This window comes from Clavelina lepadiformis, chromosome 5 (assembly GCF_947623445.1).
Source record: "Clavelina lepadiformis chromosome 5, kaClaLepa1.1, whole genome shotgun sequence".
NCBI classification, from domain to species: domain Eukaryota; kingdom Metazoa; phylum Chordata; class Ascidiacea; order Aplousobranchia; family Clavelinidae; genus Clavelina; species Clavelina lepadiformis.
This window is the reverse complement of record NC_135244.1, coordinates 11,079,287-11,223,465: the sequence shown is the minus strand read 5'-3', so window position 1 is coordinate 11,223,465 and position 144,179 is coordinate 11,079,287. Positions and strand designations below refer to the sequence as shown.

Below are 144,179 nucleotides of genomic sequence, written 5' to 3'. Positions count from 1 at the left end.
AAAATGTTTATTAGAATATATTGAGTAAATAATAAAAGTATAACAGTCAACCAATAAAAGATTTGTCTGTTATCGTTAAAAGAACTTAACTAAAACATTTGCACTATACATTAGTTATATAGGACTTAAAAAGTGACTTGTGAACTACTGTATATGGTGCAAAATGTTTAATTCACATTGCAAAAAGGTTCCAACGGGTATCCAAATGTTTATTAGAGTCTAATAAGTAAATAATAAAAGTATAACAGTGAACCAATAAAAGATTTGTCTGTTATCGTTAAAATAACTTAACTAAAACATTTGCACTATACATTAGTTATATAGGTCCGAAAAAGTGACTTGTGAGCTAGTGGGTGCAAATTGTTTAATTCACATTGCAAAAAATTCTAACGTGTCTCAAAATGTTTATTAGAGTCTAATAAGTAAATAATAAAAGTATAACAGTCATTCAATGAAAGATTTGTCTGTTATCGTTAAAAGAACTTAACTAAAACATTTGCACTATGCAATACTTTTATAGGTCCTAAAACGTGCCTTGTGAACTACTGTATATGGTGCAAAATGTTTAATTCACATTGCAAAAAGTTCTAACGTGTCTTGAAATGTTTATTAGAGTCTAATACGTAAATAATAAAAGTATAACAGTTAACCAATAAAAGGTTTGTCTGTTATCGTTAAAATAACTTAACTAAAACATTTGCACTATACATTAGTTATATAGGTCCGAAAAACCTCCTTGTGAGCTATATGGTGCAAAATGTTTAATTCACATTGCAAAAAGTTCTAACGGGTCTCAAAATGTTTATTAGAGTCTAATAAGTAAATAATAAAAGTATAACAGTCATTCAATGAAAGGGTTGTCTGTTATCTTCTAGAGAACTTAACTAAAAAATATGCACTATACATTAGTTTTATAGGTCCTAAAACGTGCCTTGTGTATTACTGCATATGGTGCAAAATGTTTAATTCACATTGCTAAAAGTTCTAACGTGTCTCAAAATGTTTATTAGAGTCTAATAAGTAAATAATAAAAGTATAACAGTTAGCCAATGAAAGGTTTGTCTGTTATCGTTAAAATAACTTAACTAAAACATTTGCACTAAACATTAGTTCTATAGGTCCTAAAAAGTGCCTTGTGAACTATATGGTGCAAAATGTTTAATTCACATTGCAAAAAGTTCTAACGGGTCTCAAAATGTTTATTAGAGTCTAATAAGTAATTATTAAAAGTATAACAGTTAACCAATGAAAGGTTTGTCTGTTATCGTTAAAAGAACTTTACTAAAACATTTGCACTAAACATTAGTTATATAGCTCCTAAAAAGTGCCTTGTGAACTATATGGTGCAAAATGTTTAATTCACATTGCAAAACGTTCTAACGGGTCTCAAAATGTTTATTAGAGTCTAATAAGTAAATAATAAAAGTATAACAGTCAACCAATAAAGGATTTGTCTGTTATCGTTAAAAGAACTTAACTAAAACATTTGCACTATACATTAGTGATATAGGTCCGAAAAACCTATTTGTGAGCTATATGGTGCAAAATGTTTAATTCACATTGCAAAAAGTTCTAACGGGTCTCAAAATGTTTATTAGAGTCTAATAAGTAAATAATAAAAGTTTAACAGTCATTCAATGAAAGATTTGTCTGTTATAGTTAAAAGAACTTAACTAAAACATTTGCACTATACAATACTTTTATAGGTCCTAAAACGTGCCTTGTGAACTACTGTATATGGTGCAAAATGTTTAATTCACATTGCAAAAAGTTCTAACGTGTCTTGAAATGTTTATTAGAGTCTAATACGTAAATAATAAAAGTATAACAGTCAACCAATAAAGGATTTGTCTGTTATCGTTAAAAGAACTTAACTAAAACATTTGCACTATACATTAGTTATATAGGTCCGAAAAAGTGACTTGTGAGCTATATGGTGCAAAATGTTTAATTCACATTGCAAAAAGTTCTAACGGGTCTCAAAATGTTTATTAGAGTCTAATAAGTAAATAATAAAAGTATAACAGTCATTCAATGAAAGATTTGTCTGTTATCGATAAAAGAACTTAACTAAAACATTTGCACTATACAATACTTTTATAGGTCCTAAAACGTGCCTTGTGAACTACTGTATATGGTGCAAAATGTTTAATTCACATTGCAAAAAGTTCTAACGGGTCTCAAAATGTTTATTAGAGTCTAATAAGTAAATAATAAAGTATAACATTTAACCAATAAAAGATTGGTTTGTTATCTTCTAAAGAACTTAACTAAAACATTTGCAACAAACATTAGTTTTATAGGTCCTAAAACGTGCCTTGTACACTACTCTATATGGTGCAAAATGTTTAATTCACATTGCAAAAAGTTCTAACGGGTCTCAAAATGTTTATTAGAGTCTAATACGTAAATAATAAAATTATAACAGTTAACCAATGAAAGGTTTGTCTGTTATCGTTAAAAGAACTTAACTAAAACATTTGCACTATACATTAGTTTTGTAGGTCCTAAAAAGTGCTTTCTGAACTATATGGTGCAAAATGTTTAATTCACATTGCAAAAAGTTCTAACTGGTCTCAAAATGTTTATTAGAGTCTAATAAGTAAATAATAAAAGTATAACAGTCAACCAATGAAAGGTTTGTCTGTTATCTTCTAAAGAACTTAACTAAAACATTTGCACTATACATTAGTTTTATAGGTCCTAAAACGTGCCTTGTGAACTACTGTATGAGGTGCAAAATGTTTAATTCACATTGCAAAAAGTTCTAACGAGTCATAAAACGTTTATTAGAGTCTAATACGTAAATAATAAAAGTATAACAGTTAACCAATGAAAGGTTTGTCTGTTATCGTTAAAATAACTTAACTAAAACATTTGCACTAAACATTAGTTATATAGGTCTTAAAACGTGCTTTGTGAACTATATGGTGCAAAATGTGTAATTCACATTGCAAAAAGTTCTAACGTGTCTTAAAATGTTTATTAGAGTCTAATTCGCATATAATAAAAGTATAACAGTTAACCAATGATAGGTTTTTCAGTTATCGTTAAAATAATTTAACTAAAACATTTGCACCAAACATTAGTTATATAGGTCCTAAAACGTGCCTTGTGAACTACTGTATATGTTGCAAAATGTTTAATTCACATTGCAAAAAGTTCTAACGGGTCTCAAAATGTTTATTAGAGTCTAATAAGTAAATATTAAAAGTATAACAGTTACCTAATGAAAAGTTTCTCTGTTATCGTTAAAAGAACTTAACTAAAACATTTGCACTATACATTAGTTATATAGGTCCTAAAAAGTGCCTTGTGAACTATATGATGCAAAATGTTTAATTCACATTGCAAAAAGGTCTAACGGGTCTCAAAATGTTTATTTGAGTCTAATAAGTAAATAATAAAAGTATAAAAATTTAACCAATGAAAGGTTTTCTGTTATCGTTAAAAGAACTTAACTAAAACATTTGCACTATACATTACTAATATAGGTCCTAAAAAGTGCCTTGTGAACTATATGGTACCAAATGTTTAATTCAAATTGCAAAAAGTTCTAACGGGTCTCAAAATGTTTATTAGAGTCTAATAAGTAAATAATAAAAGTATAACAGTTAAACAATAAAAGGTTTGTTTGTTATCGTTAAAAGAACTTAACTAAAACATTTGCACTATACATTAGTTATATAGGTCCTAAAAATGCCTTGTGAACTATATGGTGCCAAATGTTTAATTCACATTGCAAAAAGTTCTAACGGGTCTTAAAATGTTTATTAGAGTCTAATTAGTAAATATTAAAAGTTTAACAGTTAACCAATAAAAGGTTTGTCTGTTGTCGTTAAAAGAACTTAACTAAAACATTTCCACTATACATTAGTTATACAGGTCCTAAAAAGTGCCTTGTGAACTATATGGTGGTAAATGTGTAATTCACAATGCAAAACGTTCTAACGGGTCTCAACCAGTTTATTAGAGTCTAATAAGTAAATAATAAAAATAACAGTTAACCAATAAACGGTTTGTCTGTTATCGTTAAAAGTACTTAACTAAAACATTTGCACTATACATTAGTTATATAGGTCCTAAAAAGTGCCTTGTGAACTATATCGTGCCAAATGTTTAGTTCACATTGCAAAACGTTCTAACGGGTCTCAAAATGTTTATTAGAGTCTAATAAGTAAATAATAAAAGTATAACATTTAACCAATAAAAGGTTTGTCTGTTATCGTTAAAATAACTTAACTAAAACATTTGCACTATACAATAGTTATATAGGTCTTAAAAAGTGCCTTGTGAACTATATGGTACCAAATTTTTAATTCAAATTGCAAAAAGTTGTAACGTGTCTCAAAATGTTTATTAGAGTCTAATAAGTAAATAATAAAAGTATAACAGTTAACCAATAAAAGGTTCGTCTGTTATCGTTAAAATAACTTAACTAAAACATTTGCACTAAACATTAGTTATATAGGTCCTAAAAAGTGCCTTGTGAACTATATGGTGCAAAATGTTTAATTCACATTGCAAAAAGTTCTAACGGGTCTCAAAATGTTTATTAGAGTCTAATAAGTAATTATTAAAAGTATAACAGTTAACCAATAAAAGGTTTGTCTGTTATCGTTAAAATAACTTAACTAAAACATTTGCACTAAACATTAGTTATATAGGTCCTAAAAAGTGCCTTGTGAACTATATGGTGCCAAATGTTTAATTCAAATTGCAAAAAGTTCTAACGGGTCTCAAAATGTTTATTAGAGTCTAATAAGTAAATAATAAGAGTACTAAAAAGACCCTTGTGAATTATTATATGGGGCAAAATATTTAGTTCACATTCCCCAAAGTTTTAACGATAACATACAAAGCTTTTATTTGTTAACTGTTGTACTCTTTTTATTTACTTATTAGACTCTAATTAACTTTTTGAGACTCGTTAGAAGTTTGGGGAATGTCAATTAAACATTTTGCATTATAGTGTTCACTAGGGTCTTTTTAGTACCTATACAACCATTGTATAGTGCATATGTTGTAGTTGAGTTCTTTTAAGGATAACGGACTATGGCGAAGGCTAACGTCTAGTGAGTTGTTGTTGTTGTCACGATGCTGCGTTGTTGATCTGATGCTGACTCCTGTTTCAGAAGGCTGCTACTCAGTTGTTTGTTACCTTCGCTCATATATTAAAGGAAAAACAAGTACGACCTTCTTACTTCAAGTCTTTAATCGAACTGATGTCCTGCGCTCAGACAGTGCAAAACGGAAAAGAGAACGGTAAACGAACTAACAGTGCTTATAAACATGTGCTGGGAGCATCGTGAGAGCGTCATCCAGCGACAAACAAACAAAACACCCAACGGCCGCTACATACATCTTTCCTTCCCGGCAAGAAAATAAGAGGGCGGAAAGCGATGAGGATAACACATAATGCGAACTAATAAAACAAAACTGAGATCTAACAAGCACAACTCACATTTTACAAATTTGGGATTATCTCAGCGCCACTGTGTCAACCTATCGTGCAAAAAGAACAATTGTGAGTATGGCAGTAGCGCCAGCAGCGGGAAGGACGTCACCTTCCCAAAAACAGCCACTATGTGTACAGTGTACACCATAACAAAAGAATGCAAAGGAATAATTCTCCACGACAGGAGTTCGCCGTCAGAGAGCATGGCAATTAATGCCGGTAAAATCATGGCAATTAGTGCCGTTAAAAGCATGGCAATTAGGGCCATTAAGATTAGTGTGATAACACAATCGGCAATAGAACGCTATTATACGTAACACCAGATCGTGTGGATTTTTATCAAAGGTTATAATAAGCCCTTGATAAGCACGACAAAATGACAGCTGGGCAATAATCTTTGGTGTAATATTCAAGTTACCCTTGGTAGGCGTAAAAAAAATACACAACAAATGGAAACGCTTATAAATAAACAAAACGCAAACACACATTCACCACTGAGTGTTGGAACACCGCGCAGGCCTCTCGAATGACCTTCCACGCGTCGTGCACTGTTCAGCATGCTGGTTCTCCGCCACCCTCGCATCCGGGGTCAAACAAAGTTTCAACAACACCATCGTTCCGCGGTGGCTTGCAGTTAAAAGCTCGATGAACAAACCTTGCATGGGTTGTAGACATGTCTTCAGAGTTGTAGTCGGAGGTCACCAGAATATATGGCGAAGGTAGTGCTTGTACGTTGTTGTTGTTGATCTGTTGCTGCGATGCTGACTCCTTTGCTCAGAAGGTTGCTACTCAGTTGTTTGTTACCTTCGCTCATATATTAAAGGAAAAACAAGTACGACCTTCTTACTTCAAGTCTTTAATCGAACTGATGTCCTGCGCTCAGACAGTGCAAAACGGAAAAGAGAACGGTAAACGAACTAACAGTGCTTATAAACATGTGCTGGGAGCATCGTGAGAGCGTCATCCAGCGACAAACAAACAAAACACCCAACGGCCGCTACAGGACAACCCTTTTATTGGTTAACTGTTGTACTCTTATTATTTATTAATTATACTATAATAAACATTTTGAGGCTTTAGAAATTTGGGGAATGTGAATTAAACATTTTGCACCACATAGTTCACAAGGGTCTTTTTAGTACGTATAGGCTATATTTATTGTATAGTGGATATGTTGTAGTTAAGTTATTTTAACCATAACAGACAAACCTTTTATTGGTTAACTGTTGTATTCTTATTATTAGGGCGATTATTTTTTGACATAAAAAAAGAAATTTTTTGATCTAAAAATTGAAAATTTTGACATTAAAAACTTTTTTGACAAATTTTGACGTATGAAGATTTCAAGTACCTAAATTACGCATTATTGTACAAAAACTTAAAGTTTATTTTAGTAAAGAAGGGCAAAAATCTGGAAACAGACCTAGCTTATTTTGAAAAAGGAAAAAATATAATTACAAATCATTGCCGAAAAACTGCAACTACAACACAACAAAAACTTCTCAATACATTTGTCTAAACTAAAGATAGATGAAGTATCCAAAGCAAAACTGAAACAAAACCTGATTCACATTAAATAGATAATGGGCCATTTACAACAGTATAAAGTAGGCTTCAAGGTGTACAATTTAAAATGAGAAGTTCACCTACAGTGCAACCTCTATGACATCACGAAAATGCAGTTTGTAAACAATTTTGACTTGGTAGGAAATTGAGTCTTTTTAAGCAATTTTGACAATTTTTGATTTAAAGCTGTAAATTTGACAAATTTTTGACTTTTTTTCAGCATGTTAAAAAATTATTGCCCTACTTATTATGTACTTATTATACTCTCATCCACATTTTCAGAAGGGTTAGAACTTTTGGGAATGTGACTTAAACATTTTGCACCGTATAGTTCACGAGGGTCTTTTAGTACTTTAACTGTTGTATAGTGCATATGTTGTATTTAAGTTATTTTAACGATAACAAAAAAAAATTTTTATTGGTTAACTGTTGTACTCGTATTCGTTACTTATTAGACTCTAATAAACATTTTGAGACGCGTTAGAACTTTGAAGAAAGTGAATTAAACATTTTGCACCTTATAGTTCACAATGGTATTTTTAGTACTTGTATTAATGTTGTATAGTGCATATGTTTTTGTTAAGGTCTTTTAACGATAACAGACAAACCTTTTATTGGTTAACTGTTGTACTCAAATTAATATTTACCTATTAGAATCAAATAAAGATTTTGAGACCTTTTAGACATGATGGCAATGTGAATTAAAGATTTTGCACCATATAGTTTACAAGGGTTTTTTAAGTACCTATAAAACTGTTTTATAGTGCATATGTTGTAGTTAAGTTCTTTTAACGATAACAGACAAACCGTTTATTTGTTAACTGTTGCACTCTTATTATTTACTTATTAGACGCTAATTTTGAGCCACGTTATAACTTAGAATGTGAATTAAACATTTTGCACTACTGTATATAGTTCACAAGCGTCTTTTTAGTATTTGCTATTTACTTATTGGACTCTAATAAACATTTTAAGATGGATTAGAACGTTTAGCAATGTGAATTAAACATTTTACACCATATAGTTCACAAGGATCTTTTTAGTACCTATATAACTATGGTATAGTCATAGTGCATATGTTGTAGTTAAGATCTTTTAACGATAACGGACAAACCGTTTATTGGTTAACTGTTGTACTCTTGCGTAAAAGATAGACGAAAAACCTAATGTGTTCCTAGAACTGAAGTAATTTACAAATCAAAAGGAAATAGACGAATGTTAAAATGCAAACCCGCTGGTTACAGTATAATGAAGCATAATTTTCCATTTAATTTTCTGCGGAGCACCCTATGGTGTAAGCAAGCTGTGTGTTCAACCTGGGTACTGGATGTTCTTAATTTAATTGGAAAATTACGTGGTAGGTAGATTTACTTACCAAGTTATAAATATCCTGAACGTTACAATCCCCTTGATATACAACTTGATGCTAATGATCACGATCTTGATTTTGTTGTCAAGAACAATATAACCGAATAGGCGCCATTGCTTTGAAAATTTATATTTGTTACGGAGATGATAATATGAAGAAAGGGAATAACAAATGCAATAAAGAGATGTTGGATAATAATCGTATCACCACTGAGCCAAGTTTTTGTATTGTACAAAAATATTGTACAAAAAATGCATAACGGAGAAAGGAAACGAGTGAAAACAAAACTAACATCAAGTAAAATTGTCGTCTCGCATTCGCAAGGGTGACGAAAGGCTAAACTTTTTAATAAATGGTCACGAAAGGGTAGCAATTGGTACGGGACAAATAAAGTAAAGCAACAAAAGGGTTGAATGACGTAAATGACAGTTTTAATGGAAAAAAGAAAAGAAGTCTGCTTATATATGTCATGTTATATTTTGAAACGTAGGGAATAATAAACAAAAATGAAATAAACCTAGCGAGAACACAAATTAGTTTACAAGATAATAAAAATAGAATAAGAAAACATCTGTGCAATACCAAGAACATTTTAGTTTGATGGTCTATCCATCGTGTTAAAATGTTGGGGCTTTGTTTACAATAAATTAACAATTTTATTTATGTCGTAATCTCTGCTATCTACTTTTCTGGTGCGGTAAAAAAGGCACGTTCAATATTTCTGCCTAAGACGTTGGGCTGAAAAGGTTGTACGTTAGAAATGCTATTATTTTTTAGTTTCCACATTTCATATTTTACCGAGGTGATTAATATCTTAAGAACCTGCTCCGTCTGTTTCCTGTTGTTTGTTGGGTAATCAAAATTTTCCCAGTCGTTCTGCGAGTATTTACCGGCCTGCAAACCGATGTATTTTAGGGCAAAGTTTCGGGTTCTTGACCATGTTTGTCGACTAGGGTTGCATTGATAAAATACGTGGTTGGCAGAGTCTGTACCCCTCGAGAAAAAAGGGCATATCTTGTCTGGATTGAGTCTACGTAATCTGATTTGGTTTTAAAAGGTAATATGTTTTGACGGATCGGAAGTTAAACTTTTTTAAATAGTTAAATAGTTATTCCGCGTGTTCTGTTTACCATCTGGTTGGAGATCCGACAAATTGGATATTTCCTTTAAAGTGGATTTTATCACTTGTTGATATACTTTTTCAAGAGGAGTTCCCGCCAGCTAGGTTTTTGAAAGTTTATAATGGTTGATACGGTAATTTCATAAATTTTCTTATATTGAGAGCATGCTGTTTGGGTGTGGGGAATGTTGTTTAGTCTGAAGACTTCCAGGGTTTTAGACATAAGGTTCAGACATTTTGTATTCAATGTATTTCACATGGGTGGTCATCGTTTCATTTAAAATGCTGGCTCTGCAGTATTTTTCTATGGTTTTCGCTTATGCTAAATTCGCGTAAATCTTGAGATTGGGGATGGAGTAACTAACCTCCTTCGAGTTTGTGTTGTTGTAGTTACGTAATATTGATTTCACTTTTGCTGCCTACAATGTAATTTATCAGCTGTTGATGGAGCTTTTGGGCGGCATATGCGGTGATTGGGTACATACTTAAATTGGTTAAGACTATAGGGAGAATCTTAAACTTAATTAGGGTTGTTTTTACTTCATAAGTCGCATATGATTCTTTCAAAAGCTTTAGACCGCTTCTGGTTTTCTTTAAAATTGCTTTCCAGAATTTTTCTAAATCTGCATTGTCAATGTCGTATCCGAGTAATTGAATTGTTTCGGTGGACCGTTTAATGTTTGGGATAATAATTTCGCTGAGGTCTAAGTTAATTAGGAGTCCCGTTGTTTTATTTGGATTAAACGTTAATCCTGACGCGTATGAAAATTCATTTATAGTTGGTAGGGCATATTGTAGCGATGTCATATTCCTTAAACACAAGGTGGAGTAGTTCGCGTAACATACGCATTTGGTGTCTCTCCTTCCTATCATGGTGAGGTCTTGAATTTTGAAATCATCGTTAATTCTGACGATGAGCGGTTGAAATGCGATTAAAAAAAAGTAGCAGGCTCAAGGGGTCTCCCTGCTTCGCTGCTTTACGTAGCACAATTTCTTTTGTCAATTTACCAATATTTAAAATTTTGTGGTGCATTCGCAATACAGATCCCCTATAATTTTCACAAATTTATGTAGAAAAGACATTGTTTTTTAATTTTTAATGAGCCATTTGTGATTTATAGAATCGAATGCTTTCTAAAAATCAAGAGAGATAATACACGCTGTTGGTTTCTTTTTTTGGGTGTGTTGGAAAATATTCCTCAAGAGGATACTCACTTCGCTTATTCTTGCGCGCGTATTGGTGATTGTTGAATTACTTGGTCAAGCGTTTCCTTAAGGTGGTTTGTTAAAACTTTAGAATTAATTTTGTAATCAGTACTGAGCAGAGTTATTGGCCTATAACTACCTAAATCTGCATCACCTCCTTTTTAAAAATTATGATGGTGATACCTTTTTTGAAGACCAAAGGAATGGATTTATTTTTGTGTCAAAATTTTAAAACTTCCGTCAATTTTTTTTCAATAAAGGCCAAATGGTTTTTTAAAATTCTGCACTTATTCCATCTGGACCAGGTGACTTGCCGTTTGATATAGTTTTTATCGTTTGCTCAATTTCCTTATTATTTATTTGTTGTCTACCTAATGAGCTGCGTTCTCCGTGATTCTGTCAGAAACATATTTTAAAATCGTTCTGCCTTTCTTCGTTAGGTTCTTCGTTCGCGTATAATTTTGAGTAGCAGTCTTGTGTGACCGATAACATTTCCTTAGGCGTATTGACTGGAAGAGAATTTTCATCGTATAGCTCACTATTGAAAGTTTGCTTTTTGCGTTCTCAAAAGTGGGCGTAGAATTGTTTTTGACAATGCGAGAAAGTGCTTTATCTTTTTTGTGCTTTCGTAAAGCAAGTTTAGAGCCTATATACTGACTTTGATTTTCGTCTTGTCTTGTAAAACTTCTAATGTCACCATACAGCGTTCAGAAGTGATCTTGGAGATTGTAGGTCTGACATACGTCACTACCAAAAATTGTTTTTTCTCCTATGACGCTGGAGTGGCGGTTCTCTATCGAGCGCAGAGTCGTCCACAATGCTAAAATCGCCTGTTAATATACACGGGATATTTTCGTTTAAATACTGCGGGAGAGAAGAGTAAAAAATGTTGTTATCTTTAAAATTTCAATGTATTACATTCTGTACCTATACGTTTATAACTTTAACTTTTTATTGCCAATTTTAAAGTTGACGGATATTAAGCGGCCTTCCAAATCCGATTCTTGATTTTCTACTGCTAAAGCTGACTACTACATTTGACAGAAACATTTTCTGAGACGCCTAGTTAAAAAACGATTGATTGTTACCCCAGTTCTTTTGCCAATCTATTTCCTTGTTCGACCTCGAGCGAGTCTCGTGGGAATTGGATTTTCTCATTTCTGCAAAAAGCGCTAGGCGTTTCGCGGCGTCGTTCAGGCCTTGGAAATTTCGAGCAATTAGGGATAGATAATGCATAATTAAAAAAGGAAAGATCACAGAAATAAAAAGTAAAATATACGTTAATTACCTCTATTGTTAGTTTGGTGCAGTGCGATTCATCGCGATTGTGTCCGGCACATATTTGTACGACCATGTTGAACAGTGTCCCATACCGTGTTTGTGGGACTTTTTGACATTGTCCAATTCACAATCGCATTTATATAAAACAATTAGGCATCGAGGGCAGAAGGTTGGTGACTGTCTGCTCGGTCTGGGAATTCGTTCGCCACACACGCATTCAAATGAGGCGAGTGTTTCTTCGTTGTGCTGGAAAACATCTTCTTCTTGTTCCTCTTCTTCTCTGAAGTTTTCTTTTATTAAATTTGCGTTCTGGCCGTAAATCAACTTGAGCTGTAGAGACCCTGCTTGGATCGCGTTTCTTTTTCCTCTTCTTCTTTGAAATCAGTTAGTTTTATCAATATATCCTGATGTTGATTCAAGGTCGGGATGATCTTCTGAGGAGGGGAGGATAGCATTTTCCTGTTTATTATTGTGGAGGAAGGTGTTGTTCCCTCTGCTCATGTTCGTGGTTGGATCTTTTTGGATTCCGTATTCGTCTAAGATCCTTTTGCTAAATAGGGGGTTATTTCTCTGGCGAGCTATGGTATACCCGTTTTCGTATCTTGGTCATCGGGGTGGATTGTGAATTGGTGTTTCTTTTCGTGGATCGTTTTGCTGTCCTTCTAGAGGTGGAAATGAACTCTGGTAGGAGGCTTTGTTGTTAGGTTGATGGTAATTCTGGTGGAAGCCAGTGCCCCATGATAACACTTTTGCAGATTCATCATTTAAAGTAAAGTCTCTTAACAAAAGATGACAATAGTATAACTGAATTAGGAGCTACTTTAATTCTAAAAGGAGGTTCTAATCCAACAGATAATGGAGATGCTGCTAATAAACAATATTTTGACAAACTATAAACTATAAAATAATGCTCTGAATAAACAATATGTCGATAATTCAATACTTTGAGCCAAAGTAACTTGTTATTGGTGATGACAAAGTTGATGATGTTTGTCGACCTATTTCTTATTGTTATGAGAAAAATTTTTGAAGAAGTTTCATCCCAAATAGAATTATATTTATCACATTATTTTAAACTAATTTCACATGAAAGTTGTTTATCAGTTCCATTAGTTTTTAAAGATTTGTTAATAACACAATTTACTTTAGGAAATCTTTTATTACTTATTGTTTTTAAATAAACTTCAACAAGACTCCAAACTTTCTTAAATATTTCCATTTCATCTGGAGTAAGTATAAAGAGCAGTTTCTTTCTAACATGTTGAGTGCTATCATAAACTGTTTTAGGTCTAATGACATTGTTTAGATTATAATCAATCTAATCATAAACTATTTCATATCATTTAACTTAACCACAACATGATAAAATTCCATCAACGGTAACAATGTCTTAATTTTTACAACATTTTTTAATTCTTTAAATTGATTGATTTAAAGCTGAGAGATTTAAATTTCAGAAAGAAATTCAATGCAAGGGTGCAATGGGAAAAGGAAATGGGGAGGAATCCGTCTTATTGCTTCTGCGACCATATCGCTTTAATATAATAAAATCTATTTACCCGCTAAACCACTAACGTGTTAATTACATTTTTAAATGCGCTAAACCTGCCATTGTTTCATAAAGAATTTTAACCTTTTATTTCAAGGTTTTGAGCGCATTTTCAGTTGTTCCTTTTTTGCGTCTGAGATAAGTTTGTTATATAAATTTCAATGTGGCACCACAATTAATTTTACGGTACGTTCAAGGTTATGTTGGAGGGGACTTGAAAACGTTTGAAATTCACAAGCAAGAAACGCCGGAAATGGTGTATGTGGGTTTGCGATGTTCACACTGGATTGGTAGAAAATTAGAGGTAGGCTACTTGAAAAGTAGACCTTGGGTTAATAAAGGTTGGTCACCCCTGCCCTACGCCTTACTCTTTGCAAAAGCCCCATATTCTAACCGTAGGGATTTTTAACCACACTTGACACCGTTTATTACAAAACCTAATGAGTTTTATTGCATTCGCGCAATTCCTCAATTTTTAGCTTATGCCACAATGGTTCCGCCACACCTTATAATTTTATGAAATTATGATTTCAAGTTACAGTAATATGCATTACAAATACCTCTTACATGGCGTAAAAATTTCGTACCACATCTAAAAAGGCACAATAAAACATAGTAAGACAAAGACTATTGACACCTAATCAAAAATGCACATTGGAAAGAGTCTTTCGTTTGTATGTGGTGTCAAGCTCCCGTACCAAACACCAAATGTAATCTGATCATCATGACTTCATCCCACATCCTTGGTAATGTGGATCATAATGTGGTCTTCTCTTCTATAGTTAGCAAGAAATCCTTACACTGTCATTCGAAAAGCTTGCCAAGCACTTTTTTCTTATCAGGCATTGATTCCTCCAGTTCTTTTGGTGCCCACATTTTCCTTATTTGGGGCCCAACAAATATCCCAGTCTTTACTTTAGCTTCAGAAAGGTTTGGAAAGATTGAGCGAATGTGTTGAAAGACACGACTTGCTGGTCTCAATGCTTTTGCAAACTGTTTAGCAAGCCCAAGTTTTATATGTAAAAGTGGAAGTAATACTTTACTCCTTTCAATGAAGGGTGCGTTTTTGACATTGTTGAAGCCTGGGGTGAGTTCTTCGCGTACTGGCCAGTGTTTTTTTCAAGTAGTGCTGTTCATCTGCTCTGCTATTCCCCAAACAAAGAAAGCAAGAATGTTTGGTTGAGCCTCCTTGTAAACCCAACAAGAAAGCAATCATTTTAAAATCTGGTTCTAGTATTGTGTCAAGTCCAGCAATATTTTCACAGATTCGCGAATGTGCAATTGGTTCTGATGGATATGTGTTTCAATTGTGAAGAAGAACTCCTTTTAAGCTCCGTTTTGAGCTGTCAATAAACAAACGCCATTCTGAAGCTGAATAACCCATTCCAATCTCCTGAAAAAGGCCATTTATGTCAGTGCAATAGCAAAGAGAATGATGTTCAGAATTAATGACAACAGTAGTATAGAAACTGGCATAGGTCACATGTCTTTTCCTCGGCTTGAAAACCTGTGCAGTGCAGCATTGAAAACCATGATACTTATGTCAGCAAGTAGGAAAAATCATGCAACTGGGCCGCTTCATTTGCTTTTCTACTTTTTCTTACCAAATTTAACAACCTAAAAACATGCTAACCCTATCAAATGTACACTGCAAACTTTTCCAGTAACTAAAGTCCTTGCCTTCAACGGCTGACTAGCTAATAAACAACAAACACTTAGCCAATAGCCCAACTCTCCAAGAAATGTTGCCAGTTGTAAACAGCCAAAATTTTGACCAATCACGTTTTAAAAATTTCCACATTGCAAGTTTATAGCTCTTTACCATCATCTAGCGAGTGATGAAAAGGAATAATAGATGATTTAGGTAGGTTGTGTGATATTAAACAGCGAAGAAAATTATTAAAATTATAGAAAATTATATAATAAAAGAAAATTATAATCCCAATTAATGTTAATGCGCAATATTTTGAATAATTTTCAAATATCACTAAAAACGTTTTTCGGAAATATCTTTCAAATCATTGACACTAGACAAAAACTAGCATAAAATTCGGCATCAGAGACCTCAAAAACATAAAAAACACTGAATAAGGTAGATAAACAAAGAATGTTGTCTTGTCTTATTTTGAAGGTGTAACCACTGGCTTTGACGATGTATGAAGGCTATCTATATTTATTTGTACTGTTATGTTGTTAATTATAATTAACAATTAACGATAATTATTATAGTGATTTTCCAGGATATCTTTGACTTCTTGTGTTTGTTAGTGTGTCATGTGATATAACACTTTCCCTGCCATCACCATTTCTGCACTCACGCAACAATTGTCTTCCGTTTTCATCAGTAAGCGATTCAGCTTCATCCAAAGGCAAGGTAACTTCTTTGTCGCAGTGGAAAGGGTAATATTCGCTCGTTACTGAAGACTTTTTCAGTCGAAGTTTGTGCGGAAGTTGAAAGTCAGTTTTTTTAAGGGAATGCCTATGTATGCCGCATTGAGGTTCGCTGCTTGCTGATTTGCTTATACCTGAAAATGTCTTTTCTGTGAATGAAATAAGTGCTTTGTCAGCAGAGGACCACTTCAGATCATTTTTGCTTATCATGAAGTCGTTCAGCTGATTCTTTTTACTCTGTGGTTCTTTATCTTCTCCTCTTATAAAACGTTGTTTTGAATAAACACGGTTTGTACTGTCAGGGCTTGGAGGAGGCGACAAGGGATGTGTAGAACGCTTTATGTTTTCATCATTTCCATCAAAGCCAGAATCGCAAGAACGGTGACGAGGCGTAATCCTATTCCAAAATTTTCCAGGTGAAAGACGTGGTTGTGGTGTTTTTATGTTGTTATCGCTCAATCCGTTAACCTAAACATATATTCAGATAAATTTAAAATTAAAATTGATGGCATCTGTATTAGACTTTGATAGTATATATCTGTATTAGACAATAGTTTCCTGTATCGAGCATTAAAACCTAAACGAGACTAAATTAATTATTTAACTTATAACTTGCAGTGTTTTTCAAAATCATTGAATACTATATAACGTATGTTCATTGCATTGCAATTAAATTATTCATGAATATATTATTATTAGTAACAGAAAGGCTCACACTAAAATGTTTATCTTCGATAAGATGAATAGGGATGTTATTTATGTGGTCCATTCCTTCCAGTTTATCCAAGTAAACCTGCATCTGGTACAGAATTTCTTCTGCTAAAACATGTTGTTGACTGGGTGCAAAGCTTGGCTCATATGCATCACCTTTCTCAAGGTGGTTCCGTAAAGTCTCTAACATGTTTGGCATAAATGCAGCGTTGCGCGATAATGACTGCGTTCCAAAAGTAGCATCAGATGGGCATGAACTGTTAGATGTGCAAAAAGACTGCGGCGGTGAATATGAAACTTCTGGTTTGACTTGAAATAGATCTTGTTCCAAGTTTGACGAAACCTGAGTTTTAAACGATGAAAAGTTTTCAAAACTGGAGCTGGCAGGGGAATCGTTGTTTCTCAACTCTGTTCCGAAAGAGTCATAGTTTCTCTCTAACCAATGTGAAAAATCAGGAATTATTACTGTTGATTGATTCTGTGGGTTTGGCATTATTCGAGCCAGATCATTTTCCAGATGTAAAGATGATAACAGACTTTTGGAATTTTGGGACGAACCTTAAAGTAAAACATAATTTTTTTTCAATTTGCTTGATTCCAAAGTTGATGAACAAAATTAATTTTAGCCTAAATGATATCATTACAATTATTTTACTTGTACTAGGAATATAACTATAAAGGAATATTCAGTTGCACAATTTTCGTCGCTTATCTATATCTGGCAATGTGTTATAATTCATACCTGCGTGGTTTACAAGAACTGTAGCACTTGTGTCTCCTGTAGCATTGGTAATAACACGTTGAGTGAACTGATGTGATAATTTTCTTTTTTTCGACTCACAGCCTAAATTACAAACTAAATTTTTTAAACCTAAAATAAATACAATACAAATTTAGAAAAAATGAATTCCAGACTTTCAATGCCGTTGCTGGTATTTGGTAAAACTACCAAAGGTACCAAAACTTTAAAGGTACTTATAACACTCAAGTCGTACCTATTTGGAATATTTTCTACAATTACTGCTGGCTGCTTTTATACATTTCCAAGATTTGAGTCTGGAACCTGTTACAGGATTGAAAACTCACTGCCAACAGCCTTCGAGTCATGATTTTCCTGAAAAATGGTTTCCATTTCTCGCTATCTTCTAATTGACCTGCATTGGCGTATTTCTCCGTACATCACTGTCTATGTACCTTCCAAAGAAGAATCCCTTGGGCTCGTCGGCAATGTCCTACATTATTATTGACAAGGGTACCAGAAACCGGCCTTCTGTCTGGGATAGGGTTTTAATTGTAAATTTGTAATGCGGATTTTCTATTTTTCCCCATCCACTGAGGTACAGCATTGAAGCGTTTGTTAACCATCTGTCCCGTGGAAACATCACTAGTTTAACTTATATGCTTTGTCTAAATCATTAACTGTGGGTTTAGTAGCCGTGCTATAGTTGTTACCGCAGCACTTACTACCGTAATTATTCTCGAACAGATTAGAACATGCTAATACTAACTGGTCTGATTTTTGTCCCATCGTAATTTTGACGAAAAAAAAGGAATCAATCAATCAATCAACCAACCCAACACGTTTACCAACCATTGTAGGAGCCCCATCTGTTAAAATGCTGTCGAGTTTATTTAGTGGAGCAGCAGCTGCTTCAATAAGATTATGTCAAGTGCGTTTTTAATATCAATCCCTCAAGTTTTTCTTTTATTGTCATCCATTCCCAAAACTCTTTTGTCGTCATATCGTTAAGCTTTATATTTCTTCCTGCCATAAAAATCACGACAAACTTAATCATACGATTTTATTACTCAAAGCTTTTAGACTGTTTGTAAGCTTATCCTAATGCATTGATTTCTCTTTAACCAAAATTACGTCAGACATAATGATTTTATTGTTGTTATTAAACTTATATATTAAACTTTGTTTTGAACAATTAATTATCAAGTTTTAAGATTTATAAAGACGCAATAGAGAAACTGACTTAGAGAAAAATGCAACTGCTTAATCGGATATTGATAATCTTAGGACGTTGCTTTGACAACTTTTGAATGCCGCTTACGAATTTTGAAGACAAGTTAGAGAAACCATAATAATCTATCTTGGCGCGGCTTATAAAAGGTATAATAAGCTTGTTCACTTGATCCCAACTGGCTAAACAACAAAGTGCATTGTAATTGCACTTTTTTACTTCACTTCCAGTGTGCAATTTATATTTGTTCTATTTAGTTATTAGTTTCTTTATGCTCTGCTAACCTGTATATACTGTATGTATCCGTTTTCCACCCCAAAAAGTAGAGTGGTTGGGAACAAGAAAAGGATTAGTGGAGTGTTATAGTGAACAACCTATAAACTCTAGTTAGTTGAACTTGTATGCTGAATATAATCTTTCTAGATTTTAAGTCACTGCTAACCTCTTTGTTTTTTAATTTATTTCATCGCAGTTGAACTTGTTTACCGATTTCTTGGTTACTTATTCGGTTACTTACTTCCAGATTAAGTACGTTACCTCTTAAATCACTTGCTTTATGCCTGTTGTAAATGTCATAAATTTAGATAAAATCATAAGAATTGGTAAAAAATTAAATAAATCTATGCAAAATGAAATAAATTCATATAAATTTAAGATCTAAAATTTATTAAAATTAATGTGTATTAAAAAAAACTATATAGTCAAGTTAATTAGAGTCAAATCTGCCTCAAGTAGGTAAAGTATCAAGGTTGTCATGACTCATGAGATTGTTGATATTTAGTTTATGCGTGTCATAATAAGTATAAAAGTAAGAGATTGTTAAATCAATTCATGGTACATGCAAATCTGCCAATATTGATTAATCGGCTGTCGATGTAGATTACGTCGTTATTAGGATAATTTACTCAGAGAATATTCAAAATTCCTATGTTATAAAACGGGGTTGTTCAAATGGCGGATCGCGATCCGGATCTTTTCAACTTTTTGTGTGGATCTTCAAATGTAGCCTTGAAAAAAAAACTTTTTACAGTATTTTCATGTGGATACTAATTGTCAGTGTTGAAATTAATTTTTTGAATTTATAATAGCATAATTTTGCTCCCTCTCAGCATTGAAGCGTATCGTTTTCGTTTATTCATTTACGCACGACTAACTGTTCTCTTGTCTTCTCTTCGCGCGGTCAGCTGGTTTTCTGCACAGCGGGGGGCCGCGGCGAAACAAGAAAAACTTCTAAAAATGTATCACTTGTAGAAATACTTAATTTGCACTAAATGTTCTTTCTTTAGTTTTACAATTATGACACATACAAGAATCCAGATGTTTTTGCTATTAACATGTAAAAATCCGATCAGTTTACGACGTATAGTTTTCGAGTAATTAACGATTGAAAATGTGTGTGCAGGGTCGGCCACAACCTAGTTAAAATAGTAAAGTCGCGAGCCCGGTTAGGATAAGGTTAACACGAGGCTGTCAATACGCAGACATTGTTTGTTGGTCGATACGCAGATATTTGTTCAATTAGAAACACAAAGGCAAGAAAGCATTGAATATTGAACAGAAAAAAAAGTTTGCGGCTACCATTCTGTAGCACACTTCACTTTTGACTTTTACAAAGTTATTATTATGTTGTAGGGTACATTTTCATGAATAAAGCACCATAAAAATTAAAGCATGTCCAATATGTTAACTATTCATATTAAGTGGATCATCACGTTGTCAGGTTTGGTTGTGGTGGATCATGGCAGAAATCATTTGAACACCCCTGTTATAAAACATTTAGCAATGTTCGATTATAATAATACCGTTTTTTCGGCAAAATAATCCGTTTCGCCAGTAATCGGCAAGAGTGGGTAAAACCAATTACTGATTAAGCTGATGATTAATTAAATTTAGTTTAGTTTTTACAAATATTTTCTTATTTTTATAACGTCGTTTGGTTTTATATTAATTATTTGGAATTTAATTGAGTTTAACTAACTTGTATTGATTTTTTAAAAGTGTTTTAATTTTCTTTAAATTAATAAATTGTAATTAATGTATTAGAATTTTTATAAGTTCTTTATGAATTAGATTGGATTTGTATAGATTTATTTGATTTTTTAATATTTTAAAAAATTATTATGACTTATTTGTATAAATTGATTCAAATTTACAGTGAATTTTAAGAATTTATTTAAAATTATAACTTTTACAACAGGTAGCAAGTGACTTAATAGGTAGCCTAGTTAAACTGCAAATACATGTAAAATTATCTGGGAAAGTGAGGATACAACTAATCACTTTCACGTTTTAAATAAGTACTCATAAAATCGGTAATCAGAGCCTTCACGCTGGTGAAAATTTCAACGTTTTAATTATGGATAATATGGTCACATTGCTCCCGACGTTGTTGGACACATTGTTAAAGGGACCAAAGATCAGCTGCTGAAGGGCATGCGAATTTCCATAGCCTATATTTCTATATTTCTTGCCTCATCACATCAAGCTTTCTAATGTTTGATTGAGGACTTAGATAGGCAAGCGTAGAATTCTATGTGAAGAACTGCAGCTGAAAGCGATCGTAGACGTTCGTCACTGGATCCAGCAAGGATTGCTGGTCCAGTGTTGCGAGATTTAAGCGATAAGTGAACTAGGAGAGACTAAGGGGCACTATATTGACTTCAAAATACGACCATGGAAGTATATAAAAGTCACTAAAACAAAACCAAGAACCGAACTGAAATAAAGGGAATTGAAATAAAAGTAACACACACAAGAGTTTTTCATAGAGCAAAACGTAAACAAGCCAATCTTCCATGTGGCCTGGTGTGTACCGCCTCAATACTCCTCCATTTGGTTGCACGTTAATTTTATTTTAGTGTTAGTACTTCATTTTGTTTTTTGTTGCAATACTATTTTTCAGGATGGACATGGTGAATGTCTTAAGATTAGTGGAAGAGGGAGGAGAAACTGTTCCGATGTGTGAATATGACGTCATCATTTTTCTGGCCTTAAGGACGCGCAGCCGATTGTGTCTTATCTAATTACACTTCTGCGCTTGACAAACGCTGAACAAGAACACTTGAAACAAAAAACGAAATGTTGAAAAAACCTTTTCTACTTTCTAGATGTGTTTTTTAAAAGTGGAAAAAATAAATAGAGTTTTATAGATGTTTAGTTAATCATACCCAACGCTTTTACAGATTACAGCAAAAAATTATTAAAACACACTTTGTTTTATGGGCAGTTTTATTTATTCACTACCTATACCTTTCCCATTGCATACCTACGAAACCATCAACGCACAGATGCTTTAAGCCAATATGGTTCCTAACATTTTTCTGTTCACGGATACCTTAAAATGTTTTTTAAAATACATTGATCTCCACATGAAAATTTTCATAAACTAATTCGTAATCTTTGTTGCTATTTATATACGTTATTTTTGCTGTAAGCTTAATACAACAACTCTTTCGTCAGATCAAATTGGCAGCAATTATTATCCTGAAGGTGATATACTGACACAGGTCACTATGACTAATTAATATATTAAATCAATGAATAAACAAAATCGTTTCAATTAATTTCCTAAAACTTATCATGACATTCACTGACCCCGGTTGGGAACCATTGCTGCGGTGTGCCATACATGATGATATAACATTAATCTGAACATGATTATTCATTATACAAACTTCGCATTTTGTATGGTATGACGGAGAAAAAAACTGACAACCTGAAATTTGTCTTTTTACGTAAATATGTTCTTAAGCAAGGGTGTCCAATCCGTGGCCCGCTGGAAGGTTCTGAGTAGCCCGCGAGGTATTTTTCGAAATGACTTGTATTATCAACTGAATCGCCTATGTAATTTATGGCGAACTTACATTCCGAGAAATTGGCATTTATTGTTTGCTTTCTTTGTCTATTGACCTATACTATAGACTATAGAGTATAGAGCAATAGATAGTAGGGATGTGCCGCGAGGAAGATTATTCGGGTTCGTGCGAACCCGAATATCATAAAGGTCGACACGAACGAATCCCGAATCTATTCGTATTAGAACCAAACAATAAAATTTCTTCAAAAAGTTCTCAAGTCTTGCTTGTAACATGATGTAATCGATAAACAAATCGCTTTCTTTCGAAAGATAGTGTTTAAAAAACGATTGAAAAAGCAAAATCGTTAGGAAAACGACCTTCATTGTAAATACTGCTGACTCTAGTTTAGCTTTGTCGGGAAACTAGATCATCATTTTTAACAAAAATCAGTAAATTTGTAAGTAATATTGTATTCGGGTTCGCCATTGTTGGTATTCGTATTCGCCCGAATCTTCTATAAAGCCGATATTCGGCGAATCTATTCGGGTTTGGTTTCGTAACGGCCCGTCCCTAATAGTTAGTAGAGATAATAGATAATATAGATAATAGAGCAATAGATAGATAATTATATACTGTAGTCTCTCTTGCGGGGGTGCACAACTGTTCAAGTTAATTTTATTGCATCACAATTTATTTCTAACAATAGAATTTTGATGTGAAGGTTTTCTAAAACTTCCTTCCTCTGCTTTGGTCTGAGGTTTTCCCTTTTCTAATTAGAAACTAACAGTAAACACTCAAGTGGCCCGCGCAATCATTGGGAAATCGCATGTGGCCCTTTGGCCAAAAAAGTTAGACACCCCTGCTCTTGTGTAAGTATGCATTTGTAACTGACTGTAAGTATCAGTATGTACTGTATATATAAATGTAACCTATCTGTAAGTGTAAGGTTAAATTACTTTAGTTGTAGTAAAGTATACAAATTAGATTATTTTAAGCATAATAGTGAAAGTTATAATGTTATGTATATACATAAATAACTATAACATAAATGTATCTTGGTGTACGGTTAATCATTTGCCCAAAATTCGTCAGAAAAATATGTGAATTTGTTTCAAATAGTTTCAGCTTTGGTTATGTGAGCGCAAAAACAAGAGTATACTGTAAGATGTTGATTTCATTTCAAGAAAAATTTTATATTTTATATTTTATATGAGTTATATGAATGATGTGTGAACCCGACAATAAATTATACCTTCACTTTTTCCCAAGGAATATCGTTAAAAGTTGTCATACAATTAATGGCCTTTTTGTTTGCTATAAAGTCATAGGCCTATATTGTATATTAAGCAGTCTGTATTCTACTGTAGCAAAGGTTTCCATCCAATTTAGTTTTATTCAAGTTTAAATTCATTTACCTTTAAATCCAAGAGAGCCCGAAATGTTTCTTATGCTTGAGTTTAGACTAAATTCCGAAGAAATTGAAGTAAAATCATCTCTTTCTTAACACAAAAAATGTAACATACATCGTATCATTATGGTGTTTTAAAAGAGTATCAATACATATTGTCGTTACTGAAGATCATGATGCTGTGTAGACCAAATTAGAGCGCTATTATAAAACAAAATTATCATGAAATGATATAACGCCTTTGTTATCCTATGGAAAACAGTTATGGTGTAAGCCTAGTCTGCCAAGAGGCTACTGTTCAACGTTGAAATCAGTACAACTCCTTCTAACTAAAATCGTTAGAAAAAAAACAAAAATATACCTTCCACAGATGGTGATTTAATCTCCTCGGTTTCTCCATATTTAATCTTCATTGAAAGCAGCTGTGATCGTAAATTTTTATTCTCTTCAGATAAACGCATAACCCGCCTTTCAAGCAATAGGTCGTTCATTCGTCTCTTTTCTCGTGATCTTCGTGCTGCTTCATTATTTTTGCGTCGTTTTAACCAGTATTCTTTGCTCTAAACCAAATTAAACCAATCTTAAACTTGTTTAATGCAAGCTGTACTCTTTACTTAGAACGTACGTTGGCAAAACTGGTTGACTTGAGGTTACAAATGTTGACATGCATTCGATTTCTGGTATGAATTGTTCTATAAAATGTTTAGTTTCAATTAGTAGTACCAAGAAAAAGTGCACGAATGACAAAATCGCCAGCCTGCCAATCGTTTTACAGTTTGGACTGCATCACGTGAGGATCAGATTTTCTTGAAAAAAAAAGTGGTAACTGTCATCAAAAAGGTTGAAAAGCACTCGGCTAGTTCAGTGTCCTCGGCCATATGCTGTTAATCAAATTGCAGTCGAAGTTTTAACTTCATAGGACGTAAATGTAAAGTGTTAATTACCAAAACAAATAGTTTCAAATAAGGTAACCACTCAAGCTTACGAAGATACTTTATAACGGTCACAAGAGAGGCTGGTCAGACATGCCGATAACTGTAATCAATAATTATTTAAACGCAACTATAAACCTGCCAAAATAACGCAACTACACATGCTAAAGCATTATGAAGTTTTTCTCAAAGAAAGAATCTGTTTGCTTAAAGCTTGTATACAGTAGTCGTCACACCTACATTAAGTTTACCTATATAGTTTACTTCGTTTCGTAAGTTTATCTATAGTTATTGCAATACGCTTTAAAACTGTTTGACAAACATTTAAAATTAGTTAAAATTGAAGATTACTGAGTTTTTGATTTTCATCACATATAAAACTGAAAAAAAATTAAAGTACGTTTGGAAAAATCCAATTAGTCATACAGTATAATGGTAATGTTGTTTCTGCATCGTTTTGGTGAGACGTCAATGCGTGAATTCATATAATGTGACTGTGAAATCTGTAACATCGTTATCGCTTTATTATAATATAGCTTATACTGTTTAGGCTAAACACAAATGTTGTGCACTGAATAGTGTGCTCACACACATTAATGCTAACGTAACATCAGTTTAGGCTACAAATTGGCATATTAAATGTAACAAAAATTGCTCCTCCAATAATGAAGCAGTTTGTTTTTACTAAAATAACATTCGAAGGAAATCATTTCACGAGCAGTGTATTTCAACGGCCAGAAAACAAATTTTGTTTCATCATGGAAAAGACGTTGTTATTACTGTTAATTCGTCATATAGTTATACGACATTACCAAGCACACAAAAATTTGTCATCAGAAAACCATTTTTTTTCTACTGGCCTATAAAGTAAGTATAAAATACTTTACACCTTACCTTTGTTTCATCTTGCACCGTAGTCATGTTGAAACCGGACAAATTAGCTCAAAAATTAATTAGCAATATGACCTCTTTTAATCTAAAACAAGTAATTTGAGATTAATACTTTAACAATATTTTCTTTACGTATTTTGCACGCAAATGCTTGGGATAAGTTAAATCCAGTTTACGGGTTAAGAAACAAGAAATCATAGTCTGAATTTGCCTGTTTCAGTATTGAACTCTGTCGTTAGAAGCTGATTCGTTACAAGGTAGCCGCTGTTTGACTTCGCACTTTCTGACGTTTCGAAATCTTAAGTATACTGTGAAAAGCGATAATGATTTCCAGGAAGAGGCGATGGCGCAAATTTCCTCGTCAAAACAACACCATACATTAACGTTTGAAGGCGACTGTGAGTGAAGAAAAAATTTTCAAGAAACATTGCAATTTTACAGCTTTTGCGGTTTTTCCTGGAGCCTGTGTAAAGTTAACTTAGTCGTTCCGGGAAACGTGGTCTGACCTTATAGCTGTTTTTCGTCGAAAAGCTTCAACCTTAAACACAGTATCGTAAGTAAGAATGTAGCATCAAAATGCTATTTTGCATAGCCTACTACAATTGAATACATTAAAGCGGTTTTATAATTGGTTCAGTTTGCGTAATATATAGATCTACACGTATGTAAGAAATTCGTTTACATACAGAATAAGCAAACGAAATAGATTTATAATTTAAAAGTAAACTATCAAAAGATTTTGCAATAACTTAAACTATACAAGCTCGCTCTCATTTAAGGCGAAACGCCTGAGGTTAAAAGTTATTTCTTAGAAATCAATGAAGAAGATTTCGTCGATCGCTCAAAGGTGCTGTTGAATAATAATGAATTGATATTTATAGTTGTAACATCCGCGCCAACTATTTTATACTGTATATTACGGCAATTAAATATTAAACTCAAACGTTTTGCGAAGATTTAAGAAGTAATCTTTCATTATGAATGCCAGTTTTATCATGAAACCAAAACAAACTGCGTAAATACAAAACTTTCCTGATTCTTTTTAGTAATCCAAATTTTTTGAGCTCAAAAATTTACGTAAATGAGAATCATACTTTTTTGTATATTACAGCCATTCGTGCATATAGCTAACAAGGGACATATAGCTAACATTTTTGATACATGATTTTGTTGTAGACACATCTGATAAAATTTGCCTATATATATATAAAACCATTTTATATTTCGTTTAGTAAATTGATGCAACTGAGACCAATTCGCCAAATGTTTCTATGCATAAGTCAAGTTATAAAGGGATTTACTTTATTACCTGTTGCGTAACCTGAACTCTTTTTAGTTGAAATTTGTTAAGAAATCCAAAAGGTGAAAACAGGCACGTCTTAGGCACAACAATGAACGCAATATAGGCTCCTTAATTTCGTTTCTAATGTACTGGTTTTATATGCGTACGGCATTAGTATAGTTCAAGAATAATTTGGTCAAAGCCTAAGAAACTATATTTTCAAAAACTATACGTACTTACAGTATATAGTATATGTATGGATTAGTTTCTCCAAAACGTTTCAATTACTGGCCAGTGTACTCCACGTAATTAAATATTGGAACAAGCAAGCAAGTAAGCTGTTTAGGTAAGTTGTTCAATGGCATTATTAATTATTATTAAACAGTAAACATAATTTTCCATGTTCGAACACGTTTGGTAAGTTTTTGCCTGCACGTCATCAAACTATGTTTACCAAGCAGCTACAGTCGTGAAACGTTCTCTTTTCGAATGCAGATAAAAAAACTGTTTGTGCAAAGATCGTGTCGTAAATCAGTGGTGGTATGTCTTTATATCCTTTACTACTTTTAATCAATCAATCAAGCAAAAAAAGTTTATTACTTAATAGCTGCCGTTAGATGACGTTGTTTGACAATGATATCTTAATTTTTGATGCTATGATGGCAACTTGGATTGTACTATAATACTATACTATAATAACATGTCGAACGGCATATTATTTATTTGAAGGGATTCATATAAGACTATATCTACTGTATCTTTAACTCACAAAACTTTATACTATGAGTAACTTGAGTTATAAAGCAAAGTTTATCAATTTTCAGATAACTGTTTGGTAAAAGTAAATGTAATGTTTGATTAGTTAGAGCAAGTTTTGTTTTCCGCATAAGCGTTGTTGAATCTACTTTTGAATATAACTGGTTATAGATAAAATTCAAATTTGTGTTCTCACATTTTCGAAAGCCTGCATATCACGTTTATTGGAAATGCAATATTTCAAAATATTCTTGAAAATATACAAATCTCACAGTATATTATTCACAAAACAATCAACAAAGATGGTTTCAGCTGTTAGCTTAAAATCTGCAAACATATTTTATGTTAACATTGACTGTATAACGTACTAGGCCTACAATAGTTTAACGTGTGTGCTACAAAACACTTTCAAACAAAATTTTTTTAACAGGCCCCAAGAAACTTACGCAATCTTATCACATAATATGAATTCCCCTTGATTGTCTTTAACCATGTTTTGGAAATATACCAACTAGAACAGAAATCGTTAATAGTGGCAAGCGCTATGTATTGTGTTAGATTTCTATTCTGTAAATTGTAGCCTGTTGTCGAAGAACGTAATACAAGGCAACCGACAACATGCCTTCTTTTGTATTTGTACAGCGAATCCCAGTTTACACATTTTAACAAAAAGTTTTCGTAAGTAACTTGATAGTACCACAACATGGTTACTCTGTAATTTCTGGCTCCCGGAGCAGCCAAATAGGCTTCTTCAATTGTTATCGTTTCCTAGTATGACTGGTGACAAATCATTTTTCTCTCGTTTCATATATGCTTTACAATCTGTAGATTTGTTGTACAAATCCCAGATATAACATTATGAAGCTTATACAATATTTGTAATTAATATTATTAGCCATGGGACACTTTTTTCTATCCCATTACCTTTTCATGACAGTATGTCACTGTGCCATCCCATGGCATGAGAATCCCTATTTTATTAATACAAAGTAGCCTGTACGGCACATTATGTATGTACATTATGCCATGTCACCTGTTTCTGACGTAAGAATTACGCAATTCCGGTTACGGGACAACAATATTAAATATTCCTACATCTCAAGCAAAATATAAAATATTTTGTAAAAAATTATGACAACATTTTTTGGCTTATATGTTTTATTATATGCCAGTATTCTAAACTAAAACAATATTCATGAAACATGGGACAAATTTCATGTCTATTATCCTATCCCCTTCCACAGAACGAATCTTGTGGGTAACCGTGCTAATTAATTTTCGTCCGCAGCAAGTCGATGATGGGTGTACTGTATAGCAGAAATTACCGACTAATGTTACAATACTTTTTTTTATGTATTTATGGTACGCGTACATGTAGGTTGCAAATTTTATGCTTTTGAATTGGTGTTCATAATTCTGGGAGCTCAATCGTTACAAATTTAATGGCAAGAATACTTTACTTAGTAAACGAATAGCCTGTGCGATATCTGATGACAAGATGAAGCACTTCAAGTAGCTTATATAAAGGCATTAACTTCATTCACGCGGGAAAAATAAAAAACTAAAACGGTATCTAGTTTCTGGTCCTCATCTTTGAATACGTTTGATACAGCTCACAATGGGAAACTGTAATTCAGCCCTTATTCATGTGATTAACCCATTATCAAACCAGCTTCTCCGTCAGTGTTTGCAAAAACACTTCACGAGGTGATTTTTGTGAATTCTTCGATGGTGATACATATAGAAACGCAGAAAACGTGAATTATGGTATAATATACAGTATTTACATTACATACTATTAAGTAACACATACTGCATTTAACATGAAATACATGTTTTATAATTTCATTTTTACAGGTATGGCGTAAATACAGTATTTATACTACTGTATAATTATATGAAAATAAATTTACGAACTATTTTGCTTATGGGGGTTCGGACTTCTGCCAGCGAAGCTGGCTGACTCATGTTGATGTGTGGTGACTGGAAAGAATCGTCAAGTTGATATAAGCTGTCTGAAACGAAAATGATGTAATTGTATTAGCTATACAGTATTTTCTCTTTAGGAGAATGGCCTAGCCATCATCTGTTTTTGCTAATTTTTCACAAGTATTATGTTATTGATGCCTCGAAAATGTTGTACATTCCATAATTATCAAACACTCACATTGGTGTAAAAAAAAAATAGTAAAGCTCCATAGTTTTTCGACTGAACTGCCATGCAGTTTCCTATAAGGTTTATCTATGACGTAAAAATTAGTCTTTTATCCTATTTGCCGCGACCTTCTGTTGATTGTCAGTCCGCTGCTGTTTAGTGTATGGTTTTCTCATATCGAAGCGAAATCAGCACAGCCCTCACTAAATTAATGTTTCAAACAAATTACTTGTTTGATGCTATCGTTAATATATTGCTTGATAGATACAAGCAAATACTGTTTGTACAATAAGAGCTGTATGACTAATTTTTGTGATGACAAGTGGAATTAGTAAATGCGTTGATCGGCTCAACCTTGAGTGGATTCTTTATCCCGGGGCTTAAACAAACATTTTGTGGTCTTACGGCTTTTCACACATATTCGTCATCGAGATGAACAATGCGTTATCAGAGGCAGTCTATATATACTTAGACGTTCTCCTGCAAGCCATTTTTAATTACAATTTGCTGAAGTAAATCAGATTTCCTTGATATTTATAGCACCTTTCGCTGTTCAACAGGCTAGCTACTGTACAGTACTGTAATGTGTGCAAAAGGTCCAGGTTTTTACTCGTTTTGACGTTTTAAGAAAAATGTTTGTAGTCGGGTCTGCACATTAATTCCATCACACGCATAAGATCATCACAGGAATACAAAATCAAAAAATACAGGAATAGGAGCATCAAGGATTGGAACAAGATCAAAATCATACTTTTTAGTTATTAGAAGAACCGCCAGCATCCAGATGGCATATTTCCTACGTTAGAAAATTTCTTGCCCCTTTATGAGAATAGCATCATTAGAATGATGTAATGCTATTTATTTTCACTGGCCAGGCTCTTTAGAATTACTCCACATACACTTCGTCTCTTCGTCCGTTAAACTGCAAAGAGTCTTTGCTACGTCGCATTTATTGAGCTAATATCGCTATTACGTGTTCACGTGATGACATTATATTGCTCCTGTAAAAAAATCCCTGTTATATGTTAAGATTCCTTATACAGATTTCATTTATTCACTTATCGCTTTAGTTAAAGATAAATCGGTTAAATAATTCGAAAGCCGTGTGTTATATTTGAGTATTGAAACGACGTACGAGAACTTTTCCTTAGGGCTTAGATGAAACTATCGAAGCCATTTAAAACTTTTTCCAAAGATAAAATTATTCTACTTTTTTATATAAAAACTAAAATAATTATAAAATCTCTTGCAGTTGTATACGTATATTAGTCAAATCTCATTGAATGAGACACTTTAACGTAAACGTGATTACAACAACACCAATAGTATTCAAATTTGTCTAAAATCGCCAAGGTAATTGTTGAACTCGTTCTCGTTAGTTTAAGAGCACTTGTGGCCAAGTTACTGTTACGTTGTTGAGTACGTTAAGTAAAGCACGATCACGCGTTTACCGAAGCAGGAACTATTTCATGTTTTCAAGGATCCTTGATCCGCCTCCTTTTTAATCTGTTCAACGTTCACACAAATGCAACAACCACTAAAATTTCTAAAGAGTAGAATTTTTCAAGTCTTTGATATCACCACGTGAGAGCGACGATGATGCCATGTGTGTGTGTGTGTATGTGTGTGCGAAACATAGAGGAAACCTGCCGTAAGCACATTACCAAACTGGTAACCTTACTTTACTGTATCTTACAACGACCACTTCGCCTGAATTGAATCTAATGACGTAAATGAGAATAACTTGAAACCGACATTGTTTATGAATTAAGCAGAAAGAAAATAGCATATTTTTGAGATACCCATAACAGATGCTATTGAACGACTTTGTTTGTGCATTTTGTTATCATTTTTTAAGGCTTTTTGAGATATCTTGAACAGAAATTGTGAGTAGAAACTGACATACTTCTTGACTAAGAAATAGTTTTTAACTCCTCCGGCGGTATGTTTGCAGTGAAACCTCTCAGATGTATTGGCTTATGTTTGAATACGTGTTCCATACTAGAGAATTACGTAAGTTTAACTCGCCTACAGGTTTGGGTTGTTTTCTGAAAGGTTTCTACTGATTTTCGTTGTTGTCATCCGAACTGTATTCATTGCGGACGTCCTGAACTGCACATTCGAAATCAGGGGTGGCACTAGGCCCTAGTGACTAGGGCAAAGCTGATAGTTTCAACGTAGGCTATGTCTGACTGATTGGTTTCCGCGTTTGTCACGAAGAGAGATGATGAATTATGCGGAGCACCCCTAGTTAAGCATGAGATTTTAGTGCTCTTGGTTAATACAAAGTAAAGAAGGTGTATTTCATAGATATGGATTGTTAAATATTCAGTATTATAAGAGGTTTGGCCTATAAATATCTGCGCATAAATTTCATTAGGCAAGTAATGGTTGGTGAAACGCGCCTTACTGTACATGATAACGAAACAATCGAGTTTTACGACCGGCAGTTACTCAGTTTTTAGGGTGTTTGACTCTCAATGTTTTGCCACAAACACACACGGTGAAACTATTCGTTGCTCTGCCATGAATCACTTCGCCTTGTGTGCGTCTCGCCTACTGTGAGACTTACAAACACAGACATGCTTGGGGAGAAATTCTCTTTAAGTTGTTGAATAGAAAAGCGTTGTGGTGTGCAGAGTTTTTACGAATAAACTGCTGTGTGGCTTATAGTACATGATTTTCCGCATGACCTACAAGCGGTAATTGTCGAGCACTCCATATAAACTTTATATTATATAACTTTATTTATATTATAGGCTTTATATTATAAAGCCTATTACGGTACATCTATTAACATACATGTCAAGTAAGCTACCATTTAGTCTTTGTCACATCGATTATACTGTATTTGATTTATTTGACCTTCCATGAATAACAGAAATTTAAAAAGTGATCGTTGGATTACGATAGCCGAACCTGATAAATGAAGTTTGCTGATATTTGAGATTATCACTATCACCTTTCCCAGTCTGTGATTATTGCATCGATTTTCGTTTAGAATCACGTAATTTATGTGGCACTTCGTTGAGTAAATGAGTGAGATAAAATATTTTTATGTACAGTGTAAATATCAGAAAAAAAGATCTGTCATACAGTATATCAGTATGTTATCATGGCTTATGTTATTCAAGCACAATTTGTTTAGTTATAGTAATGTTAGCATAACATATGTACAGTGACACGCTGTAGTACTAGTATTAAGTGTACAATGTTCTCGTTTTAGCTTTCAATCGGTCACTCCTGTTATATTTTAATGTATTCCACGTTCGCCTTATGCGAATAATGGACCAAAGTGTAACTCAATTTAAGTGCGCCTGCACTGTTTCGCTTCTATGGCTGCAATAGTGCAATGTCGTTACAATTGATTGCCTGCAAGAAGAAAGGTTGGTTATCTAATACACAGCCATGTCTTTTGCAATATTTTGTCAATAAATCTTTTTTATTTGCAATTACATGCCGGACATGAACAGTGATATGCGTTTGGTGCTGATTTTCAGACCGTATTAAAATTCTGGCATTAAAAGTTAATCTTTATTTAACAGCATAAGGTAATTAACCTGATGGCAAAACATTGTGCGTGAGACTCGTAAGCAAGCATTATACAGTTTTAATTAAATAGTGTATAAAGTACATAAAGCTATAGGTTTGTACTACATAATGATTGATATGGCAATAGATTGTGATTATAACAACTTGTAACATACGCTTTAGTTATCCTTCCGGGCACGTGATTTGTTTGAATACATTTTATCATTTATAATGTAAGCGTTTAATCGATTTAATTGAATTAGTTTTAAGTTAATTTTTACTGCGTTAAATCAGGTAAAACCAACACAGCAGAAATATTTTTAAGTCACGAGGCAGATGCTGCCCAAGGCAATGAATGTGTTGTGTGTTGTCGAACTCGATGGTGGCAAGGTTAACGGCCCATTTACGACCTGCCTCTGCAATCGTAAATAATTCTACGTTCACAGTTTTTAGAAGTTACAACTTGAGTATCAGTTTCTGTAAATCTAAAATGTTCGCTGTAAAGTTTTATTTCATGTTCCAAACATGATTGCGTAACTTTAAAATGTGAAACATTTGCGATTCTTGAATACTTCGGTTGTTTTATCGGCACTACGAATTCGTTGACATCTCTAAGACATTATTTAAGATGATTGTGGTAAATATTTCGAGAAAAACACTTATTCAATTATTAGCCGGAGCAATTTTATTGATTAACACATGTGTTTATGTTAAGCTATGTTGTCGAAATATATACTACAACTTCAACATCAGTGCTATAGCTTAGGGTGTTTGGCAATATAGGTTTGACATGCTTTTTATAGGATACATTTTTGGACTTAATCAAAAGAAAACAAAGAGGAAAGTAGCGCATTTCGTTATCAGGGTCAAACAGCGTCAGTCTGTTCATTACGCTGTTGGAATACAAATACAAAATACCTCTGATGTCTGTCAAATGCGCAAGACTGAATGGCCTTCTTAGAAAGAAAAAGGCAATTTTGGCTGACAAACTGCCTCTAGGCACCGTTCCAGGCGGGCGATGGTGTGCGTCGCCGAGATTCAGCTTAGATTAGAAGGAGACTTGTCTTTAAGTTAGATCTGTGTTGTAGTCAAACTGTATTTGGGAAGGTGTGGTGTGTAAACTTGTTTTAAAAGAGTATTAGAAAGCATAGTTAAACAAAATAATTTAATGTGTTTCTGCTTAGCAGTGCGAAGCGTTAAAACCAACCTAATGACAGGGAGCAGCAAGCAAACTTAGAAATTAGTAGTGCTGTAGGACCTACTGCAGGATAGCAGCTGCAAATCGTTATTCCAACTCATGCGAGAGTATAAAATAATAAAGGAAACTGGATTTTACACGTTTGAAAGTATGGATACATCAAATAAACGCCAAAAAAGAAATTTAATCAGCGAACCAAACAAGTTCAATCGAAATTTAGTCACAGCCTTGTTGGTAATATTATTAGGTAAGATTATTGTTTATTTTTTTGGTACTGTAGTATTGTTAAACTATATTTTGAAGTGATTTTGCATTTGCAACTCAATGTGGGGATTTATTTAATTTTATGATTTCATTTCTATATGGTTTTGTAGTGTATCATAACCGTATTCATATCTCATACACTGGTACTCTAACATTAAGTTTGCCAAATTTTATTTGATAATGTTTGTGAAATCATTGTTAGTGGTGTCATCAGGATTAGTTTGATTAGTTGATAGAAAAAAATCGTTCTAAGCTATTTTTCACAGTTTCTTGTTAACCTAAGTTAAATGTCATAGCCTAAACATAAACCTAAATCTTCTTTCTAAATCTGACCTGAAATAGACCCTATATAGCTAAAATCAACTTATTGCATACCCCTTCTCCTGACCTAAACGCCTATCTTTTACAACGGTCTGTGTTCTCTACTTGCTGTGAAATAGTCACTCTCGTCCCTATAATCACACATTAAAGATGTCAAAAATGATGTAAATTATCGCAAAGCCTTACAATGTTAGCACAATAATAGAGCAGTGCATCACTTAAAAAACCCTGCTATTCATTCTTATACCTCTTGACTGATATCAGTGTTCCCCTTAACATTAGCCATTGTTTCTGTTAGCGTAACAGAACAGCATGAGTTACCGTTTAAAACGCAGTGCAACGAAAATGCAACTGTAATGTATGTCAATTCTAAATAAAACATGTTACTCTCGTTAAGATTGGGATGTTTTCGTTCTTAACTGATTAAATAACTGCAATAGATCTTGCCGTCGGTTTCACCTACGTTTGTACTCTATAAGCTACTGTGTCTCTTAAATCTGCGCTGAATTGTTGACCTTCTACGTTATTTATCTGAAGTGAGGCTTTACCAAGATTTTTATATGACTTGGCCGTTGTTGTTTTTTACGAACAGTATTATGGTATGCTCTTAAACGAAGATAAAAACTTCGCCGTCGCAAACTTAGGACGACTCAATAATATGGCACAAATCGTGATCAGCAATCAACTGAACATTCATGCCTAAATGCGGACATACTTTGGAGTAGCCCGGCTTTACACGGGTGAAAGTTAAACTTTGACAATAGTTAGTGCATTTCGTCAAAAAAGAGATTTATTTTACGAAGTAACTATGTCACCTTAACTAGGTCACGCAAACTGTTGTTAAAGATAGGCCGTTAGGTTAGAAGAAAGGCCATGGAGAAGTTAATTTTAACCATTTAAGGTTTTATTGTACTTAGAATTACATTAGCAGGTAGATTTAGGTTAAGTTTAGATTAACTTCCGAGATCGATTCTACTCAACCTGGTATGGTCGTAGGTTAGGCTTAGATTACTATGTTATAGCATTTAAGTCAGTGGCAACCTTTATTTTACTGACCTAAGTTTAACGTTACAGTTTCTCTTGGTCCTTGTGTAAGCGGGAATGAAACACTACGCGAAGAAACCGCTTGTGACCATGATGAAATCACGTTAACCTGTCTTGGAAATTACCGTATCAATGTTGATGTAGCTTCATATGGCAGAGAAGACGATCGCACTTGTGTTTCGAGAAGTAACCGCTTGACAAATATACAATGCAGTCTCCCTAATGCCAAAAAGATTGTTTCTGATAAGTATGTTTTGGTAATAGACTTTTGGAATATTGTTGAATGATGTCTCAAGTCGGAAATAAATTTTATGGTACAGTATCCCGTACTGTTAGACAACAATTGTAAATGTCATTACATTTGTACACCTGTATTTTAGCTGTGACAACCAGAGTACATGCACGTTTACGGTCGGACAAACAACATTTTCAGATCCCTGCCCTGATACCAGCAAATACTTAGTTGTCAAATGGAAATGCATTCCACACAGTGAGTTCATAGTAGTTTGCAATGCATCTATTAAAGCCTAACAAGAGCGATAGACTTGCGCGGCTGCGCCCCTCAACAAACAGTTGGAGAGGGGCAAGTCCAAAAGCAAGTTGGCCTCAAATCAAGGAGTAATTGTTAGTTTGGAGAAAGTATTTTTACCAAAATGTTCAAGGCGTTATTGTCATAAACACATGGCAAAGAAGCGCAAATTCGTTGTTAATTTTAATGGCGATCAGGGCTCTTTTTTCGTCACCATATAAAAACAATGCGACTCAGGTATTTGGATCAAGTATGAAGAGAATGTTTCCTGTCAAGTTCCGACAAGTAATAAGTATAATGAAAGTGTATAACCGGAACATTTTGCGTTAAATAAGCCTCAGCTAGCTTAACTTTCGTGTACCTCGGTTGGTGAGTGTAAATGCTAACCTACAGCTCACCAAGTTTTTGCTGTTGGCACTAGCCTAGTCCGGTACGGGGTTCTGCCATAAAGCTTGTCCAGTCCATGTATTGTCTTCTGGAACCTAAACTGAAAATTACGATTTCCTGTTACCAATCACCTACAAACAGAGACGTATTTCATCCAAAACGCGTTAATTAGCTTACCACAACTACCAAACCTTATGCAAACCTCAGTCATCAAACATGTTGTTTTTACATTGTTACGTAAAAATTGTCACCAACTTCATCAGGACATAAGAGGTCAAATTGGTGATACATTTTGTCAATTAATGCTTAGCCACTATATATTAATAAAATTCCCTTCTTCACTTTACTTCTGCTAATTATGCTTGATTTTATGTCAATTTATTTTTGGACTTGCTCTTCACTTTAACAAATACGGATTAAATATCATACATTTTTTGTTGAAATTGTTTGTTATGGTCCAATTCATTGAATAATGTTCCTATAGTTAAGTATTGTGTTTCTATCATAAGTTTCTAATTCTTTGCAGTAAATTTTCGGTACTGAGCGAAATTGTAAAACAGCCACTGCGTCTATGTTAAATTAGCATCAAGCAACAGATCTTGATGTAGGACAAATTGGTGTTCTTAAAAGGTCTGTTCATTGTTTACATTGGATTTGGCTTGTAGCTTTAACATAAGTCCTGTTCCAACGCGTTGGGTTTGTCTAAATAGTCTACTTGGCGGTATGGGCCAAGATTACGATCTGCCATTTTGCGTTTCAGACCTTATCTTTTCCCACTTTCGCGCATGCTCCCATTATTATTGTGGCAACACCTTTAGTTCACTGAACTTATTGTTGAATGGCTATTTTTATACGTTTCTACTGGATTGAAAATCAATTATGCGTAATTTTGATTGGAATTTGACTCTAGTAGACCGTTGTAACAACTAAAACATGGTTGATCTTAAGCGACTTAATGTGTGGATGAGTAACATTTGTCTGGTACAACCGCAAGGCAATATTTCACGTGGATAAGCGTGGGCAGAAACCGTGAAATTTTCTTTGTGTCCAATTGCCCATTTAGGGATGGTTTCTTAAACACAGGCCTGTGTTGTGATTTTGTGAATTTGTGTTGTGAATTTTTCTCCCCATTTATTAGTTATTACAGGCAGCGGTGCTTTAATATGGTGACCATCATATTTGTTTTGTGCATGTTGTAGTGTTTTCTACTGTATTGCAACGTTCACGCGAAAAGCAAATCAATTCCAATTCCCCTCACCGCCTATCTTTAAATATAGGTTGCGTGACCTACTTATGGTGAAACAGTCACTCTCACTACCTAGCTAGTTTTGTGTTAGTAAATGTTCATCTGCTTGGCGCCGTTCTACCTACTTGGATGACTTAAATTCTTTCATGACATCTATGAACAAAGTTCGTGTAAGCAGACACAGCCATTTTGAGCGGCGGAGATTTTTACAACACACACGCAGGGTATGCTATGCAATGGAATGGAGTAAAAATTTACCAAATCCTGCAAAATCTTCCGTTCCATACCTAAAAATATTACATTCCATATTCTGTCCACCATACTTTGTATGATACTAACACCTTTGAAAATGGAAGAAACGACGCCACTTCGAAAATGGAAGAAACCAATGCAGCCGCACTGGCCTAATTTGGCTTTACTTACCTTGTAGATTGCTAAAGTTTGTTTAATTCAGCCTTTTGTAATTCAAAAGTTCGGTTACTTAGGCACCTTTTCTTCATCTCCGAGAAATATTTTTTGTGTCTAAGTAAGCTTTTTGTCATGGACAATGTCGATGCGTGTCGGGCAAAATGAAAACTGTTGTAAGACGTGAAAATTATAATTATCCGTTAGTAAAAGAACTTAATTGACGGACGCACTTTCATAATCTGATTTTACTTGTGTGAATCTGCGTTCAAGTTTGCCCTTAAAAGAAAATAAGGATAAAAAACCCAAGTAGCAATAAAGGAATCAACAGAAAATGTGCAATAATACAATAAGCCAACCATAAATCTAACTTCAATTAAACCCTAAATAATAATCGACGTTTTGCATCTCCCTTCTCCTAACCATGGGGCCGGGTACCTTTTCGGCTAAAGGAGCCATGAAAGCTACATATTTTTAATTGTATTTCCGTGAGAGCCATATAATATTTTTCAGCACTTAATGCAACTAAACGTGTGCATTTTTAAGCAAAACTAACAATTTTAGACAAGGGTAAATGTCTGAATTTACTGATTGATTGTTACGTTATGGAAAATTACAGAAAAAGTTTTATTCCTAACAATCGTACTAAGAAATGCCAGATGCCGTCATCAGAAGAGCCGCATCTGGCTTGCGAACCATAGGTTCCCGATCTCTGTCCTAACTCCACCGCCTGTCTTGATGGGCTGCGTGACCACTGTGTCACACTGTTTTTAATAATATGTAATGACTAATGACTAAGCAGATCTTGCCAAAATTATATTGCTAATTTGGTCTCCTGGTATGACCAAATTATGACGTCACGATGTTCTTCGTGATTAGGGTTTGTATTAGATATGGCAGTAGTGCTAAGCTAGCTAAAGCGTTTTGGAAGGAATGCGTCTCCTTACTATAGGTAGGTTATTTTCATCATAAAAATGTCATAGATGACAGTACATAAATCGGTCAAGCAGTCTTGCTTTTACCGCAGTTACCGGTATAGCGGTACCGTATCAGGCTGGATCCAGTAGCCAAGACTGCACTGTTCTGTAGGTTGAGATTTACATTAACCGGTCCAAATACACCAACAGTAAGCTAGTTTAGGCTTATTTAACAGAAAATGTTTCGGTTATGCACTTCAGTATGCTTTAATTACATCTATTATATACTATTCACTTGTCGGCCACACGAAATATTTTATTCACACTTGATCCAAATACCTGACTCATCCCCATGGTTTTTTTCTTATGACATAATAAGAGCCGCGATAATTAAACGACGAATTTGCGTGGTTTTGTCACTTATTTACGGCAATAAATGCTTAACTGCTACATATTAGTACAAACCTTTTTTCCAGTATGTTTAATGACAACTACTCTTTGATTTAAGGCCAACTTGTTTTTGGACTTGCCCCTCACTTCAATTTATTCTTTTTCTAGGTATATTTGAAAACTAAGATATCAGAGTTATCATTGGCTGCATGGAAATGTTTATGGTGTCGTTTGAGAAAAGTTTATGTAAATGTTGTCTTCCTGTTGAATTACGTTAGAAGGCTGTTTACAATACAATACCTATAAGTAGTTAACCCATCGCTTTATTCAAATGGTGTCACACCATACAAAGGATACAGAAAAGTCTGTTCTCCTGGCCTTACCTCAAGTTCATGTTTCTTACAAGTAATGCTACATTTTGCAGTTGTTGTCTGCCCAGGAACCTTTGAAAGTGTCTGTTCTCCGAAAAGATTTGAAACAAACCTGGCTGAAAATGCTGCTTGGGTGAGAGACCCTTTCCAACAGTCCTCCAAGTCAGTAAAAAGTAGTGATAGCTAAACCGATAATTTGAAACATTGTTTAAACGTGGGAAATTATACTTGCATTGCTTCACACCGTTTTTACATCACACTTTTAGAATTTATTATATGGGTTGGTCGAAATACGAAACTTCACAGCTTAGTGAGTATAATTCGGAACAAACATTGAAGAGGAACATAGTGGATGATTTTCATCATCTTCCTCATCGTGTTGATGGAACTGGTTTTGTCATTTATGAAAATAGTATTTACTATAACAAGGTGATAAGCATGTTTGAATTCCTACTAAGTTTACGTACCGTAAATTTTGTAATTTGTATCCTTCTGAGATAAATTCTGGTGTAATAATGCCCACAAAAGTTCACATTCACTAAATCTTTAATAACATACTGTAACTCTTGCTGCATAGCTGCCAAAGTATCAAAAAGAGGATTTGATTACATGCAAATTTAGAAACACCTTGTAACATGAAATCGAGAAAACTCACTGAAAATGATTTACAGGAAAGTACACGTACTGTTGTTCGCTTTGACCTTGGCACTGGAAAGGTCGAAAAACAAGAAGATTTACCTAACGCAAATTATCATGGGACGTCTCCATACGCTGTGTCAATGGCTACTGACATTGACCTGGCTATCGACGAACATGGGCTGTGGGCGATTTATGCAACTGAAGAAAATAAAGGCAACATAGTTATCAGCAGGTTTTTAATGTTCTGCTGTGAAACTTAAATGTAGTCATAGCCAATTGTTTTAACCCATTACTGTTTTACGTAATAGAATGAACCCGAAATCGTTACGAATAATCGACACATGGAAAACTGAATATGAAAAACTTTCGGCCTTGAATGCCTTCATGGTTTGCGGGGTTCTGTATGTTGTTAGCTTTGAATCTCTTCAAATTGAATACATGTTCAACACTACTTCAAAATTGTCTAGAAAGGTCTGTCTTGTTATCGGGTTGGCGTCGTACGCAGTCATGATGTCATTATATGCAGATATTGTAATTTTTACAGATAAGGATCGATATACCAGGATTAACTGAAACTGCATCGTCTATCCAGTATAATCGACGAGATCAAACTTTATATGCCTGGGACGACCAGATAGCTATGTCTTACAAAATTAACTTTGCTATTGATACCGAAACCGCAAATTTTCCAACAACTACGACTACCAACATAGCAACGTCTTCATATCAAGCTGAGATAACAAGTTCTTCTACCCCTGTAGTGTCAAGTACTACAACTACCAAACCCCTACTTGGTAATTACAGAACTCTGACTTACTGGTCGCAGAAAAAAGGTGTTTTTGATAATTAATTGATACTATAGGTGGTTTATTGTGTAACGTATTTTGATAGTAACTCAAGGTTCACCATCCTCACACTTCCCAGTTTATTGCGTTGGCAAAACAGCACTTGGATTACAATGGCCCAGTAAGACATATGGGCAGATGGCCAAACTCCGTTGTCCAGGTAAATGCAAATTTAATTAAAATTTTAATTTGCTTTGTTTTGGGTTGTTGTACATCGCTTTGAAGGACTGTTACCCACTAGGTTAAAGTTACTGATCCATATTCCAGGTCACGGTGGTTCTGTACGGCAGGCGATTTGGATGTGTGGTGGCAACGAAACTCATCCAAGTTGGTCAACTCCTGAACCGGATTTAACGTTATGTGTTTCTAGATGGCTTAGAGATCTAGAAGAAGAGGTGAATATGTGTCAGAATACAATTTCTGGTTAATCTAATCCCTTGCAATCAAATTCCAATCTAATATTTTGCTTTTATTGCAGTTAAACGTTGCTGTTAAGACGCCCTCTCTGGTATGTGAACAATTATTGGTCAAATTGAGAAACAAGGAGAATGCTGTTACAAGCTGGGATGTTACAGTTGTAGTCAGGCTGCTTCGACGTAAGTTTAATTTAAAAGTAAACGCGTAACGCAATCATGGTGAAATCAATTACCAATGAAAGAACCACGTTTAAACTTGAGTTCCGAAACTTTGAGGCTAAGTCTTTGTTATAGGTATTTAGAAATTTGATTTCGAGTTTGTGAAATTACAGGATTGCTCTCTACACTAACAGTTCATTCTGTTTTAAAATGCGCAAACGAGCTCCTTAGCAATGATTACGCTGACTTGTGGAATGGGCTTGCTAAGAGCATTCAGGTGACCATTTTCTTACTTGCTATGTAGCTATTTTCTTGCTGTTCGGGTAGGTAAGGTAATCTTCTATCATTGTTGTCATAATGCTAATATACATTTCAGCGGGAAACTGCCATAGACTTTACTTCTGTCGTAGAAGATTCCGCAGTTCTTTTAGCAAAAGATATGGTGCATGATGAAAGTGTCGGTTTAGTTGACGTACATCCTACAACATCGCCACTTCCCTCCCCTAATGGAAACGACCTGACATGGTCGGAAGAGTTCGCTACTTTGAACATTCGTGTCCTGTCTAAACTGGTTGACAAAAAAACCACCTCAACCAATGTTTCTCCTTCGCCGATAAGATTGGATGCTGGCGAAAGTGCCAGCGCCATTATTGACTTTCAGTCAGTGGCAGAAGCGCTAAGCGCAGAAGATGAAGAGAGGATAGCTATTATTCAAATGTCCTTCAGAAATTTAGGGAATTATATTGAAGACAAATTTGGTATCGGTTCCGCTGATTATCCTGTCAATTCCGATGTGGTATCGCTAATGGTAAAAAATTTGGGTAAAACGGTCGGTCAAATCAAATCTCGGTCACACTCAGTTCATTTGAAGCAACCTGTTCTACTTTATGTGCGACATATCAGCAACAGTTACCGAAATCACGTCTGCGCTTTCTGGAATGAGATAACTGGGTAAGAAGCGACTAGCATTTGCACTTCGAAGTATTAAACTATGATAAATTGACATCTAACGCAATTCCTTGTGTACACAATTTTTTTCAGTTTCTTTCTTCGTGAAGAAAAACGCTGGTAGTGATGCGTCACTAGTTCAGCAATGTCTTAAACAAAGTTTAGGAAACGATAGTAACTTTAGTTCAATTTTTCATATAGTGAAACCGATGGCAAATGGTGGAGGTCGGGATGTAAACGTATTTTTGGAAATTCAACACACAGCACGTGCAGTTGCGATCACCTAACTAACTTTGTCGTGCTTTCGTCAAACAATCCTTTTCCTCTATTGGGTACACTAGAGTCCGGTCAAGATTCATCAAATAACCGTTCAAATGCATTCACCAAAGTGAATGTTGCACGAGGCGGCATGGTCATATCTACCCTTGCTTTGATGGTTGCTTTTGTGCTTCTTCTGTGGTACAGGTAACGCTTTTGACATAACGTAAACTTCAGCTTTCAAACAACAATTTATCACTAAAAGTGAGGAGCAAGTCCAAAAACAAGTTGTCTTTAAATAAGAATAGTTGACAGTATACATACTGGTGAAAAGGTTTTTACTAATATGTAGTGGTTAAGGCCGTTAAGCAGTTATTGCCAAAATTGTATTGCAAATTTAGCCACCTGTAAGGACTAATAGGATGTCATTATGAAGTCACAATGCTAATAACAATATTATCCGGTGAGTGTATTGGGTATGGTCTGCTAACTAACACGTTTTTGATGGAATATATCTCTGTAGGAAGGTTTAGGTGATTAATAGCAGGTAATGTGTATTTTCAGCATAGGAATGTCGCGGATGATAGTACTTAAACTTGTAAAGCATTCTTTTTTACAACAGGCACCGGGCTTAGCTAGTAATAGAATCAACAGCCAAGACTAAATTGCACTATACGTTAGCATTTACATTTATCACTACAAATGCACCTACGTTAAGCTAGTTTAACGTATTTAACGCAAAATGTTACTGTTATGTCCTAAAGTACGCTTATTTATACCTATTACTCTTTACTTATCTGTCACAGGAAACATTCTAGTCTAGTCATACTTCATCCAAATACCTGAGTTATCCGTATTGTTTCTTTTATTGTGACGTAATACGAACCACCATCAGAGTCATAAGTAAACGATGAATTTTCTTTCTTTGCAGCTTATTTCAAAAACTGCTTAACCATTACATATTAGTACCAATTCTTTCACCAATATATTTACTTACAATCACTCTTTCATTTAAGGCCAATTTGTTTTTTGGACTTGCCCCTCACTTTTAGTTTCGATTATATTTTTCAGCAATGCACTAGATTTAAACACTATACATAAGAACATTGCTCTGTCGCTCATTCTATCCGAGATTGTGTTTCTGATTGGAATTCATCAAACCGAAAACCCAATGGTAAGAAGTTATAAAAATGCAAAAAGGCTTGAGCTTTATAGATAAAGTTATTTAATCCATACGAAAACGTTCCAACTTGCATATATATTTAATTCTAGCTGTGCAGAACTGTGGCTGCGGTACTGCACTATGGTGTACTTGGTACCTTTACATGGTCTTCGCTTGAATCGTATCACCATCTTGTAGTGTTTGCTGATCCACAAGAACGTAATAACCGATGGAAATGGTATTATGTTCTGGGATATGGATTGCCTTTTGTGGTCGTCATAATAAGCACGGCAGTGGATTACTTCGGTTACAACAATAGTTCTGTGTGAGTAGGCCTCCACGTTACTCTTTATGCCGATTGATAATACTTTCGTGCTCGTGTTGCTGGTTGGTATGGGAATATTTATCCTCGGACTGGGAAAAGTCTGCGCAACACCGCACGAGCCACCGTTACCGTGGCTGCCTGTGTAAATGGAATCCGACGGATATGTTTTTATGGTCTTGCACGGAATTCGGAATTGTTCACCAGCAGAGCAAACGTTATTTTAACTGTTATTAGCGTTATTAGCATTGGAACGGCGGTGCAGCACGGTTGGTGTAATTGCGAGTTCGATGCTTTCAGGTCATAAATGTTTCACTATCAATCCAACCCGTAGTATTTGATCACAATCCATTTTTTTGTAGGTGCTGGTTAAAAACTGATGGAAAATTTATTTGGAGCTTCATTGCACCCGCTTGTTTGGCGATTTGCTTGTGTGTGGTGTTTCTAACGTTGGTCTTATGTAAACTCCATCGACATACTACCAGACACACAGAAAGTGATCAAATAGGCATCATCAGGTTTGTATGGTTTGCCTAAAACAAAATCTGCATTTAACCACCGATTACTGCTTACAGACCATGAGAAATCAAACGAAAGTGGAATACAATTTAAACAGGGATTCAGCATAGAATATTTTACATTTTGTTTCAGAACTAATGTGGCACGAACTTGTCTGCTGATGTTTTTGTTATGTGCTATGTGGAGTTGCGGTTTCATGTGGTTAAGTGGATATCAGTCTCATCTCACTGTTTGGTTCTTTGCAGTTCTATGTGCTGTGCATGGAATAACTTGCTTCTTGTTTTATTGCGTATTTCCACCCGAGGTAAATGATTGTTTTGGCTACATGATGTACAGTATATCCGCCCTGCCCAACATTTTGCATGTTGAAGATAACATTTTTTTCGAATCTCACAACAGGCCGCAAGGTTTCCTCCGTTATAATTACAAAACTTTAACGTAAGAAACATGGTTTACGGTCTCTGGTGCAAAGAGTGCTCTGCCATTAGGAGTGTTATTAAACACATTTCAAATACATTACATTATTCCATTGCTTAATTGAGATAATTACCACAGGCAAAGAAATTAACGTTTGTGTGCGTTGTTTTGTATATTAGCACCGTTATTCAAGAAATAACGTATATTGAGGAAAACTTTACGATACTGTATTGCCTCGATTGTAAGATAAATTTAGTTGCCCTTAAATACGTCATTGAATACGAGGGAAAGATTATAATTGCGAATCTCATCGCGAGTCTGCTTTTGTCAAAATGTGTGCCGTTGAGTTGGTTATTAAACTCATTACGATTAAACATTGATTAAAACATTGAATGATTTCAGCGATAGTTTCACACTATAAAACTGACGCTAAAGTTGTGTAATTTTAAGTCATCCTCGAATACAAATCACACAAATTGTCAAAATAAATGTAATTATATTTTGAGCAATACCATACTTCGACAGTGATACAAAGAGCAAGTGATTGATTTGTGAACTGATGTTTACTTAAAAGGATGTCGCTACAGACAAAAACCGATGCAGATTTACTGCAGGATAAAACGAGTAAAGGCGTCATGAAACGTTCGACAACAAAATAACTATTACCCGAAAGTTATGTTTAGGTTACATATTGTACTTACTATATGCACAGGTTTTGTCAATTGGAACGGTTAAGACATTTGTGGTAACACATTCTGCTTCCTGTCGATGAATTTTTATGTTACATAACTTAAAAGCAAATACATTTTCTTTGCGATCTAGCAGAGGATTTCCTACTGTTATTTATTAAACGAAAGTTTTATTTGGACACAGCTACAAACAAATTGAAACTTTCATCAGCACGGTTGGGTTGTGGTAGGCTATGGCTTATCGCTATCAAAAATTACAGAAAGGATCTAAGATATATTTCCTGATATGAATTAATAATTTGTTGCATATTTTAGGTGCGCTCAGGCCTGGTCTGCTTCAAACATCATTTTAAACGGAACAGCAGTGCTGCTGCAGTGCAACAAGCACACAATTCCATAAACTCGCGAGTTCGGCTTGTCCCAGGGAATACTAGAAGCGATGGAACAATTTTTTCCAACTACCATTATGCTGGTAATTTTGGTTCTGGTCTAGATAAAGGCACAATATATGGAGTTGCATACTCTAATAGTATACGCGGGATCCAAAACGTTGAAACCTCCCTGGAATATCTGTTTTACTTCAAAGCTATATTGCACCACATGGAGATTTATATTGTATCAGCAAATGAAGTAGTTAATTTTTATTCTAGTCGGTTGCATTTTTACATGAACGACTAAAACAATATTGTATTACTTTTGACCAGTATTTGCAAGTTAAATTGTTTGACTTGCTTTTCACCGTAAGTGCTATTAATTGTTACATTAGGTACAGTATACAGATCTTTCTTAATAACGTATCAAGTGGTACTTTCTGGATTTCTGAATAGTTGTATCACTTTTTTAAAGGCCATTTGGAATCATTGACTACTTTGCTGCCCGTTTCCACTGCTCATAGATCCTCTCGAGTGAAACCTGTACTTGCAATAGAGGATGTTGAAGATGCTCCACTGACTTCTACGTCAATTGCTGCTACATCATCTCATTATATGCTTTCTGACACCAGAGGTAGCCAAGACCCAGCTTCCTGTACTGCATCTTTATGTTCAGGAGATAATACAAGTAAGTACATCTATGCCACATGGTTTATACTTACTTACCGATGGGGTTAATTAATTCGCCCATCATGGGATGTACGTAGATCCAAAGCTTCCCTGCCCGGTTCATCTTTTACAACAACCTTATTCGAGTTGGAACAAATATGTACACACGTCCAGTCAGTGTCCTGGACATGGAACCAACTCCTCCACCTTAAGTAATGCAAGGCTGACTGGATGTTCTACATGTAACAGTGCTGGACAACATCACTATGAAAAACCTAACTCTGTTTGTAATTGCACCATTTCAAATTCAACACGTTATGATCACCTTCACGAAGATGTTCTTAATCGCCATATTTCAAAGACAAAGTGTTGGAAGCTTAACTCATCCGAAAATACCCTTCGAAGTTCTCATAGTACCAACCCTCATCATTATGAAACTTTGGGTCCTTTTGATAACATCACGGAATCGTCAAATAATGAGTGCTTATGTACGCAGGTGAACAGTAAGACTTCTGTCCATTTTTAAGGCTGTTATTTGAATAAGTATTAATTTTTAAGGTCACTGTTTGCTATTAATGTGAGTCCTTTGCGTTTGATGTTGCAGGCATACCCATCTGCGATGGTATATCGTCATTGTTATGAAGATGTTGAACCACACACTGTTTGCATCGAACATGTTGACAGTATACACGAAGCTAGTGAGCTGAGTGAAAAACACCCTGCAAATCTGCCTCGTTCACTTAACTCTGGCACTGCACGAAGCAACCAATCGTATCAGTTTCGATGCTGCGGTATGCCTCTTGCAGGTCCTTCCTCGGGTTTTGTTGAATCTACTCAATATGATTGCTCTCGTTTTTCGAGTCGAAATGGTCGCAGCTCAGATCCTTTGTCTACCGACCAAGGGTATGACACTGACTCGCAGCAACTCGCACAAATCCAAAGAAGACTTCCTCATAATGACAATGATTGCTTGCTGCGTCACCATCCCTCCGTTTCTGCAGCACGCTCATGTGTTCATTCTGATTTGGACCAACAAGAAAAAACTATCAGTCCAGGTGAAATGGAACGTTCTACTGTTAAACGTTCGTATAGAAATTCGTCACAATTCTCAACAAAACATCGAAATCACGAGTCGGACTGTGAGTCGGAAAATGATCTAGAAGTGGAATTTATCAATTCTACAACGCCAAGTTCTCACATTGATGACGCCTTAGTGAAGAATGCCGTACAATCAAATCAGAATCTTCACCATTGCTGCAATACCACAGAGCTTAACGATTCAAACCAGAATTTAATAGACACAACGCAAAGCGGTAGGGTCAGCGCTTCTAAAAGTGTAACAAGCTTGTCTAGTGTTGATCCAAAGTATGCCCTACCATCCTGCAGTGCCAAGGAAACAAAAGTCGACTCGAAAGAGATTCTTGCTCACGATCGTGAGCAGCTTGACACCCGAGATAGTATTGTTTCGGCAGAATTTGTTTCCGAAAGAAAACCATATGATAGCCAACAGAGCAACTGTTATACACTGCCAGGAACAGCTGAGGCTGGTACTAAAGCTCGCATCGACTTACGCACTGGTGGAATAAGTATGATAACAAATCTTTAAATGTTACCCGTATTTTTTTAAATGTTTTTTGTTTTTATCTACTGTTTTTACTCAATATAAGGTTGAAAGCTTAGTGTGTATGTGAGCCACACGTTGCTAGAAAAGCGATACCATCTTCGTATTTGTATCAAAACTGTGAGTTTTTGCATAGTTTCGATGTTGAAAATAAAGCTTTGATTTAAATTGCTATTAATTACAAGAAGACAGGAGTAGTATGTGAAACGGGGGTACCAGGACAGTTTGGTCACATGACTTATATGGTCAAACGAGTTCATTAGGTCTGCTGTATGAGCAAAAAGAGAATCACATGACTTTAGGGGTCATATGACGTTACGATAAAAAATGTTAGGAATATCTTCAATAATAATTTTTAAACTTTAAGAACTAGGATAGTTTAGAATTTTGAGGTCAATAAATTTCTAACAGTTAATTAAGAAATTATGGTTCTAAACTTTCTGACCAAAATCAACATCACTATCAAAATTAACAAAATCGTGATTAATTATTCGTTGATATAGAGTAGACCTTTGATCACATGGTCAATAATATTATCATGTGTTTCTAAAATATATAATTTATGTCTAGGTTCAAAATATATTTTTACTTCATCATCATCACCAATGTATTTTTCATACATTTCGCAAGAACCTGGAAAAAATATTTTAGATTGGTTAAAAAGAATAAATCTTTCATAATCAAATTCTTGAAAATGACATTGTATAGCAGTGCTTCTTAACCTTTTTTTGCGGCGACCCAAATATTAAATGTAAATTAATAGCGATGCTGAGGCGACCCAATTTTTTTACCCAAAAATTGAGTATTTGCAAATATTTAGCCTTGACTCAAAAGTAGCTAATCTAAAGTTTCACAGCAAATAATCATCACCATGCTTCACCTGTGTTTCCGCAACAATGCAGTATGACATCAGCAAACAGTCAATATGCAATGAATAGAGTAAGGTACTCAGTTATTGAACGGTTTTGTGGACTAGTTTAATTGGCGACCCAAACCAACCAAATGGCGACCCACTTTTGGGTCGCGACCCAGGGGTTGAAAAGCACTGTTGTATAGTAACATCAAAATTTTCAATTTCAGAATCATCATATTGATTATTATCTGCATATATTGGAGTTAAATATGTTTCACCATCTGAAGCACTTTTGTCAAAAGCATTATTATAAACATTTTCTGAACATAAATCATATATAAAAATCTCCTGTTCTTCAGTTAAATTCTTTCATCTAATCCTATTATTAACATTGAAAAGAAGTGTATAGTCAAAAAGTGTTACATATTCTGGGAATTTTTCTTTTGATTTTATCTAAAACTTCCTTTTCTCGAGTACGCAGTGTATGAACACGCTCAAAATGTATGGAAAACGTTTCATTTAATATCTATGGGGGAATATCATAACTTGTATCATCAGGTGTTTTGTTATTAACAGATGCATTTGAAAAATTTAGAAAAAATTTTATTCAATATTATGAGTTCGACCGTTGTCATTATTTTACACCTGGTTTATCATGGGATGCAATGCTTAAAATAACTGAAATCAATTAGTATTAATGTCTGATATTAACCAATATTATTTCATAGAAAAAGGTATGAGAGGTGGAATACGCTGGTTAGTGTATACCACAATTATTTGCAATCTGACTCTTAAGAACATTTAGAAGGTTGCAAATTCTGTCTAGAAATTTCCTAAACTTCAGTTGAATAGATTAAATACATAGAATCTGGTTAATTTTATTTTGAATGCTTCTCATTGTTACTTCAGACATACACGAGAAATTACAGCAATATTTCTGTTCATAGAAAAAGGATTTTAAGAATCCTAATTGCCATCAAAGCGCATCTATCATCTCTCGTTCACGATCACATAAGGAGATTATCTCAGAGCAGTTATGAGCTACTTCCTTCTCGATCACACATACTTCTTTATCACCAAACACTCTCTCTCTCTCTTAAACTATAACATGCATCGGTACATACATACTATGGGGATGGCGATGTTGATTGTTTTAGGTTGGCCTAAAGCCAAAAGCTTTAGTCTTTCTTTTAGAACTGTTTAACTATTTTTATCTTTGACTCCGTCACATATGCTATCTCTGATTGTTTCTTTAAATCAGCACAACATTGATAAAGTCTAAATTGTTATATTGTTCAAAATATAGTCGTAGTCACATCAGAAACAATTAACTTCTGGAACGTTTAATCATGCAAAACACGAACACAAAACCTCGAAATCATATAAAAAATGTCACTAGAAATCAACCGTTGAACAATTCAATCAATGTAATGATACAGAAATGCCACAATCTTTATGAACTCGAAAATTTTCGTTTTAATGGCTTTCGTTTGTGGGTAGTGGTGTAACTACTTTCTCTCTTCAAGTTCCAGCAGTAATCTGCCGTCATGTGGCAGTCCCATCGGCCCTGGTAGCGCTCTTCCATAACTCTAATATCTTGGTGAAAGCGCTCACTTTGTTCTTCTGACTGACTGACGTCCCCAAGGTTTTTAGGAAAGTAATTTAAATGATTTTTCAGAAAATGAAGTTTTATGCTCATATTTCATTTCATCTCTTGCATGCTGGACAACATTTCTTTAACGGGGTCTCGATAGTTCTCTGCCTTTCTGTTGCCAAAGAAGTTTTTAACAACTTTAAAAACTCTAGCTTTTTTCTTTTCTTCATTAAGACTTGGGAAGGCTTGGCAGATGTACTAAAAGCAATCTCCATTGTGATCAAGGGCCATACTGTTTCATTGCCCCAAGTTTGATGTGAAGTGGCGGCAGGATGATCTTCTTGGTATCCACTAAATGACTAAAGGGTTATGAATGATATTTTTTTCTCCAGGTGTTAAACTGCTCCTTTCTGGCCACTTATTTTTTATCCAATGTTCATCTTTGGCTCTGCTATCCCAGTAGCAGAGAAAAGAAGGGTATTTGGTGTAACCACCTCGCTGTCGTAACAGAACGTTCATAATTTTTATGTCTACACATATCCTCCAGCCATGAACATTGTACTTCAGTGTTTCCAGCACATCCTTAACGTTTTCATATGTGTCTTTGAGTGTCACAGAATGTCCTACTGGAATCGATGCATATTTATTTCCATTGTGAAGTAACACGCATTTAAGGCTTCGTTTCGAGCTGTCAATAAAAAGTCTCCACTCATCTGGTTGAGATTGGGCTATAGGCTACCTAATTGCAAAAGAAGACCTTCAATATCATGGTAATAAACCAAAGATCCTTTCGAAGAGAAATAGTTCAGAAAGAGCGTTTTTTCAATTCCGATAAATTGTTTCTGATGTGACTGCGACTATATTTTGGACAATATAATAATTTAGACTTGATGAATGTTGTGCTGACTTAAGGAAACAATCAAAGATAGCACATGCAACGGAGTCAAAGACAAAATAGTCAATGAGTTCTAAAAGAAAGACTAAATGCTTTTCGCCAACCTAAAACAATCCACATCGCCATCTCCACAACGGTTTCATGTTACAATATGCTCAGCTATTTTATTTGTTACAAGCGAGTTGCTTTGTGTACTACACTTTCAATAGCTCCAGAAACGGCTGTTAATACCAAATTAGGTATCACCTTTTAACTAAATAGGGCAACTCCATTTTTCTAAATTAAGCAAAACACTTAAGCAACTTCGCTGCCTTTGCAACTCTTGTCTAAATACTTTTTTGATTCTATTAATTTGTCCTGTCAAAAGAACGCTACCTTCGGCCCTTCGCGTACTATGTGTTAATTTGATTCTCACACTCGTAATTTTCGTCTTTCGATTTTTAGTTAAGTGTAATGAGCATTCGTATACCCCAGGGAGGATTTTTCGAGTAGTCAGTTCCTGTATAATAAAGCAAACGAGTCCTTTATGGCTCATTAAATAGATTATTTTCACTGAAATTGATGTCAGTACTTCACAATGATCAAATGAATAATAAAATTTACTTCTCTTTCTAACGAAAGAATGCCGTCTAGTTCCGGGAAGCGTTTTATATAATGAAACTTTTTCCAATAGAATCTTTGGTAGGTGTGAGGTTGTAAAAATCGCTTCTTTGGGTAAGAAATTTTTTTTAGATGAAGATTTAATGTTTTTTGCTTTATTCTTTTTTCTTAGACTTTTATCCACATGGAGATTGACTCAATCTCTTGGTTAACTTAACTTTGTTAACTAACATGTTTAACTAACTAACAAACTGAGTGCGGTTCTTTAACGGAGGCTAACTGAAGTTACTTTCACACAGCTGTAAAATTTTTTATTTGGTTCAGTTGTGGACTTGCAGGCCTTACTAATTTCGGTGGAATCTCAGTTAAATGTTTTGAAATCTTGCGCTTTGCGTGGCATCAGAAATATTTCTGCAACGGTTCACCCAGACCTTCTTCCAAACGCTTGATCACAGACTGACACCGCCGTTCAACAATTTCATTTCCGTCTGGAAAAAAAATTGAACGTTATTCGCAAAAATATTTATACAACTATTTTTGAACAACTTTACGTTTTATCAAAGCAAGTATGTTTTTCAGCCAACTTTCACGTGTTACACTCACACTGATCTGTTGGAGGCGTAAAAATAATACAGACCAACACATACTCAAGAAACAATTACTAAAGTCACCTTCAAGCAATTCCGTTAAATATGGAATGCTTTCGGGAAGCAAGATCAAGTAATTTTCTCCAAGTCTCTCTCCAACCATTTGTAAGCAATCCAAGGCATAGCACCGGACCTATGATGCGTTTCCACATAGATTAACTAAATGCAATACATTTTTCATCACCACATTTATTTATAGTAAAGTAGGATACCTTGATAGACGAATGTCTCATTTTCATTAATATGTTATAATTCAAAGGCTGCCAGATGACATTATCGTGAGCTGAGGCTGCTAACTGCCCAATGCATGGGATGACGTGGTTTAATATATATTTCCTTTCCAATTCTTCGTTGTTGACAGATTTTTCCAGCTAAAAGAATAGATTGTTAATTAACTAAGATTAATGCTGGCAGCAAGCGAATTTTGTCATTACCAAGAAAATGCATATAATAGTGAATGTGACATGCATTGTGATGTACTATAATTGTTTCGTTTTGTCTCAAAACCCTTTTTCATAACTATTCGTTATCTTTACGTTCTTAAAAACTTACTGCTCCTCAAACTCATTATACTTCATAAATTCATTAAAATAACCGCTGGCAAGTTATGAGACGGTGGCGGTCACACGACGCCAAGGTCGCCTTGACCGCGACAACACAATAAAAAATGCTTTTTCTATAATTTAACTTTTTTATTAAAACTTTACCTAACAAATTATAATTCACTCAAATTTTGAACTTATTTAAAAAAAGGTGTTTGACAGTGGGCACTGGGTAGATAAAAAAAACAGCGTCTCCTCCAAACAAGGCTTCCATACCATTGCAGCGTGAAAAAACGTCATAATCCCTTGCGTTTCAAAAAAACATTTGAGCTCAAATTGTGTTTTTAAACACTGACGCAAAGTGCCTCGTAAAAGATTAAACTCGTGGTAGCAAGATCACATGTAGCAGCTACTGAAAACGGCAAATTCAGCTTTTTTCAGTAACATGTAGTTTATCATAAGTTCATATGTAGATAAATTAAAACGTATAATCTAAAATCTGAGGCCAAAGCGAGGAAACTAAAGACCAAGTTACTAAAATCTAAATAAAATACATAAATTTAAATGGTAACACATGTTTATGTGTAACAACAAGTCACTTACAGTTTTCTTCTGATTAGCTAGGACAACAAATGTTGTATGATTGAGTTATAACACAACAATAACCAAAAGTGGTATAACATAGAAGCAACAGATTATTTCCGTAGGCACTGTACAACGGAAAAGGAAGACCCTAGAATGGCGTACACACTGTAGTTACGGCGTAACATGTAGAACGAATGAGAGTGCTGAATGGAAACGGCAGAGTCGACCTCTCGCGTAACGGCAACGGCAGAGACGACCTCGTGCAAAGCAACCCAAAACCTCCACCGGACTGTTTCTGGGTGCGAAACTACAGTCTTTGTTAAAGCTTGAATGTCACAAGTGAACTGGAAATGAGGGTGCCAGCTATAAGTAATACCGCACAGCATGGTGAGAAGTTCCAGACTGAACAACTAAAGGTAGTTAGCACAAGACGGCAGGGTTCGCTCCCAACCGCTGGACACGGAGTTTCATTGGGAGGTCGTTTGGCCGCAGCAAGCAACTCATGTCTTTTCCCGGCTGCTTCACATTCAAGCTTTGCGAAAGCGGTTTCTGCCTTCCCTATTTCAAGTTCTGCTTTTTATTAGACAACTTTTCTTGTATATTTGTAGCAGAGTGTTAGGCTTCTTTTTCAACAGCGAATTTGGCAGGTTGCACTTTCAACAATCTTTGGCAACGTTTGCTGGAGGTGACCTTGTTCGGTGACCTAAAGGAAAAATGGTGAGGTCGATGGACTGACCCTTTACCTCTGGAACTCACCTTGAGTGACTTATATTACAAAACCACTTGTTCACTAAATGTCCGATAAGTTTCTTCGCATTACTGTTTAATGTAAACAGTTTCTTTCATATAGCTGCATAACTACATCGACAGGCTTTAGGAAATAAATATCGCCAACCAGTCAAACAAAGATAAATAGACCGGGATTTGCTGACGCTCACATAGCAGGCCTTGGAATCAAAACGAAATCAGGAGTCAACTACAGTCGAATCCGCTTAATTCGGACACTTTGGTTCCGCTCACTTTTGGCCGAATTAAGCGGAGAAACGGCTTTGTCCGAATTAAGCGGAAAATCAATTGTTCGTTTCATGGTCATGCGTAAAGGCAAAAAATGCATTTAAAATACTGTACTGTTGCGTAATAAATGAATTGCACCTGCGCTATACTGCAGTAACTGGCACTGATCGCATAAAACGTCTTCGTTTACTTTAGTGAGCAATTTCACTTTTTGTGCTAAACTTTTCTGTACAATTTTGTCCTACAAGATGGACGCAATTGTACCGATGTAAAAATGACTATGAAGCTGGCACGGCCTTATATGAGTTCATTGTCGATTTTTACTGCATGAATCGTCATTGTTTCACCATAATCACTCATAATGCAATTGAATCTTGTCTTAAAACGAACGAAGTACTGTTTATTGTATCATAACCTAACGATGGAATTGCGAACCTGTGTCCGAATTAAGCGGAGAATTGTCCGAATTAACAGGAGTTTTTTACGTTCAATTTTTACTTTTGTTCCGTTCCCAAGCATTTTGGCCGAATAAAGCGGTTGTCCGGGTTATCCGGTGTCCGAATTAAGCGGATTCGACTGTACTTACATGGCTGCAATGGTGGAACTATCGCAAACAAGGCGACCCAAGTAAAACCCGGAGCTGACCAACTGGCTCCACGACAGGGTTCTTGGTTCTCCAGGGTTCTCTCCTTGATATTGTCTATTGATATTACCAATTTGGCGGTGGGGTGTGCAAAATTCCATCCGTCCTGATAACTCCCCGTCAAATTTACAATATTTGTAATTGCAAGTACATTGCATATTGTAGCTGTTTACTTGAAAGAGAGCCACATTCGCAGCACTCCATCCACTGCAATTATGACGTATGTGATCGATCAGGTTGTCTGTCGCTACTCTGTCGTTAGGTAGTCAGTTTGGCACGTTACGGGTCGTGGAGCTGTCACCATTGGTAATCGTTTCTATTTTGTGTTATACCTGCTACTTTTGTATTAAATTATTCTTAACGTCTTTCTAAGCCGTGTTGAATTTGTGCTAGCCTTAACAGATCTAGGGCGCGTTAGAATTCTATTTCCACCATCGAAGAGATACAGTAAATACGGCCCAGTGCAGACGCTGACAAACGACTGATTTTACAGTAATATTGATAAGAATAGGCTATATCAGCCTTACTGTATAACTATAACAACCAGCGATTCACGTTCTTTTACTGTGTTGTTACTTCAACAGGCGACTGGATAATCAAGGAAGCACTGTAGTGGAAGTCTGAGATCTCGTTTTATGTGTCATAACTAGATACGGAGATTTGATGAGCATACAATCCTTCCAAATCTTTTGGCATTAAATGCTGCTATAACCATTAACAGTTATTACAGAATTACACCCATACGTCAAATTGTTTTGCATGGTACCTTTCAACTGATCTACTATTACTATTTCATAAATCTATTCAAGAAAACTGTCAAAATAAGGTGTTTTAACATTGGTAGAAGAAAGGCCAGGAAATTTTAAATTTTTGTCTTAACACAGAGAGCGAAATGACAAAATGACATCATAGAAAATATTTTATATCAAAGTAATGAAACTAAAATACAAAAATATGAATATACATACTTGATTCACTAAAGGCTGCATAATTAATTCGTATCTCTCCTGATTAATAAAAGTGTTGCTGAAGTACAAAATCATTGAATGCAATGTATCAACGGCATACAAAGACTGATAAATGTTTCCTCCATTGGTGTATGATGTTGCTAAGAAACAGTTGAAAGGTTATGATTGTAGCAAGTAAAGGTAAATATCTGAACAAACAAATAACATCATCTTAAGAATTGTTCAAAAAAAACTTCCAGGTTAGAAAATATCAGAATGTTTCAAGAGGTTGCTTGCTTCCTTTTCAATCAGGGGTGTTCAACCCATGGCCCGCGCGGTATTTTTCGAAATAACTTAAATTATCAACTGAATCGCCAATGTAATATATGGCGAACTTAATTTTAGATTAACTTAACTTCAATTTAATTAGAAATTAGCAGTAAACACTCAGTCATTCGTAAATCGCATGTGGCCCTTTGGCCAAAAAGGTTGGACACCCCTGTTTTAAATCCATTACCTGACTTTTCTTCAAGAGTAGAAGCTATTTTATCTATCAAGGAGTGGGCAAAAACTTCATATAAGCCCTTTAGTTTTGAAGCAAGCATTGCGGTGCATCTGTAGAATGTAGTAACACGTGGCGGCATTGTATCAGGTGCACATCCCCAGTCACACAACTGCAATAAATGAAGTTCACAAATCAACTTCAATGTTGAAATATGGAATCATAACTTCTTAAAAGAGATAGTCACAGGAATATAATAACATGATGTCATTCAAGTAGGATTAAAACAACAGAAGTTTGTCAATTAGGCAGCACTGTAGCATAGTGGTTAGAGCACTGGGCAAGAGCGCTTGAAATAATGCGGCCCGTGTTCGATATCCAGTGGTGCTACAGTAGGAATGCCCTCGAGCAAGGTATTAATCACGCATGGTTCTAAACCAGGGGTGGGCAAACTACGGCCCGCGGTCCCATTTTATGCGGCCCGCCGGCACTTGCAGAAACTCCTATTGAAACCGAAATTTATCTAGCACGTCTCACTGTGCAACTAATGAGCTTATTGTATTGTAGCCTATTAAAAAAAGTAGTATACGGCTGGTGATTGTCAGTCTTCATGCTTATCTGGCACCAAGCATAATGTTATGTTCCAACAGGACTGAAATTGGAGGAAAAAGACCGCTATTATTTTTAATCACAAAATAAAAATTCAGTTGAACGTTTTTAGCTAAAGGAAATTTTTAAATTGTTCTTTTATAATGTCCAAACTCAATTCAAGTTTCAAGAAAAAAGCACGGTAAAATTGATTGGTTAAAGCATGAAGAAAACATTTTTACATGACCATTTCTAGCACATTTATACATCAAAATATCTTACTTGATGCCCCTGATTTTCATTGTTTACATGGAGCTAGAACAGATAAGCAACTGTCCAAAGCTCAGGAAAAAGGATTCACAAAGTTCTTATTTATATTCAAAAGATAAATTTGAAAAAATACACAGGTTTTCTCAATGAGGAATGACTTCTTTATTTACAAAATTTGTAAAAAAAATATTTGAAATCGAATTATTAGATTAGTAGAAAAAATTATAGGTAACATGACATGATCACGAGGGATGCACAAAATTGAAAAAGATCCAGATTCATAAGGATATAAATAATAAATTTTGATGTCTGTGCACATCCGAATCGAATCTGCCAACTTTGTTGAAGTCCTTTTATTAAAATTTCTAACAAGCAACATAATCATGCAGAAATTTGTTGTTTTTTTTGTTGAATGAAAAAAGAAATCTGTTTTCAATTACACATATTAACTAAAATTTATCGCAACAATTTAACTGCTTTTAATTCTTAATTACCCTTAATGATTAAGTATACAAATACGCTAATACACTTTAACGCTTGTTGGTCTTACTTTTCACAAAATATAGGTTTTATCTCGATTCTACTTGCAAGATTCAGATTTGTATTCGATTGAGCACATCTCTGATGGTCAAGCTCCATAAGGATAAATCAATGCACAAATATAGGTGTAATGAAAATATGTCATTAATAGTATCTAAGTCTTACCGTTTCATAATGCGTTAATTCTCTACTCGATGTGCGATGAATTGTTTCATGGTGTTTTGGTTCTAGTTGATAAACTGGGATTATCATTGTTTATCTCACATTTTGTGCATTCTTATCCTATCAATAGTTTGGCACCTCACCTTTTGTATTCTACGAAAGCTATTAGGTGATTTATGGAGGTCAGCTTGGTTTTGGTCGTTTAATAAAATAAATTGCTTTCTTAGGTTTTACTCATGGTGTTTCAGTTCACCGTGAATGTGGGAAACAGCCTGGCACCAGAAGGTAAAGATTTTCAGTTCAGTTATTTTTTTTGCTAAGAAGACTGTTTGACACCATCTTCTTAGTGCATTACTTGATAAAAACTGAACTTTCTTAGGTTTAAATTTCATTGTCAACAAATTAGGTTAAAGGTACGATTAAGTTATAAAAATAACGGCATAGCAGCAATAACGCTATTAAAGTTTCTAATGATTGTTAGAAACAATTGGTCACTGCGTTGTTTGTAGAATAAAAGAGTAATGGACAGATACACCTTACAAAAGAGCGCACTCGTAGTTCCATTCCTAATTAGAAAAAAGTGTCGCTTTCATGCCCAGCTCCGGTAACAGGCAACATTTACAACAAGACAAATGATTGATTGTTTGATGATTATGCATATTTATACAAAATAATATTAAATTAAATTATACATATAACAAAAGATTTAATGGTAAACCGCATCGAGCATTAGACAATTTACTACAGCTACTAAACTGCTTCATACTAATTACGGTTGTTACAGATCGAAATGGAAAATTTCGATATGTATTATTGTAAACATTATTATGGATCGAAGATTTCGATACTTCGATAATTAGTGGCAACCAGTTAATTTTAAATTGGTTGCGGTGTTAAAATTTTAGCGGTCGCCAAAATGAAACCGAAGAAAAACCCTGTACACTTGGATGATAACATGGAGTGAGGTATATGTAGCCTAAATCGTAGCGTACTAACGAATGCAAACAATTAATCCGTGCTTTCTTAGTCATTTTAATCACTTTTGTTGCTTTCTTACTCTGTGGGAGACATTTTTCTTCAGTAAATGCATGTTATATGTAGTCCTTTTTTGTTTAACAAAAGGCTGAAATGCAGGTCCACAAAAATGTGAAAGGTTATACAAAACATCAACAGGCGCATCAGCGAAAAAGAGACGATGCATCGGTAAAGTGACCGTTAGTTCGGTTTTCCTACGTTTAACAACAGCATCAGTACATCTCTATAAAAAAAATTATGAAGTTATTGAAATATTATTACCTTCATGTATAATGAACTAAATGTTTCTTCGGGTATCTTGATCAGCAGAGATATGACACCTTGCAGAACTATTTCTTCTATACCTTCTACATCAGATATTGGAAGCTAGTGGTGAAAACAGCAACAGGCAATGAAAAAATGTACATTTATATAAAACTACAAACATCTACACACCCTGAGATAAACTTGCCTTGAAATTCTTTGTGCGAAAATCCATAGCATATAAAAAAGTAGACAATATGCTATTAGCATTTCGAGTCAAATCAGTTTTTTCCAACTTCATCACAAGGCCATTTATGAGCAGCAATATTGGTGTTACAGCAAGTGGGGATTCTTCAAAAAGCTGCCATTTAGTTAAAAAAAGATTCATGTTAATATATGTTACTACTTTGATTTACAACCAATGCAGAGTTACCATAAAGTGCTTCCTCGATTATCCTGTTTAATTGGGATAATAGTTTCGAAATTAGAATAAGCAAAAAACTGGATAATTGAATTGTTATAGTTAAGAGATAAAGCAATTTATTTACATTTCACATTGCCTTTCGAATATGAAGCCATCTCAAAAATTATAAATACATTATAATATTTAGTCTGAAATGTGAACTGCAAGTACAATAACATTAACAAAAATAGGCCATATCAGGCATCATATAGATGGCTGCAGGTGGCTTCACAGCTCGTTTGTTTTATTGTATTGTTACATGATAAAGCCGCTTTATCAGGCGACCAGATAATCGAATGCCAATTAAATGAGGTACTGATATATAATCGAGGAAGCACTGTACTAAGAAAACCTACTAAAATTGTGTCATTGAAAATCATACTAAACCTTTTCCAAACTGAGTTGGAAGGTAGGAAGAAGAACACGTATAGCAATGCTGCTTGCAATAACATCGAGGACACTCAACACAGCTTGATACAAAGCAGTTGAGTTAGAGTTATGGGATTTCTTCATTCTTTTGGGAGTTTGACAGGAAATTTTGACACTTTCATCTGTATCTATAGTGCGTTTCACAGTATAGTGTATGACCGACAGCTAAAAACAACATTCATAACATCAAGACATTTCAATGTACACTTATTGTAGTTATGAGCTTAAAGTGAGGGCAAGCCCAAAAACAAGTTGTCCTTATGAAAGAACACTACTGTATTAACTGACCAAAATATTTTTGAAAAGTAATTCTTGGTTAGGTAATTATAAAACCAAAGGGGCGTAGCTGGCGTAAATGGAAAAACAGATGAAAAAGGTTATGAACCACTGGTCTAGTAACTTCAAATCCAAAACCTGTTTTTGCTATGTAGACAACACATTCACCGTTTGACAACCAACAAAAAGTCAGTCAATTCTTTTCCGAACTCAACTTAATACCATCCTACAACTTAAAATTCACTATAAAATATGCAACCACCAGCTTAAATTGACTATGTGCTGGTCATAGTGGTTGACATTTTAACAACTATAACCAACACTGTCAATGCTAAGCTCCTATTATCTTTTCACTTTGTTTAGCACCTCTTATCAGGAAGTATATCATCATGTCTGCTGTTTCAATATTCTTTTGTGTGCAGTTACTTCCACACGGAATACAGTAGAATCTGCTTAATAAATACATCCGTGTATTAAATTCAAATTGCTTTGGGACAGAATTTTTACTTAAGTTTGTAGGGTGGGTTTAGTAAAACGTAAAAGGGCAAGAAAAGATGAGGTGGAAAACGCCCTCTATTTTTGGTTTAAGTTTGCTTCGAATAGAAATGTTCCCCTTAATGGACCGATTCTTGGCACAAAGCAAATGACATTGCTAAGGCTGTTGGACATGAAAACTTCAAGGCTACTGAGAGATGTATGCTTCTTTTTGTATAGTTGTATACTCATTTATATTGTGACAGATAATAAATCCACCACTTATTAAATTCCAAAATCGCTTAGGACGGAGGTGGATTTATTAAGCGGATTCTACTTTATATACAAATAATTATTCCACAATTAATTTCAACGTTAGTGTGCTCGTATTTAATTAGAAGCGGGACAATTATTTATGTCCAAAACATGTTTTGAATGCAACTGTATGGTTTAGGGTGTTAAATGTAATTTTCAATACAACTATGAAAGCACAAACACGTTGCGGGCCGTTTTTATGCTTACGAAAAGCTACATGCAGCCAGCAAGTTTGAAATATCTGACCTTTGTGATGAACTCCACAAGGTATGGACTCAGAAAGTGACCCAGGCAAATAATGAGTTTTTGCAAGGCAGCAAAAATATCAACCAGTAATGAATTGATGTTTGCTGACCAATGATGAAGAAGACCAATGAAACATCTACAGATCCTGGAAGAGCACAAGGAAAAAAACATTTTGATACCTAGTGCCACAACAGCAGGTACAGTATAAACAGTTATTAATTAAAAACTAAGATGTCTGGAACAATATCTGCTCTACATTAAAGCCAGTGTTGAATAAAAAATAAGCATTTAAATATGCACAATTTTATATGATCTAACTACAGGAAAAAAGGAATAAAATAATCTTTTCCTCATAATTATATAACATAACATTATTAACATAGCATATTTAAATAACATAACATATATAAATGTTAACTGCTAAGTCAACTGTTTTAATTCCTTTTGGTTTGATAAAGATCAAATATTGTTTGAAAAATGTTAGCGTTTATTTAATAAACCATTTATAACAGCTTTCATGGTGCTTATTGCAATCAGCTGGTAGGAAATATGCAGCTTGACTTTACAAAAGTTAAAATATTTTGACTAGCGGTACCTTTCACAAATTGCAAGTTCTCTAAATATAATACCTGGATAAATGCGCAATGCAATGAGCCTTTAACTTGAGACAGATCTCACCAATGCAAGCTATGACCATACCTTTTGCCTGAAATATGCACATATCATTGTATAACACAATAACAATTTTTACATGAAAGTATATGTTTAGCATTGTGTAGTTTACTGCATTACGGAAATGAAAATACAATATAAAATTTATGCATACATTATTTGAAACATGATCGTCTTGAGCAATATCACAAAGAATTGGAACCACAACAATGAAATGATCAGGGAAAAGTTTTCCACACATTTTGATAATATGACTGAGACTTAGGGTGGCACTTTGTAAAGAACTTCCAGCAAGAATTTTACTAAAAATAGAATATAATCATACTAAGTGCAAACTTTGTCTGAATTACACCAATATACTGGCAATAAGGAAAACAAAAATCACAACAAATTGTAAAAATATCTAGCAATAAAAGAGATATTTTTACAAGCAACTAAAATGTGCAACAAATTTATTTGTAAACTAATCATGTACTAAAATTATGAATTCAAATGCACACCCTTACTGACAATGCAAAAATAAAACATTCCACACCTGCGCCTTTGTATGATGTTGACCAACAAGTCTGATAATTGCAACAGAATCTGAGTTTAACAATAAAAAAATATCACAGAAAAGAAAGGTAATATAATTATTATTAATAAGATAACTTTGATAGAATTTTAAACTACCTCAGCTACCAAGGACAGATAGACCAGAGGTAGGGCGCTTTTTGTTATGTAAAGCCATTTGGATTGCAGGAGGTTTTGTTTTGGGCAGGCTGTGAAAATTTGATGTGCATGCAAGTTTAAAACAAACAAGGGCCATGTGTCCCCCCTTGTGATACATGCTACATAAACAATTAATTGCACAATTGCTGAAAATCCTGTCAGAAACGCAAACAAATCAGTCAGTGAAACCATTTCACAGAATGACGAACTGACTAGTAAAATGTTACTGGAAAATGCAGACAAAACATCAGACCATTCGGTGTGATATTTAGGTTGCTAACTCACACTCTACAACTATTGCAAACAGATTTTGAAATTCTGGATTAACCACCAAAAACTTCTCCACAGCTTACAAGCTTTGGGAAACACTGTTTCCGATGCAACCATAAAACAAAATATTGGTATGTTTTAAATTGAAAAGCATTTTTAAAATCTACAAATTAATAATTTATACCTTGAAGTTAATATGCAATACTTTTATCTAAGATTATAGCACCCGAAGAATAAGTACAAATATACACGAATCATTGAGCAATGATTTCGCAAGTCACAACTCATTGTATTGGTAAGCAACAGGATGCCCATCTGCATACTAAACCCCGCGTAAGCGAAAAAGGGTTTAACCGCTTTAAAACCTTTTCATATTTTAGAACTACAGCTGATTCATAGTTGATCTTTCGCAAGAGTCAAATTATGAAGACTATTGGTATTTGTAAAACGATGTGATGTTTATAATTTCTGAGTCCATCAAATATGAGGTCTTCCTTTTTGTGGATGTGTTAACTTGCGAGTCATATGAAAGTGTATTTTAGCCAAATTCAGCCTATTTTAGTTTAAAACGATATACATTCTTCAAAGAATACCAACAAGGAACAAGCACATGGGATTTGTCATTGGGGTTAAATCTATGTTAAACTAAATTAAGTACCTTGTAATCTTTCTCATTAAAGTAAGCATGAGAAAGGCAGCTGTTACAAAGTTGCAAAATTTTTTCCATACAGAAACCATCACTTAGTATATTTTCATCAACAAGAAAAGTTCTTACAGTCAAAAGGAATGATTTTGGAGAAAACAGTTTTACAACCTAAAATGTATGTTTTGTAAACAGATAATGCTTTTAAATAATAAATTAGCACATGTAACATATATTAGCTAAAACAGTTTTCTGAGAAAATTCGACATGAATTATCTACCTTGTTCACCAATTCATTCAGTTTTTGAATTAAGCACTTTTTATAACGTACAGACACCACATTGCTATTCGTTTGTTGTGCAATCAAAGTGGTTTGGCTGAGGTAAAATAAGCTGTGCCGCAAAACTCTGAAAGCAAATTGTACAAGGTGACACACCTATACTACGACATGCAGACAGCTTAGAATATACATGAGTTTGAAGATCTATTAAGGAATTTGTGCTAATAACAAAATTAGTATGGCATACACTTTTACACAAAATTTTTTCAGTTTGTTTTGTACCTTTTTGTAAGAGGGATAACTTCAGCCTTGTCATCAGATGTAGTTGTTTTCTTTGATTTAGAAAGAAGTTGAATTGATAATGTCAACAACATTAGATAAAGGCGATGCAAATGGTTAGATGATCTTTGTGTAGTATTTATAATATTCTCATTTTCACTGGGTTCTATATTGAAATACACAACAGTCAATCTCTGAAACCACATACGGTTACCTGATGCTATATACAAGTGTTACCAACGTTTAAATAGATAATTACCGGTACCACCGTCCAATGACGAAAGGTATATTATGATGTAAGTAACAGTTTTCAGCTGCACTTCTATGTCAAATAGAGCACATATTGATACACATAAACACATCAAATTGTCTGAAGCCTGGTCAAAGAACTGTGCTGAATCTTCCAAAGATGTCTGTAAAAAACATTAATTAATTCTACAATTGCTAAACCACTAACCAGTGCGAGTCAATGATTTGCATCAAGATGAATCAAAGTCTTTGAATTTGTCTTAACTTTACTCAAGACATAAAACTATACATGTTATGTTTGTGATTTCAATGCTACAGATTACTGGTAACTGCCTGAATTTGAAGACAACTGGCATCCTGATTCCTGGTGCCACCTGGGTCTGTAACTCAGCACAGTATATGCAAGATAACACTGTTTAAGTAAAAACGACTCCTATAATAATTAGTCAATAATTAATCGATCAGTGAAAAGATATAAAAATCTCCAACACGACAGTAAAAATCGCCGAATTGAGTATTGCAACAGCAAATTTCCATTGATCTGGTATGTGTTGTCAGCATGCTTGAACAACAACAACTTCGATGACGTCACATTCACTCACCACACAGTTTTTTAAAACACTTTTGCAAATAATTCGTTCACAAAAAAGATGGAGAACTTTCGTCTTTTTTTTTCAAAATCAGCATATGTTTTTTTAGGAAATAGGTTGAAATTAACTTGCTTTAAAGAACATGACAATGAATTTGCCTTAAATAACAAGTTTTCCGAATTAGGCACTTACAACGAAATTACAAGATTGCAAGTGCCAATGGAACAAAAACAAAATACCCAACTCTTTTAGATACAGCCCAAACTTTCACTGGAAGTTCTTACATTTTAAACACAACCACAATAGTAAGTTGCCTAATATATTGCAATGACATCTTACCTCGTCCTTGTACTCTTGATGATTACCATAGGCATTACAAAGGTGCCGATCAGCTAATAATATCAAAAACTTCCACAAATAATCACATGGCCCAATTGCAGTTAGCAATTCCTTGATTATTGCCAATCTGAAAATAGCCTTATCTTAATATTATGCTCATCTAGGGTCTACTTGCAACACGAATTAGATCAATAAGTTATGATAACATATAACAATTTAAGGTAATATATGGAAATATTATAGCATGATAAAAGTAACTACAGAAACTTTCTGCAGCATTGCTCACTCATGATTAGATCAAATAAACAACTGGTTCTAAAAGAGTATACAATTCACTTATCAAAGCTTAATCAACATACTTTTCAGCTCATGTTAATATAAAAACACCCTACATCTTAGTAAAAGGTAAATTTCAGGTCAAGATCTCACAACAGTCAGACTGCAGAGTATGGTAGGTGCACACAGGAGATTTTTGGAGGTCAAAACAGCCTGCAAACTGGCATAATAACTGGTGTAAATTGCTGTGGGCTACACCGCTACAGAACCCGGTGGCGAATTTTTCAAACAAATAATTTATGGAAAATACAACAAGTATGATCAGATAAACAGTTATTTATACCATTTGGTTGTAATCTGATCTAACCCCAATCGTTATTTTTGTCACTTGACACTTAAGTAGCCTACAATAATTTGTTCTGTACAAAAAAGGTCTATCACATATCGTAAATGGTCACCGTCTTCTTTTTACATGTCAGCACTTCTATAGTATCTTTTATATACTTTAACATCTATAGTAGATCAGTGTTAACATATGAAAATATGAAGTTTCCCTGCATCGGAATAAGCTTTCTGCACATCTGAAATTACAAATTTGTTGGATAACTGTAATAAATTGGCCACTTCACAACATTCTCTGGACAGGGAAGAGAAACCCAACTCCTGGGTATCATGGAAAGTCATCAGTTTAGAAAACAATCTTCAAAAAGACTGTGATTCCCGCTATGCAAAAGACATATAACAATAGTGGAGGAATTTTCCACCAAGATTTGACACCTTGCCATTATTTTTGAAAGGTCTAGAATGTTTTCTGACTAACATATTGTGATTTTACAAGGTCTGGTAACCACCTAACGTCAAACTGATGGAAAACTTGTGCAGTATAATTAGGGTTGCCATACGTCCGGATTTCCCCGGACATGTCTGGAATTTTAGTGTTCAAACTGCGTCCGGGGGGAAATGCTAAAATATGCTTAAATGTTCGGAATTTTTTAAAACTGTTTGTTGCGTTACAGGTAATAATTTCATTGTTACCTCATAAACGACAATACAGCGCTCTATTTGGGATACAATGATACATGGATGAGTTGAGCTGGGCTAGTAGCTGAAGGCCTTATACCTTGGTTGATATTGCAAATTTTAGAACATGTCTGAAACGATAAGAGCGTATATTCGCTGAAGAAAATTATAAAGCAGTGAAAACAGTAGAAAAATAACGCAACAAGAAGTCTGTTGCAGACCAAATGAGAATACCAAGGAAATTGCCGTTTGTTTAATGCTTAATGATTTCGAAGTGGGGCGCCTCTCCATAAGTTTTAGTCTAACCCCTGTTCTAGTTGAAGATGCGAGCCGAACATGTTAAGTGCTAAAATTTAATTTTGTTATTGTTTTACTGTAGAATATGGCTAAGCGAAAATGTAAATGATGTGATGAAATGCAAGCAAAACATCCATGCTTCAGAAAGGGTAGAAATGAATGGGAAGCAGAGTGTTTAGTTTGCAAACCGTGAACATACATCTCAGTTTCACACAAAGGTAGTGGAGATTTAAAATTACATCTCAGTTCTGATAAACATGGCAAAGCAGTAAGAGGAGCTTCAGGATCAACTCAAGTGACAAACTATTTTGCCACAAGAGGAAGTAAAGCGGAAGATCAAGTCACTGCTGCCGAAGTGCCGAGGGTACATATGCTTTTCACACAGTTAAGCATCACAATAGCTTCTTATCAATCGATTGTACGTCATCTTTGCCGAAAAAAACGTTCCCTGATTCTGACTTGGCAAAAAAGTTTTCATGTGCCCGAACAAAGACGGAAGCTATTGTTACATCTATTACAATTATCAAATATAGTAACCCTAGCCTAGAGATCACCAGAGGTCAAATCAGAGATGGCCCAATAGCCTAGTGAATTCACGACACTATGTTCAAAAATCTATTCCGGTATAAACTTACAATGGATAGGCAAAGCATTGCTAGTGTGACGTCATATTGACAGACAATGTGTTCATACCTCATTTTAAAAACCGCTAGTGGGCACGAAAAAGTGTCCGGATTTTAGGCCACGAAAATATGGTAACCCTAAGTATAATTAATAGCTGGCTCCAGAAACATGAAGGTATGACTACTGTAAAACCAAGCTGATGCAAAAACTATACGATAGAAGCTGCTCTATTCTACTCTATTTCTTTCAAATACCTTACAATTACAACAATTCAATAAACGCAGTGCATTGATCTTTTAACGAAATTATGTTTAGAGAACATGTAAACATGAAGAAGCAAGGGAACAAAAATAGTAAGTAAGTAAGTAAGTCAAACGTAAGTAGTCAAGTAAGTCAAACCTGGTGAGTCCAAGTAATTGTATGTACAGTACTGCATTACTTGTTCTCAAGTTTGATGATTAAGTGTTAAAATATCATCTACAAAAGGGGTGTCAAATTCAAACCTCAGCTAAATTATGTGTATGGTGCAAGCCAAAGTAATAAATCAAAGTTCAGCAATCATCACCCATTTTTGGCTGCTGATTATATTTACTTTCCACTAGGATTAATTTGTCATGTTTCAAAGAAGGCCAAATGGCCAACACTGATAAGATTTGACAGCATAAACTTTAGGTCTTGAGTTTAAAGTCCTGCAGGGAGGGTGGTCTTTGTGCCACATGGTAAGTTCAAAGAAGGTGATAAGTTTTGTTTATTTTAAAAAAGCTACCAGCATTTTACCTTGCATTTGTGGCATTATTTGGCAAATTTTTTAAAATGGGTACTTGAGACATAATGCAGGATTCAACTTGTAAGGAATTCAGTTCACTTAGCTTAAGTTCACTTAGCATAATACAGTATATTGTTTAATATTGAATGACTGGGAACATGAACTATTAATTAGCAGGAAAATCTTTAATACAATTCAAAACATTTGCATGGGTGTTCTTGGTATGCCACACTCCATTCTCTTCAATCAGGCTTAAGTTTTAATGTCTGGCTGCATTTGGTTGAAAACTAATGATGGATAAGTTTGAATTGGTTGTTTTGCAATTCCATGTTGTGTGAATGGGTGCAAATGCCATAAACAACACTAAGCAAGCTTTGATCTTCATACCAACACACATTTGAGAACAGTCTCTAGTCAAAACAATATGGCATGTACCTAGCTGGTGAAAGATGCCAGCTATAGTGTGGTAAGAAGAAAAAATGTTGCTCATATGCATCACTATTAAAAAAGATTTATTTATTGATCATTTACATTACAGGATTGTAAGGACAAGACAAGCCGATTAAATATATGAATGTTTTGAAAAAGACTTCTTACTTTGTTTTATTGCAAATGATCAATGGCAGACATAATAACCAAAATTTCTATAATAGTTTTCAAAGAACTTCATAATACAGCAAAAACAATTTGGTTGATAATATAATCAAGATGCTTCACATGTTTGCGAAAAGTTCATGAGCAGAATGGTGTGATGGTACATATGTGCCAACTAGGATTCATGGTTGTAATTAATTAATATTTTGAGGTTACTAGAGTATTGACGGTTCTTAGTGTACTTTTTGATGCTGAATCCAAAACTGTTATCCATTTTCTTCCATCAGGTCTAGTTTTTTGGCAAATTGCATTTGAAATTTTCGACAACTTCAGCGTCTTGCGATTGAGATTTGTGATGTCATAAAAATGATTTAGCAATTGAATTAAGTTTTGATGAAACTTCAGTGACATCACAATGAGAAGAACATAACGAATGCACCTGATGCTTGAAAAGTTAAACACCTGAACTGGTTTTTACAGGCTAGGTTAGTGTGCAGTTTAGTGTGTTCAGTTTAGTGTGCAGTATCACATGGCCCTGGTATTCCTGTTCCAGAACCACCTGGAGAAATAAGTGAAATGGAGTGTTCTTCATCTGCAGAGAGCGAAGCAAGTGAACAAAACACATGGGATGCAGAGCAAAGTACAAGCCAACCGAAGCCTCTTACACAGCTTGAGCTGAATGACCTAACACGGGACTTAAATCTCACCAAAGAATCCGCTCAGCTCCTAGGATCACGACTACGTGAGAACAACTTGCTAGCTCCACGCACCACATATTTCTGGTATCGGTATAGAGATAAAGAGTTTAGAAAATATTTCAATTATGACGAAGACCATTCCCTAGTATACTGTCAAGATGTTTCAGGATTAATATCAGCTTTGGGCATAGTCTACAGTTCGGCAAAATAGCAATTGTTTTTGAACTCATCTGTAAAGAGTTTGAAGGCAGTATTACTACACAATGGCAATGAGATTGGTTCTGTTGCTGTTGGACATTCAGTGAAGCTCACCGAATGCTATGAAGACATGAAATTCCTTTTGAAATCTCTTCAGTATAGCCAACACAAATGGAAAATATGTAGTGACTTAAAAATGATTTCGATACTTCTTGGGTTACACTAAACATCCATGTTTTTTGTGTCTGTGGGACTCGAGGGCCGATGATCGCCACTACGCTCAAATTAGCTGGCCACCCAGAACAAGTTATACACCTGGATTTAAAAATGTCAAATCTGCTTACTTAGTTGATCCACAAAATATTCTTTTGCCACCTCTCCACATTAAACTTGGTCTCATGAAAAACTATACCAAGGCACTTGATAAAGATGGCCCAACCTTCAAGTTCTTACAAATGAAACTTCCCCGTATTTCTGTAGCGAAGCTACGAGCAGGAGTCTTTGATGGGCCAAAGATCCGTGAGCTGATCAAAGACGAAGGTTTTACTGCACTCATGTGGGCAGTAGAAAAAAGAGCATGGACAGCTTTTCGAGTAGTAATTCCAAACTTCCTTGGAAAGTATAGAAGCCCTGATTACGAAGCAGAGGTTAAAGAGCTGCTTGAAAGCTTTCAATCCCTTGGAGCCCGGATGTCTGTGAAAATGCAGTTTCTGAGTTCGCATTTGGATTACTTTCCTGACAACTGTGGTGACTACAGCGAAGAACAGGGAGAGAGATTCCACCAAGACCTTCGCCAGATGGAAGAAAGGTACCAAGGATACTGGGATGTAAACATGCTTGCAGATTACTGTTGGTGCTTAAAAAGAGATCTTCCCAATTCCACACATAGAAGAAAATCTTTGAAGCGACACTTTTTGTCAGCATAAATCATTTGTATTTATATTGTTATTGTATTTATCGTCGAAATATCATCATGTGCCGCACAACGCTTTCTGTGTTAAGCTATTTTGAACACTTCGTTTGTATTTCACACATTGATGTTGACAAGTAACCTATTTCGCATTTAAAACACATTTGTGATGTTAAGTATTTACGTGTCTATAGTGTAACATATTAACTTCTACTGTTAGGTTGAGCGCCGTTGAACAAAATTATGTGTTAGGAAGCTTTCTTGGTTAGTTGTAAGTGCCTTTATTTCAACTGTGTCATTATATTTTTGTAGTATTTAAACTGGCTGTCATTGCAAAAACCTTGCATTCAAATAAAAATACCATCTTGCGAAAATTGACAACATGCATGACCAATTAAGCTACCACAGAAATTAGTTTCTTTGTGCACAATAATGACCAAAGCTAGCATAATTAAATATGTGATGAAAAAAAAACTTGACCTGATTGAAAAAAACTGGTTGCATTTTTGAGTTCAGCGCAAAAAATTGATTCAGAAACAGTTAAAACGTCTTTGACCTTTGCGAAATAATTTTCAAATGCAGCACAGTGTTATTCATTGTTCTTTTACCTGATTCCATTGATATGCGTGTTCGTTAACCACTGATAGACTAGTTGAGCATCACAGTACAACAACCAATCTGACAGTGTTCTTGAATATAGTTATATCAGTGATTCACAACAAAACTGATTTACTGCTTTAAGAGCATATATCAGAGATGCATTCGATATCACTGCAAATACTAGGCTGCACGTAAAGAGAGTGCATTGTGAGCTGTGGCAACAAATGAAATAATTCAGAAGTAATAAAAATGTGACGTGTAAGCTAAACACAGTCAAAATATAGCTCAGGGTTTGTTGGTAAACACATGGAATAGAACAGTAATAAGATTATATTATCATCAGATCGGTACACGAATTGCATAGGAATAAGAGCTAACTATGACAATTAGCACACTATCTCACCCCTCAAGTATTTCTAAAAAGTATGCCAGCAGTAGAAATGCATGGGACAGCAATCTAAGTATCACATAAAATAATATGTTTCGGAATATAAATTCCTAATATTCAGTGTGAAAGTAAAGGTAGTAGGTAATATAATAAAGTTAGAAGTAGCACATTACAAAATGAAATATCACTGTGAAGCATTTAAGAGTAATAAAAGGATTCAAATGTTTTGCATGGAGTTCATTCATTCATTCATTCATTGTCGAAAGCGTGGTGGGGACGAAAAATCAAGCCAGTTGTTACTAACACGCGCCAATGAACAGGAAAAAGTGACAAAGCCGAAAAGGATTAAAACGTGCTCAAGAAAAACAACACTAATAACTGCTGGAAACAATTAGCACGGCCACTAAACTTATAATTAATTAAATCCATAAAACATAAGTTGAAAAGGCGAAAAGACGAGCAGGTGGTGTGTTCAAGCAACTGATGATTGAAAATGGCTTCAATGCTGTACATCAGCATTGAAGGTGTTGCTTGTTTCCCGAATGGTTTTCACTGATGGCGAATGTGACCTGGTTAGGTTATGGAGAGGATTGCTTGGCGAGCTACATCTTGAAAAGAGTTGTAGGTGGTTTTATTGTCGGCCGCCGCTCGTGAGTGAAGGCTTTGCTCGTATAGTGTGCTCCATGGAGAGAAGTAGAGAGTCTCTTTAAACTGATTCGTATATTCAGCAAGCGATGTCTGTCAAGAAATGAGTGATCAATTTCTCCGTGACTGTGCTTAGCAGAGTTGGTGAAGAGGTTTTTGCAGGACTGCGTATTGTTTACGAGTTGCATCACACAGTGACAGCTAGTCAACACAGTCCGACAAAAATCTTGAGCAATTCAGCCACATTTAAGATGTGTTGGAGGGTGAAAGAAGTTCTACTAGGTAGTAGATCTGTCCGGCATCGCTTAAAAACTGGAGCATAATGTCCTTGCCTGATGGCTCAATGCAAGGGAAAATATGTTCTTCAATGAACGGGAAAACGAGTGTAAAGGAGAATTCGGCAAAATCCATCTTGACAAGAATAGTACACAGTTTGCTGGAAATCAGGTTGACACGTTGGCAGCATATGTGGCATTTCTTGTCCTTCCATTCGCACGTTAAACTCCTGGTTGGATTGTGTAACAACGGCAGGTTCAAAATACAGTTCCAGTCGGTGTATTGAGACCAATTTCAGTGATTCATTAGTCCAGGGGTCAACAAACTAAGGCCCGCAAGATTAATATTTTCCGGCCCGCCTCACTGGAACACAAGTGAGCTTATTATGTGGTAGCCTATGGAACAAAGTTGAAATTTGGCCTGCAATCGTCAGTTTTTATGACTATTTGGCCTTTAGTGAAAAATAGTTTGGTGACGCCTGCATTAGTCAATTCAATCACAAATCTTGAGTGGTCATCGTCATCAGCATCTCCTTCAGAATCTGAATTACTCTGAAATGCAGCCACTGCATTAAACAGCGTTGCACTTTGGTAATTTGTTTCCTGCAGCTTACATATGGGTACAAAAGCTAAGCCCAAGAGTTTCTTTTCTGAAAGTCTCTCCAGTTGGTTCGACATGAAGAGCTAACGAACTGCTAACTTGAGATCACCAGCGTGCCAACTCGACTGTACATATACCGATTGATAGAACTCATTGAAACAAGTGCATTCAGAATTACTGCAAAAGACAAAGGACGCATAGGTACATAACTAATGAAACGCATAGGAAAGAAAATGGAACTTCTGCAGCAACCTACTGTATTCAAAACATTCCAGACAAACTGATGCTCATGATTGTCACTGCTTTTAGCAGATCTTTGATGCACTTCTCAATTGGTTATGTAAACACATTGTTAAGCCATTTCTGTGAATGATATCATTCAACGTACATCTTATTTCCAAAGCAAATTGGCCATGTAAACCCACTTATTAAAATTTATGACTGAAAAAGAGAGAAAATCAGGGTGCAGTACACAGACTTCTTGCAAATTTTGGTTTAACATCGATGAGTAACTGAAAACGAACAAATCATTTTGTAACTCAATATCCAACTATTGAATTGTGTTAGGATAAGCAGAATAAAGCGATGAGGAGAAAATGTTAAGTTTCACCACTGAGGCATACCATTATTAACTTGAGAGCTTATTGCTTGTTTCATTAGAAATCTAATAAACAAAGTACTTTTAATAGCTGACTAGGACTCCATTAAGTTCAGAAGGCAGGAAAAACAACATGGTTAGTGAGTGGCCTTGCTGTCATTCGACATTCAGTTACAATAAACAATGAAAAACGAACAGCAAAATAAAAATAAAAACCATATTGCTCTGTTTACTTGAACTAATTTAAAAATGGAATTCTACAGATGGCTTGTATGGCTTGCAAGTAAAAAGAATGCCTCGAAAGCAAAAATGCAATAACAAATAATCATGGTTGGCAGTAGAAGTTAAACCTATTTGCACAAAGAGTAATTGCACAAAGTTACTGTACCAAGGTAGTATTTTAAAACAAGACTTATTTTAATCGCAAATGCATAAAAAATATTGAACAATATTGCGACAAATTAAACTGCTAATATAATAAGATGAACAAAAAATGAACCAATACATGAAAATTAGGTCTACCTTCTGTGAGAGGGGACGTGTAACCATGCATCAACAAAAACTTGCAGTATATCTAACACGGCATCATTATTTTGGCGTCCTTCCTCCGTGTTTTCCTGCATAACAGTCAAAAACCGAAGTTTTACCAATACAATACAGAAGTTTGTCAATATCACTGAAATCAGTTAGTTGCACTCTTTCTATCTGCTTATTAATATGTACTTCAATCATTTTATCAACAAGACTGAAGTACAGAAAAAACGCTTTATTTAGCAGTTTGCTTATTCAGTTGAATTTTTGTCAATTCCATCAGCATTGTGTACATTTTAATGTTTGCTAGTTTGTTTAATTCGACTTCCTGTAATTCCACAGTTAGATTACTTTCTTTCTGAGAAGCATTTTGTCATGTTTTTAATACAATTCAAAACATTTGCACGGGTGTTCTTGGTATACCACACTCCAAAGAATTATGAATGGTATTGAGGTTAATGAGTGAAACAAAATTTATTGGTTTTGCGCAACCTGACTAGTGACCAACTCTGTTTTGTTTTGAAATGATTTAAATGTAGCTCACATGATAAGGTGATTCTTACATTTCGAAGAAGTATATACTCAATTTAACTTAACTTTTCACTTTTCACTTTCAACCCCCAATGTTCCTTTTTTATTTACACATCTTCAACAAAATTATAGGAGCTGACATTACTCATGGGATTGTTTTGACCCGGAATAACCATCACAATAGATTCGAGCACTAGCATAGTTGTAAGGCAATGAAAAAAGTAAATTCTTTTTTGAAATTTCCAACTAAAGTACTACTCTATTTGCTTGTATACAGTGCACTGCATAAACCCATTAAATCGGCATGAAAGTCTTAACTAGCTATGCATAATTACGGTTATTGAATGGCATAAAAAAATTTGCCATCAAAATGGTATCATAATCTTTATCCTAGGGTCAAAGGAAAGTCTTTGCACAACTAACTCAGCGATGATTCCTTATCGCTCGAGCCCCAGTTACCAAGCTAGTCTTTGGGAAAGTTCTGATGAAAACACATATATTACTTGCTTTTTTTATCTTTTTGTACTGCCCAAACTTGAAACTATAACACAAGTTGAATTGAGATTACAAAGCTGACGCATGACATCATTTTTAAGGGCTTTATGGGCACTGCAATTTGAAAGTTTTTGGACATTTTTAGAAACTTAAATATAAAGATATCAACAGTTCCTTTCAGTTTGCTCTGTTTACTTGAACTAATGTAAAAATGGAATTCAACAGATGGCTTGTATGTAACCCATGCGTACGATATTTTTGTGACAATAAGAAGTGCAAACCATCTTTGAAAAGGTTGAAAAGCACTGATACAATGTAGATGTGTATAAAGAATGAACGTACTTTGATTGAGTGAATGTGCATGTCGGTGAGTTATTATGTGTTAGCATAATTCAACAGTTTGCTTAATTCGACAATGTTTTGTAAACCCATGGAGTTGTCAAATTAGACTAACTGTAATGAATTACAACCTTATTATTTTATTTGTAAATTGCTGTATTTGATACAGAAGACACAACTTTTGACAGCCTGTTGCAAACTTCACGCAAATAGTGATCTAGACTTCAGTGATACAACTTTGTTTTAGCGTTACTCAATTTTGGTCCACTTAGTAAACAGAGTTAGTTGCTGAGCACACATGCACAAGAGGTTACTGTCATTAAAGGCAGCTTGTAACTACTTAGATTAATTCATGTTTACAAAACTTTACAATGATTATATGTAAAAATCTAAAAATCACTAAAGTAGCTTGGTGATACCATATTTTAGTGATCACCAATTTAACTACCTATTTTGCCTGCGTTGCATTTATTGCAACATCGAAGCAGATCCATAAATGTCCTCCTTTTTAGGGTTTATTCGCTCGTCACTCTTTTTTTTGCACAAACAAAAGGATGGATCGAAATTTTTTTAGGTGTTTGGGCTGTCGTAAGACTAATTTCACGTAAATTTTTTACTCCGCATGGAAAAAAATAAACAGCATAACACGCAACACCAAGCACGGCAGCATGACAAAATCTTGTTTGGCAGTTCGCTATAAACACTTTGTTTTTTAACAACTTTGTTTGTCAACAATGAGCCGAGTTACCATCCTGGTGTTGTAATTTGCTTTACATTGCCATTATATTTATAACTTAGTCACTATATGTTTTGAAAGTAGTATTGCATGTAACTCAAAATTTAATTACATAATTTATGTGACCGCAAGTATTTACATAATTTTTCCTAATACTGCACGTGATGTTTTATGGTAATACTGTGACATCACTGTTGAATATTGGCCAAGCAGGTTTATAACACAAATAACTGCTTAATATTGATTTTCAATCTCACAAAATTTGCGTGGCTTTTCAAAGGCAGTCACCAGAAAAAAACGATCTTTTTGTCTTCTTTTATATTAAAGGCAAGTTGAAATGTATCTAAATGTTATTCATTATAGTCGTTATTAATCAGACTTATTTTCTGACAAACATTCTCCCTAATTTAATTGCTAATCGTAACTTTACCAACGTAGTAAGTGATCTACTTCTGCAAAAGACGCGAAAGCAATGTATTTCTCTTAGGCTTCACGCAGTCTGATATCGGTTTAACAGTTTAGCAGTGTCATTGCCATACTTTATTTACGGTCGTAGCAATAGTTATCAAAGTACGGTTATTACGTCACATTACAATATGTGATTGCCTGGTTTTTTAGGCCAGGAGCAGAGTGCAGATATCGCACACATTTCCATTGTGTTTAAACAGCAAGTGCATAGCGATAAAAAGATAGTTGTCGATGTTTTGTGCGTATAAAGTATACCTAGTAACGTAATATGTACCAAACGTTCATGGCAGCAGCTCCGTTACGTAATTACGTGCAACACTATTTGAAAGTGAAGAATATTAAATTGTTGAATAATGGCATCTACAATTCTAAAAGGATCTTAAAACTATAGTCACATATTAATCATTTGTGGCAAGCATGAACAAAATAAATCTTCAATATGGGATTCCATCAAATTTCCTATAGCATTGACAACAAATAATTTGATAAGCAATTACAGTTGCAGTAAGACACACATTTTACAATGTAAATTTGATGTTTGCAACATAAGAATGCAATTGGCGCCGGAGTGGAAACAATTTTTAGTTGCCAAAACGAGTGGGAGCGTGAGCGTAAAAAGAGCACATTCTGTTCTTTTTAGAAGAAAGTAAGCGCGAGAGACCTTTTTTTTACAAGAGCAGTTACCCAGCTCTGGTTAATTGGTCTCAAAAGTATTGTATAAAACTATTTCGAAAGTAGTAGTTATTTAAACATCTATGTCATTACATACCCTCATTGAAATCAATCGTGGTACAATAATTCGAATGATGTGTGTCATCACTTGAAATGAATAAGAATCATCTTTACGCATCAAAATATTTCCCATAAAAGTAAAGATGGACATAACACTATGAAGTACTTTTTCCTGTAAAAATACATCACAACTTTACTAAAAGTAACAATATACATCAATCATACCAATTCTGAAAGAACAAAAACTTAAGCTACAAACTTAACAATTAATGGGTAATTCATTTGTAATATTGAAATCGAGGATAATACATTATAATAACCATAATAATTACATATCTGAGTCAACTATTTGCAAATTCTGAAAATTGAGCTAACTAATATTTTCAAAAGGGAACTTGATAATACAGTAAATTTCAACAGTAGGGACCAACAATATTGATACAATTGAACTTACTGGACAGATTGAAACAGCTTCTAAAATTAATAGCAAAGCAAGCTGGTGAATATTAGTGTTGTCACTTGAATGGATGCATTTTATCAGAAATTCAACCTTGAAATAAAAGAATATACCAATTGTAGATATCATTATATTGAGCAGAGTCTTGAAAATGCATTAATCAATAAGTAGCTAAGGATTTAAACCAATGCAAATGTGAACATATTTATTGTTTGAATATATTTTAACAGACAAAAAAAACGAAGCACTATTTCAAAAAAAACAAATTAAATTGTAAGTTGTTTAAATCGTTGTATGCAGCTCGTCACAGACGAATTGGGATCTCATTGATTTTTTTGCCACAAAAACCATGCTTATCCACCATCTTTGTCTGAATATGAAAAATTGAGTAATTAAGCCTATTCCATGCACGACATTGAACCATGAAGTAGCACAGCCAGAAAAACAGCTCAAGTTCTCAAGGAAATTTCGTGCATTTAACCGCAGACAGACGCAGACATTTAACCAAATCTGTCTGTCTCAAACTTTTCAAACGATTTCATTTTTCCTTGCAATCATGAAGAAGCTGACACGTCTTTTTTGCATCTTAAGCATTCCTACCACTTTCCAAACAAGTATATTTTCACAGTTGAAATAGATGTTGCGGTGATTACCGATCTTAGTTTCCTGACTTGAAAGGCTTTGGATTCATTCATGTCTATACATGAATTTCAAAATATTTTAAATGAGTTTACTGCATTAATGTCGCCATCTTTACCTTTGTTTCACACTATATAATCCTCATCCTAGCGTTTCTGCCCACAATGTTTTGTTGTTTTGTGCTACGGCCGCAGTAGTGAATTAAGCGCTGTGTCTTATAACAAAAGATGGCACTTGATCAAGAAATGTCATATATCGATGACATTTTCCATGCAGAGGAAGCGGTAATGCAGCATACAAAATGAGCAGTTATTCAGGCTAGGTGTGAATGTACAGTGATTGAGTGAATGTGTAATTTCTTCCAACATTTTTAATTTAGTATCATCTTTGATCTAGATCGAAGCATCATGTTAATGAGAAATCATTACATATACCATTTCAAGTACATATGGGGAAAATGATTTGAGCAGTGGCAGAGAACACCTGATATCACGGAATGGGGTTGGAAAAAAGGGATGACATGGTGCTAGTGCCAATGTGTATAACGATATCACAAGCATCAAAAGGGTGTGCTGAGCTTATTAAAAGAGCTTGAAAAACGCAATGGTCTTGGCGATGCAAATGCAAACATTATTTCTTGGAATGCACTGACCGTTGCAAGTGCAATTCTAGAAGTGAAATTGGTAGTTGCATTGGTTTCATAGTTGTATTTTTACTGGGTACTATTTTCATTATTGTTATTTGCTTTACTTTCATGTGTATTAATTTTTGCTATTATGACGCCACAAAGTATTATTCTGTTGTCGTTCAGCATTAATTACTTAGTTTAAACAGTTACACTGCGACAAGCTTGGGTCCCTAATCGCCAATTGAAGTACAAGCTTCAAATGCTCTGGAAACAAATTCTTAGACTAGTGTCAAAACGTGAATGATTTCACCATATTCTTTAATTAAGGGCAATGACAACATCTACTGCGCTATACAAAAGATTTTGCAAAAGATCTTTCTTATCAGAACCCACTGTATCTTCTCAGGAAGTTTGAGCGGACAAATAGCTCCATAAGCTGCCTATATTATCCATAAATTTTCAAAAAGCTTGCCAGTTTGGTTAAGGGGATACCGAGTTATGACCAGACCAAGTCAATCATATCGCTTAGTTCTTTTGGTTCCGGTTCTTCAAATCCGTTTGTTTCTTATGAGGTTGTAAGACAAGTATGGCAACGTTTGGAGATTTGTCCATCTCAGTGTTACTCATTTTATGTAGTAATGTTGCACCATGTTATAAATCCCATTTCCGAAGCCTGTACCAATGAGAGAACTCATTCAATTGCTACCCAAGATTCATAACTCTCGGTGAGAATGGGAAGAAAAATTGAGTTCCAAATTGAAAGCTTAGTGGCCATAGAAAGTTCTTGCTTCAAGACAACCTTGCACTTGCACTTGCCCTTCCAATTTGAGTGGTTAATTATATTTGTAATAGGTTCTAAGTTCTATTATTCGAGAATTGCCCTCTCAGAAAGTTGAGTTTTTCTATGTGCTTCAGTGTTTTCCACACACCAGCAATGAGCACTGAGCAGGTTTTTTGAGAGCAGAATGTCTCAGTTCACTTTATGATAACTTTCTAGTCATCACAAATAACTGCAAAATGATGGATTTAAACCTAAGGATGTACCGCCTGCAAAAGTGCCATATAAGATAACACTGAACAATTAAAAGGGAGGGACTTCAGCAACCGTGTTCTCCTACAACTCTTCTGTGCCACCTGTGCCCACGACTCTTTCACCCTCGCCTGGGTCTGTAAAGCTAAATCAGGAACCGACAGCGATGACATCATAGAAAAATATTAGTTTTCACTACTTTTCAATCTTTCATTGCATATGTGTGGACACTTTGTGGTCCCGTGACAAAATTACCCAAGTCAAGTGGTTTGAGACTGCTGTGGTGGAGTACAAAAGGTATACAATATGTTTAAGTACCATCTATTTAAAACATTGAACAACAAATAAAGAAAGTATTATATTGCTGGTTGTAAATGCTATCCGTTAATCTAGACATACCTTAACTGCATTCCTTATTTCAGTTTTGACATGTGGGTCACCATATGTAATTCTTTTGAAAACATTCAAAAGGCAACCAAGTATAAGTAAGATAATGTAGTCATGACTGTCATAACTGATGTTTGTGATTTCCTCTAAAATTTGAAACAATGGTCCAACTAATTTCTGCAAAATAAAATACTTTCCATAAGTTCAGAGAAAAAAGAAGTGCTAAAAACTTCTAACTCACATGAAGCTTTGTGATTCTCTTTTTGTGATGCAACAGCTCCAGCAAAACAGTCAATTCCTTCCAAGATTTTTCTACACAAACAAACCTTCACATCCTTAAAAGTGTGAGCATAACATCATACAAACTACAAGGAGCATTACTTATTTCATAAAAAAGGTATTTAAAATGTTATTGTTATTATCAGATATGTCATTCAATCAGAATTTAACACCCTTGAATTAAACTTGGACCCAAGTTGACTGTTTCGATTAAGGCAACTAATGTTTTCTTCTACTGGAAATATTGGTTGGGAATTTTTATAACTTTATTCTCGGGTGTATCTATAGTTGAAATGCACCATATCTAACATTCAAAACACAGGTATACTGTAAAACTAAATGTCAGTAAAACAAAACATTCAAATAAATGTAATTATACCAGTATCAGATGATGAAATTGCTGTCTGAGTACTGAGAAATTTTGCGGTTATTGTATTGGACAATGTGGTGGTGGGATTAACCACCATCTCAGCTTTTGATAAAAGTTCACACACAACAAGACTTGAATCCAAGGTTAAGGACTGAAACCAAAAAAGGGTATCAATAAAACTTTTGCAAATGGGTAATAATGGCATCTACAGCTAAACCAAGTCGAAATATGCCTTCTGTTAAGTTACTTTTAGACAGTGCTGTCTGCAATAGCTATTTTAAACGTAGACAGATACCTTGAAAGCTTTTACTGAGCCAGCTCCAACTATGGTTGACGGAGTAGTTGTATTTATTGAGATCAGTTCATGTAAAATAATTTGCTTAACCTGATCCGGGAGTGGCTTAAAAAACTTGTTGTTAATTAAGCCTGAAAGTAAATCACAAAATTAGTGCTGTAAAAAGTACGATATTATGAAAGGCCCAATATTTTTAAAAACTTTGCTTACCTATGGTGAAACCTTGAAGATCAAAAAATATTTGGTGAACTTTTCTTTCTGCAATTTCAATTCCATCAAGTCTCAAAAAAAACAGCAATATTTGCAAATATTTACTGTCAACTTTTAAACTTGATGAAACTTTTCTTAAAAACTGTTTCAGCATTGTGCAACTACTTTCATCAAAGCTTTCAGGATTTGTTTTCAGTGTTTTTAAGAACGTTTCTATAGTGGGCAGCATAATTTGTAATTCCAGAATGTTATCAATCTAAAGATAAATAAAAACATTAGCACATAATTTACATATTTGATGAAATGCACAAAATATGGCCTATTTTATTACAATACTTCTGACCAACCCGGAATTTGTCAATACCTGAGAAAAGCATTTGTCATACAAATTTGCTCTCAAGTTGATGTTCATCTTGTGTGATGGAACAACATGTTTCAAAAACAATTCATTCAGAAGTTTGGATGTTGTTTCCTCTATATTTACCAGAACAAAATAAAAACAAAACTTAGGTTAATACGGTTTGTCTGGGCAGATTTAATTAAATTAAGTAAGTACATTACAGTTGCATTTGAAACACCATATTGTTGTGATTAGTGTAATACCTTTCATTTTGATACATATTTTACTTTAATTACACAAATAACATTTTCCTATTTATGTGACCAGTTGAAGTTGGCTCTATATCCAAGAGGTTTGAGAACTAGTCTCGTAAAATTGTGGTTTGTGTTCTGTGTTTGATACACTCTGGCTACAGTATGTCAATCTTGTTATTATTGATAACACTTGTTACTACAGTATGTCAATCTTGTTATTGTTTACAAACAATGTACAGTAATGTACGGTATTGTAGTTTTCTGTGATCATGCGGTATACGCATGGTAGCTCTGTTACGTCTTACACATGTATAATGTGTTAACTTTTTTCTGTTCAGTCACAAGGCGTGTAACTGTTTGGTTAGTACTAGTACGAGTGCAAAGAGTTATTTTAATCTGTATTAATCCTGGCCAGGCAGTTTTTTTAATGCTTGTTTAAACATCCTTATGTTACAGTATATATTTACTTGCATGTAGGTGTAATGACACACTACAATACATGACAATATGGAATTAGACCATACCAGTAATGAAGGTGAGAGTCAATCAGAGTGTGTTGTACGTGTTTTAAACGCCCGATATGACAGGCTATCACGCGGATGTTACAATCCCTTAGATTTGCTCCCGTTCATGGGACCTGATGGACAATTCTAAACTCGGCCAATACAATACAAAAAGTAAAAAAAAAACAAATAAAAAATATCTGACAAACGGAACTTGCACTAACTAGCTTGGTTACCAGGGCACGAGTGATGAGGAGGCGTGTAAAGACTTTTCCTCAATCTGAGGATAAATATTATCATAAAACACCAAGTGAAATAAAAGTTTTCATGAACATGCGTAAACACACATCAACAGAAAAGGGGAATAGACAAAGGGATTTGCTTATAAAAACTATTGCGTTGAATTAAGTTGTAATAAAAAAAATCAAAAACATGCCAACACAGTCATATACAAGTCATATAGTCATGTACAATGATTCAGATAATTTAGCATTTAAGGTTTCATTAATAATAAGAGAAGTGGCGGAAAAGGGGAGAACTATATACTGATGGCAATTCTTGCATATAAAAACTGTTCCATGACACTATCATAAGTGACTAAATCGAGATCTAAAACATTGTTAGTGATCTAACTGTGCAACAATGCATGCTGTTTTTTATACATACTGATACTTTTTCAAAACATTCTACTTTTGACTTGGTTCCAGAACCGTGTGTTGCTAACTTGCTATTTAACCTTTTAGCATGACTTCAAATAGTAATGCTGAATTTAGCTAAACTGACTTGTAGTTCTTTAATGCAGGGTACAAATACATAAAAGTGTATGAATGTAACCACGGCATTCCTTTACTTACATAAACCTAAGCACGAGTCACCTAACACCTTGTAGGCCAAGGAGGCTAGATATGTAGTAATTATGACCGAACAATTCAACATAATGGTCCATTTTTCTCCAAAACCTGTCTTAACCATGGTCACCTCTATTATAAAACAGTTGTCACGACAATAAAATCAGAAGCGTTTGCATAAATTAACTGTCCTCAGATGCATTATCTGCTGCTGGTAAATGACAATACAATGAAGACTTATTTTAAGAAGTCAATCCCAGATACATTAAACATAGATATATACCGTAAAGCAGTGCTTTTCAACCTTTTTGAGAACCATCCACACATTTTTTTTCGCAAAAATTTCATCCGCACTTTAAACCAACCGAAAATTATTACACAAAAGAAAATGAAGAGACTTAACACTTTTTCATTTAAATGAAGAGACTTAACAACTTTTATCAATGACTCGGTTGCTGCTGAATGTTTCTGGCAATTTCAGACCAGTTAGGCACAACTTCTTGCTCCAAAGCTCCCCGCATTAGGTCATCAAGCGTCTCATCATGAAGACAATTCCTTTTCTTCGTTTTGTTGTCAACCAGTGCACTAAAGCCCTTTTCGGCCAAATAAGTTGTGGGGTTTTGTACAAGAACTTCTAGTGCTTGGATGGCCAGGTCTTTATAAGAACTATCCAGAACTCCTATCCAAAATGCAGCGTGTTTTCCGCGATTGAAAAAGGCTTGCTGGCAGAAATCGGTATTGAGAGTATGACCCAAAGGTCCCGGAGGCTCCTGTTCACCGAAGGGGTTCAAAACCCACAGCTTTGCTTTTAATGCTTCTGCCTGATGGCTTGGAAAATAAGATTCAAGACTATCAAGCAGAGTGGGCAAGTGAGAGCTCGCCACCTTCATGATACGCTGCTCCAACTTGTGCTCTGTTTTTTCCCACTTACATGTGGACATGAAGGTCTGTAGAGTCTTCAAACTTTTAAGACTGTTACTGCAGATTTCGTCGTTCAAAATTTGAATTTTTTGTTTGAATGAAGTGATTTTTGAGGTCGCTTCGAATATGTCAATACCCTTTCCTTGTAGAGTGGCGTTAATCTCATTAAGAAGACCGAATATGTCAACAATATAAGCTAGCCTGGCAAGCCAAAACAAGTCTTGAATCAAATGAGCTTTATGATCATCTCGCTCATTAAACCACACAACAAGTTCCCCTTGCAACTTCCAAACCTTCTCCATTACTTTTCCGCGAGAGAGCCATCTCACTTCGGAGTGATAAACAAGACGCTCACCATCTCCCATTTCTTTGACAAGTTCATGAAACGCACGATTTGACTTTGAGCTTTTCAGTATTTCAGTAACAATTTTAATGACGTCAGAAATCACGTCAGCGAGTTGGCAGTTGATTGCTTCATTGACATGTTTTTTGGCAATCAATGCTTCGCGGTGCAAAATGCAGTGAATACTTACAACCTCCAGTGAGGCTTGCTTTATGAGGGCAACAACCCCGTTACGAACTCCGACCATAGCCCTGGCACCGTCAGTGGACACAGTCTTACATTTCGACCACATCAATCCATGTTGTGAAAAGTAATTGTGCACTTTCGTAAATATGCTCAATGCAGTGGTGTCTTTGCCAATGGGAAGACAAAACAGATAATTCCAAGTCAGAAAAAGTAAAAAATATGCACAATTTTCATCCGCACCGCGTTTGTCATCCGCACTGCAATTTTTTTCAACCGCACAAGTGCGTACCGTCCCACAGGTTGAAAAGCACTGCCGTAAAGGATCAAAAAACGGAAATTTTAAGGGCATATAATTAAAAATGTGAAATACCATATGAAATTCAAATCGTTAAAAACAGGCTACTTATGTGGTGCTACCTTCCTTCCTCCTCATGTAAAATAAGATAAGTAGCTCCACATGATATTAATTTGGTGGGAATAGCCCCAACCTATATCTTATAGTGTTAAAGGTTACCAAACCCTGTTGTAGACTTTCCTTTCAAACATAATGCATTCACAAAAAACACAAACCTTTATCATAAGCAAACCATTACAAATACCTCTTTTTTCCCAAGAAAAGTATTCAGCTATTACGCTTGAGCACTGGCCGGCATCAACCAATATTTCATTAGAAAATTTATCCAAAAATTGAAATAAGTCCACAAGAGAAAACCTTCAAAGAATTTATATTCACCCTGTTACGTGACAATTAGAGCAATAATCTACAGGGGTAGTTAAATAGCCAAAGCAACAGCAACCTATTCATAACCTTACGGAGTGCGCTTCTAAATTCTCTTTCTTAAGTCTCGATTCTTGACATGTCTTATTTCTAAGAAATTACTATAACTATATACTCATTCAAAGAAGCCATGGCTTGAATAGTTACTACAGCCGCTTTTCGAATTCCATATTTTGTGCTGGTACATGCAATCATCACAGCTGGAATTATTGAATTGGATGTTTGCAAAATGATTTTAGATTCCTGTAACACAAATTAAATTAAAGCCAAAAATATTTAATAGCTCCGGTGGGAAATATAAACAAAACAATATCTACAGCTAGTAGGAATGGGTAAAATGAAATTACTCAGTCGAGTCTGAGTACTTGTTGGAGATAGTAATGTCAATAATGAAGATACAGTTGGTTTGTACAAAAAGCACACAATGAGCATCTTTGCATTTTGTCAATGAAGAGAAAGAGTAGTGTACAAGTAAAAAGATGGAAAGTATTGTGTAAATCTGGAAAATAACATCTGGCAATGGAATTTCATACTACACAGTTCAGTTCATTACAGTCACAACAAAAATGCGATTTGCTGTGATGTATGGTGGCACATAGTCATGTCTTTTTCTCACCTCAGCAAAAACACATTGAGTATATGTTAGATGTCATTTTACAGGGTGTTTCAAAGACAGTGTTTTAAATTCAAAATGATGATAATAACTGGTAGGTATTCTTTATAAAAAATGACCAAATGCTCATAAATCCACAATAAAACTATCTATAAATTTACAAAGTAATTTATGTATTTATATGGATTATGTGTGTTATTAATTGTTGTTTGTTTATCATTGTCAAAAATGTTTTACTAATCCATATGTACATTTTTGTGTGTTTGTAACACAACAGCCAAGTATAACTGAGAACTTTACTTACTTTGTATGTTACATAGTTTTTCTGAAGCATGTATCAACAAGAGCTATAAAAGTTATTTTTTTGTGTGAATGCATCGTGTTTCACAGTTCAGCTTTCAATTAGATTTACATTACAGTAACTGTTGCTGCAAACGCACTGCAAAACAGTAACATTAATAAACATTATTGTTTCAACTAACTTTATATATAAAACTATTTTGATTGAAAGTTGCAATGTGTAGACCAATTATGGTTTGCAGTTATGTATCTTTCAAACTCTGCCCAGCTCTATGGAACACCCTGCATACACAATGATAAGTATGCAATAATGATAGTGAATACATCAAACCCAAATTAACACATACATACCATTGGAAGCGGGTTAAACGATTTGCATTAATTGACACACTTTCATGACTTCAGCATATAAGATCTTGTTTGTATAATTGTATTTTAAACTGTCTGTAGGTGGAAATTTACTGCACTGTACATTTCACCACCATGTATTAGGTACTACTCCATAGTCCTTAGACTCGACTACTGTATTCCCATATCTAAGAACTTGTATCTACAATACAATAAAAATACAAAAAGGATAATATGCTCAAACTTACGTTTTCTGATATGTCTCTTGTCAATCTGATGATGTTGCAAGCCAAGTACAACACAGACACACAAACCAAACTATCATATTTATCAGAAAGCAAGACTTGTTGCAAAATGTAGGATAAAAATTGCAACAAATCATCAACCCCTCGAATCATGCAATCAAAAAGATGAAACAAAGTATTATTAACAACTTGAATTGCGGTTTCATCACTAAAAGAAATTTGACCAGACATGTTCAACAAATGAGCGACTATTGAAGCTGCCCATTTATCCATTGATATTAAACAAGGATTGTCAGATATACAGTCCACAGATAAGGATGTACAAGGGATAAATACTTCATTGGAAGTAAAATGTTTTTTGAATTTGGCAGCAGCAGTAATGATTTGATGCCAAGCTTTACAAATGAGTAAAAAGAAATGTTGACTTGTAACAGATTTCATTGTATGATCAAACATATGAGAAAGCAAAGAATTTATGTCACAATCTATATGTTCAAGATGAATTGTTCCTTGAAGTGTTTTCTGGAAATAAGTGGTGGCTGAATACAATAGCTTACATCCCATAAAAAATATGTTTGGACAATTTGATCCAACATGCCAGGAAACGGCAATCCAAAAAAAGTGTAACGACAAATCACTTAATTTGTTATAATCAGTTGACAGAGCATGCAAAAGCTCGACCACATCATTGTATAATTCTTTCTTCTTGATAATATCTGCCAGAGCAGTTAAAATCTTTGACATAGTGTCACCTGCAGAAAAGGACATTAAGATTTAACACAAGCAGCAAAACAATTTTTTTACCATTTTTAAAATATAAATACTATAAAATATTATATCATAGGTAAGCTTGCAAAAACTAATATTTACCTTCACTATCAGACTGTGACATAGTCAAAATGAGCTCATTGAGGAAAATGTGTTCCTTGACAAATTCCGACTTTGCAAAAACTATCGTTAAACATTTCACACCATGGTTGGCATCACAAACGAGGTTCCTTAGTAGAAGTTTAAGTAAGAAATTGGTAACCTGATTTTTTTCACAAAAATCAGTACAATCCTGTTTCGTTCCATGTGCATGATTGGTCAAACATTGAATTGCAAGTTGCACAGTATTATGCCAAACTTCATCAGACCTGTAGAAATGACAAAACATAAGCCAAACTAAAAATAAACTTGAAAATAAGTGCAGCACATCTAGCAGTACCATTTTGCATTATTTACCATATTACAATGCAGCATGATATTAGTTCTGATTAGAGATGAAGGATGAATTTGCCATTGAGAAACAAATCTAAAAGATCTAACCAAATCGATTACCATAACACTTTCACTTGCCGCCTAAGAAACATTTTATACAAAATCTAGATATGTCATGAAAACTGCAAAATGTTACCGGTTAGAAATTGTGTTGTGTTTGTTGTGTAGAACTTGTGTTGTTAGGCACAGCAATATAGAGTCAACACAACAGTAAACAGCTATTTTTTAATTTTTGACCACAGCCATTGCACTGAGCTGTTTCACAAACTAATTTAGGCCATAAAAAATTGGTTGAAAACATTGCCAAGTCTACAGTTAACAACAGTGAGTAATAGATTGTGGAGTACTTTCCATTACCAGTATCTTAGTGCGACATGTCATTGTGATAACCCACTAACAAGTTATTCACGTGGACTTGTGCCATAGCGTCTAGGCAAGGCATAGGACTAAATAAAACGAGATACAACTGCCGTATTATTACGATAAGATATCAAAATGCTGCCTTGCTTATTGTTGTTTTTCATTTTGGCAGTTTAAAATCTGGTCATATGTTTTGACGTACAAACTTCTACAACAGGGGTCGGCAACCTTTTCCTAACCGTGGGCCAAAACTAAATTCTGCAAGGTCTCGGCGAGTCATACTAATTTCGTCTCCTTCCCTTTTTAAGCTGATGAAGTTTGTCTTTCCTTTTCTGACCTATAAGCTTGGAAAAATTAGTATGTTTCGTGTCATAACGGCGCTTTATGTGGAATTCCTTGTTTACGGAAACAGAAAAGTTACAAATCAAACACGTAGACCTACCAAAATGGTAAATGAAAAAGTATTTGCTCTCCCACAGCTAAAGCTTTGGAACATTAGAACATATATACTCACGTTTACAAGCGTAGATTGTGATTTAACAAACATATTTATTTACACCTGGGCGCGAGTGAAGTTTGGCACAATGAATCATAAAGTACGATTTCTCATAAGAGAATTTCTTTTTAGTACGCAATGCAAGATATTGCAAAAAAGAGAAGATTCATAAAATAGGTTACTACTAGGCGAGTCATAAAGTTACAGTACTACAATTTGTAAAGGGGATGCGGGCCGGGGCCTGCGATCCGTAGGTTGCCGACCCCTGTTCTACAACAACAATTGGAGCAGCCTTAGGTTAGTCTATTGTTTTCCTTACGACAATGTTGAGTGTCAGACATCATTACGTAACTTTACGTCAGTTCTGACACAACACTTGCAATTAGTTTTAAATTACTATTTGACCAGGTACACATTATCCGATGTAATGGAAAATTACTTTAGATGGCAAGTAAATGGTTAGTTCATTTGCCAAAATACCGGCAGACAAACAGGCTTTTTACAAGTTTAGATCAGGGGTCCTTAAACTGGAGGGCGTTTAAGATTCATAAGGGGGGCGCGAGAGACGACAAACTGTCTACACTAACGAGAGACGACAAACTGTCCGTTATAGTTTTATTTTTACTGAAATTTTAAAGTGTGTCACAATGGCAATTGCATTTGGATACTGAACTACGTCAATTGTTACTTCATAAGATTCCACAACTATAACTTTTATGAACTGAGCGAATTTCCGCTGGGAAATTCCGCTTACTTAATATAACAAGGATAACAAAATCTAACAATAGTTTGGAATATACACGACATTCTCACTTAGGTATAACGTGACTATTGTAACCTTTAAAACTAGCATATTCCAATTACGAAAAAATATATGACAAAAACATTACATATGTGTCTCTATCAACTTCATAAGATTCTGTCTTATTTGTGAGGCCGCTTTCATCAAGATTCCCTGCTTGCATAGAGACAAAAGCTGAAAAAAAATCGAATATAAAAATAGGTTTATGATATATATATATATATTTACTAACCGCTTAGGTACAGAAAAAGTATTAATTTTGTATAATAAAAACATAGTATTAGTAATAATAATAAGTAATGATATTAATAATAACTACCAACAAAACAGAAAGGATGCAAAAAAGGAACTAAAGAACCTAAGAAGAAACCTAAAGACAACTTACTTCAACAGATTTATTTTAGAAAACAGCCAAGAAAGAAAAACATATATAAGTATGACTTGCATAGACTATGGAAAGGCATTCAATTCGGTTCCACAGTCATGGATCCTTGAAGCAATGGAAATATTCAAAATTGATCCTACCATTGTTGATTTTATAAAAAAAAAAAACAGTGCAGAATTGGAAAACTACCTCTCCCTCAATCACAAAAAAGGAAAGATCGCAATAAAAAATGTGCACATTAAATACAGCAAAGACGAAGTCGGTTAATCGCATATCGTTTTATTGCATACAAATCTAAAGTCCCAAACCAAATCCTATCTAACCATAAGTAAAAATATCAATGAATCGGATACTGCTTAAAGAAATAAATCGGATTATTGAAAAACGTTTGATTAAGATAATTCCTTTTAACTTCATAGAAATAATTAGCGTAGTTGTACAATGTGTAGAGAAAAAAACAGTTTACTTGATTATGTGCCAATAACCATAAGAAAACACCTCTACAATTCCAATTTCTACTTTTAATGTTACTCTAAAAGTATTTACGATAAAGCAATGAAACTTTGTTCGGTTGTTCTGCTATGTACTCTCCCATCCAAACAAGGACACTTACATTAGATTATGTGATCTTAGAATAACAGCCCAAAATCGGCCTCAAACATAAATTTCCAAAGTTTGAATGTAATTTTTTTTACTTATTTTATGATACTAATCAAAGTTACTGCTAGCAAACGCACAGCCCATATACGCGCAAAAAAAATAGAACACTTAATTTTTCTTTTAATTAATGTTTAAAATAGGCTCCACGCTTTTCAAACGCTTAAATCTTAATATTTTAGCGGTTTTTGTAATAATTTTCTTGAAACTTGATGAGTTTGTGGCGTGCTTTGGGGCAAAAGACGAAAAATTTTTTTATTTAAAGTTTTTAAACGAAAGTTGATTTTTTACGAAATTGCCACAATAGTTTAAGTTTTAAAAACTTTATTGCATAGAATCATCAGTTGAGCGAAAGTAACATAACTAACTATTTTTATACAATCATGTTGTTGAAAACTTTTAAAAACAACCACTTTTCAACATCTACCAACTCCTTTACGCTTTGAAGTATTATTATGAAAGTTTAACAATCAGCATAAAAAGTCAATGCCAGTATTCACGTAAAACAACAATTTCATTGAAAAACACGCTAAGAAGTTAGGACTCTTAATGCGAAGGTTACTAACGATTTTCGGCATTTCATCTAAAAGCACGTAATATAGCGCTAGTCACTGTATTTCAACAAATCGATAAAACCTTAGGCAATTTCTTTCAAATTGTAAACCATAACATAGTTATACCTTGCGAGAATAACATAACCATCCATTTTCATATTAATCACGTGACTACTTTGACCAGAAGTCGCCTAAACTTTCAAAAACAGACATTTTTTGGCGTTTCATAACTCCTTTATGCATTAACATTTTGTCTTCAAATTTTATTGATAGATGGAAAAAGTCCTCTTCAGAATTTAGATATACCGACTACTTCATTTAAGCCGTAACTACAGAGTTTCTGAGTGAAAACGTTGGGGCTACTTTGACGACTTTTGATACATTGGCTAAAACGCATAGCGCAGACCTACATAACACTATACGCTATCGAAACATAGGCCAAAACGCTAAACTTCTATTCGCCATTGTTGTCCACATCACATTAAATATTAAGACATAAGACACGTAAGACAGTGTTACTGAGCGTAAATAATTTAATCGATCTCCTTTGGATTAATCACGTCATCACTTTGACTAGAAATCGATGAAAAGTAAGCACTTTTCAGTGTTTAATAACCCACTTATGCTTTAAGGTGTTGTGGATAAATTTCAGTAGAATGTTGGCAAAAGTCCCCTTTAGTATTCGATTAAAACAACAACTTGATCTACAAACACGCTAATCACGTTAATCATGCGATTACTTTAGCTGTAAACTGCCAACAACATTTGACAATACGCATTTTTTCTTAACACGTTTTCAAAAAGTTAGATAGGAAAATATGTTTTCCTACATTTGTAAAATTCATTTTGTAGCAACAATTAAGGTATTATGCTTTCATAGCTGTAAAAACCCCGAAACAGTAGAATGGTATAGAATAGAATGGTAGAATAGTAGCAAGGTACAACATCACCTCATCATACTCATAACACCTGATAATAAAACATTTTACTGCCATTTTGGCCAATGGTCTAGGTTTATTACTGAACAGTACACGCCTGCCTTGGTGTAGCATACATTTGCAGAGGTGTATGTTATTTTCTCTTCTTTATTGAAAATCATTGAACAGCGCATAGTAGTTGATCTTAAAATCCTTTTGGCTTTTTACAAGGCATTTCAAGGAAAGGTTTTGCTTGAACACAAATGGTGATCGCGAACGTAGAACAATGGCGCTAATGGACCATGATGGCAACCAGTGTTTCAATTTGTGATATAACCTTGTCAGTTTGAATTAGTTTGGGCAGGAATGTATTGAATTCAAATTAAAGAATTCATCAAAAAAGTAGTTAGAATGTTTATTAGGCTACAGAAGTTGGATAATTCCAGGAATGGGATTAATATACAGTTTCACGTTCAACGAGTTGTTGCTGTAATACTATTGAAAAAGGGGGTTAGAGTGATTTATTAATTATTATCCATTGCTATCATTGTCCATTACGCCATTGTCCACCATTTTCTGGCACACAGACAGGACACACCTAGCTGCTGAAGTACAAAATCAAAAGTGAATGGTTTTGACTTAACTATAGGATGAGTGACCATGCTAGTTGTTATCAGCAATTACCTGTATTACTTAATTATTTTTGAGCACGTTTTAAGCCTTTTCGGCTTTGTCACTATTTCCCATTCATTGGCATGTGTTACCGACAACTAGCTTGATTTTATATCTCCACCATGCTTTTGACGAAAAATAAATGATTGAATGATTGAACATTGTTTAAACAAACACAAACTTCGAGTTAATTGTACAATGATTTAATGGCTATTACTAAATTGTCAATAAATAACTTCAGCCTCAGTGAGATTACTTTCTCACCCAAATCACACCAGCTGCGTATAAGCTAATAATGCTTCAGCGACAGGGATCAACAGATCTATGAAGTATTCTCTTCATCTGCCAAAAATATTTTTCTCTTTGGTTTGGATGCCATCCTATTGGACTTTAACAGACTTTGCAGTATGTATCTTTTACCTTGCAGGTGGCAGATGGTTTGACACATTACTCTATTAGTAATTCTATAGCCAGACTCCAAAATTTTTCACAATCTGTTCTGTTACTTTCCACACCTTAGTGTATCGAGGTAGCATAGCAGACAACAACTAGTCATAAAGTCAGGTTTTATAGAGAGATTACTTTGCTCAACTACCTTCTTTAACCTAGTTGTTCCAGCGGGGGGGGCAAGAGGTTATTTTCTCACCACTTTATATCACACTAAGCAATTTCTGTTTGCACATGCTAGTAAAGTAACAAAGGCGATAACAAACGGCTTTAAAAAAGTTTCTTGAACATATTTGATATTTTGCCTGCAAAAGTCTTTGTTACATTAATGTCTGCTAAGGCTTCCAAGGTTATGTAAAGTCGGTTAATTTTGTGAGATCTTGGACGTGCCAAAGATTCCAGAAGATGCAGCATAGCCATATGAGACACATTGCAAAGAACTAAATACTTATATAATTAATGCCTCACAACAAGTAATATAGTTTCTTAGAGTTAATAAATTTCTTATTTGTACAATTCTACTACGTAATACATTTACTACATAGCACAACAATACCTTCAATGTCTCCAACATTACATCTGGTTTAATAACATCATATTTCAATATTCCTTCAACAGTTTGCAAGACGAATGACTGAGCTTCTTCATCTCCCTGTTCATTCAAAATCAGAGAATGCATGCGGTACAATGCTTGAGACCAAATGCTACAGTCAGCATGCATAAGACCATGGCTCAAAGCAATTCCATATTCAATATGGACCTACAAATCAAGTTTGCAAACTTTCTTAATACTAACTGAACAATGGAAAAAACAAAAATAGACATGCACTAATCTTTATAGCATTCACAAAACCTAAAAAAGTAACAAAACCTGGCTCTCCACTGATGACAAGGAAATCAGTAAGGAGTTAAAAACATTATCACTATCATCTTTTGTTTCAGATAAAGCTTCATTAAATGTGTCGATATATTTTTGCTGCATTTGTACAAGAACTTCTTTGATGATACCAAGAGGCACTTGCTGTCGGTTTGACTTATAACATGATATCAGCAACCTGAGGTGAAACAACGATATTACACTTTTACATACGACTTCAATTTATTGTATGATAGTACAATGGAGAAAACCAAATAAATTTTTCCACACTTAAACCAAAAATACTTAAATAAAGGTTCACAAATTTGATATAACATGAAGGCCAAGTTTAAATCGGGTCAAGCTGGAAACTAATCTCACAACAACACGTGTAAGTAGAACTTTTACGAAAAGGTTGGTAAAATAGCAGTACAAATCAGGAGATTATGGCAGGATTTTATCAGAAAAATCGATAGCAATATAATGGTTTCCAAAGATTGAAAAGCAAACACTTTTACATTGAGTGTTGATTGTGAGTCGAATTGCAGCTCGTCATTCGAGTATAGATCAAATAATTAAATAAACTTCAGGGCGAGTGAGTCCCTAGACAAAAATGTTGGGGAATGTTCTCTTTCATTTTATGCAATTTCACAGACCAAGGTAAATGAAAATTTTTAGTGTTGAATAGTCAAACAGAATAACTATAAAAGGAGACATAGCATCGAGACAGCCTTGCTTTTTTTCGTTACTGGATGGGACTCCCTCTAAGGCTAATTATTGCCAAACTACTCAATCAATACTAATTTATAAGCAAAATTAGTGATGTTAGTGCCTACAAGCCCACAATTAGTTATACGTAATATCAACTTCTGTCAATTGTATTTACATGCAATTCAAAAGGGCTAAAGGTTGTTACATTCCTTGATTATTGTGACACCGTTTCCTGAAACATTGTCAAAACAGAATGCCCACAGCATAATGACAAACTTGCAGCTTGATAACAAAAAAATAACGGCAAGAAATCGTGAAAAATATTGTAACCTTTCTATTGCTTCATTTAAATAAGCTATGGTGCATGCACACTGGATGAACGAAAAATGTCATTTGAGACGACTAGTGGTAGCTTGTAGTGCGATGATATGCTGTGCTAATTGTCCTAATTAGCACTTATTCCTACGGATTCTCGTGCAGATCGGATGATATTATAATGTTATTTGTGCTCTATTTCATGTGTTTATCAACAAGTGCTGTACTATATTTTGGACGTGTTTAGTATACACAACCCGGTTTTGATTACTTCCGAATTACGTCATTCGTACTACTGCGCTCAATGCGTTAGTTCTGATATTGTCAGTCTGATATGAGAGTCGGTAATTTGCAGTCTACTAAATGGAGCTTTATTCTGTGCTCTGAAAACAGTAACGTTTCATTGAAAATCTATAATAAATAATTATTCAAGACCTTGACAGTTTGGTTCTGGTACCGTGGTGCTAAACTGGCTATCAGGGGTTATTGAATGCGCTATCAATGGAGTCAGATTAATGAACAATCGATCAAGCCATAATTAACAACTGTTCACAACCCCAACAAAACCCTCAGTTAGCAGACTGGTGACCCCGATCATGGAATCTCAGGATGTTTACACTGACGGTTGGGATGTGTTTGCAGGTATTATTTGCAATTTTTTCAAAGTCATTTCAACTTTGACCTGCTGAAGTTCCATCTGTTTTTGGGATAGAATTTGGGTAGTTGCAATCCGATATTTATGTGTACGGGCCTTTGCAAACCAAGAGAATAATACCAAGGATTTCTTTAGTTACCAAAAGTTTCTCTAAGGTTTTGTTTTTTGAGACAAGGCATAGATCAGGTGTATAGCTATTAATAATGTTTTTATCTTGTGGAAAGAGATTTTATTCAGTTAGAAATTTGTGCATGTCACTCTCTGCTGCATTGTTATCTTGGTATTGTGTTAAAGACTGTCAAAGTCTACTATACATATATCTATGGTTAGGTATTGCAGAATGGAGGTAAGGTAAGGGAGGGGAGGATTTAGCCAGTTTACATTAGGTAGTTTGTAGATACTAGTAACAGAGATGTCGCTGATTTGCACTGTTAAAACTTGGTTGTGATCTGGAATTTGAAAGGATTAAATAAATGGACAAGAATATGTCCGAAAGTAACCGACTTTAATAAAATCATATGTCTTCCTGTACACGTGTTGCTTTACGCAAGCTCATGTACTTGAAAACAATTTTAACTCTACCTATTTCTTAAAATTAAGAACTTTACAACATACCTGAAAATATGCTTTTGTACAGAGACTGTTAAATGTGAATTTTCAATAATTGTCTTCAAAGCATTTCCACATTTTATTGCTGTTCCGTCATCATGTGCTGAGAAAAAAGTAACATTAAATCAAAACATGCAACATGAATTACAAAATGATAAGCAAATATCCAACAAAATCACAGTACCAAAAAATAAGCCAACAACCACTTAGTCTAACTAAAGAAGTCAAATAAGTAATTTGTGTGACAGACACCTGTCTGGGTATAAACTCCCTCAAAGGTTGTTGAGCAAATATGATTTCAGTAATGCGAGACAGGGCTCACAAGGTCACAAGGTCACAAGGTCACAAGGTAACAATTCATTACTGGTAATATTACCAAGGGATGCACAGAGAGGAAAACTATTCGTATCAGCACAATACCAAACAATTTTATTTGCATGTAGCTTATTATAGCTTACGAAGTAACGTAATTGTTAGGTAATTATCAAACAACTAGAGAGGCTCATTTTCAAAAAAACTTCAGCAAATAAAGACTAAGGACCAAGAGTTTTCGAGAAAATGACCTTAATTTTTAAAAAATGTTGTCCCTAGTTAAGCAACACCATCAAACTATATCAATATTTTTTAACAAGTTCATAAATAAATTGTGTTTGTATTTATCAGAATTTAAACATTGAAGCGAATTCTGGCAATATTTAGAAGGTGAATCTATTCGGCATTGAGTTTGTATTGGTCTTAATATTAACATCTGTTAAACACAATGACATCAGCTTCTTAGTCAGTTACTTCACAATGGCCAAACTATGAAATTACACTGAATTGCTATTTTTTTGCAACATGAAAAGAGTATATTTTTTCACACTGCATGTTGTCATTGTATAGTTAAACAAGTTTAAATGAATGGTCATAAGAATTTGAGACCACTTTTTAAAATTTTATGATACTGATTTGAATATAACAAATTTTCTCTATGTGGTCTCTATGTACATGCTTTTGAGAATGTTGTTAAAGAAAAATGTTGCACAATTTTTGGGCGGATAAAGTTGCTACTAATTCAGCATAACTCCCTGCACATCCAAAGTGATCAACGGTAAAGAAAGCAAAAAGAAACAAATTGGCAACAATATACAAAACCTTAGCTTAAATAGTTTCAACTGCAACTTACAAGGTGTAGATAAAACCCAATACACAGGTGTATGGCCCAGTGGTGAAATACAAGTGGAAACAAAATAGACTTATAAAAATAAATAAGGTAACTCAAAACATAATGACAAACAATTCTTAAACAACAGAAAAGAGCGTAGCCTTTTGATGGAGCTGTTTTCTCTGTGCTTATTAAAAGTAGTTTACAGAGAAACTGATCAAAATTTCATTTATTTTTTTAAAAAGGGTAAAAACATACTGATGCTTCAGAAAATACTAAAAAACAAATTTATTGGCAAAATTTTTTTCATGAAACTGTGCCAAAAGCAAAATGATGTCATCGTATTGGATCAGTGTTCAAGCACATATCAGATAAATGCAATGTAGCTGTTGGAAAAGCTATTTTAAAAAACTTTGTTTCTAGAATTTTTTTAAATTAATCTTTTCAAAAACCTTTCAAATAGTTGTCTTTACTTTTTACTTTGTACTTTGTAAGTAATTTAGACCTATAAACCCACTTCTGACGTGAAAAATGCCGGCCTAAAAAAGCAGCAGTGTGGCTTATAAGTCTTACCTGTTCCTACCATGAAAAATTGTTACATAATACAATAATTCAAATGAACGAACGCAAACTTGGCAATTTGCCCAGGAAACATAGCAACGATCAGCGTAATGAAAATGTGTTTTTGTAGACAACTTTGTTATTCGCATTTGTTTAACAACTATAAATGCACTGAACACTCAACATGTGTCTTTATATATTTCTTGCTTCCGCAAAACTGTGACGGAAAGTAAATGTTTCCTTGATGACACACTTGCAACATGTCTTCTGAGCAAAAGGTTGAATGAGTGAACTTGTACATAGAATGATTGAAAAAATGGAATGTTAAGATGGAAAAATTTTGTCTTATTTTTGCTGGTGTTAATAAGGCTTTGTTATGCAATATTAGCTGTTATTAGCGTTACGTATTTGTCACAATGCTTAAGCTTTTGTGCATAATTATAATAGTAATTACGGTACGAAGTCATTCGCAAGCTGATAGCACAAACGAGGTTAACACCGGATTTCCGATTTAAATGGTAAAAGTTCAAATGGGTTGAGTACCATAAATTTTTAGGCTTAATTGCCTAAATTTTACATTTGCATTCAAATAATAGAATACAAGTTGTGTAAATTTAAAAGTTAATAGCGTACCGCCAGGCTTTTTATTTGCCGTAACGTTATATATAATAAATTTTATAATGTATACATATAATGGGAAACTTAAATACCGAATGGTGCTAAGTTCGACAAAATTGGTATTATATCAAGTTACCCAGTAAGATGTATCATATTTATCCACACTTTAGTCACTTAAAAACAACAAAAAATAAACAAAAGCTACTCCATAAACTATTATTGAACTGTTTGAAGAAACACGGTACCAGTACAACCATTGAACTGCAGAAGACACGTTACAGCTAAATAGAACTCTTACCGGAAATATGCTGAATTATAAGGAGTCAAACTTGTAATTAAGTTTTATTAAACAAAAGTTTTGTAGATATAAAAAGTGTGTTATATTAAAAATAACATGTTCTTTTCTCATTTACATTTCAGATAATCTTAACTTTATACTTAAATATTTACCGCAGCCTAACAAATAACAAATAATGCCTCTCACCAATGCCGAAATACAAAAGTGTTATAAGAAAAAGTTAAAGGTTTCTTCAGGTCATGAAGATCACCTTAAAAAGGTTAAAGCGTTTAAACGCAAAGTTGAAGAAGTGCTTCCCTCTGCTAAAAAGAAAAAAAAAACGATAAAAAGTCGTCAATTGCAATGGGTTGTCAGAAAACAGCAGTATCTGCTTAAAAAAAAGCAACAATCAACAACAGCAGCAACAAACACCAGAAAATAACGAGTCAATCCTTATTCCTTCACCCGTCATGTGCACCCACTTCCTAGAAAACCATCCAGGCCCAACACAAAGCCATTTTCTGTGCTTGTGGCTTTACCAAAGTCACCGCAAAAGCTGGGTGTTATTGTGAATGAGGTAATTAAAGACATTACGAGTCTTCACCATCATCTTCTTTACCAACTCCATACCATCGAGGGGAGCTTTCCAAGGAAACGACAGATCTTGTCTGGCAGTTTCACTATCGACACGACACGCAAGCCCATGGAAGAAAAGATGCCGTCACTGTTAAAGATTTTGATGAATCTAAGCGCGTGATGGACAAACAACTTCTACTTTCTATTTGGGAAACGTAACAATTTTTCAAGGCCCATGGGGATGACCACATTTGCTACTTTAAGACCAGGCAATGTGCTCTTGAGCAGCAAGCTGCCCAGTAATGTGTGCTTTTGTAAGTATCACGACAATAATAGACTGGCCTTGCACGCACTTCATGATGCACTCGGCACACAACTGTATTCCAGCAAATTCCCATCGAAAGTTGTCTGCACTTCACCAACCCACAACTATTGGAATACCAAGTGTGTTGAGCACAAAGACGTGAAAAACATGATGAAACGTTAATCAATATCTTTCCCATCGTCTTACTTACACATTTATAATATGAAATAACATACTATCCCATTTTGCATCACTATTGTGCTTAACTTATAAGTGTACTTATATGCAAAATTTTAGCTCGAAATACAGTAATGTAGTGTTATTAAATCAAAGTGTTCTGATACAGGAAATCACTATAAGCGAAGCCACTTCTATGTTAAACATACGGTTTGCAAAACGTGACTTTGCCAAAGATGTATATATATACAAAATGCCACCATAGGCACAGTCACAATAGGCGATTTCTACTGTACTACAACTGTGAGAGGTGCACCGAATATTCAGCCGAATTGGGTAAAAAATGTCCCAATTCGCTTTTCAGCAAAATTTGTTTGTTTCATTACCAGATGCAATATAACAGGGGTGTTCAAATGATTTCTGCCATGATCCACCACAACCAAACATGACAACATGATGATCCACTAAATACAAATAGTAAATATATTGGACATGCTTTAATTTTTATGGTGCTTTATTCATGAAAATGTACCCTACAACATAATAATAACTTTGTAAAAGTCAAAAGTGAAGTGTGCTACAGAATGGCAACCTCAAACTTTTTTTTCTGTTCAATATTCAATACTTTCTTGCCTTTGTGTTTCTAATTGAACAAATATCTGCGTATCAACCAACAAACAATGTCTGCGTATTGACAGCCACGTGTTAACCCTATCCTAACCGGGCTCGCGACTTTACTATTTTAACTAGGTTGTGGCCGACCCTGCACACACATTTTCAATCGTTAATTACTTGAAAACTATACGTCGTAAACTGATCGGATTTTTACATGTTAGTAGCAAAAACATCTGGCTTCTTGTATATATAATAATTGTAAAACTAAAGAAAGAACATTTAGTGTAAATTAAGTATTTCTACAAGTGATACATTTCTAGAAGTTTTTCTTGTTTCGCCGCTGTGCAGAAAACCAGCTGACCGCGCGAAGAGAAGACAAGAGAATAGTTAGTCGAGTTAGTGGTGCGTAAATGAGTAAACGAAAACGATACGCTTCAATGCTGAGAGGGAGCAAAATTATGCTATTATAAATTCAAAAAATTAATTTCAACACTGACAATTAGTATCCACATGAAAATACTGTAAAAAGTTTTTTTTTCAAGGCTACATTTGAAGATCCACACAAAAAGTTGAAAAGATCCGGATCCGGATCGCGATCCGCCATTTGAACAACCCCGCAATATAACATTAAACTCGTTTTGCCAAACACAAATGTCGAAATCCATAGAGAATCAGTTCCGAGGAAATGCACAAAAAGCAGGAGGGAATTACAAACTATGCTAAGATTTTTTATATATATTGTTTGCCCAAGGATGTAAGGCAGGGATGCCCAACCTGCGTCCCGCGGGCCACACTGCGGCCCACCTGAGATTTTTGTGCGGCCCGCTAGTCATTTTCACTACAAAAGTATGTACTTCATGTACCCATTTTTCTTGAAATTTAATAGGTTTTGCGGCCCATTCAATTATTTCAAGTGACAATGCGGCCCACTATAATAAAAGGTTGGACATCCCTGATGTAAGGTATACTCCAAAAATATGGGTAATCATTAAACTTTTGTAAATAAGGCACGTTTGCAAGTTAATAGATCACATCACCAAAGCTGATTTGTAGACTATTCAACATTGTGAAGCTTGGCACAGAATCAAATATGAGTATGACATTATGTACCAAGTTATGTCACGCAAAAATCAGTCTAAAAGTTTTAGAAGTCACCACCGATAACTTAAATAAAATTGTGTCCTCAAAAAAAAACAACAAAATTACAATAAAAGTGTTTGTTTATGATATCAAACACATGTACTATAAAATGAACACAATATTTTTATGAGTTCTATTTATTGTATTGCAACGACGTCATGGAATTAACCAAATTTCATTAACATAGCTATTAATAATAAATTTCTGCTGTAATACAATAAATTCAAAACTATCCTTCAATTGTTATAAATTTTATGCAATGAAATTTAGAATTTTTACCTGAATCTGTAAATACATTTGTTAATACGCAAGTAAAGTAAATCTTCAAAAAGTCATCCACGCTCGCATAACTTGCTTGTTGTGTCACAGTTTCTTGAAGCTTTGTCATCATAGACAGTAGTTTGCATGACCTACATGTAAGAGAAAGTTCAGTAAAGTGTGCAGTAAGGTTCTTCATATGTTCAGGTCATGTTTAAATAAATTAATCCGATTCTATATCAACCAAAACTAAATTTACAAAAAACGTTTTGAAATTTTAACTTTCTGACCCCTCTCTTGAAATTTTAAACATTTTGTGTTTCATATTTTTGTAAATGTGACATCAGTAAACATTTTTGAAGGCATTTTCTGCCGTATTTAGTTATAAAAGCAGGATTATACTTCCTAAAAAAATTGCATATTTGATAAACAGTATACCAGATTTTGGATTGCGCTTATCACAAGTGCATAGTTCTTAAACCCAATTTGCTGCTTTCATAATGCTGAAAAAATTCTATATGCAGCACACAATGAACGCAAGAACACAAGGTTAAAAGAAAATGGTTACAAAGCTTTCAACACAAACTCAACCTGACAACACAAAATGTATTATTACAGCATAATACATTTTTAGGGAATGATGACTTCACTTCTGTTTTCAAAAACTGTGCAACTTACATCTCTGTTCCTTTACAGCTTGTAGAAGATTGTCTTTTTGTCAAGGAATTTTAGTTCTTAATAAATACAACTAGAGCCAAAGAGACAAATATAGTTTTTACAAATCGCAGTGACTTTTTTATTGTTGGCAAGGTACAAAAGATACCTGGACAACTCTTTTCGTGGCAATAGATGAGTGAGTTCAGTCGAAGAATACCTGCTACAACAAAAAGAATAAGGGATACAACCACATGTGCATAATTCATTGGGTCAAATTTGCAGTTTACTTTTCATTGTCCAAGTTTGATAAATTGCAAGTTTTCAAAAACAGAAGTGAGGTCATCACTCCCACTCACATACCAGGGAAGAGCCAATATTAACTCAAACGTGAAAACATTCATCGAATATTGCCTTTGTGAAAAATTCGAGTGAACACAAATACTAACAATGGCAATCTCAAATACAATAATACTTACAAATTTCTTGACTTTGCTAAAAAATGATGTATTTTTCTGGCTAAGCTAAACTAGAGTCAAGGATTTTGCTTTTTAAATTGGCGCTTGATCATTCGTTTTTAACAATTTTGTCATGTTACAAACAAGATTTAGCAACTTTTGATGACATTTTGTCATTTGGTGCTGATACGAATATATTCGGGATTCACTCGTGTTGAGCTTTATGATATTCGGATTTGCACGATCACGAATATTCGTCAATGCAGCACATTCTTATAAAATACATTGTATTGTGTTGTCGTGATGAGTTTGTGGTGAAAGCTTTGAAACCATTTTCTTATACCATGTGTTCTTGCGTTCAGCGTGTGCTGTATAAACAGTTTTTCAGTATTATGATACAATACAATTATGATGAATAAAATCCAAAATATGGTATACCGGCTATAAAATGTGCAATTCTTTTTGAAGTACAATCCTGCTTTTATAACTAAATACAGAAGAAAAATGCTTTAAGATGTTTACTGATTTCATATTTACAAGAATATTACAAAAAATATTTTAAAAAATAAAGGTTTTCAACATTTTTCAGCCTGGGGGAATTCTCAAATTTAGCGATTTTTCAAGTGAAAACTTAGGAGCTCATGAGTGGGGTCGGACAGTAAAAGTTATCAAAAACTTTTTTTACGAATTTAGCTTTGGTTGATACAGAATGGGATTAGTCTATTTAACTTGATTTTTTCATTTGTTCAAGTGCTGTTTGAAAAATTGTGAATAGGGTGATGTATGTATGGCTGTTGATTTCTTTTGCAACATATTGTTGATTTTTTTGGTTCTACTGTTGGTTGTGTGTGTGTCTTTGTTTTGCAGTGTTGTTTTAATTAAATGAGTTTCATTTTTCTATCCGTTTTGATTGTTTTTTTTTGCAATAGAATCTAGGGCAGATGACCAAGATGACCATGAGGTCTTTTTGCTTCCCCACACCAATTAATTATGTTGGAGTTATGTTATGATACTTTTTAGTTTGTTTTAAATGTCTCTCTCTCTCCTTTTTCAAACATGACCTAAATATGATGAACCCTAGAGTACAGTATATGACACATGGTATCTACCATATCGTGGGTAATGCTACAAATAGCAAGGTATAGGTTGTGTAATTCAGCTAAATACTGCTAAAAGATATGTCTTTTTTCAAATTATCGTGGTCTATTTAAAGGTTATATTGGACATTTTTCGATGGGCGCATAACCGGGCATGATGACAATAAACTATTGTTTCCAAACATGTTTTCTTGAATCTGAAACCAGTGAGACCAGAGCAACGCAAAACCCGGATTTTAAAATTTGAAGACCTGGGTTTTGTATTTAGTATCAAAAAAAACAACCAGATGAGATGGCTTATTTACCTTCAGAAGTTGAGAAAAGTTATCTTAGTACAATTGAAAACAAACAATGGAACATTTTAGGAAACTGGCTAAAAGTTCCCACCAGGTAATTTTTCAAAATGTAAATGATAAAACTAGAATCATAGAGAAATATAAAATACATAACAACATCCAAAGCAGGCTATCTAAAATATAAAATAGGTGATATATTATTGGACGAAGAAGAAATTCTTAAGAAAACATGATGACAAGAATACATATCTTAAATGTTAAGATGACCCAGACCGAACAAAACCATTTATATTCATGGATCCACTATTGGAGCCAAACAACCACAATAGTGATGAACATGCCATCTGGAATTCCAAAACTAAACAAAACTACTGGACTAGATGAGATTAGTACTGAGATGCAAAAGGCATTTACAGAAATAGGTCAATAGATTAAGTAAGTCAACACCGTTGCCACATGAGGCCTTAACTTTGACCTACAGCTTTTCACACTCAAGCCGCAAAGCATGAAGCATCTTAAAAAACCTTACCAGCTGGACAGTAATTCCTCTAATTTGTGTTCCCCTTTTCCAACACTATTGCCACTCAGTTTTTGAAAAACAGGATGGGGGAGAGAAGGGACAGCATGTCGACTGGACTTGTGGCAAAAGCGCCTGACGTGTGAAAGGTGGAAACAGCTCTGGCAACTTCCTCCAAGATGACTTTGCTCTCACCCCTCAACAGGCAAGGCTCTGGGCCTCAGACAATATCTGCCAAAACTTAGACTCCATGCTGGCCATAAAGTCTTGGCTGTGTAGTTTCCGGTCTTCCTGCTTGCGACACCAGAAAATCACAACTTTCCAGCAGCATGCATAACTATCTCCGCTTTCACTTATACAATGGTTTCACTTATAAATATAGGCATATTACCAAACTTTATCATTCAACGCCAGGATTTATAACATATGTTTTGTAACTTCATGTTTTAGGGCTTTGGGAACAAGCTCTTGGAAGTATCTAAAAGATCTCAAAAGATCTCAAAAGATCTTTCCTAAACTTTTAGTTTAAACAAAGGAAATGCGTATGACTGTTTGAAGCGAATCAATTTGTTTAAATTTATGATAGATGCGGTCATAATTTATTGATTATGTTGTATTCTGAGGTAGACAGTACATAAAACAAAACCAGAAAGTCTTCTTGTACACTTTCATTGAGCATGAAAATACACTAAAATTTGGCATCATCATTTTAAAACAGCGTGGTCAACTGCAGGCCCGCGAGCACCGATTTTTTGGCCCGTGAACTGACAGTCAGCTTTGATTCAATCTGGCAACATAACTTCAATTTTTGTTTGTTTGTTATTGTAATTGACAAAAAACTTTGTGAATGATCCTTTGTAATGCGTAACAATGCCACTTTGTCCAAAAAGTTCTCTTAGGTTTTAGTTACACGCCTTGTTGTCCTAGCCTAAAACTTACCAGTTTAAACACTTCAACAAAGCTACAGAATGAGTATTTGTAAAAAAAGAAAGGTGGAAGAAAGGTCATTTCAAAATAAATGGGAAGAAGATTACTTATTCGTAGAAAATTCAGGGAAACCACTCTGTCTGGAATGCAAAAAAACAGTTTCAGCTGCTAAAGAGTACAACATCAAGCGTCATTATGAGGCTTTTCACAAACATAAATTTAAAAAATATGGAGGTAATGAAAGAAAGAACGTACTGCAAAATCTCAAGAACAAACAGGAGAATCAAGTGGCAGCGATGTATACTTTTGTGAGCAGCCAAAAAACAAGCCTTGCAACTTCATATGAAGTTGCACTCCTCCTCACAAAAGAAAGGAAGTCATTTCAAGAAGGTGAATTGGTTAAGAAATGTGCGATCAAAATGGCAGAGGTGTTTGGCAACAAAAAAGTTGCTGAAAAATTTAAAACTGTGTCTTTGTCGCATCAGACAATGGCAAGGAAAGTGACCAATTTAAGTCGACACGTTTCTTGTAAGTTGGAAATCTTAAGGGGCAAATGCAGATATTTTTCAATTGCTTTAGATGAGAGTACGGATGTGAGTGATATTAGCCAATTGCTGATATTTGCTCGAATAGTAGACGAGGATTTTCTTGTTCACGAAGAATTGCTTGAAATTCATCCATTAAGTGGTGGGACTAAAGGTTCTGACATATATGCAGCTCTTGACTCTGTTGTTTCCGAGTATGGAGGTTTTAAAAAATGCTCTTGTATTGCAACGGATGGGGCAAAGGCCACGTGGTGGGAAACAAAACTGGTCTTGTCGGATTGCTGAAACAAAATGGAGTTGATTGCATAACGCTGCATTGCATAACACCATGTAACAAAAATTTAGTTGTGACAATTTTTTAATATTTTCTGAAACATATTGCTGAGTAAAACATATTTCTGGCAATTTTTTGTCTCAAGTGTTGTATAAAAATATTACTTTAAGCTTTTTAAACTTTCAGCACCCTGTATTTTCTAACTGTGATTGTAAATTCGTTATAACATTGGTGCAGTGTGACGTCACAATGGCCCAACATTTTAACTTCATAATTGTAGCCTGTATCGTAACAATGATCATTCTTGGCATAGTCTCAGTGAGCCAGTACTCCAAAGTTGCCACGTTGGCTATTTTATTGTTACTGGTATCTTATCAGGTTAATTACAGGTAGCGTGATTCTCGATAAATTGAGGTATGTCATCATCACGTAAATGTAAGCTGTCTGCTGATTGTTTTTGCTATGTCTGTGGTCTATACATTAGTTTAAAGCAAGTGAAATACAAAATAAATGTAAAAGCAAAGTTTTCTTACGCTTATGAACTTTATTTTGGCATGAAAATTGGTCACCAAGATAAACACTGGGCACCTCATGTGATCTGCGGAACATGCCGATCAAATTTGGATGGCTGGCTTAGAGGAGACCGGCATTCGATGCCATTTGCTATTCTGAGAATCTGGAGAGAACCCCAAAATCATACAGATGACTGCTATTTCTGTATGGTTGACATTTCAAGGTTTAGAAGAACTAAAAACTGACGTGGCATTGTATATCCTTCTATACCGTCTTCTATTGCACCTGTTCCGCATAGCAGTGAGTTGCCACTGCCCAAACCACCGAGCAAGAAAGCTCCAGAAGATTTAGCAGGGTCTGAAGATATTGAAAAAGACTCCGATGATGAATTCAACATATCCCATACTGACATGATTTCAGAACCACACTTTCCAAGCCAACAAGAATTAAATGATTTAGTTAGATATATGGGGCTCACTAAGTCAAATGCCGAACTTCTGACTTCAAGGTTGAAACAATGGAACTTATTAGATTCGTCATGTCGATGTTCTTTGTCGAGAAAAAGGCATGAAAGATTTTCAAGGTATTTTTCTGTGGCAGGCTCTCTTTGCTTCTGTAGTAATGTTGATAACCTTTTTGAAGAAATAGGAATTGCTCATGACCCAAAGGAGTGGCGCCTATTTATAGACAGTTCTTCCCAAAGTTTGAAATGTGTCCTCCTTAATAATGGAAACCAGTATCCATCTATACCCGTTGGCCATTCTGTCCAAATGAGAGAAGATTACAAAAATGTAAAGTTTCTTCTTGAAAGTATTAACTATGTCAGATACAACTGGCAGCTTTGTGGAGATTTCAAAATGATTGGGTTCTTGAAAGGATTGCAAGGAGGTTATACAAAACATTCTTGTTTTCTTTGTTTATGGAACTCCCGAGCTGACACTGAACACTACTCTAGAAAAGATTGGCCAGAGAGAACGTTTTTCGTTCCTGGCACACAAAATGTGAAGCACGATCCTTTGGTGGATTCGGAAAAAATTTTAATGCCTCCTTTGCACATCAAGCTTGGCCTTGTCAAGCAATTTGTCAAGGCCATGAATAAAGATGGAGATGGTTTTCAGCGTATTTCTGCCCTGTTTCCTTTTTTGTCAGAAGCTAAGAAGAAGGCTGGAATTTTTACTGGGCCGCAGGTTCGACTTATGCTCCAGTGTAAAGAACTTGAAAATAAAATGACTATGAGAGAAGCAGAAGCATGGAAGGCATTTCGAGAAGTAGTTAATTTTTTTCTCGGCAGTAAACGAAGCGATGACTATAAAGTTTTGGTGAACAATCTGATGGAGGAATACGAAAAATTGGGATGTTGTATATCCTTGAAAATGCATTACCTGAACTCTCACCTTGATTTTTTTAGTCCAAATATGGGTGATGTAAGCGAAGAACATGGTGAAAGGTTTCACCAGGACATTTCTGATATGGAAAGAAGATACCAAGGAAGGTGGAGTTGCAACATGATGGGGGATTATTTGTGGTCCATAATACGAGAAGATTTCTCAGTTCATAGACGCAAATCACGCAAACAAAACCACTTCTGAAGTTTTTAGGAATGTTTGCAATATGGATCCTTACATAATGCATTAGTAGGCTGTATTATGGACAATACTTCTATGTTTAGCGTGTTTGTGAGTCTTATACAAAATTATGCTTATTATTACTGAAAAATTTTGAGTAAAATCAGAAAAAGCGATATTTCTTGAAAATTTAGGACACTTCAGGGAAAATATTCGTATTTTTGTGATTAGTTCCGAGTAGCAAAACACAATACAAACATTTTTATGCAACTAAAAATTTCAAAATATTTTGTTACATGGTGATAATTTACCAAGAGGCACTTTGCGGAAAAGTTTTGAAAATGATGGACGTCATGCAAAGCGTTGTGAAGATGGTTAATCTAATAAGGGGTGGTAATAAAGCTCAACGGCATCGAAGATTCATGTCATTCTTAGACAAAGTCAATGCTGAATTCAGCGACCTTCCTCCATACACGAGTATCAGATGGTTGAGCGCTGGCAAAGTGTTAAAACATTTCTTTGGCCTGCGCAAAGAAATTCTTTCTTTTTTTTGAGAAACAGCGCATGGAAAACACAGATGCGTTTCAAGCGCAGCTTCAAAGCAATGAATTTCTTAGCGGCTTGCCTTTTCTTACTGATATAACAAATCACTTGAATTTGCTAAATTTGAGTTTGCAGGGGAAAGGGCAGAGCATTTCGAATTTAGTGGGACATGTAGAAGGTTTCCGCTCGAAATTGGGCTTGTTCAAGGACTGTTTGGAAAGAAACGATCTGACTCATTTTTCCTGTTGCTCTGTCATCAAAGAAGAAAACCCAAGTGCCAATTTTACTCAATTCGAAAATACTATAGATTTGCTGATCGATGAATTTAGCAGCAGGTTTGCGGACTTTCGCAAGCTCAAGATTCCTCTTTCGCTATTCAACAATCCCATCAACGTGAGAGTTAGTACACAGCCACCACAGCTTCAACTCGAAATATGTGAACTTCAGAACGATCCGTTTTTGCTTTCAAAGAAAATGGAACATCCTGAAAGCTTTTGGAAGTTTGTCTCAAAGGAGAGGTTTCCCCTTTTAAAAGATGCTGCTATGAAGCTGTACTCTATGTTTGGAAGTACATACATTTGTGAATGTACGTTTTCAGCAATGAACAATATTAAAACAAAAAATCGAAATCAACTTGGAAACGAGGCTCTTCAGGCTTGCCTTCGCATGGCCACAACTACGATTCCCGTGGATACCAACGCTATTGTCGAGGAAGAACCTCGACCGCAGATGTCACATTGATCAGCATTTAATAGCTAAATTTTGAACTATTCTAATTTCAGTTTTAATAAAAAAAGAGAACTTTTTTCAGTTCTAATTTCAGTTCTAATATCAATGTCACATTGTTCTTCAGTTCTAATTTCACATTTCTTCAGTTCTAATTTAAAAACATTGGCCCGCAAGATAAAAAAAATTTCTGATTTTGGCCCGCGATGAAAAGAAGTTGGACCACGCTGTTTTTAAACATCAACAGTCCTTAGAATAACAAGGTATGTAGCCAGAAATTGCCATCCGATGTGCATATAACTTAGTATGCGCAAACAATATTACTTAGGTAAAATATGTAACATATATAAAACCTTTAATAAACTTACTTGTTGCTTATAGTGTTCAAATTTTCTTGAGTTTGACATAGCAAGCACAACATTTTTAACAGCTCAGATTGTAGGACTTCATTGCAATGTTTAATGCTAGAATCAATAATAGCTTTAAGTACTTTTGTTTCAAACATCATCTTCATCGAAAGACTCGCAACTATCATGAATGAAGAAGCTTGATAATCAACCACACTTGATTTGAGGCCCTAAGAAGTTAAACAATCCACTTAAAAAAGGTTTCTATAATAAATAAATCTGACTAAGAAAGGAAGATTTTATTACTCATCTCCAAAAACTCACACAGAAATTTGTGACTTGATATAATACGTGCACTGATATAATACATGTAGGTGCAATATCCATGCAACTTAAGGTTGGTGAAAACTTTGTTATCAAAATTGATCAACTGGTTTACTATCTTCTGTGATAATGAATTTTAAACTTACTTAGTAACTGAATTATAATCAAAAATTTACAAAAATACGTTTCAAGCTGCGACTTCCTTAAATGGACTCAACTTTTATTTGTGCGTTCAGTTCCAACGCCAAATGTTTCTAAAATTCTACCATCAAAGTCACAAAACATCTATCCACACCTGGCAACAGGCTGTATATCTGATTTTGCAGAAATACGGAGAAAATAGTTTTCCTATAGCTAGTAATTAATTGAAGTGATATATAATAAAGGGCAAGGGAAAACTGTTTCTTTTAGCTTTTTTGTATGGTGTTAAAACAAGGGCAGCTAAAATCGAGACAATACAGTGTTAAGATGATGCTTATTTGCGGCAATAAATTTGATGGATGAAATAATTAAGAAAGTTTAATATTCTCTTATGGTAAAAATTTTTTCATTGCTACAACTAATTAGACCAGATTGCAGTAATTTCCAATTATAAGTATAGCAAACTTCACACAACATTGGTGTTTCTTTACCAAATTTGCCTGCGTTTTCCTTTTTTTCTCTGTCAGGAAAAATGTTTCCTCTTAAATTTTCATGAAAAAAGATAACTTAATAAAATTAGTCAGTTCTACCTTGTATCATAGCCAAGCTTAAATAAAAATTGTAATGTTGTTGGTCGCAATAATATTTGTAATGTGGTAACAAACAAAAACGCAAAAAGTGTAGCCTTGATGATGAAGGTAATTAGAAAATTATCAGCAATACTCATCATTTCATATATTTTTGCCAACTTGGCAGAATTCCCTTTTTGGAGCAATCCCCATTTTCAAAATTTAGAACTAAACAGTGAGTAAAAATATTTTAGATCCACCCTAGGACCTCAGGAAAGACTTGCAAACCAAGTCATGCTTCGGATGCTTGCCACAACAACTGATAAAAACTTGGTCACGACTAGGTATCCCTTTAGCTGAACTGACAGACGTGGCAAAAGATCGCAAACAGTTCCAGAAGTACCTAAAGGACGAAGTTGGTTTCGAAAAGAGAGAGAAAGTAAAGCATTGCCATTAAAACAGCTAACTTTTACCAAATTTGCTCCAAAGAGCCATTAGCAATGAACAAATTTGTTCAAATCCATGATTACATGATAAACATTCTAAAGCATAATTTGTCTGGGGGCAGTCTTCCTCTTGAATTGTAAAGCTATATCGTTTTCTTTTAAATCTAAAACTGCTCCATAGAAAAGTTTATATCTTTCAAGAAACAAATTTGCTCTTGGTCAGTTTAGTGATGACTGATAAGCCACTACCTGTATTTGTTCGGTCAAACAAAAGGTGTTGTATTGTATATATCCACTTGTTTTGATTGTAATTTATGCTGGAATTGATGTATTCTTCTCCTAACAAAATGTAAACATCTGTGTAGGTCGGCTTTCAGTTACGAAACTACTCGAAATAATATCACGACCTTGTAAGAAGTTTCAACTAAGAAGACAAACAAACTACTTACGAACACTATAAAGTCTTCTATATATGACAAGGGTCGGCAACCTACGGCCCGCGGGTCGGATCCGGCCCGCCATGCGAAATCGTCTGGCCCGAGACATATTAATTAGTTATCACAAGATTACGGCCCGCCGTTTCTTACTGAGTTTCAAACTGCAGTGTTAACACTGTTTGAAAAAATTGTGGTATTTTTACGCCATAAGTACGTCGTAGGCCTACTAGTCTATTGTTACGCCATAAAACTGGTGCGAAGGCGGTAGACTAGTATCTCGTACTAAGTACGAGATTGTCTGTAAAGTAGACTAGTTGTTATAGATACAAAGAGAGATGCAAACGAGTTTTAACCTAAACGTTTTTATAATGCTGTGTTGTTGAAGTGTGAATACATATATTTTGCTCTTTTTGTGATTGGTATGATTGAGATTGCAACAATGTAGCGTAATATACTGAAGTGAGTGTGAATTATAGTAGGCCTACTGTATTAATGAAAATTCGGGCCCGCCAAAGAGTTGTACACTCGACATTTGGCCCGTGACTAGCAAAAGGTTGCCGACCCCTGATATATGACATCAAGTGAAATTCAAATGCAGGCAGTTACGATATTAGAAGATAACTTTCTAGAAGTCGCTTAATAAAATTGTGGACAAAGGCGCAAGAAAAACGTATGGTGTTGACCAGACATTGCAAATAAAGATTAAGTGTTAAAGATAGCAAAATTTTTTAAAGATTGCGTTTAGTTTTGAAAGATACGAGGTCAAATGTTGACGTCATTTGTTGTAAGCAAAGTCAAGCAAGTATAACTGCAGTTAAGCTATACACGGGAGCAAAAACAATTATCTGCATAGAAGAATATCAAGAACTAAAAAGAAAAACGAACATTTAAATGACGACTTTGTACTAAGGATCTCCACAGAGATTCCCCTTGGGCGCTTTTTCTGTTTGTTTAACTTAAGCAATTGAGGGAGCAAAATGTTTAAGTTGAACAAACAGAAAATTCTTTTGGTAAAAATGTCTGTGTGAATTCATCCTTCAATGTTTTACTTGAATTGTTTCACTTGAACAATGTTTTACTCTGATTTATATTTTTATATATTTCATGAAATATGCTCAAATAAACTATTTTCAGCCAACTAATGGATAACTCAAACTAACTGAAAATGGACAACTAACAGCAAAAATTTCACAAAAGAACCTCACATAGTCTTTCATACCACATACTGTATTTGTGAAAACAAGTGTAATTGTTACTGATGTACAACTATTCACAAATAGGATTCAAAAGAAAATTATTCTATTTTGCACAACCCTACAGTCGTATCAAACAAATCTGTAGCCATTGCCAGCATCAATCACAGAGCTCTAATGCATATTTAATATACACATCAAGCACTGCAGTCAATGTAGCAATGTACTGAACTCTGTGGGCATCTGATTTTTTTATAACGAAAGTGGGTTCTGGGAGAAGGAAGGTTGAGAAACACTGCCCTATACCCCTGATCAGCTCGCCACTCTATTGGATTGGATTGGACCTGTTGGATGCAATTTGTATACTATACAGTAGTGTTTGCTGTAAAAATACAATAATATCTGATATTACTCTATGATATAAATTTTTTTTTTACTTTTAAAATGACTGGCATGAGATGAAGAAGATGAATTTCAGAGATGTCATCATGGTTGTTCACAATCGCTAAAATCATGCTTGTGAAGAAGTTCAATATCTGTCTACATAGCCATGCTTCCTCACTGGAATGGAGCTAGAAGGACAGACAAAGGAATTTTAAGCTACATTTTATACAATTTCCAACACATTAAAAAATAACAGTAAACATGACAAATTATTTGCCACAGCTAGAAATATCAGGAATGCAATGCAACCACTGCCAATGAACTTGTTTGTGCAGGACGTGCAACTGTGCAAAAAAAACCTGGAACTTAGACAAAATTATGAAGTATAAAAAAGTACCAAAAAGCGTTTCTTAAAGTGACTGCGCCTGGCAAAATCAGAACACAAGATCGCTCTATGGTTTACTATTTACTAGGATTTATATGTAACAAAAAACAGTTTACTTTCTTGATCTCTTTGCCACAATAATTGCAATACAGTGCTTCCTCCATTAACCGGCAATTCGATTATCGCTCTATTTTGCTACAGCATTTTAAAATAAGAAGGCTTTTTAACTAGCCGTTGGACGAATCGTTTCCGAGAAACTTACTTCACCGTAAATCCAATCATCACAATGCCGTACAATGCAATAATATACTTTATTACATCATTATTAAAACAATCAGGGGCTACTTTCCAGCGGTGAATCAGCTGCCGATTTGTAACTACACTGTACACGACAGGTAGGCATAATTGTTAAAGTTTTGAGATGGAGTTCTTGTTTCATCATTTTTATACTGTATTTTTTATACTGTACTGCAGGGGTCGGGAACCTTTTGGCTAAAGTGAGCCATAAAAGCTACATATTTTTAATTGTATTTCCGTGAGAGCCATATGATATTTTTCTAAACTTAAGGCAATTAACATGTACATTTTAAAGCAAAACCAACAATTGTAGACAACAGTAAAAGTGTGAATTTACTCTTTATTCTTCAGTAACAACGCTTTTTACAGTTAATGCGTCTTCTGGTGTTGCATGGTATTATTGATGGCTTTGTAGTCTGGTTGATACTTGGTGAGGTTAAGCTTCATACAAGCCTTAAGACTTCCATCAGTTAAACGAGATCGTAGGTTGGTCTTGATGTGTTTTAAGTGCGAGAACGACTGCTCACATGCGTACGTGGAGCCAAACATGGTCATGACAGCAGTACACACTCTCTGCAGTGTGTGATACGTGACAGGCAGCTCATTCTAGACTTTGACAATCAACTGGTCTACGGGTTGAAGTTTTTTCATTTCTGACTCAAATCTCTGACGGAAACACCAGGGATGTAACTCAAGTTGACTTCGTCCACAGCACACTCATGCGGATGAGTGATGAACTTAAAAAGAGAAGTGCGCTCCCGAAATTCTTCAAAGCGTTCTTTGAATGACTGCAGAAGATTAGTTGTGAAGCCAACCAGCTGCTGGATATTAAATTGTTGAGTAGGGTTGCTTACTATGAATGCATCTTTAAATGCTTTCAATGTTTCAAAATGTAACAGACGACCTGTTTCAATATCCGAAATAAATAACTCAAGCTTTTTTTCAAATGCAAACACTGCTTGTTGAAGAGATAATATTGTATTTCCAGTGCCTTGCATTTTCATATTTAACTGGTTTAAATGTCCAGTCATGTCCACGAGATAGTAAAACTTCCGGAGCCAGTCATTGTTAGTTAGCTCAGGATGCTTAACGTTATTCATTTCAAGAAAAGTCCGTATTTCTCTCAGGCAAGCTGCAAAACGGTTGAGCACCTTCCCTCTTGACAACCAACGCACATTGCTGTGCAAAAGCAGACCGGGATAATTATTCCCAACTTCATCCAGCGATGCTTTAAAGCTCGGGCAACGATGAAGTTGACCACCGAAATGACCACACCCATCACTTCACCAAATTGTTTGCCACACGTTTGAGCACAAAGTGCTTCCTGGTGCAGAATGCAATGATAACTTAGGATGGGTCTATTTTCATGTTCGCGAAGAAGCGCTACAAATCCTTTGTGTTTCCCCACCATACAGGGAGCACCATCAGTACACACTGAAATAAGTTTATCCAATGGCAGATTTTTTTCTTTAGCGAACTCAAGGAAAGATCTGAGTAAATCCTCCCCTCTTGTTTTTCCTTTCATTGGTAAGACAGTAAGACTTTCCTCGCGCACTATGTCACCCGTAACGTACCTTGCAATTACACTGAACTGGGATAAATGGCTTACGTCTGTCGACTCATCCAAAGCGAGGGAATAGTATGCCGCTACATTTATGTCCTTCAATTGTGTTTCCTCCACTTGATTTGCCATCATGCCATCAAGTCTTCAAATAGTTCATTAGCCACATCAAGCATAAATTTTTTACCATACTCGCCATCTGTGAATGGCTTTCCGTTCCTCACTATTGCTAAAGAACCAGCAAAGCTAGCCGAATTGCAGTCACCTTGCTGGACCCATGCACGTAGTTGCTGCTGACGTGCTTGCACTCCGCTTAGCAGTTCTAGGCACGCCTTCTTCCTGCTATCCCCCGCTGGATATTTTGATGCAAACATTGCATGACGCGAGTCGAAATGCCGTTTTATATTCGACCGTTTCATCGACGAAATTTTATCATTGCATATTAGACACACTGCAGAATCTGTTCTCCCGACAAAGGCAAATTCCTCTGTCCATTCTTGCTGAAATGTACGATACTCTTTATCTTTCTTTCTTTTAGACATCTCAGTAGTGCTCTAAAAATTAGCTTTGCCTATACAAAAAAGGGTGGGATCTTCTTATTCTTTACCTCACAACGACTTGTCTCAGCTACCACAAGGATAATGATTCCTACTATTATAATAGTCTACTCATCTACTGCAATAGCAAAACTCTGTTCAATAAAATAATCTCTCAAAAAACAACTCGATTTACTGAAATACTTTGCTAAAGAAGTTCAAGGTTTCAAGTTACATTAGCATTAGCGCAATTGTTACGAATCCATCTATTGTTTTGCATAATTGTTACGAAAGGATTGTTACGTTATGGAAAGTTACAAAAAAAGTTGCAGCAATATTGATAATTAAGATGCTAATTAAGAAGTGCCAGCTTAGATTATATCGGAGAGCCAGATGCCATCATCAAAAGAGCCATATATGGCTCGCGAGCCATAGGTTCCCGACCTCTGCTGTACTGTATAGCCTACCATAAATGTGTTGTGTTGTCATTTCGTTTTGACTTAAATGTAACAATTCAATTATATATCTGTTTTTTATGTTTATCCGGTCATGTTTCTGAAAACGTTGTTCTAACTAGACCGGATAATCAAGGAAGCATTGTATAGATATTGCTTTAGTTTCTATTATCTTGACGTCATGAAAAAATGTAACAAACACATTGTACAGTTGTGCAGGCCGGTTTTCCATCATATAATGGTAAGTACTTCTTGCTAAAATTATTAAAAATTTCTTGAGGTTATTATCAATAACATTGCCTACAAACTTCAATAATAGAGTTGTGTGGAATAGAATAATTTGTTACGCTACAATAAAACTGAACTAATAACAATTAACGTTGTTTTACAAAAATCTGATGTAAGATACTATGACAAGTTCTTTCAGGAAGTTCTAATAATTAACTCCATTTTCTTCACTGAAAACAGTTAATTTTGCCATTTTTATTAAAACACAATAAATAGAGTAAATTTATCCAAATTAATGAATTAAGCTGGATTCACACAGGGTTTTCACACTCACAAACTTGAGTTAAAAAAACATAAAATCTACTAAGCGAAATCTCTAAGCTAACCCTGTTGTAGAAAGTTGCCATTTTATCCTTATATTTCTGAATTCTCCTATTTGTTGCAATATATAGTGATTTAGCACCACACTATTGATATCTGACCTTGATTGCAGTAAACAATGTTAAACTTTCACCTCATATTTTACTTGTTCTTTTAAGACTAGACCCAGTATTCAACAGTTGCTGTCTGACCAACACATTCTTTTTTTGACTTGTGTTTCTTTGCCTGGGATCTCTTTAAGGGGCTTTCAAAACATTCAATATTTTAACTCATCGTCTTGTCTAATAATGCTGAGTAGAGATATACCAATGCCGGTTAGTACCGATACCAACGTAATGGCCTGTTTCAACATCGACATAAGCCAATGTTTGTAACCATTTACAAAACCAAAATTTAATGTGATGTGTTTTTTTCTTGCGCGCTGCGCCATATAATGTGCAATTTTTAGGTTTTCTCAAACCTTGACAGCTAAAATTCCACTTTTGCAGTTGTACTTTTGAAAAAAGTAACGAATCTCTGTACTGAATTACTTTTTTCAAGAAATTTCAATCTGTCCCGGTACTCGGTACTTCAAGTGATAATTTCAAAATTTTAACAATTATATTTTTTAAAACACATGTTAATTAATCCTTAATATTAACTTTAGCATCTGTTGATCTTTTTTAATCTAGAAATGAAGTAAAATTGCAAGCGATTAACATCACATATGTTTTGAGCTGGAGTAACCTTTACCTGGGGCATAATAGCGGCATACATTGCATTTGCAGCAGCATCTTTTACACAAAAAGTACCGGTAGCGACAAAGTATCAAACTACTTTGTTAAAATAGTCCCAGAAACATCTGTACATTTTTTTCAAATCAGTTTATCTGGTGTTGAATTTTGTATGGCTTTGTTAGAGTGTATTTTCGTAGAGTACACAGTCTTCTGTTCACGGTAAACTTTTTTCTAGAGCAGACCGCTTAAACGGTAAAAAAACCTCACACAAAAAGGATATGCAGTTAAACAATTTCGTTTCTCTTTCCTTACTAAAGATATTTAAACTACAGTATGTTACGTTAATTGCATAATAACAGAATTACAGTGTAGCAAAAGCATTTCGTGACCTGTTTATTCGGCTAAACAGATTTAAAAAATACTTGCCACCTATGGTCGATTTTTTATACCAGGAAGAAGCTTTATAGAAGTTATACCATTTCACCAATTAAAAATAATGTAACTATAATAACCGATTTGACTCCAGTATCATATAGGCTTTACAACAGTACTCAATTTCGTAACTTAATATGTAGAAAACTCAATGTGTTCCATATATCAATGTAAACTTCTCTGATTTTGTAACATTATGCTGACAGGGATAGAAAATAAAATACAGCATTCTGTTTCATACAAGAACAAGTTTATGACTTCTAATTAACTCCGGAGTGCGAGATGAAACTGTGTACTAGTGGTCTTCGGAGACTGCACAACATGCCTAGGGTGAATTTCATAGAAACATATATCGTATACAATAGACGAATATCGCTAGTCTGTCATATGCGAGGTCTACTGTATTGATAATTTCATTAACATTTTGCTTATGAAAGAAGAAAACAAGCTGAGACAAAACCATTAAGTGTACGTAGACACCTTAACATTGTCCTCGAATAGAAAGAAAACTTACCCGTACAAATGTTTGAACCATATCACAAACAAACTGAAGGAAAAATGATGATCTTCGACACTTTGTATGTAGCACAGCTTTGAGGTTTGACCTGTCAGCGTCCTGATAAAGAGCCAAGCGTAAATGTCGGTATGTGTATTTCAACGTTCAGAAAAAACTATAATATTTTATTATTGCACAATTGTAATGTCAAATTTAATATTATCCGATTACTTCACCGACTTACCGAAACATTGTGAAGCCAACTCCATTGGCTTTTTGACTCTTTTATGTCTAGCAGCTGGACAAATCGACTAAAAAGATTTGTATTCCAGTAAGGTAATATGCATCTCATTACAGCATCAACATTAAATGTGTGGATTCGAAACCTGTCACAAAACAACTGAAATGTTAAAAGTAATCAAATTTTATAGCAGCAGGATCATTTAACATTGATCACAAACAATCTGCTACTTATTCAGCAAATCTTTACCTGTATATGAGCCATTCCAGACATTTCTGAGCCGGTTTTAATTGGAAGTAGGGAGAAAGATGAACAAGAAAACTATTTATAGTTTTATCAAGCTTTCTGTTGAAACCTTTCGAATTTATTGATCTATCTGTAGACACAGATACTTCACTAAACAATGCCTCATAATACAGCAAGCGAAACTTGGGATCGATGGCACATAACTCCTGAAATCCATTTAAACCTAGAACAACATGACAAATATAATGTTACAGCAATATCTCTTTCTTGTTCACCATAAAGTCAATTTTCGTGATCGTGCTTTGTTACTGATCTACAGTCTTGTGAAAACAAACATTTTCTTTTCATTCTTTTCCTTTTCACATATTCAAAGAATATGATTTCTTGCAATTTATGAACAAATTACAATAATATTTCAAAATATGTTTCAAAAACAACCAATAAAACATTCCCAGCTGAACTCGGATACATTGCATCAAACTTTCAAATTCCAGCTACTAATTATAGGTTAACAAAAATGTGAAAATTATGCAATAATATTCTTCAGAAAGTTTTTGACTTTGATGTAAACGAATGAAGAAATATTCGCATATAGCACAGATCTGACAATAAGTAGATCACAATTTAGTATCTGACAGATCTGACATAATATAGCACAGATCTGACATCACAAACCCTCATAACATTTGCAAAAGGTGTTTCATGCCTTTAAAAATCATGTACATAATGATAAATAATATAATCATTTAGGCCAGTTAACTTTATTTTCGATTTTTGATTGCGATTTTTTGATTCTTGAGTAAATTACTTATGAAATAACACAGAACTATGAACAAACTACAAGAAAGGAACTATAAAATCACTAGGCTAAGCTCACAGCTACTGTATGAAGTTACTTAAATACAGATACTGTATAGATCAGGGGTTCTTAAACTTTTTGGCACACGCCCCCCCCCCCTTGACGGTACCTAAAAAATCCGCGCCCCACTTCATTGCAAAATAAAAAAGCATTAAACAAAACAACAGTTTATTTTCAATTAACTTTTATTAATGTGACGGATGTAGTTGTTTTTGGGAAACCAAATGTTTAATTCGAGGCTTTGTAGAAGATAATGCACATCTTTAATGAAGAATGTAGAAGATAATGCACATTTGTAATCTCTCGCGCCCCCCTTATGAATCTTACATGCCCCCCAGTTTAAGAACCACTCGTATAGATGTTTGTGGCATATAATTATAATGCGGTGGCCAGCAGGTGAATAAGTTATCAGATACAGAACAGTATGGCCTCACAGAATAAGTATAATGCTGGAAATATGTCACATGTTTTTCCAGTAATGGTACAAAACAATGCGCACTGGTAATGGACTAATGGCAAACATTCCATAAATTGCAGAAAATAAATGTGCAGATGTGTAACAACCAAATCTGAAGATAAGTTTGGTCAATCGTCGTGGTTAAAGGGTTTTCAACACAACAAAACATCCTTTTCCCGCTGTGATGTTTTTTGCGTTAAGAATAGCTACATAATTCAAAACATCCGATATTTATAAGCCCAGCTCCTGTACATCAAGAGTCTATTGACCAAACAAGTATCAGCGTATGTCTTTTCAACATGTTCTCTGTAGCAAGTTGCAAATCTGTTGCAAGTAGCCATGGACAATATCACCTATCAACTGCAAGTGAAAAGAAAATAATTAATTAATCAAAGCATGGAAGAACTACAGCATCCATTAATTTCTCTTTTCAAGTTAGGTTTTATGGGTTGCATCGCTATATTTTTCTCCTGTACTATTGGTTGTCTATCATTCCTGATCATTTTAATACATTTTTTGATAGCATTGGTCACCTTGCAATATTACTATACTTGTGTAATTACGGTGAATCCCCAGTAACAAGACCAACAAAGAGATCAAGTAAAAGGGGTCATGTCACCAGGAATGCAAGTATTTTGCTGTGTAATTGTTTGTTTTGTGTAAATGACAACTGTGGTAGCACTTATGTTTGTTTATTGACTCTCCTGCATTCTTCTCTTTTCAGAAGCTATAATAAAACTTACTGCAACTAGTTGAAATGACAGGTTTATTTTAGATCGTATATGCAATTGAGACACCTTGAATAGGCAAACTTGTGTAATCAGAAGGTCTGTTAAATAAATAGGCATCAAACACTGCAACTTAAGGTCCAAACGAAAAAATTTTTATACTCTTTGTTTTGAATTCACTTTAGAACCATTGAAAACATGTGACTCAACATAAGCGAGGTCTTTTGATACATATAACAAACAAATTTAGGCAAAATTACAAAGAACATAAGATATAAGATATCAACATAAGATACCAAAATTGAATATTTCGCAAGTTACTAGTTAGTCTTTGTTTTCTCTAACCAAGTTCAGCAACCCATTGATTGATTGATAGATTGATTGATTGAATGTGATTAAGTCACGCACTAGTATGTCATCATTATCTTCATCCTAGGACTGTTTTTGTTCAACTTGCTCAAATTTGGAACTGGTCACCAGTTTCACTGAACAGGAATGTGCAAGTGATTCGTCCATTTTTGTTTGACAGGTGCTTTACTTCATTCTTTCCTTTTTTACAAAGTGACTATTTCACTATTTATTTATTGTAGGTCACGCAGCTTGTTAAATACAGGCGGTTAGTTTAGAATAGGTACCTATGCAAAAAGTTGATTTCGGCTGTTTAAGGTTTTATTGGAGTTAGATTTAGATTAGAAGGTAGATTTAAGTTTGCTTTAGGTTACTGTGCTATAACATTTCAGTTAGGTTTGCAAGAAACTTCTGAAAAATAGTTTCGAACGTACAATTTTTTTCCAGTGAAACAGTGGCAGCCTTTTTTCTATCTATGGGATTCTAGGTTTCGATGTCTTAAAGTGTTTGATGGTTTGTTTGCTTCATCAAAAGAGTCATGTTTGTTGATAAAATACATGGTCTTAAAGACTAGGAAAAGCTTGCATGGAAACGATAACTTTTAAGTGAACAATTTGTGTTAAAACCCGACGAACATACCCAGTGCCATGACAAATTTGTTCAAGGCATTGTGACATAAAAATGTCACATTAATCAGAATAAGTTTACCGATCAGAGAGCTTGATTTCTCTGTAAATTGTTTTTTGTTTGTTAGTTACTTAACTTTGTTACTTAACCTGACGGTAAACTCCAAAGTTGTGAAAAACTTATCAGGAATCATGCGACGTTTTTATGTCAAAGAGCCCGAAACAATTTTGGATGACATCGGCTTCCAAAATATTTAGTCTCAATTTTGGATAAAATCCAGATGTGCAGTGCCTGGATTTTTTGGCAACAATGCCTATGATCACAAGGGTCATTGTTAAAGTCAAAGGGAACCGCCTGCGACATGACTACTGTATCCTTAACCATATGTAAAAACGTTGCACTTCAGAATTATGTTTTATACAGATTTACAGACTAGCTTGTCAAGATTGATGATTTTGTTACATATGAGTGAACACAAAACTAGTAACTTTCAAAAACATGTAACTTTGGTTACATGATCCGATTTTCAAAAAGAATGTGATGAGGATATTAAAATTTACAAGAATGCAAGTTTCATAAAAGTTTGACCTAGATTAAATGACATAGAATTACCTACCACTTTTCCGAAGAAAATTTCTTCCAAAATGTTCTCAGTATTGATTATTATCACCGCCCAACAAAAGAATTTTTTTTTTTGAGATGCCAGCGATTTTTAAACGGATTCAGGGTAATTTGAGGTCGCTGATTCCGAATTTGGCATTGGTTTTGCTGAATTGGTATTAGTTTTCGAGATATGGCTATTTTTTTATTTCAGCATTTTTCACTATTTCTGGTATTACTGACACTGTTTTAGCTATCACGTCAACGTTTGTGTTCAGGTTGGAACCTCAGAATAGACTAAATTGTAATTCTCATTAATTAAACCTGCCTTATTTGTTGATGTACTGACAAAAATTCGCTAATTTCTCCTGATTTCTTGAAATATTTAACGCACTTCAGTGCAATCGCTGACCTTGCTATCATCAAGTTTGGTTCTTTCGAGTTGTAGGTGTATAAAGCGTTACTCTTCTTGAAACTGGTTAGTTGCATGGGTATGTTTTTGCTTACTTTAACAATTTTGTTTTGTGCAGGATATATTCTTGCTATACCTATTAAGTACAATTACATAAATATGAGCTCATCACGACGTCGATGTGTAAACAGCCCAGATTCATTTTGCTACATTTGTGGGGAGTATACTGCTGAGATTAAAAGAAAAAACATCACTGATTTTGCCAAGCAAGTATACCTTGCATATTTTGGAGTGAAGCTTCGCGATCAAGATAAGCCTTGGGCTCCTAATAAGATTTTTAAAACCTGTATAGAGAGCCTGAGACTACCGAAAAATGGAAAGAAGAAAAGCTTAAAATTCGGAGCGCCTATGGTATGGAGAGAGCAGCAAAACCATCACGATGACTGTTATTTTTTGCAGCATCTGAGGTTTTATCTTCCAGGCTGAAGGAGAAGAACTATCTAAAGACGGATGCAAAGATAACAACGTACCGGACTAGAGAAGAGGAACTCCTTCCCTTCTTCCGTCAAGATGCAGACCTTGTATATTGCAATGATATAAATGGACTTCTCCTCAAAATGAAAGTTTTAGACTACAAACCGGAAGACTGGCGATTGTTTATGGACAGCTCAACCAGAAGTTTAAAATGCGTTCTGTTGCATAATGGCAACTGCTTTGCATCTCTGGCAATTGCTCATTCAACAAAACTGAAAGAAGAGTATGAAAATGTGAAATTAGTTTTACGGAAGATCTGCTATGCCGAGCACCAGTGGTCAATTTGTGTTGACTTAAAGATGGTGAACTTTTTGCTTGGACAGCAGAGTGAATACACTAAGTATCCCTGCTTTATGTGCTTGTGGGAAAGCAGGGCAAAGACCCAGCACTGGGTAAAAAAGGCATGGCCCACAACTTCCACAAGAGAAGATCTGGAAGTAGGCAAAGCAAATGTGATCAAAGAACCTTTGGTTAAAAGAAAGAAGATCATTTTGCCATCTCTCCATATCAAGCTGGGGCTGATGAAACAATTTGTGAAGGCTTTAAATAAAGATGGTTATTGTTTTAAATATTGTTTGTAGATGTTTTCCAAGGCTGACAACCGAAAAACTGAAAGCAGGCATTTTTGATGGGCCTCAAATTCGCAAATTAATCAAAGATCCAAATTTCGGAACAAGCATGAATAGTGTGGAATTCCTAGCTTGGTGTTGTTTTGTGTCTGTGGTGAAGAACTTTTTGGGAAACCGCAAGGCAGAAAACTATGCAGAGCTGGTGGAAAATATGCTCGAGGCCTATCAAAAGTTAGGGGCAAATATGACCATTAAAGTGCACTATCTCCACAGCCATTTGGATATATTTCCTGACAATTTGGGAGATTTTTCTGAAGAACAAGGGGAGAGATTTCATCAGGACATAAAGGTGATGGAAGAAAGATACCAGGGCAGATGGGAGAAAAACATGATGGCAGACTACTGCTGGAGTCTTCAACGTGATTGTCCTAGCTTCCGCCATAAAAGAAAGTCATACAAAAAGCGATTCACCAGCAACTACAGTCGAAATCGGTTAATCGCATACATCGGTTAATCGCATAGCATTGCATAATCCCAAACCATTCCCATTCACTTGTGAAGAAAATTCAACGGTTAATCGCATAAGGGTTAATCGTATAAATCGGTTAATCGAATAGGAATTCTTGATTGATTTGTAGACTTGTATCACTTAACCGCATATTTCCTTTGATGAAGTGTTAAGTTGCTGAAGATTATCCTCACCAATAAACAAAAATCAAAAAAAGGACTTCTCTACAGTGATTATGAACCACAAAACTACGTTTCATTTAAGGATTGTTACGGATCGTTACATCACAATAGAACAACAAGACTAATTTTTATTTAAGGATTGTTACGTCGCAAAGCGCAAACCACGTGTCGAAATCGAAAAGAAGGAAGCTCACTTGTTGCGTCATAATGCATTGTGTCATTCCAAAAAATCGCCGGAGGAGCAAGAATGCGTGCGCCGGTGTTTAAAAAAGAGAATAGCGGAGAAAATGTAGGAAATGCATACATCGGTTAATCGCATACATCGGTTAATCGCATAAAAAAGCTTGGCAAATTGACTATGCGATTAACCGATTTCGACTGTATATATAAAAACAGACTTATTATGCACTGATTAATTTAGTATTGTGTTATTGACTATATTGACTATATGCATTTGACTATATTACTGACTATTATCCAAGTGTATTACAGTTGGCTGAGACCTTAAACCTAGCATTGCGTTATGTGTGACATGAGTGGAATTTCCGAAAGTGAAAAATCTAAATATCTCAAAAACTAGATCCAATTGAGAAAAATGATTGCCATTTTTGAAATCAGCGACCCCAAATTAGCCTAACATCGTTGTCAAACCTTTGGCATAAAAAATCGTGTTGACCAGTGTTATTTATTTTGTAGTTCAGAAGGTCTTAAACCACATAATTTGAGTGAAACAAAAAGATTAAAGAAGGTTGTTTTTGCCTTGCCCTACACCCATAGGCGCCAACTTACAGGGAGGCCGCGACACCAATGCTACATGGTGACGGCTACCCCGTTGTTGAAAGCAGTGAAAACTACATTCTTTATCACAGGATGACAACATAAATCGTAGGTCAGGATTGTGCAACAGTTTTGCCACAAACACATTTTGTACACCATCAGTAAAAAAGTATTTTATTTAGGCAACATAATTTTTGGCAGGTGAGCAATGAATGGCCCTCACCGTTGGTGGTAGGCGGGCAATTGAATCAATTGGCAATTGTGCACTGTCTCTTAAAACCACTTCGAACATAACTTTGTTTTTTTTATACTGGTTTCATGTTCATTCCAAATATTTTATAATGATATTTTTATGATTCAATTTTCAAAATTGACTATAAAGTAAACAGCAGCAGTGACTGTTACATGCAAATAAACAAACCAAAAGAGTTACTATAGTTTTTTTAAAGAATACGCTTCTAAAGACTTGCAAAATCCCAAGGCGCAAAGCAGATGAAAATATCTGAAATGATGTTACATGCAAGCTTGACCTGAAACAACCCAAATTCAACACATACAATAAACAGTGCTCAAATCATTAACTATGATGCAACAAAATTTATTTGTAAATTAATGGTAAAACTCTGTTTGACATGTTGCTGAAAATATTTGACCATTGACGCGATTTCAATTTCAACTTCCTTTATTCACATCACATCGTAGTACTGTATTTGTACTCTATTCATGTTTACATTTGGCACGATGTATATACTGTACTAATGAAAGCCATTGCACCTATAAGCCATTTGAATAATTAATGTCTTCTACGAATTAAGGTAAACTGTTATTATAACATACCTTGAAAAAATATATATTTCTAATTTTCAATTATAACTAACCTATTGCATAAACAACATCCTTTTGTAAAGTTGCCGCATATCTGCCTTCAAAAAGAATGGACTCTCTCTGCCGATCATCTGTAACATGAAAACTGCAATCCGGAAGAGCAAGTTTCTGCAGCTGCTCAATTAATGATGTCATACTTTTTTCAAATCTTAAATCTATGATTTCAAATGACGAATAAAACATAGAATTAGCGTAAAATCGTAAGCTTAAATAGCTTTTTTACACAAAATTTCAATCTAATGCAGAGTGTGATTCAATCTAAGACCGGCATAAATTTTAAAAAATCAGATGAAATTCTTTCAAATCCATTAACTGTTCCCATCAATCTGAAAGCCATGTTTTTTCAAACAAATCAATGGCATAAAACCCAAATTACTTAAATATCAATGCTGGATAAAACACATGCAATCAACATAACTCGTTCTATGATTAGCCATTGAGTAAAGACTTATTTGGACTAGTTGTAAATCTGACAGTGGAGGGCGGAAGGCACGCATTAGGATTACACAAATCTGCCCCTGGCTATATGCATTCTAGATGGATTGGACAAAAATGAAAATATTATTCCCTTATATTCGATTTTTAAAAAATTTTGCCCCACACCCTCTCACCTCAAAGCTATCCAAATTAAGCCACTCTCTGTTAGGTAGTTTTTTCATGTGTGGTTGCTGTAAAAACAAAAGCTCAGAACAGATTGCTAAATCTGTAGTCAGATTTGCTATGTGCAATCTTAAAAATTGAACCTGATATTGCACTGAAGCTGTTGCATAAAACTTTGGGTATTTTTCATGTTTTTTTCGCAATTGAAATGTTTAATTTGTTAAATGTCATTATTCTCTTTTAAACATGTTGTCTGCACTATAATGGAAATAGTTTAGTTCATTTTAGGTTAGAAATACATTGTGAGTATGGAGATTAAGTCTAAATTAGAAGTAGATCATGGAGAAAAAGGTTTAGAACCACTGTACTATTGACAGTATAACACTGTACTACAGAAGTCTCAATTTATATTGCTATGGATATTGAAAATACAAATTTGAATGACTGATTACAATGAAACCATTATATATGGTTCTCTTTAAATAAATTTTCAATGTATCACTAAGCAGTTAACGGTACACATTTAAGCAGTTTAACATCAAATACATTGCATAAGAGGTTGCCTTTCATATGATAGTCATAGTGCAACTTGCATTGTAGCAAGAGCATTACAGCTGTAAAATAAATTGAGTTGATCTCTGTTTTGGAACTACATCAGTTAACATGGTAACAGTTGCATTAACAGCAATTCTATGTTTCAAAATCAACTGGAAATGTCAAAATCACTTTCGAATGTCAAAAAATACAATAAATATCCATTTTTACTGTATAATGTAACATTTAGTAGGAAAATAACTGATTATTGCTCTCTTATTTTATCATATAAAATAACAGTATGGTTAAAATTTGCAGGACCAACCATACTAAATCTTCCCAATCAATTACTCAAGTCCAATGAGTTCCTAACTATGCAATACACCCTCACAATTTAACAAGCAAAAAGACAAGATTTATGTCTTAGCTAAAATTTTCAAATTCAAAACAAAATTCAAGCAGAAATTTTTTACAAACATTTTAAGTTTGATGGCTGCAAAAAATTTAATCCTCAAATTTGAGGGTTTTGCATTGAATTTATAAGAAATATGGTTTCAATGGATTCCTCACCTTCAAAATAGGTAAAAACCATGTTTTGTTTATAATTTTAGCACGAGGTAATGAAAATATATCATATTTAATGTAAAAATGTCAGGCACTTAGCACAAAAATTGCCACCTAGTGGTGAATCTTTGAGATGTGATATCTTGAAAACGGCTAAATAAACTTAAAAAAAAATTTTTAAATCCAACTAGTCACAACAACACCTACAAATGCTGTCAATTTGGTAAGATTTTGAGAACCCATGGTGTTATGATTTTCAAAAATTGTCTGCAAGGACCCGATTGCAAAATAATCGTAATTTCAAAAAACACTTTCCACTTTCCACACTTTCCACTGAATATATTGCTTTACTGGAAGTGATAAATTGAACACAAAGAAAAAAGTAAACGTATAACTTCTAAAACCGTTGTTAGAAAAATAGTGGACGTAGATGTTTTTCAATGAGAACACAAAAACAACACAATTTTTTAATGTAGGAGAAAAATTTAATGCATAGCTTATATTTTTAAGAATAAGGAGCATGTTGGTTTTTGCAGTTAGTACTATCAACTCATCATTGAGATCAACTTAACTCATTGACTTTTCCTCGATTACTTGCTTTAATCCCAATGCTAACAAAAGTGTAACAGATTTTGGGATTACAAGCATGATTAATAAATAAACAAAAAAGCAGAAAGGAATTATGACGTAAGTTACATGCTGTATGTGTGCAATTGAGTACAGTATGTAAAAAAATTATTGCTTAGTGGGAAACAGTCACACTGCCAGCTGTTTGTTGTATGATAAAACATACCATAAAACGTCTGAGCATACCAAATCAGAAATAGACAGACAACATTTTTCATAATAACCCTCTTTGAGCAGCTTAATCTTTGAAAGTTGAAAAATTGCTTTTCAACTTCATTTATCAGTTATTAATGAAAAACAGAAAAACGGCCATAACCAGTTTTGAAACACAAGCACATGACCTAATAAAATGTCCTTCGTGACCCAAATCCTGGATTTGAAAACCATCGTTGTAGAATGTAAGTGCTTTGCATTTATTTTGCAAATACAAATCCGTATTTTTCAAACTAATGAAGTGTTGTTATCATATTAAATGACTGAAGAATAAACGTCATATCAGTAATAAAATGACAGTGACTTTGTAACACTGTCATTACTGAAAACTTTTAGTCAAATAGTCACTCCTTAGAATTAATGGCACGATGACGTATAATGGCTATTGTTTCATCTCATTGCACAGGGTACTTCTCACCCCAAATCTTTCCAATCTGGTGCACAGTGAATGACAAAAAATAAACAATATTATCGAGTCGAGCTAGGCTAATACCTCACTTGGAAAAATAATGGATAGAATAATAAGAAACAGACACAGATGTTGCCATGTTTTTTTCTGTAACCCCTGAAATTGTGACGTTTTGCCACCATATGGAGCTTTTTTACTTTTTTGCTTGTAGAATCTATAGCTTCTGTAATAAAATTCTAAAACTTATTAAGTTTTAATTCTTGCTAATGCTCTCAGACATGTAAACTTTTCTTAGCGTAATATGTAAATTTTCTTTAGCAACTGGAAAACACTGCGTTTCTTCCAAAGGTTACAAGTAAAATAAATGATTATTTCATGCATTTACATTTGTGACCTTTTATTTAGTAAATTTGGTTTTTCTTGACATCGGCAGTTAGCACTTTGGTTACAGAAAAATATATTGTACAATATGTTACTACCGTGCCAGACTTTAAATATTACACTGGTCAACAGCCAATTTTAAACGGAGATGCGATTAGGTGATTCTTGAAGGGCTTTTAACGCTGATTCCGAAAATGCTCTTATTTTGTTTCTAGCACATCAGGTTTTCGAGATATTTGCATTTTAAATTTTTAGTTGTTAAGCTATAATTAGCCTATTATAAAGAGAATCTTTTGCCAACCTTTTGCAAAATAAGTGGTATATTGAGCAGTTAATTCCACATGTAGATAGTGCTTATAGCACTGCAGCAGAAAATTTGAAATAAACTGTTTGGTTTTCACAATGTTTGTTAATGGCAGATTTTATTCAATATTGTAGTAACGTATACTGTTCAATAGATTTATTTGTGCTACATTTAGTCAACTGCTACTCTGCCTTTGTTATGTCAAGAAAGTGCAAGAACAATCCCGATCTGTTTTGTTGTGTTTGTGTCAGTTTTACAATCAAAGGCAAGCAACGAAGTATCACTTGAGATATCAAAAATATGTGTAAAAGTTGTACTTTGGCTGCCCATTAGGAGACCAAGACAAAAAGTGGGCACCACATCAAATATGTACAGCTTGTTCAACTGGTTTACACAATTGGCTACACAAACGAACGTCATGGATACCTTTTGCTATTTCCATGATATGGCGAGAACCAAAAGACCACATTCAGGACTGCTATTTTGCCTTGTCAATGTAAAAGGGTATTTTTCAAAAATTAAAATTGCATATCCCAACTTAGATTCAATGAGGAGACCTGTACCACATGATGCTTCACTTCCTGTTCCGCTTCCTCCTCATGGATGTCTTTAATCTGTTCCTGATGAAGTTGATGAAGATGATGAAGAAACTTGGACCTGGCCGCAGCATTCACAGTAGACGGACCTCTTTGCTACTGCCACAATATTAATGACTTGTTTCAAAAATTGGGTGAAGCACACATTGTTGATAAGTGGCGACTTTTCATTGACTCTTCGAAGAGAAGTTTGAAAGCTGTGTTGTTGCACAATGGAAATATAACCGTCTATTTCTATAGCACATTCTGTTCATCTGAAAGAATGTTATGAAAGTATCGAAGTCCTTCTGGAAGCTATTTAGTACAATGCTTACAAATGGAGTATTTGCGGAGACCTCAAAGTCGTTGGCATCTTGATGGGAATGCAGGGAGGATTCACGAAACACTGCTGCTTCCTGTGTTTGTAGAACAGCCGTGCTAGGCTACCAAAGAGCATAATATCAGAAGAGACTGCAGGCCTGTAAGAGAATCGTACTTAACTGTTCCTCTAGTACAGAGGTCGGGAACCTATGGCTCTTTGGATGACGGCATCTGGCTCGCAGATAAATCTAAGCTGGCATTTCTTAGCACAATTGTTACGAATAAAACTTTTCTGTTATTTGTAGTTTTGTAATTTCTGTACCATGCAGCACCAGAAATCGCATTAACAGTAATTAGCATGTTATTAAAGAGTAAATTCAGACATTTACTGTTGTCTAAAATAGTTGGTTTTGCTTAAAAATGCACACGTTAGTTACATTAAGTGTTGAAAAATATTATATGGCTCTAACGGAAATAAAATTAACAATATGTGGCTTTCATGGCTCCTTCGCCAAAAAGGTTCCCGACCCCTGCTCTAGGCCTAGTAGATCCTCAGAAAACTCTCTTGCCACCTCTTCATATCAAGCTGGGTTTGACGAAGAATTTTGTTAAAGCAATGGGAAAGTGCAATTCTAATGGGTTCACATTTCTCTGCAAAAAGTTTCCTAGCATATAAGCCAAGGAAAACTAGCCTATAAAAGAAGTAATCTTCGTGGGCCCTCAAATTAGAGAAGTGCTAAAGGATCCACATTTTGAAAAATCATTGTCGAAGTGCGAATTTTGTGCTTGGCAGGCATTCAAGTGGTTGTGTGCTAACTTTTTAGGAAATGCGAAATCGCTTTCTTTTCAGGCATGAGTTGATGAGTTATATCAACTGTTGAAAAATGTTGCGTTCAAAGCTATTTTTCATGGTTGCTTGTTACTCTAAATTAAATGTTATAACATAGTAACCTAAACCTAAACTAAGTCTACCATCTAATCTAAATCTAACTTCAATTAAACCCTATATAACTTTTGCATACCCATTTACCTAACGGTCCTAACCTAACCGCCTAGCCTATATGCACACCAAAATTAAAGTTAAAATAAGAAAACAAAAAGCAGACAATAAAGTTCTATTTATTACCAGTTGTACCTTATATTTGATGATTATTATCTCTGGTGGTAATCATAGTATAACTAACCGCTTATCGTTAACTTTTAGTTGCGCAACCTACCGAAGTTGAAATATAGTCACTCCGTTTTGTTTTGTTTTCCCACAGTCAATGATAAAAAATGAAGGAAAATCTCTGGTCTTTGGTTGTCCCACAGCTCACGTGTAGTCATAGATATCTTATTTACAGAATGTCAAAATCATACACGTCTTACATGTATGTGCAATAACTACTACTATATATACTACTAATTATAACAATAAATATTATACACTATATATACCATATATACTATATATATTATATATCCTACGCATATACCAACTACAGTAGTACAGTAATATTATTCACAGTTGTTCATTCATTCGTGTGCTAAGATAATTACAGCTGCAACATGGTTGCAGCAGCAACTTTATGCTGTTGCTGTGTCAATGTTCTGTTCAAATGTAATCGTTCAAAGAAGCTTCAATATAATCAGTATATACAGTTGTCATTCTTGTGTAACTATTGTTGAATTCAATTTGAAGAAGTTCAGTGTCAAGTTAGACAACTTTGTCATCATCTTCAAGGCAATTAGCGTTAAGCTGTACAACTAAGTCTGAGGGTGAGAGGCAGACAACGACCTTATGAGACTCATATATCATCACCCGCAATAAACATTTCAACAAGCAAACATTGTAGTGAAGTAGGTCAACCTGTCAAGTTCAGTTACCATATACATCCATTCCAATACAGATTTGTTTCCTTGTGATTTGTTTTCCCGTAATAACCAGAAAAGCGGTGTACATTATTATGGGTTGACAACCAACATAATTCATTATTATTATTATTATTACCCTTCTACTGTAACCCAGTCTAATTTGGACTTTCATCAGTCTAGTATACTAGTTGCTATTTTGTAATGTTATTCTAGTCGTTGCTGGAATAGGAATATATTGCGATGACAATAAAAATGAACATTTATATGAAAAAATTTTGTCGAGTTCAACGCAAATTTAATAATATCAGAATTCTGGATTCGAAAGGTTTCACTACCGATAGATATGAGACTCATTGAATATGGCCAGAACAACTCAAACTATAACCATGTAACCATGAACTATAAGTGTAACTCAACACAAACCGAAGCATTCCATTTGTCCCAATATTTGATTACTACATAACCCACAACACTTGGTTATATATCTATGGTCAAAACAAAGTTGAATTAACACTAGAAGGACGGGGCGCGTCAATTGACGTGAAATGTAGAGGTCACTAGCGTGTGGAGGTTGGGGTCGTTTAGAATGCAGAGGTTGATGCCGACAGATGCAGATACAGAGTTTTATCGGTCTTAGCTTACGTTATTGACTTAGTTAACCTACTACATTAGTATCTGACTCTATTGTTGCGTGCGGTTAGAATTCTCTAACCTTTTTGACGGCCGAACGTTCTTATTATATTATGACAAATACCGTTTGCCAGAAAAGGCTTTTATTGTAGGTGCTGTACACTTTCTCAATATTACAAATAACCAAGAACACAAGTCATACGACTGTTTACACGATGTCTACTGATTTGCAATCACCACGACTACAGTAGCACGGTATTACATATGTCTATAACTTCACGTCTGCGTCTGCGTTTGTCTGAGGCTCTTCGGGAGTCTCGCGCAGAAGTTCAAGCTTATAAAACGTGCTGCGATGTGGCGGAAATATATGACAAAAAAGCATGAACATTTCAAAGCGTGTGAACGAGAAAAACAGTGCGTTTGCAATGCAAATTACATTCGATTAAAGTTGGAAACAGTTTCTTGGAAGCGACCTGGTAACGTACTAAAAGGGAGCTTTCACACGAAGTTATTCGTAGCAAGTTTTCAAATATACCAACGATGTTTGCAGTGTTCTGAAAAGGCAAGTTTTATGAACTCCAATTACTAGCTGGAAAACTCTTTCCTAAGAATGATGTGGCGGAACTGAAGGTTTAAAAACTCCAATTGTTCTGGAAAACACATTTCTAAGAATGACGTAATGATTTTACAAAGGTCACCCAGGCCTCCACATTCCTCCCCCGCTACGGAAGGAAAAAGATAACAATTAAAATGTAACGTACTGAAGATGGCAATGGCGAGCAAGCACAAACAACAAGCTGAAGTTATAAGCTTATACAAATGAATGAACTGTAACATATGCTAAAATAATTGATGGTAATATAGCTACATGTGGGAGGGTATCTCCAAGATTAACCGGGCATGCATATATTGTTTGAACTGTTCGTATTCCAGGGTTTCGTCGTTAACTCTGTCGGACATATACTTCAACAAGGGGCCCATGTGGAAAGCAGGTGTGGCTGCTACCATGGTAAGGATTTTGCTCCATAAATGAAAATTAGGAACCAGCTGGAACAGTTCATCCAGCTGCTGGAACCAAAGTAGTAAGTTAGATCCTCAGCCGAAGTGGTTGGCGGCGCAGGAACCGCAATGGTCGGCATTGTAACGTTTGTTCGAAACGGCCGAAATTGTCTATGTACTGGTTGTAATACCGTAGCTTGTATATCTGCTAGATCAGCGCTCTGGGGCATGGGGGCAAGAGCGCCTTGCTCCCCAGGTCTGACGATCGGTACATACGAAGCGGGAGATGATTGTTGATCCGGTGAATCGGGTGAGTCGGGAATCATCGCAGTAGCTGAAGTGATTTCGTCAATTTGAACGTTAGCGGATGAATCAGGTACCATCGACATACTGAAGTGGTTTTGGCAGCAAAGTCTGTGGAGAAACTAAAGGGGTAGAGGGTAAATTTTTGCAACTGCACTCCCCCTATTGAGGTGGGTTGAGACAGCTAACTTCATGCGCGGGAATAGTGAGCATGCAATAAGGCGGGAAAAGTGAAAACGATACAAGCACAAGAATAAGCTACTAAGCATGCAACGAAGCAAAACAGTTACAAAATTGAAAGCGGCGACAAGGGAAAACGGCAAAATTGTACATGCACAAGACATTAACGGTATTGAAAAGCAAGGTGATACACATAGTGAAACTTAAAGTGTGTGGGTGTTTGCGAAATCATCACGAGAAGATGAAGCGGGCGGCGCGTCATCAGAAGATCCAGACGGAGACGGTTCATCACGAGAACGCCGAGGTAAGGGCAACGGTTGTGGTAGTTGTGGACTTGCAACTGGTGCCTGCTGTTGGTGGCGCCAAGCGCGGATACGGGATACAAGGGAAAGGGCATACTGCAAATGGTGCGGAGACGATCGGATAAACCCGATGGTATGGAAGAGGGCCCACATCATGGCAAGGAGTTGCAGGATGAATATAAGGGCTGAGAGAAATGGATTCGTAATGACGCTAACCCATGAATATGAAGTTTTTATTTTACCGGTAGAGATAATTAACGTGGTCACTACCTAGAAGGACGGGGTGCGTCAATTGACGCATTGTTACTTCACAGTACAAAAACCAGTTCTCGCGATAGAGAGCATTGTTTTCTTTCTGCTGATAATTACAGGTTTATCGAATTAGGTCACAGCTGCCAACACAGAGGTGTGACAAACGTGTCGACAAACTATGCAAGTCGACTTTTCCGCAAAACAGAGTAGTTTCGTCACAAGCGCAGCCTAATTTCGGAATTTTTGAAGTTTATCGAAGCGTAAGTGTAGTAAGAGTTTCTTAGTTAGATAAATTAGATAAATTAGATAAATTCGTCGGCTTGGTGGTTGCTCGTGGCGTGATAGGAGGGCGCAACTTCCCTGTGAAGAGTTTGTGGGGGAGGTCGTGGGGATGTCCGATGTTTTCCCAAACCATGGCAAGAGACAGGTTTCTGGAGCTCATACGATTCCTTCGCTTCGATCTGAAGACGGAAAGGCGTAGGAATCTATTGCATGATAAATTTGCACTCGCTTCACAACTTTGGAACAGTTTTATATCAAACTGCCAAAAAGCATTCATTCCACAGTGGAAGATAACTGTGGATGAGCAACTATTGCCGTGTAAGGCACGCTGCAAGTTCATCCAATATATGGCCAATAAACCAGACAAGTTTGGTCTAAAGTTCTGGCTGGCAGTTGACGTTGAAAACAAATATTTATTCAACGGTTTTCCTTACGTTGGAAAAGATGACGCAAGGAGCCTGGAGCCCCCACGTGAGTGTGCCCACCGACGTTGTACTGAAACTCATGGCTCCGCTTTTTCAAGGAGGTTACAACGTCACTTGCGATAATTTTTTCACCTCACTTGACCTGGCGTTGCGACTTGCGGAAAAAAAGTGCGATAGAAGTAGTTTTTCGGAGCAACAGCACAGTTTTCTCAACAAAAAACGTTAGATTTGCGCCGTTTTGACCTTTTGCGTCAATTGACGCACTCCGTCCTTCTAGGTATACGAAAATTGCCGTCCTTCTAGTGTTAACGTAGTAGAAATCTTATTTCAGGCAGTTTGTGTGCAGAGGTGGGCAGTCGGTACTGGTACTTGGCAAAAAATGTACCGACGGTTCCGGTATTCGGTACTATTTTATAAAAGTAGTTCGGTACTTTGTCGGTACTCGGTACCGGTACTTTTTGTGTAAAAGAAGTTGCTGCAAGTGGAGTGTTTGCCGCTATTATGCCCCTGGTAAAGGTTATTCCAGGTCAAAACATATGTGACGTTAATCGCTTGCAATTTTACTTGATTAATGGATCAATTAACATGTAGCCTATTGTTGAAAATATACCTGTTAAAATATTGAAATAATCACGTGAAAGTAACGAGTACCGGGACCGACGGAAATTTCTTGAAAAAAGTAATTCGGTACAGAGATTCGGTACTTTTTTTTCACAAGTATCGACGGCACCGGTATCGGTACTGAAAAAGTACCGCGGTACAATAATTCGTTACTAATACCGCGGTACTGCCCACCTATGCTGGTTTGACAACATAAAAAATGTTTATAGCCTATGTATTATTACGTTTTGGTATGACTTCAGCATGGGCTGGAGCACGCTGATCTCCACGTAACAGGACTTATTTCAACGGTAGTTGATCAACTGAGTGACACTTCATTTGAGTGACACGTTCTTTTAACGTTCATTTGAGTGACAAATAACTCATGCTCAACTGAGTGACAGTTCATTTGAGTGACACATTGGTGAGTACTGTTCAAACTACAGTAATGCAACCATCGGGTCTTGCTCGTACAAATAACATCCAGGAGGCCTGGCATCAGCGCTTCAATGCAATTGTCAACAGATACCACCAAAGCATTTTCAAAATAATTGAAGAATTTCAAAGCGAGCATGATAGAGTTTCCCAAGAACTCTTTCGCCTTGAATTTGGTGCATCGACACCATTGCGCCGATCGCGTATGACAAGGCAAAAAGAAACCCGCATTGGAAATTTGTTTTCCCAGCAAGAAGACTTTCCACAGGAAGTATTCCTCCGCCGAATTGCGCGTAATTTGAAGATCGGACCAACTGCGGAACTAACAGAAGAATTGGACGAGATGGTTGAGGATTCTTAGTTGTTTTTTTTGTGGATAGTTTTCTAAACTTTGTCTTCTGTGTGTTGTCATCTGTGTACTTACTAATTAACAACAACTGCAACTTAAACAACAAATGTCAATCTGTCACTCAAATGAATTACACACTCCTTATCAATGTGTCACTCAAATGAATTAAACAGTACTTATCAATGTGTCACTCAAATGAGCTATAATTACTGTATGTCACTCAAATGAACTGTCACTCAAATAAACTGTCACTCAGATGATATACAACTATTTCAACTTATTGTTTACGCCCCTATTAGCCTGCGGTTTAACTTGCGTAAGCCCAACGTGTATCTGGCGACCTGGACCTTGCCACTTAATTCACACAAGGTCAACACAAAAGGTTTTAATTCGGGTTCCGGCATAGCGAGGTTATGTTGTTGTGTCGTTTTATTTCGAAAATTAGATCTGAATCCAATGACTGCTCATATATTAAATCAGTGGTTCTCAACCGGGGGTCCGCGGACCCCCAGGGGTCCGCGAAACGTTTTCAGGGGGTCCTTGAGAACTTCGAAATTTGCAACATAAAGTACGAGTTTTTAAAATTTTTTTGCTGTTTATCATTGCTTTTTGAAATAGGCTGGAACATTTGCTTAATTGCCTATTGTGATGGGACAATACGAAAGCTTATTGAGATTTATCACCCGCAGGGAAGGCCTATTGTGATGCACTAGATTGCGGATTATACGAGAAGACAGCTGGATACAGTGATTTTAAGTTGCTGGAGATTGCACATAATCGCTTTCTCAGTTTTAGCTTGTAACTAGCAGCTTGTTGTGAGCAAGGTATAGATAACGCTTTGAAATAAATAAAAATATCCGCATAGTTTGATGTTATTGTGAATGAATAGCGCAGTTGTGCACCAAGACTATTAAGTAAAACTAAGCAAAGCAACATTTAAGTGCAGTCTCAGAACCCTTAGTTTGCTTAAACTTCAGGGGTCCGCCAACTGCTTTGACAGCACCAAAAGGGGTCCGCCAAGATCAGAAGGTTGAGAACCACTGTATTAAATAAATAATAGCCTCATGAGCTCCCAACTTTAATATTGCCATAGAAGGATCCAGTGATGGTCAAAGTAACTACAAAAGTTACGTAAGTAGAAGTATTGTTACTCTGGAAAAAATCGACTCCACTACAAGTAGAAGTATTGTTGTCTAAATCTACTCAAGTATGAAATAGAAAGTAGAACACTTTGAACTACTCAAGTAAGAAGTAGTTTGAGATGCAGTTGTTGATCTAAAATATGAGTTTGTGAAAGCACATGTGACAAGTCACCCAGTGCATCACGTGACCAGTACTACGTATTCGGAAGGTTTTCGGACAGCCACATATCATTGATGGCAAAGACTTACACTGCAGAAATAGTCAAGCAAACAATCGGCTATCACACGATCTGGAAACCAAATTCAAAGAAAAACAGAAAAAGGACATTTTCCAGCATGATAAAGCCTAAGAAGGTCATGGGGGTGTAGATTACCTGGCGCCCAACTCCTCCCATTCCAACAAGTACAATTAACCTGAACATGTGTTATAACCGTGGGGAAACCAATGCTACCGACCAAAGAAGAAGTCACGTGTTACCCTACTGTCTAATCAAACTCTATGATCGAGATTTTTCAGCAAGTTGGCTATATAAATATGGTAGCGAATATATACAGAGAACGGAGTATCGCACAGAAACAGGAGAGACAAAGATGGCGACGCAGAGGGATTTTAAAAATTGACTGACAATTTATGAGTGAGCATTACTTGTACAGCTGAACCATTAAGTGTGATTATTGAGGGTCGACAAATATAACTTGTACATATGCTGCTGGTCATGTTCTTTTGTTCCAGAAGTCAGTAGGTTTATGGAAGCGAAATAAACATAACCCACTAGCAAACTAAGATTGTCCTTAAGTTGGCTCATATCGCGCTAATTAACCATCGACGAGACAACCAACAATTAATTGTGACATTGGCATCATTCAACCAACTAAAATTAACCTTAGTCACACACAAACTACTGTACCAATAGCTTGCTAAAAGCACTAGAACTGCAGAAAAATATATAAACTTTTGAAGCTAAATAGGTCGTAGTTCCAGACATTACTTTTGTCTTTCGTCAGAGCATTGTTACGTAAATATTACGTGGTAGTATGGCGATTTTGTAAGTGAATTGTAATAATTTATAATTGGCGATTTAATTAAGATAGTTGTGTTGTGTCCTGACCAGGAAAAGTATCATTTAGAATATTTGTATTATGTAGTACGTGGCTATAAAATAGTTTATCCAGTTTAACTACAGTATGACGCGTGTATTGAAGAACCCAACTTTTCAAGTGGTTGCGGTGTAAGTAGCATTTAAGCCAATAATGGTAGCGATGTTCACGTTTGCTTGTTTACTATTCTCTGTTGACATAAGTTCGCAGTCAGATTTTGATTGGTTAGAAGTCATATATTTATGTAACGCATTGCATTGTTTTCAACATTTGACTGGTTATGACTGTCATATATATAATTATAAATTATGTATAATTATATATATATATAATTATAAATTATGTA

General features: G+C 35.0%; 3 protein-coding genes and 2 long non-coding RNA genes across 6 annotated transcripts; 2 read left to right on the top strand and 3 right to left on the bottom strand.

The window, feature by feature from the left end:
* Window positions 1-11,410: 11,410 nt before the first annotated feature.
* LOC143459083 (uncharacterized) lies at window positions 11,411-11,955 on the bottom strand. The gene is made up of 2 exons (XR_013117739.1): window positions 11,808-11,955; window positions 11,411-11,549 (listed from the first exon to the last, which is right to left on the bottom strand). It is a non-coding gene; the product is annotated as an uncharacterized LOC143459083 (long non-coding RNA).
* An 822-nt stretch (window positions 11,956-12,777) lies between these two features.
* On the bottom strand, window positions 12,778-25,736 carry LOC143459082 (uncharacterized). Of its 2 annotated transcripts, none has more exons than XM_076956049.1 (6): window positions 25,653-25,736; window positions 24,188-24,386; window positions 23,834-23,917; window positions 17,394-17,522; window positions 16,656-17,209; window positions 12,778-16,408 (listed from the first exon to the last, which is right to left on the bottom strand). In XM_076956049.1, the coding sequence occupies exons 1-6, from the start codon at window positions 25,677-25,679 to the stop codon at window positions 15,773-15,775; spliced, it is 1,629 nt and encodes a 542-aa protein (XP_076812164.1). In that variant the 5' UTR covers window positions 25,680-25,736; the 3' UTR covers window positions 12,778-15,772. The 2 variants fall into 2 exon arrangements, with proteins under 2 accessions (XP_076812164.1, XP_076812165.1); XM_076956050.1 differs by having other exon boundaries at window positions 17,394-17,495.
* Window positions 25,737-31,218: 5,482 nt separating this feature from the next.
* Window positions 31,219-49,648, top strand: LOC143459081 (adhesion G protein-coupled receptor L3-like). Its single transcript, XM_076956048.1, has 22 exons — window positions 31,219-34,818; window positions 36,231-36,447; window positions 36,581-36,690; window positions 40,499-40,607; window positions 40,712-40,874; window positions 41,117-41,316; window positions 41,393-41,555; window positions 41,629-41,878; window positions 41,976-42,089; window positions 42,197-42,324; window positions 42,408-42,525; window positions 42,678-42,781; window positions 42,881-43,455; window positions 43,654-43,917; window positions 44,782-44,884; window positions 44,983-45,197; window positions 45,557-45,712; window positions 45,846-46,017; window positions 47,135-47,291; window positions 47,666-47,878; window positions 47,958-48,355; window positions 48,464-49,648. Exons 1-22 carry the CDS (start codon window positions 34,671-34,673, stop codon window positions 49,463-49,465), a joined length of 5,079 nt encoding a protein of 1,692 aa, XP_076812163.1. The 5' UTR covers window positions 31,219-34,670; the 3' UTR covers window positions 49,466-49,648.
* Window positions 49,649-53,707: 4,059 nt separating this feature from the next.
* On the bottom strand, window positions 53,708-130,652 carry LOC143461267 (HEAT repeat-containing protein 1-like). Its single transcript, XM_076959121.1, has 41 exons — window positions 130,448-130,652; window positions 122,972-123,191; window positions 122,726-122,867; window positions 122,500-122,601; window positions 117,048-117,182; window positions 113,522-113,730; window positions 105,060-105,190; window positions 99,375-99,471; window positions 97,094-97,277; window positions 96,779-96,982; window positions 92,679-92,764; window positions 90,543-90,808; window positions 89,676-90,424; window positions 88,282-88,409; window positions 87,988-88,100; window positions 84,358-84,467; window positions 83,994-84,249; window positions 83,784-83,914; window positions 83,498-83,639; window positions 83,081-83,151; window positions 82,852-83,016; window positions 80,153-80,248; window positions 79,736-79,870; window positions 76,389-76,483; window positions 67,377-67,503; window positions 66,458-66,611; window positions 66,202-66,364; window positions 65,920-66,046; window positions 65,655-65,810; window positions 64,551-64,600; window positions 64,170-64,317; window positions 63,973-64,049; window positions 63,344-63,488; window positions 61,991-62,197; window positions 61,349-61,501; window positions 61,159-61,263; window positions 58,318-58,474; window positions 57,822-57,961; window positions 54,282-54,440; window positions 54,094-54,202; window positions 53,708-53,910 (listed from the first exon to the last, which is right to left on the bottom strand). Exons 1-41 carry the CDS (start codon window positions 130,635-130,637, stop codon window positions 53,822-53,824), a joined length of 6,423 nt encoding a protein of 2,140 aa, XP_076815236.1. The 5' UTR covers window positions 130,638-130,652; the 3' UTR covers window positions 53,708-53,821.
* Window positions 130,653-141,942: 11,290 nt separating this feature from the next.
* LOC143461055 (uncharacterized) lies at window positions 141,943-143,443 on the top strand. The gene is made up of 2 exons (XR_013117990.1): window positions 141,943-142,837; window positions 142,945-143,443. It is a non-coding gene; the product is annotated as an uncharacterized LOC143461055 (long non-coding RNA).
* Window positions 143,444-144,179: the final 736 nt, after the last annotated feature.

Coding starts and splice junctions, on each gene's coding strand:
- LOC143459082 (XM_076956049.1), bottom strand. CDS start 25,679: ATGACTACGGTGCAAGATGAAACAAAG. Junction 23,918..24,187: donor TAAATCACCATCTGTGGAAG/GTATATTTTTGT, acceptor TTTTGTGTTAAG/AAAGAGATGATTTTACTTCA. Junction 16,409..16,655: donor TCGAAGATAAACATTTTAGT/GTGAGCCTTTCT, acceptor ATATATGTTTAG/GTTAACGGATTGAGCGATAA.
- LOC143459081 (XM_076956048.1), top strand. CDS start 34,671: ATGCGAGAGTATAAAATAATAAAGGAAACTGGATTTTACACGTTTGAA. Junction 40,608..40,711: donor CCTTTCCAACAGTCCTCCAA/GTCAGTAAAAAG, acceptor TCACACTTTTAG/AATTTATTATATGGGTTGGT. Junction 43,918..44,781: donor GTGCTTCTTCTGTGGTACAG/GTAACGCTTTTG, acceptor TATATTTTTCAG/CAATGCACTAGATTTAAACA.
- LOC143461267 (XM_076959121.1), bottom strand. CDS start 130,637: ATGTTTTATTCGTCATTTGAAATCATAGATTTAAGATTTGAAAAAAGT. Junction 99,472..105,059: donor AAATGTATTTACAGATTCAG/GTAAAAATTCTA, acceptor CTTTTTTCTCAG/CACATGATGACGGAACAGCA. Junction 63,489..63,972: donor TGCATTGCGCATTTATCCAG/GTATTATATTTA, acceptor GTGCTCTTCCAG/GATCTGTAGATGTTTCATTG.